Source organism: Macaca mulatta, chromosome 4 (genome assembly GCF_049350105.2).
Source record: "Macaca mulatta isolate MMU2019108-1 chromosome 4, T2T-MMU8v2.0, whole genome shotgun sequence".
Lineage (NCBI taxonomy): Eukaryota > Metazoa > Chordata > Mammalia > Primates > Cercopithecidae > Macaca > Macaca mulatta.
In genome coordinates, this window is record NC_133409.1 from 44,312,643 (window position 1) to 44,456,821 (window position 144,179).

At 40.3% G+C, this 144,179-nt stretch overlaps 1 protein-coding gene and 1 pseudogene across 1 annotated transcript; one reads left to right on the forward strand and one right to left on the reverse strand.

The window, feature by feature from the left end:
- Nucleotides 1-37,188: 37,188 nt before the first annotated feature.
- Nucleotides 37,189-89,177, reverse strand: TXLNB (taxilin beta). Its single transcript, XM_015137346.3, has 10 exons — nucleotides 88,980-89,177; nucleotides 86,001-86,444; nucleotides 74,675-74,766; nucleotides 67,321-67,491; nucleotides 59,466-59,660; nucleotides 57,231-57,350; nucleotides 52,485-52,559; nucleotides 44,890-44,982; nucleotides 41,731-41,826; nucleotides 37,189-40,446 (listed from the first exon to the last, which is right to left on the reverse strand). Exons 2-10 carry the CDS (start codon nucleotides 86,428-86,430, stop codon nucleotides 39,658-39,660), a joined length of 2,061 nt encoding a protein of 686 aa, XP_014992832.3. The 5' UTR covers nucleotides 86,431-86,444; nucleotides 88,980-89,177; the 3' UTR covers nucleotides 37,189-39,657.
- A 52,992-nt stretch (nucleotides 89,178-142,169) lies between these two features.
- LOC100429171 (dnaJ homolog subfamily C member 7-like) lies at nucleotides 142,170-143,826 on the forward strand (annotated as a pseudogene).
- The last annotated feature ends 353 nt before the right edge of the window (nucleotides 143,827-144,179 follow it).

The following is a 144,179-nucleotide window of genomic DNA, read 5'->3' on the forward strand; positions in this document are numbered from 1 at the left end:
CAATGGCGTGATCTTGGCTCACTGCAACCTCCGCCTCCCGGGTTCAAGCGATTCTCCTGCCTCAGCCTCCCTAGTAGCTGAGATTACAGGCACCCGCCACCACGCCCAGCTAATTTTTTGTATTTTTAGTAGAGACGAGATTTCACTATGTTGGCCAGGCTGGTCTCTAACTCCTGACCTCAGGCAATCCACCTGCCTTGGCCTCCCAAAGTGCTGGGATTACACGTATGAGCCACTGCACCTGGTCCAGACCTTTTTAAACCTTAATAAATATACAGAACTTATAGGAAACCTTATTGCAATGTCCCTTATTTTCAATTAAAAGGTAAATTAAAACTTCAGCCAAGATAGCAGTTTCTAAGACATCAAAAACACTGAGTTCTATACTATCTTTGGTTATTTTCTTAATTCCAATTCTGAAAACAAATAAACGAATTCAAGCCATGTTCACTTTTGAGGACCTTTCTGAGTATATTGGGCCCACCCAATAATCCAGAATAATTCCCTTATTTTAAGGTCAGTTGACTAGCAACCTTGATTCTGTCTGCAACTTTCATTAATCTTTGCCTATAACCTAACATATTCACAGGTTCTAGGGATTAGGGGATGGACATCTTTGGGGGTGGGGGTTATTATTCTGCCTATTGTATCCCTTTAGGAAACTACCCTTACTATTCTCTTTTCCTGTTCTACTCTCCCTTCAGTTATCTCTAGATCATGCACTCTTACAGAGTTTTACTGAGATGTGTTTTTCTCAATTAGGTCTTTTCTGACTGTTGAAAATTACAACTGCTGCCTAACCTCCTATTTCCCTTACTGGTTTTATTTTTGTCCAAGGCACTTATGACCAACTAATATCCTGTATATTGTATTTATGTATCATATTTGTTGTCTGTTTTCCTCAGTAGAATGCAAGCTCCATGTAGACAGAGATTTTTGTTTATTTGTTCACTGCTGTATTCCCAGCATCTAGAGCAGTACCTGGCACCTAGTAAGCACTCAATAAATATTTCTTGAGTAAGTGAATGAAGACTTTTCATCTTTCACTAGTTGGAGGTATGATACACTATAATCAGTTACAGAAATCAATCAATCATTGATTGACAAATACTCCTTGACAATTATGTGACTAAGAAGATGTAAAGAAAAAGGTCTCTGTAGGCTAGGAAAGTTATCAGAGGAATCAGGAATCTGAGGGATCCAAACACATGTTAGGTTATTAAGTCAGTGTCTTAGTCCATTTGTGCTGCTGTCACAGAATACCTGAGACTGGATAATTCACAATGAACAGAAATTTATTGACTCATATTTCTGGAGGCTGAGAAGTCTAAGGTCAAGGCTCCAGCAAGTTTGGTGTCTGGTGAAGCCATTCTCTTTTTCCAAGATGGTGCCCTGCATGCTGCATCCTCTGGAGGCGAGGAAGGCTGGATTCTCACGTGGCAGAAGGCAGAAGGACCAAGATGTAAAAGTGGGCTGAACTCTCCTTTTACATGGCATTAATCCCACCCATGAGGCCATAACTCTTATGGCCTAATGTCACCTGTGAATACTGTTACACTGGCCAAGTAAATTTCAACATGAGTTTTGGAGGGGACAAACATTTAAACCATATCAGTTGGTATAAGAGGCAGCATAAACAAACAAACAAACAAAATCCCTGAGAAAACTCCCACCATCTTTCCGTAAAACTATTTCTGGCAATGTTTCCTCAAGCATTGTTTTAGGAGGGCCTACTCAATATCCATTGTACTTTTTTTTTTTTTTAAGTAATAAACCCAGATTTTGTTCTGGGAAGCAACATGCCCAGACAAAATACTAAATTCATATGGAAGTCCTGGGTAGGGCTGCCAGGGAACTTTTTACAGAGGCCCTACTCAACTGGAAGGTATCCCTTCTCCCCTTTCTTCTTCTTGCTTCCTGGAAAAAGAGTGAGAGGTCAGGAGCTCCAGAAGTCATCTTGGAATGGGAGGTGACTATAAGGAAGGAAGTCTGGGCTCCTGAGGACCCTGGAGCCAGCATCTCAGGCCAGGAGTGCCTACCTCCAGATTGCTACGATATGAGACAGATAAGCTGTTGATTGTTTTCCTTTTGCAGCCCTCTCCCCAAGATCCCTCCTCCACTCTCTCTTCCATAATCTGTGCCCTAGGAGGCTCCATTGCTCTCTGGCTTCCAATTGGGTTTGGCCAATTGAGGCGCATGGCAGGAAATCAATGCAGGAGAAGGGAAGGATTATTTTCCCCACTCCCTGCTTGCATTGTCTTGGGTCTAGCAGAGGCTCTTTTCCTCTATGGCCATAGCACCTGCTCAGCAGCCACTCCTCCCAGGCTGCAGCTCTTGATGGGCACCATTCACACCATCCCCTCAGCCTAGGGGTGGTAATGGCCTCCCACTGCTGTTAACCCCAGGAAGTGTCATCATTTCTTTTTGTTTCCTTAACCCTGTCCACACCTCTATAAATACTGGCTCCTTTAAACTTTGTTTCAGCTAAACTCTTTCGAATATGCCATCTGTTTCTTTCTTCCTTTTTTTAAAAAAAAAAAAAAATCATCCAGCACAAAATGTCAATGTGCCATCTCTTTCATGCTGGGATCCCCAACCGATAAAGGTTCATATTTAGGTTTCCTGCTGTATGCAGCTAAATTTAATCCTGACTGCTATAGCCTACAGGGCCCATGTTGCTAGAAAAATATCTATATTTAGATCCTAGATTCACACTCAGTTCAGCAAAATGATCACATTGTTAGTAAGATCTTTGGCTTAATTTTTTTGCAAACTAAATTATTTTTTAAAATTTTCCTTTCTAATCTTCCTGTTGTAGGTTTTTCACTAAGTTCTTTCTCCTAAGCTTCAAGCTTATCTAGCATTCTAAACCTGCGACTCTACCAATTTCTTGCTAACAGCTGCCTTCTACCTGATGTCCGTTTACCAGTCAGTCAAATGTGTTATTGAACATTTCTTGAGCATCACCCTGGGTTTGGCCCTGGGGTCCAGTGGTGAATGAGCAGACAGGCTCGGCTGCTGTGGAGCCACCTCATCTGGTAGGAAAGTCAGATGCCAGACAGACCATTGCTCGAGTGACTCATCTAAAAAGGAGAAGAACTCACCGCTACACATAATAGTGCATTGAACCCAGGCTGGGGGAGATAGGCAGAGGAGTTGGGGAGATGGCATCTAAACAAAGATATGAGCAAAGGCTCAGTAAAAATATAGCCAGGCATAGGTGGAGATGGGATCAGAGTGAGTTTTGCTGGTAAGAGATGCTGAATAAATAAAGGCCTTGATTGGGGAGACTGAGCATGGTGCATTTCTAGAATTGAGAGAAGCCTGGTATGACCAGAGCAGTAAAAATGTGGGGTTGGGTAAGGCTGGAGTGGTGGGTAGAGACTAAAATTTATAGGGTTCATGATACTTTTTTAAGAATTTAAGACTCAATTTTAAGACTTTAATAGGAAGTGATTTCTTGTGACTCCAAGAATGGGCCTCACAGACCTCCAATGACAGGAAGCAAAATCATACCAGGGCCCAGCAACAGTGCTCTGAAATCTATCAGTGTGTTTGCTCTAGGCTTTCACAGGTAGCTCCAGCCAGTAGCTGAGCACAGCCAGGTGATCAAGGCAAGCCCATTCCTGAAAGACATGGGACTCCTTTGAAGGCCATCCTTAGCTGAGGACTCCCCTGCAGCCTCACCAGGTTTTCCTCAGGCTCCCTGGTAATCCAGGGCACTCCCACCTTCCTTCCCTCTCTTCTACACTTGGGGTCAGATCTGCATTGTGTACCGACAGCTCTTCCAGTGTCTTCTGTTTCTCTCTCTATTTTCTCTCACAGGCATCTCCCCTAATAACACCACTGCATGGCCGGGCGCGGTGGCTCAAGCCTGTAATCCCAGCACTTTGGGAGGCCGAGGCGGGCGGATCACGAGGTCAGGAGATCGAGACCATCCTGACTAACATGGTGAAACCCCGTCTCTACTAAAAAATACAAAAAAACTAGCCGGGCGAGGTGGCAGGCGCCTGTAGTCCCAGCTACTCGGGAGGCTGAGGCAGGAGAATGGCGTAAACCTGGGAGGCAGAGCTTGCAGTGAGCTGAGATCCGGCCACTGCACTCCAGCCTGGGCGACAGAGCGAGACTCCGTCTCAAAAACAAACAAAAAAACAAAACAAAACACCACTGCATGTTTAATCCTGTCTTGGTGTCTAGGATCTGGGCTATATATTTTAAGAGGGACATTTGCTACCTGGAGCATGGCAATAAGAGTGCCTGTAGCGTGAGAGAAATAAAAGACCATGCCATATGTAGTGTGGTCAAAGGACCTCCGTGTTTAGCAAGGACCCTGTCTTAGCACACCATGGAAGGATATTGAGCAGGGAAAAACAATGAAGATTTAGGTATTTAATAAGTAATTTGGGGATGCTGTGATCAATGGTGGATGTCGGGAGATGAGTCAGGAGGTAAGAGATGCTGGTGACCATGTAGTGAGGGTGGAAGTGGAGAGAGGTGGAGAGAATGGACAGAGATTTGGGGTGTAAAATCAGTAGGGCTCAGTGATTAGGTTGGTGGGATGTCTCCATTAGGTTTCCAGTTTCCAATTTTCTTTCATTTCCCTGTTAACAAAGATTTATTGAGGGACTGATACCCCAGTCCAGCCTAAATTTCATGACCTAGTGTTTCAATTCCCATCTTGTCAATATTTTTCTTGTTACCCCTTGTGACTGCAGTGACAAAACACCAACTTTGGGTTACCTTCTCTGAGCCTAGTCATGGCCTGGGCAGCTGCTGGAGGATACCCCACACCATGCATCTGGGTCATTTTACCTTCCTGGTCTCTATCTAGTCTCAATAGATCTACACTCTCATGCTCTTTTAATCATTTTTCCTCCCCTATTCTTCCTGGCAGCTTTTATATTTAAATCTCTTCTCTATTCTCTTTAAACCCAACCCACCAGCCCCTCCTCCTCATTCACAGGAGATAAGCTTGCCTTTTACTTTACATTGAAATAAATTTAAAAATCCTTCAACTTCTTGCTACCAAATTACCAAACTTCACAATATCTGGAACTTTATTCCATCTTTCTTATCTTTAAAGAGTTGTCCAATTTCCTGTGAAGTGAAATTGATGGAGGCCAGTGTTCTGGACTGAGCTCCTGCATTAGGCCCCAATAGAACACATGGAATCAAAATGGAGTCACTCATGCTGAAGCTCCACATCACCAAACTGAAACTAAATTGGTAATCTGACCTTCCAAAAAATCAGGAGAGATGATAGACAAATCCCGGAGTAGGCCAGTGTTAGCCAGCATGATAAGGAAATCCCCTCTGCTTTAACCCTTATAACCTGATGTTAACCAATCCACTCTTCGTACTACGTTGTTTTTTTGTTCCTGCTCAAGCTACCTTACAAAAACTGACTGCTCCAACATGCCCCCAGCATAGTGCCTATTTCTAGGTGAGATGCTGCCCAGTTCATGAATTGCAAGTAAATGCCAATTAAATCATTTAACTAAATTTATTGAGATTTCTGTCTTTTGACACTTCTCTAATGCTAGTATCTTTTACCTATTTCCTATTTCCGCTGCTGTATCAGATATTATCTCAGTCCTGATTCCTCCACAGTTCCCTCTTTACTGGCTCGGCAGTGCTTGGTTGGTTGGTTTGTCTGTGTTTTTATTTGGCTGCGTGAAAAAGGAAGTGGAAGACAGAAAACATTACCCTGCTCACAGTGGCTGACTCAAACACTTTGTGATAACCATGCTGGAGAAAGGCCTTAGACTGGCCTCAAAGCTGAAAGCACTGGGGAAAATCAACTGCTTCCTACTCGTTACAGCATTACCTTCCTAGCATGCTATGGTCAGTCACCTACTGCAGTCCCCACACACTGCTTTCTCCTCTAACAGTGATACATATTCTTAGTTTTATTATTTCTTTTGATTGAAATGATGCCATATGAAATTTCCATTTGAAAGTTTCTCAGTTGTATCTAGTTACATAGTACAGCTCAGAAACCTGTCCCAGACTGACTTTATCAGGAATCTAATTGGCATAGATCATATCCATGTATACGTGGTTATACATTCTTTTCTATTGGGCTACCCAGAACCATTTCAGTGATGCAAATCATGTGACCTCTGGTTTAGCTGAAAAAGTCCTGGACTTCTCAGAAACCTTGATCAAATTTTCCACTATTGTACAAATTGGCCATTTTAGGAATTTCAAACTTCACTCATTTGGTTTCTTTTACATTTTATTTTTATTTTGGTTGTGTAATGGGACCTAAACAAATAAACTTTGATCTTTGTTTTAAAAAGTATTAAAAGGTTCCATGTATGTACGTAGAGCTCTTCAAGACCCGCAGCTTTCACTACGCTATAGGATATTGTCTCTCTGTAGTACATACGACATTGCAGGTTAATTTTCCTTGAGTGCTTTATACTCTTTCTAGTAAATATTTTAAAATTGACATATAATTGTACATATTTATAAAGTACAGTGTGATATTTTGATACATGTATATAATGTATAATCATCAATTCAGGGTAATTAGCATATCCATCACCTCTGACATTTATCATTTCTTTGTGTTAAGAACATTCAAAACCTTCTCTTCTAGTTGTTTGAAAATATACAAGAAATTATTGTTAGCTAACCACCTTATAGTGGTATAGAACACTAGAACTTATTCCTTCTATCCAGCTATAATTTTGTATCTGTAAACCACCTCTCTCTATCCTCCCTTCCTGCTTTCCCACCTTCTAGTAACTATCATTCTATTCTCTACTTCTATGAGCAGAACTTTTTAAGCTCCCACATATGAGTGAGAACACACAGTATTTATCTTTCTGTGCCTGGCTCATTTCACTTAATATCTTCCAATCTCATTCATGTTGCTGTGAATGACTGGATTTCATTCTTTTTTATGACTGAATAGTATTCCATTATTTGTATATAAATACCACATTTTCTTTATCCAGTCATCTGTTAATGGACACTTAGGTTGATTCCATGTACTGTCTATTATGACAATATGTCTATTATGAATAATGATGCAATAAACATGGGGGTGCAGATATCTCTTCGCCACACGTATTTTCTTTCATTTGGATAAATATACTCTTAATTTTAAATCTTAAAAGTTATTCTCTGGAATTTACATGTACCTTCAGTTACTAGACTTTCTCTCTCCTTTCATAGCCTAATTCAAAGAATTGTCTGGATTTTCTCTCATTAGCGCTTCACCTACTGCAATCTCACTTCCACCCTTACCACGCTGGGGAAAATTGCTCTAATCAAGGAAGCCAGTGTTCCATAATTGCTAAATACAATAAATGCTTTTCATTTCTTAGCTTAACCTCTCAGCAGCACTTGATAAAGCTGCCTACTCCCTTTTTCTTGAAACACTTTCTTCCCTGGTTTCCATGACAATGTACTCTTCTGGCTTTTTTCCCCCCTACCTCTCTGGATGCTTTTTAGTTTTTCACTACCCATCTCTTAAGTCTTCTCATACTAAACACCCTGTCAAAGGAAGAGAGAAATTGCTCAGCAGTCTAACAATTTTCTTAAAAGTCATCCACACCCATCAATGTTTCCCCTCTTCATCATTCATGTTTTCTCAAATATAAGCTAAAGGTGGTTGACAGACCAGTGATGGTGATTTGAGGCCACTTCCTAAAATTTCTGCAAAGACAGTCCAGTTCCACTCTAGAATGTGAGGTACCTTAGCACTTATACTTAGTCTTGGGACTTGAGTTGAAATTGGGGCAAGAGGAAAAAAAAAAAAACCATTGGTGTTCTGGTATATGCATGAATTTTTTTAAAAAAATTCCTATTTAAAGCCTTGGTTTAGAGCAAACTGTGCTTCTCTAAACTTGAAGTGCATCTCCCTATTCTCTGACATGTTAGACAGCTTGCTGAAATGAAGTTTCCATTAATGTCCTATTTTTTTTTTTCTAGATGGAGTCTTGTTCTGTCGCCCAGGCTGAAGTGCAGTGGCATGATCTCAGCTCACTGCAACCTCCGCTTCCTGGGTTCAAGCAGTTTTCCTGCCTCATCTTCCCAAGTAGCTGGGATTACAGGTGCCCGCTAGGGCTACCGTGCCTGGCTAATTTTTGCATTTTTAGTAGAGATAGGGTGTCACCATGTTGGCCAGGCTGGTGTTGAACTCCTGACCTCGTGATCCACCTGCCTCGCCCTCCCAAAGTACTGGGACTACAGGCATGAGCCACTGCTCCCAGCCTAATGTCCTAATTGTTATATTCTTCTGGATGGAGGCACTCCCATTCTGCAACACTCCCATTCTCCAGCTCAAGCCCAGGGAAGCAATCCCTGAGTATATCTCATAGGGGCTTTTGGGGAAGGCAGCCAGTGAACCCAGGGAGGGGTCACAGGGTGAAAGAAGCTCCCAACTGAATTTTGTGATATGATTTTGAGTGGGCATGAACTCCTTTCATTAGAATCTGGGGGGCAGGTGGGAAGTGTGCTGCAGACACAAGCACAGGAGTTAGGCACCTGGCATTGTGGGTAGGTGGGAGGGGCGAAGCCTAAAAGCCTAAAAGCCCTGCTTGCTTTCTCAGTGCAGAAGCTTAGAGCCTGGGGCAGGTCTGAGTTCTGTGTGCAGGCTGCCTGGATCTAAACCCAGTGCTGTTAGCAGGGCACTGCAGGATTGAGACCAGCCTCACCAACTGCATGGGAGCTGGGTGAGGCCTATCATTCACCCAGCTATTCTCCACTCCCCTTGTAAACTCTACTGTACACCAGAGTCAGTTGTACTCCCCTATGGAACATTAACCCAGTGGCCTGAGAACCACCGCCCATCCCCACAGTGGCTGTGGCAAGCCCTGCCAAGGAGAGTCTGAGCTCAGACCTGCCTAACCCTGCCGTCACCTGATGGTATTTCTCTACCTGCCCTGATAGTTTAACAAAAAGGACATAAACTCTTGGGAACCCATTGCCTGAGAAACCAGAATACTTCCCTTGGCCAACTTAGGGCAAGTTCAAATCCCACTGTTACTGCCAGAGCTGGTGCTCTCTTGCAAGCACCACCTCCTGGCTAGAAGCTAACCAACTCAGGGCATTACAGCAGCTCTTGGCAGCCCTCTGGTTTCAAGTGATTCTCTTGCCTCAGACTCCCGAGTAACTGGGATTACAGGCATGCACCACCACACCTGGCTAATTTTGTATTTTTAGTAGAGACGGGGTTACACCATGTTGGCCAGGCTGGTCTCAAACTCCTGACCTCAAGTAATCCACCCACCTCAGCCTCCCAAAGTGCTGGGATTATAGACTACTTAAAGAAATTTAAAAACCAGTCCAGGATATGGATGAAAAATTTTCCAGATAAATAGATATCATAGAGAAAAAAACAATCAGAACTTCTGGGAATGAAAGACACACTTAGTGAAATACAAAATGCAGTGGAAAGTTTCTACAATAGACTAGAACAAGTAGAAGAAGGAATTTCAGAGCTTGAAGAAAAGGCTTTTGAATTAACCTGATCAGACAAAGACAAAGAAAAAAGAAAAGAAAAAAAAAGAACAAAGTCTCCAAGAAATATGGGATTATGTGAAATCTCCAAACCTAAGAATATTTGGTGTCCTGGAGGAAGAAATCTATAAGTTTGGAAAACCTATTTGAGGGAATAACTGAGAAAAACTTCCCTGGCCTTACTAGGAATCTAGACATCCAACTATAAGAAGCTCTCCTGGAAAAGTCATCGCCAGAAGATCATCACCAAGGAACCCAGTCATCAGGTTATCTAAAGTCAAGATGAAGGAAATAATCTAAAGAGCTATGAGACAAAAGCATCAGGTAACCTATAAAGGAAAACATATCAGACTAACAGCAGATTCCTCAGCAGAAACCTTACAAGTCAGAAGGGATTGGGATCCTATCTTTAACTTCCTGAAACAAAATAATTGTCAGCCAAGAATTTTGTATCCAGCAAAACTAAGCTTCATAAATGAAGGACAGATAAAGTATTTTTCAGACAAACAAATGCTTAGAGAATTTGCCACTACCAAACCAGGACAAAAAGAAATGCTAAAAGGAGTTCTAAGTCTTGAAACAAAACCTGAAAATATAGCAAAACAGAGCATTCTTAAAGCATAAATCTCATAGGGCCTATAAAATAATAACACAATGATAAAAAACAAGGTATTTAGGCAACAACTAACATGATGAATAGAACAGTACCTCACATCTCAATACCAACATTGAATGTAAATGGCCACTTAAAAGAATGTAAATACTCCACTTAAAAGACACAGAATGGGTCAGGCGCGGTGGCTCAAGCTTGTAATCCCAGCACTTTGGGAGGCCGAGGCGGGCAGATCATGAAGTCAGGAGATTGACACCATCCTGGCTAACATGGTGAAACCCCGTCTCTACTAAAAAATACAAAAAACTAGCCGGGCGAGGTGGCGGGCGCCTGTAGTCCCAGTTACTTGGGAGGCTGAGGCAGGAGAATGGCGTAAACCCGGGAGGCGGAGCTTGCAGTGAGCTGAGATCCGGCCACTGCACTCCAGCCTGGGCGACAGAGTGAGACTCCGTCTCAAAAAAAAAAAAAAAAACCAAAAAATTAGCCAGGCATGGTGGCACATGCCTGTAGTCCCAGCTACTTGGGAGGCTGAGGCAGGAGAACTGCTTGAACCCAGGAGGTGGAGGTGGAAGTTGTAGTGAGCCGAGATTGCACCACTGCACCCCAGCCTGGGCGACAGAGTGAGACTCTGTCTCAAAAAAAAAAAAAAAAAAAAAAGGATACAGAATGGCAGAATGGATTTTTTAAAAACCTACCAACCAAGTGTCTGCTGTCTTCAAGAGACTTACCTAACACATAAGACCTCACATAAACTTAAGGTAAAGGGGTGGAAAAAGATATTCCACACAAATGGAAACCAAAAGCAAGCAGGAGTAGCTATTCTTAGACAAAACGGACTTTAAACCAACAACAGTAAAAATAGACAAGGACATTATATAATGACAGAAGGATTAGTACAACAGGAAGATATTACATATGCACCTAAATATATATGCATCTAACACTGGAGCTCCCAAATTTATAAAATAATTACTACGAGACCTAAGAAATGAGATAGATAGCAACACAATAATAGTGCAGGACTTCACTCCACTGACAGCACTAGGCAGATCATGAAGACAGAAAGTCATCAGAGAAAAAATAGATTTAAACTATACCCTAGAATAAATGGACCTAACAGATATTTATAGAAAATTCTACCCAATAACTGCAGAATATGCATTATTCTCATCAATACATGGAATTTTCTCCAAGACAGACCATACGATAGGCCACAAAACAAGTCTTAATACATTTAAGAAAATCAAAATCATATCAAGGACCTTCTCAGACCACAATGGAATAAAACTGAAAGTTAACTCCAAAAGGAACCCTCAAAACTATACAAATACATGGAAATTAAATAATCTGCCCTTGAATGATCTTTGGGTTAATAATGAAATCAAGATGGAAATTAAACAATTCTTTGAAATGAATAATAGTTACACAACTTATCAAAACCTCTGGGATACAGCAAAAGCAGTGCTAGGAGGAAAGTTCATAGCATTAAACGTCTACATCAAAAAGTCTGAAAGAGCACAAATAGGCAACCCAATGTCACACCTCAAGGAACTACAGAAACAAGAACAAACTAAATACAAGCCCAGCAGAAGAAAATAAATAGCAAAGATCATAGCAGACTGAAATAAAATGGAAACAAAGAGAACTACAAATGACAAATGAAACAAAATTTGTTTCTTTGAAAAGATCAGCAAAATTGATAGCCCATTAGTGAGACTAACCAAGAAAAGAAGAGAGAAGATCCAAACCAGTTCAATTAGAAATGAAACAGGGCCAGGCGCAGTGGCTCACGCTTGTAATCCCAGCACTTTGGGAGGCCGAGGTGGGCAGATCGCTTGAGGCCAGCAATTCGAGACCAGCCTGGCCAACATGGCAAAACCCTGTTTCTACTAAAAGTAGAAAAATTAGCTGGGCATGGTGGTGCACACCTGTAATCCCAGCTAGTTGGGAGGCTGAGGTACAAGAATTGCTTGAGCCTGGGAGGTAGAGGTTGCAGTGAGCCGAGATTGCACCACTGCACTCCAGCCTGGGTGACAGAGTGAGACTCGCTCTCAAAAAAAAAAAAAAAAGAGAGAGAGAGAGAGAGAGAAATTGGAGATATTACAACGAATACCACAGAAATACAAAAGATCATTCAAGACTACTATGAACACTTTTATACACACAAACTAGGAAATCTAGAGATGGATAAATTCCTGAAAATATACAACCCTTCTAGAATAAATCAGAAAAGAAAATGGAAACTCTAAACAGACCAATAACAAGCAATGAGATTGAATCAGTAATTTAAAAAATTACCAACAAAAAAGTACAGTACCAGATGGATTCACTGCTGAATTCTACTAGACATCTAAAAAAGAATTAGTGTCAATTCTGAAACTATTCCAAAAGATAGAAAAAGAGGGAATCCTTCCTAAATCATTCTATAAAGCCAATATCACCCTAATACCAAAACCAGGAAAGGACATCACACAAAAAAAGAAAACTACAGACCAATATCTGTGATGAACATAGATGCAAAAATCTTCAACAAAATACTAGCTAACCAAATTCAACAGCCTTTCAAAAAGATAATCCACCATGATCAAGTGGGTTTCATACGGGTTTCATACCCAGGATACAGGGATGGTTTAACATACACAAGTCAGTAAATGTGATATATCACATAAACATAATTAAAAACAAAAATCATGTGATCATCTCAATAGACACGGAAAAAACATTTGACAAAATCCAGCATCGCTTTATTATAAAAACCTTCAGCAAAATTGCCATAGAAGGGACATAGCTGAAGGTAATAAAAGCCATATATGACAACCCACAGCCAACATTATACTGAATGGGGAAAAGTGTAAAGCATTCCCCTTGAGAACTGGAACAAGACAAGGATGCCACCTTTCACCACTTCTATTCAACATAGTACTGGAAGTCCTAGCCAGAGCAGTTAGACAAGAGAAAGAAATAAAGGACATCCAAATCGGTAAAGAGGAAGTCAAACTGTAGCTGTTTGCTGATGACATGATCATATATCTAGAAAACCCTAAAGACTCATTCAAAAAGCTCCTAGAACTGGTAAATGAATTCAGCAATATTTCAGGATACAAAATTAATGTACACAAATCAGTAACTCTGCTATACACCAACAATGACCAAGCTGAGAATCAAATCAAGAACTCAACCTCTTTTACAATAGCTGTAAAAACAAACAAATGAACAAAAACTTAAGAATATACCTTATCAAGGAGGTGAAAGATCTCTACAAGGAAAACTACAAAACACTGCTGAAAGAAATCATAGATGGCACAAACAAATGGAAACACATCCCATGTTCATGGATGGGTAGAATCAATATTGTGAAAATGACCATACTGCCAAAAGTAATCTACAGATTCAATGCAATTCCCATCAAAATACTATTATCCTACTTCACAGAACTAGAAGAAACACACCTAAAATTCATATGGAACCAAAAAAGAGCCCACCTAGCCAAAGCAAGGCTAAGCTAAAAGAACAAATCGTGTACGTAGACCAATGGAACAGAATAGAGAACCCAGAAATAAAGCCAAATACTAACAGCCAACTGATCTTTGACAAAGCTTACAAAAAGATAAACTGGGGAAAGGATACCCTATTCAATAAAAGGTGATGGGAAAACTGACAAGTCACATGTAGAAGAAAGAAACTGGATCCTCATCTCTCACCTTATACAAAAATCTACTCAGGATGGATCAAAGACTTAAATGTAAGACCTGAAACCATAAAAATTCTAGAAGATAACACTGGAAAAACTCTTTTAGACGTTGTCATGGACAAAGAATTCATGACTAAGAACTCAAAAGCAAATGCAAGAAAAACAAAAATAAATAAATGGGACCTAATTAAACAAAACAGATTCTGCACAGCAAAAGAAATATTCAGTATTGTAAACAGACAACCCACAGAATGGGAGAAAATATTTGTAAACTATGCATCTGACAAAGGATTAATATCCAGAATCTACAAGGAACTCAAACAAATCAACAAGAAAAAAATATTCCCATCAAAAAGTGGGCAAAGAACATAAATAGACAGTTGTCAAAAGAAGATATACAGTCAACAAACATATGAAAAAATGCTCAACATCACTAATTATGAGAAAAATGCAAATTAAAACCACAACAAGCTACCACCTTACTCCTGCAAGAATGGCCATAAATAAAAAATTAAAACAAAACAAAACAAAACAAAAAAACAGATGTTGGAGTGGGTGTGGTGAGAGGGAACACTTTTATGCTGCTGGTGGGAATGTAAACTAGTTCAACCACCATGAAAAACAGTACGGAGATTCCTTAAAGAACAAAAAGTAGAACTACCATCCAATCTAGCAATCCCACTACTGGGTATCCACCCAAAGGAAAATAAGTCATTATATTAAAAAGACACATGCACACATGTTTACAGTAGCACAATTCGCAATTGCAAAAATGTGGAACCAACCTAAATGCCCATCAACCAATGAGTAGATAAAGAAAATGTGGTATAGAGACAACATGGAATATTACTCAGCCATAAAATGGAATGAAATAATGGCCTTTGCAGCAACTTGGATGAAGCTGGAGGCCATTATTCTCAGTGAAGTAACCCAGGAATGAAAAACCAATTATCATATGTTCTAATTTATAAGTGGGAGCTAAGCTATGAGGATGCAAAGGCATAAGAATGATATAGTGGACTTTGGCGACTTACAGGGAAGAGTTGGAGGGGGTAAGGGATAAAAGACTACATATTGGGTACAGTGTACACTGCCCAGGTGTACCTGATGCACCAAAATCTCAGAAATCACCACTAAAGAACTTATCCATGTAACAAAAATCCACCTGTACCCCAAAACCTATTGAAATAAAATAAAAATTAAAACAAAGGGACCTAGACAAGCTACAATGCCTATCCTTAGAACAGTGCAGGTATTTTGGCGAGAATGAGGCCTGGAGTGGTCTCAGAATTTTGTGAAAGGTTCTGAGAGATGTCCAGGGTGGTATGTGCCTGTTCTCCTAGCAGCACACCTAATGGCTAAATATAGACTTGTAGCAGCTGACAGCAGCCTAGCACTTAATACATTTAGTACTTGAAAACCACCCTTTTGACTACATCATGGGAATTAAAGAATAAGTCATTAAGAAAAGTCTATGAAGTCAGCAGCTGAAAGATTGAGTGGAAACATGTTTTCAAAGCCACTTTGCACAGAAGCTTGATAAAAGAAGGGAGAGGGGATGGGGAGGAAACATAATAATGGAATATTTATGAGTGAAAATAAGAGGTAATGTAAATATTTATTGCATAATATTTAAATTATTGCCCACTTCAAAAGTAAAATCATAGTCAAATATCAGACACTTTAGCAGGATTAACGTCTGCTTCATCCTGCTTCACATATAATTTTCACAGTAGTTGCTTAAGAAATTTTAGCTTAGGCTGGGCATGGTGGCTCACGCCTGTAATCCCGGCACTTTGGGAGGCTGAGGCGGGCAGATCACGAGGTCAGGAGATCGAGACCATCCTGGCTAACACAGTGAAACCCAGTCTCTACTAAAAAATGCAAAAAATTAGTCTGGCATGGTGGCAGGTGCCTGTAATCCCTGAGGCTGAAGCAGGAGAATCACTTGAACCTGGGAGGCGGAGGTGGCAGTGAGCTGAGATTGTGCCACTGCACTCCAGCCTGGGTGACAGAGCAAGACTCTGTCTCACCAAAAAAAAAAAAAAAAAAAAAAGAAAAGAAAAAAATAAAGAGAGAAATTTTAGCTTAGTTTGTGAATATTGCAATCAGTCTTAAAGCTATGAACATTGTGTCCAACATGACACTGATTTGCCCATTTCCAATAATTTGTATTTACCTGGTCTCTCCTTTGAGAAGAGGAGTCACACCTATATAACTCATTAGAATATGCTTAGATGGCAGCCGTACACGGTGGCTGAAGCATTAGCACCTTTCAGTAGAGTAGGGTCTCCTTCAGGGTGTTCAGCTTCTACTGCTCAGCAGCAAATGTGTGACCAATTCACTATGTGTTGGGTTCTTGACTTAATAGGATGCTTAATTACTAACTTATATAAGCAAGTACGAGTACGTTTGTATGTACGCACATATTTAAATAAGGTTTTCTGATGTCATTAGACACTGAAAACATAAAATATATTTTATTAATAATTGCCAGAAATGTGCTATTAACACACATAGATGAATCTGTGAAAACCATGAAAAGATTTAGCACTTTGAGAGTTGTCCTGGCAAGATTTTCCAAGAGGCAGGCCCAGCAGATACTTAGGGCATCTGCAAAGCAGCAATTTTGTGAAGAAGATTCCTAATATAGGCCAGGCACGGTGGCTCATGCCTGTAATCCCAGCACTTTGGGAGGCCAAGGTGGGTGGATCATCTGAGGTCAGGAGTTCGAGACCAGCCTGACCAACATGGTGAAACTAAATGTCTCTACTAAATACAAAAAATTAGCCAGGCATGGTGTAGCATGCCTGTAATCCCAGCTACTTGGGAGGCCGAGGGAGGAGAGTCGCTTGAATCTGGGAGGTGGAGGTTGCAGTAAGCTGAGGTTGCACCACTGCCCTCTAACCTGGGTGGCAGAGCAAACTCCATCTTAAAAAAGAAAAAAAAGATTCCAAATATAATATTATTTGTTAATTGATGATTTATAAAAACCAAAAAAAGCATTGAAGAAGTCATCATGGCTTCTGGATCTCAGCTTGGCGACAGCAGCAATGGAACCCATGGGACAATAGAAAGCTGGTTCCCCCAAATTCCATCCTCGGAGATAGGCTCTCTGTGGAGTAAATCGTGGTTGAGTTCTTTGAGTGTATTTTGCCAATTGTGGAATACTGGTATAGGTTCGTTATCTTTCTATTGCTTGTCTAGTGTAGTTCATTCATACTTCTATCCCAGTGCCTCACCCAGTGTCTAGCACGGGTTAGTACTCATTATTTGGTGTTCAACTCCACAATTACTGACTCGCCCATTTCTCAGTGAAGTGGGATACAGCCTGGATCCCAACTGCAATTTGGTTTCATTTGTTCAGAGAAAAATAAACTTCCTTGAGACTTTTTCAGCCTAACAGTGGTAAACAGTCACTCAAGTTGGCAGAAGAGGAGGCCTACTTAGTCACTGTACAAAGGTGGTTTTCAGTCCGGTTGCTGAGTACACAGTCCTGCCAGATTTAGTGACAAGCAGGCCTGAGCTGACCGAGTTGCTGGCTACATCTCCAGCGGTTCAGTAGGTGGCACTGCTGTTCTCTCTGTGCAGAAGCTGGCGGCCGCACGGAGGCTGTATGTTTGGGCAAGCAGGAATGCAAATCATCAGCTCAAAGCAGCCTTTCTGGGCAAGCGGCAACACAAACCCATTATCAGTGCGGTGGCAGCTGCTGCTGTTTGTCCCTGCTTGCAGGCAGTTTCAGAGTGAGGGCCTTTGGAATGTGACCATGAGACTGGAGACGTCAAGAAGCAAAGCCACTGGGCTAAAATAAGCAGGTTAGGAGTCAGTTATCTGGTTCTCCACAGATGTGTCCAAGAGCAGCTGGGAGGCTGAGACGGCAGGCAGGCCTTTCCTTCTTATAAGTCTGGTCTGGAAAATCTCATCAACCTGGCCAACTCTCTAAAGCCCCATCTTGGAACCAAGTCAGCAAAAATCTAGAATATCTTGAACTGGTGGCAGAATTATATTTGTTATACCTATGAGCTGTCTTTTCCTGGTCAGTCTTGATTTCTAATGTTCTGTTTTCTGACTGATATAAGAGTATTAGGCTTTGTCCAACCAGATTTTCACTTGTGGTTTAGAAAATATGGTTACCATAATTACCCTTCATTTCCTGACAGCTGAATCTCAATTGATATTATGGACTGACTGTGTCCCCCTCAAATTCATATGTTGAAATCCTTACTCTGAAACTGATGGTATTAGGAAGTGGGGCCTTTGGGTAATAATAAGATCATGGGGGTGGAACCCTCATGAATGGGATTAGTGTCCTTATAGAAGAGACCTCAGAGAGATCTTTTGCCCCTTCTGCCATTTGAGGTCATCGTGAGAAGATGGCTGTCTATGAAGAAGCAGACCTCACACACACTGAAACTTCCGGTATCTTGATATTGGACTTCTCAGCCTCCAAAGGGAGGCAAGAGTGAGGTAGCCGTGAGTCTCTCAAATTTAAGTGGATACAAAGCAACTGCTCAGAGAGCTGGATCCACATGTGTGTCACCATATCTGTGTCTGACAAATATATGCTGCCCCTTCGCCTCCTTCTAGGGTTGGCGTTATTAACTTATTATGACACACTTTCCTCCCAGACCAGTTTTGGCCTCAGACAGATTCTTTGGCACATAGGATAAAACTTACTTGCACAGTTTCAACCATGGTTGACCTTTAATATTTCCATTATATCAGATAATGATAAAGGTCAAAATCTTAGCTAAGATAAAAAATCTGATCCTCCATAGCTGGCTCTTAAATAAAACAGAAACTCAGAGGAGCCCAAATCATAGAGCCCAAATATTAGAGCTCAAAGGAAATATGATGCATCTTCAGAATCTCAAGATAATGAAATTGATGCTCAAGAGACAAGCTGGATGGGAATTCTGCTTCTTGTAAGGGTAGAATCAGTTGTTGCAGGGTAACCCTGCATCCAAGAGTAACTAGGAGAACCTGACAAAACATGTAGAATGTCTGTTGGAAGGCACTGGAGAGCTACCTAGGCAACAAAAACTTGAAGGGTCAAGAAAAGCAAAAAGAGAAATGAAGTAACATTCAGACTGACTTTCCCCTTGAAGGTTCTTGCAAATATGCAACCTGTGACTGAGGATCAGATGCTAAGCAAAGCATCCTTCAGTTTCATGGGACACCAGAAACAAAAATTGGATTTTAGAGACAGTGAATGGTTTAGGGCCTTGGCAAACACTCCATGCTTTTAGTTGGGACCCTCAAAAGATTACACTACAGAAAATAAAGTTCCCCAAAAAGTATGAAGCCCAACTTCAAACACCTCAGTTTATGATTGGGTGGGATAATTGGTTCCATCTTAACTGCCTGCTGGGAGCAAAAATAAGTACTCTCTTCAGGAAGATAACACTATCCAGAGATTTAAATCATCTCAATTTTTCTTTCTTCCTTTTTTTTTCCCCCAGGAACTGCCTTGCATTCAAACAAAAAATATCTAGTATATCTCTAGGCAAAATTGCTGAAAACTAAGATAAAAAACACTTAAGATATCCAGATATTGCAATGATCGGATGTGGACCTGAAAATAATTGTGATTTGTACATTCAATAAATTAAACAATGAGATAGAGAATTGTACAAGAAAACTGGAAACTATAAAAAAATAAGATACAATGTCTAAAACTGGAAAATATGATAGCTGAAATTAAGAACTCAATGAATTGGTATAACAGTGGCTTAGATATAATTGAAGACAGAATGATCATAGGATGGATGATGAATCAGAAGATAGGAGTAAAGGATTAGATGGAGTTAAAATGTTCTAAGGCCTTGCTTTGGCCAGGAAGTGGCAAAATAATATTATTCTTTAGACTTTAGTAAGTCAAAGATGAATGTTGAAATGTCTGTGGTGTCCACTAAAAGCTTAAGGAAAAATTGAATAACTAAAAATAGCTAACAGAGAGGGGAATATGATAATAAAAATAATAAAAATAGATAATCCAAAGTCCAAAAGAATTTAAGAAGAAAGGAATAAAAATAAACATAAAACAGATGGCACAAGTATAAAATAAATAGCAAGGTGATGAGTTTAATTTTATACATATGAATCAAAATCTCTAATTAGAAGACAAAAATTGTCAGATGAGATAAAACAAACAACATAAAACAAGTCTCTATATTGTACAGAAGTACATATTGCAAGTTAAAAGAATTTGGGAAAATTGAAAATAAAAGCGTGGAGAAAGATACAGCATGAAAATATTAACCACAAGAAAGCTCATGTACCTATACTTCTAGCAAAGTGGACTTTAAGGCAATAAGCAATACTACAGATAAAAATAGATAATTCATAACAAAGTGGTCAATCCAACATAAAGATATACAAGTATAAATTTTTATACACCTAATAATAAGACAACACCTAATAGAACAAAATGGAGACATATGAAAATCTACAATGAGCTGGGCGCAGTGGCTCACGCCTGTAATCTCAGCACTTTGGGAGGCCGAGGCAGGCGGATCACAAGGTCAGGAGAATGAGACCATCCTGGCTAACATGGTGATACCCCGTCTCTACTAAAAATACAAAATTAGCCAGGCCTGGTGGCACACACCCGTAATCCCAGCTACTCTAGAGGCTGAGGCAGGAGAATTGCTTAGAACCCAGGAGGTGGAGATTGCAGTGAGCCGAGATTGCGCCACTGCACTCCAGCCTGGGTGACAAAGCAAGACTCCATCTCAAAACATAACAACAACAATAACAGAAAAACCAAAAACTACACTGATAGTAAGAGCTTTAACTGACAGGACTGAATATATTGGTCAATGGACCAAAAACTGGTCAATAGTTTGGTCAATGGACCAAAAATAAACAAATGAATAATCAACAAGGGTAAAGAAGATTTGAACAACAGGATTAATAAAATGACCTAACTGATACATATAGAACACTGCCCGCACTCAACAATTGCAGGTGGAACATTTACCAGAATTGACTATATGTGAAACTATATAGTTTCAACATGTTTCAAATGATTTAAATCATACAGTATAGTCCATGACTGTAACACAATTAAACTATTAATTAAAAGATAAAAGTTAAGTAGAAAATTTCTAATGTTTAGAAATGAATCAGTATACTTTTAAACATATGTGAAGGATGAAATCATAGAGAAAATTTAAAAATATTTTGAATGGAGTGATAAGAAACATAATAGATCAAAACTTGTGGGATGCAGTTAAGGCCATTCTTAGGTAGTCTTAAATGCATTTATTGGGATAGGGGAAGGAAGCAAATGAATGATCTAAGACTCTAGCTCAAGAAATGAGAAAAAGAACAACAAATTAAGTATTAAGAAATTAACACAATGAATTAAATAGAAAACAAATGTACAATAGAGAAAATAAAATAGAGAAAACCAAAGGCCAATATTTGGTCTGTAAACAATGTAATATAATTGATAGCTTTCTGATAAGACATAAGGAGAAGACATTATCACTATCAGGAGTGGAAAATACTGCAGATAATACAGGATTTCCAAAATTAACAGAATATAATAAACAATTTGTGCCAATAAATATGAAAATTAAGATGCAATAGATTAATACCTTGAAAAATATAGCATACCACAACTGACACAGAAAATTGAAAACATATTAAAGAAAATTAAATCCACAATTTAAATCCTTTCCACAAAAACTCCAGGTCTAGATAACTTAACCAAAGAATTCTTCTAAATATTTAAGAAAAAAAAAGAATGCTCAACATATACAAACTTTTCCCCAAAAATAGAAAAGTAAGGCATACTTCCCAACTTATAATGACAAGAACATTGTAAAAAAATGAAAATTACAAAGAATCTCTCTCATGAACATAGATGCAAGAATCCTAAACAAAATACTAGCAAACCAAATCCAGTAATGTACAAAAGAATATTACTTTTTTACTAACCTGATTGTTCTAAAAATGCAAAGTTAGCTTGACATTTGAAAATCAATCACTGTAACCCACCTCATTAACAGAAGAGAAAAATCATGGTTATCTAAACAGAAACAGAAAATGCATTTGACAAAATTCACACCTATTTATGACAAATACTCAAAGCAAATTAGAATGAAAGTGAATGTCCTTAATCTGATAGAAAATGTCTACAGATGCCATATAGTAAACATTCTATTTAATAGCAAAATATGTAAGCTTTCCCTTGAGATCAGGAATAAGCTAAGAAGTCCACTATCACCGTAAATATTCAAATTCTACAAGAGGTCCTTGTAAGTACAATAAGGCAAGAAAAATTAATAAAAGAGACAATGTGTGGAAAGGGAGAAAAAAATGCCATTATTTCTAGATGATATGATTGTGTGTTTAGAATATCCAAAAACATCTACAAATAGCCTATTGTAATTAACTAGTGGATCTGATGAGGTTGCTAGCTACAAGGCCAATAATAAAAAAATTATATTTCTGTATATCAGCAGCAAAGAATTAGGAAGTGAAATTTTAATAACTGTATCATTTTCAATTGTATCATAAAACATCAAACATCTAGAATTAAACCTAATGAAAAATAAACCAAGACACCAAGAAAATATAAAATGTTACTGAAAATAGTCAAAGAAGAACTAAATAAATTGAGATATTTACCACATTCCTGGATTGGAAAACTCAGTATTGTAAAAACCTCAATTCTCTTCAAATTGATTTATACATTAAATTCAATCCCCATAAAAACCCCAGTGTGGGTGTGTTTGTGTGTGTAGATTGATAAGCTGATTCTAAATTATATATGGAAGTAAAAGGGCTAAGAAGTTAAAAATACTTTGAAGAACAACAAAGCGGGAAGACTTACATTACCAGCTATAAAGATTTATTATGAAGCTACAGTAATTAAAATTATATGGTATTGGTACACGGATAAACAAATCAACTGAACAGAATAGAGTTTAGAAAAAAGACACACAGAGGTCAGGTGCAGTGACTCATACCTATAATCCCAGTACTTTGGGAGGCCAAGGCATGTGGATCGCTCTAGCACAACAGTTCCAAACCAACCTGGAGAACATGGAGAAACCCTGTCTCTACTAAAATTACCAAAATTAGCCAGGCTGGTGATGTGCTCCTGTCGTCACAGCTACTCAGGAGGCTGAGGTGGTAGGATCACTTGACCCAGGATGCAGAGGTTGCAATAAGCTGAGATTGCTCCACGCCACTGCACTCCAGCCTGGGCCACAGTGAGACCCTGTCTCAAAAAAAAAAAAAAAAAAAAAGAGAAAAAAACACATATACACATGAACATTCAGTTTATGACTAAAATAGCACAAAGATGACAAAAACAGAATACAAATGTATTTGTCAAAAAAGGTAAAAGATTGATAAATTGAGCACTATTAAAATTGATAAATTCCTTTTATCAAAGTATATCATTAAGAGAATAAAAAGGTAAACCACAGAATAAGAGAACTGATATGTAATTGTGTTAATAAAGTACTACTTTCCAGAAATATAAAGCATTACTACAAATGAACAAGAAAAAACAGATAAACCAATAGGAAATGAGGGAAAGATCATGAATATGCATGTCATGAAAGAGGCTATACACTTGACCAATAACTATACAAAAAGATGCTCAACCTCATTAGTCATCAGAGAAAGGTCAATTAAAACTACAATGAGGGTCAGGTGCGTGGCTCATGCCTGTAGTCCCAGCACTTTGGGAGGCTGTGACAGGTTGATCACTTGAGATCAGGAGTTCAAGACCAGCCTGAGCAACATGGCAAAACCCCATCTCTAAAAAAAATACAAAAATTAGCCAGGCGTGGTGGTGCACACCCATAGCCCAGCTACTCAGGAGGCTGAGGCACGAGCATTGCTGGAGCCCAGGAGGCGGAGGTTGCCGTGAGCCAAGATTGCACCACTGAACTCCAGCTGGGGAGACAGAGCAAGACTCTGTTTCAGAACAAAACAAAATGAAACAAAACAAAAAAAAACTACAGTGAGAGGCCAGGCGCGGTGGCTCACACCTGTAATCCCAGCACTTTGGGAGGCCGAGGTGAGCGGATCATGAGGTCAGGAGTTCGAGACCAGCCTGACCAACATGGCAAAACCCCGTCTCTACTAAAAATACAAAAATTAGCCAGGTGTGGTGGTGCGTGCCTGTAATCCCAGCTACTCAGGAGGTTGAGGCAGGAGAATTGCTTTGAACCTGGAAGGAGGAGGTTGAAGTGAGCCAAAATCGTGGCACTGCACTCCAGTCTAGGCGACAGTGAGACTCCGTCTCAAAAACGAAACGAAACAAAACAAAACAAAAAACTACAGTGAGATATTACTATACACCTCCAAATGGCTAAAATGAAAACAAGTGATACATGATGTGTGGAGAGGACATAGATCAATGGGAACACTCATACACTGGTAGTTGAAATAATTGTTACAATCTCTTTGGAAAACTGATTGGCAGTATCTCCCATACCTGAAATAGATACATGCCATATAACCCACCAATTTGTCTCCTACATATACACATAGGAAATGTCACAGCAACATTTTTTATAGTGGACACTAATTGGAAACAATTCCAATGTCAGTCAACGTTGGAATAGATAAGTTGTGGTATATTAATACTATAGATCACTATATGACAATGAAAATCAGTTAATTACTCCTGCAAGCCACAACATGGATGAATTGCACATATATAGTTTTGAGCAAAAGAAGCCAGACATAAAAGGATGCCTTCACAAAGTAAAAACAAAAACAAAAAACAGCCCCTTTACACACACAAATGCACACATGCACACACACCCACATACACACATAGGCAAAACAAATGTGCTTTTCTCTAAGGAGAAGGGAGGGGTAACTTGTAGGATGCTTGACTATGCTCTATTTCTTGACCCAGGTGATGGGTTACATGAGAGAATTCACTTTGTAATAAGTCATCATTTTTGCAATAAAGAGTTTTTAAAGATATGTTGAGAAATTAAAATGAGAAATGAGATTTTGGAATATTTCCATAGAAGTTAATTATTAGAATTTGGACCCCTTTTCTTTTGGTGTGCCACCATGGTGTAGCCATTCACACTTCTTCTCATCTCTCCTACTCATTGCTCTTTGGATGCAGATGACAGCAACCCGACCAGCAATGCAACAACATCCTCTTAAAAAGGGAAAGTAGGCTGGGTGCAGTGGCTCACACCTGTAATGTCAGCACTTTGGGAGGCCGAGGCAGGTAGATCACCTGAGGTCAGGAGTTTGAGACCAGCCTGGCCACCATGATGAAACCTCATCTCTACTAAAAATACAAAAAATTAGCTGGGCGTGGTGGCGGGCACATGTAATCCCAGCTACCTGGGAGGCTGAGGCAGGAGAATCACTTGAACCTGGGAGGCGGAGGTTGCAGTGAGCTGAGATCATGCCACTGCACTCCAGCCTGGGCAACAAAAATGAAACGCTGTCTGAAAAAAAAAAAAAAGGAAACTGATTGATCTAAAAAGACCAACATGTCCCAGGGGTTGAAATACGGTCACCAGGATTAAGTTTCTCTTTTTGCAACTCCACTTACCTCCTCTTGGCTTCATTCTATATGCAGGTGATTCCTCTTGGTAGGCAGAATTCCAGCAGAAAAACCCCAATAGCCAGGTTAGACTGGACCCCACTTGGTACACGTGGGCACACTGGATCGGAGTGGCTTCAGTTCACACAAACCCCCAGATAACATATGAATAAAATCAGTGTGAAAGTGCAACTTCATGACAAGCCAAATAGTCTCCTGCCTCACTTTCAACCCAACTGCAGTCCATAAGCCTTCTTCTATGGCAATTCTGGAGCTGCCACTGTCTTCGAACTAAATACTATATCAAGTGTTACACTGTTTTAGGCCTGTCCCCTCAGGCCAGGACTGGGTGAGTGGGTAGGGCTCTGTACTTGATGGTCCCATCTAGACTGCATGTATCCAGGACAAAGTATTTTTTCCAAGGAAGGGACGTGGGCAGGCAAAAGTGATATGTCTGCTCTTTGCTAAATAATTTTTATTTTTGCACATTAGGGAAAGATGATCAATACTTCCAAATTGCCCTTTGGAAGAACTCCTACAAATGTACAAGAAAAGGACAGATGATCCAATACCATACTGACCATTTCTGCCCTCATCCTTTCTAATACTGGGTATTACCAGTATTGAAGTTTTGTCAGGCTAATAATCAAAAGTGATTGCGTGTCATTTTTAAATTTTATTTATTTATTTATTTATTTTTGAGATGGAGTTTCTTTCTTGTTGCCCAGGTTGGAGAGCAATGGCGTGGTCTCGGCCTACTGCAACCTCCACCTCCTAGGTTCAAGTGATCCTCCTGCCTCAGCCTCCCAAGTAGCTGGAATTACACGTGCCTGCCACCACGTCTGGCTAATTTTTGTATTTTTAGTAGAGACGAGCCTTCACCATATTGGCCAGGTTGGCCAGGCTGGTCTCAAACTCCTGAATTCAGGTGATCCACTGCCTTGGCCTCCCAGAGTGCTGGGATTACATGTGTGAGTCACCATGCCTGGCCTTTTTTTTTTTTTTTACCTGATGTGTTTTAGTTATTTGCATTTCTTCTTCTACAAACTGCCCATTCATATCCCGTGCCAGGAGCTTACAAATGGGGATGGGACACACAGCGGGAGTGGCCCCTTCTGGCGGGGAGGAAAACTACCACTCACATTATTTGGGACTGCTGTGCATGATGACAATAAAAAGCAGACTGGCTTGTGGTTGGTCTTATTACTATTAAACATTCTCTGATAGACAATGCACCTCCCACCCCATCTTCGATTGCCCTTGCCCACTTTCTTCTGAGTTGTTTGTCTTTTCTTATTACTTCGTACTATTTCTTTTTTTTCCTGGACATTAATGCTTCGTTGTATTTACTGTGACTATATTCTCCCATTCTATCCTTGGCTTTTATTTGTTTACCTATTTTGCTCCCTTTACCTTTTGAAGATTATTAATTAACATGTGTGGCAGACAGTTAATTTGTTATAAAAAGCTCTTCTTCTCCTTCCTCTGGGTATTGCTTTAAATTACTCCCAGACTGAATTGAAGGACTTCAATATCGATTTTCTAATAATGGGCAAGGGAGAAGCCAGATGGTCCACCTACAACTATATAGCTAGTCAGTGCTAAATATTTTAGGGAGATGAATTGTATCACAGCAAAAAAATCTTTTGGCACAAAGAATGAGTTATGGGCATGGCTGATGGGCCAGTAGGATCTGCAATCAGCCCTGGTTTGCTACCTTCTGACTCACTGATTAAAACATAAATGTATTGGACACTATTTCTCTTTGGCTTTTGGTTCAGGGAAACTCTTCAGGGGCTTGATTTCAGCTGGATAATAGCAGAGAAAAAGGAGAATGGGACTCTGCCTCTAAGGACGTCACCCTAGTTAAAGATAGTTACCATCTGAAGAGCTCCGCTCCCACTTAGGCAGGCCAGAATCGATTTAGCCTGTTTGCTAACACTTCTTGTGCTCCATGCTCTGCAGCTGGTCTCTGTGAGGAATGGCATGGAGAATTTCTCAAGACATACTCCTTGCCTTGCCTGGGGATGGAATTGTGAGTCCATGTTGACTGTCACATTGGGCTGGTAGTGCATGCAATTATTTCATGAATAGTTGACACTATACTTGCAGCCTCACACACCTGCCTGTTTGTTCGGAAGCCAAAAAAAGTGAGCCTTGTGACATTGTAAGCAAAAGAGGATTAGTTGAGCAAACAAAAGTCTGCAGCAAGATGTGATCCTATGAAAAAGTAGTTAGCCACACGACTCAAATTACATCTGCAGTGTTTCAGCTTTTCAGTTCCCAGCCCCAACACATAAACATTGTAAACTTGTGTATAACCGTCACCCTTAGATAGGCTCCATTACTTTTATTATGCATAAATACAGTCACATGCAACTACAAGCATTCATACAGAACTACATACATACAATGCACTCCCAGAAAACTACACATGCTGGCACGTTTTACACACAAATACTCATATATACCCTCACACACAAGTACACACTGACACATAACTACATGAACACACAAATAACCACACACACATTTCATAAAACCCCCATTCTCTATCAAGAATCTACAGTCTCTACTTGGAGATCTAGGTATCGTTTGTAATAAACATGCTTTCAGAGGTTTCCTTCTTGTTTTTCAGTTGCTGAACATTTGGGGGTGAATGAGACAGCCCAGAGTCTCTTCCAGGCCCTTCCCATGGTGCTGAGTTCCTAGCACTGGAAGTGGAGGGAGACCTCAGGCCTGAGTCACGCAACAAGATGCTCTGATCCGGAGCAGACAGGGTCAAGGTTTGGGTGGTCCCGAAACCCTTTGCTTAGCCTTGTAACCACTGTCATTGCAGGGGCTAGCACAGAACCTCATGCAGAGAAGGCCCTCAGTATACGTTGAATAAATCCTTCATCCTTCCCTATTTAATTGTTAAACTTAAAAGAAATTATATGAGTAATTTCTTGGCTCCTTTTTCTTTCCTGACTTAACAGAAGTAACCCAAATTATGTGCAGGTCTCATAGAATAAAACCCTCCCTGGAGGTGGGGAAACTTCATAGTCTCTTGAGATTTTAACTGGAGACACCAAAATCCTTATGTATTTAGTAAGGAATCTCTAGTCTGAGGTTCTCATTTTATAGGTGAGTGAACTGAGGCCCAGAGATTTTTATTATTATTATTATACTTTGAGTTCTAGGGTACATGTGCATAACGTGCAGGTTTGTTACATATGTATACTTGTGCCATGTTGGTGTGCTGCACCCATCAACTCGTCAGCACCCATCAACTTGTCATTTACATCAGGTATAACTCCCAATGCAATCCCTCCCCTCTCCCCCCTCCCCACGATAGGCCCCGGTGTGTGATGTTCCCCTTCCCGAGTCCAAGTGATCTCATTGTTCAGTTCCCACCTATGAGTGAGAACATGCGGTGTTTGGTTTTGTGTTCTTGTGATAGTTTGCTAAGAATGATGGTTTCCAGCTGCATCCATGTCCCTACAAAGGACACAAACTCATCCTTTTTTATGGCTGCATAGTATTCCATGGTGTATATGTGCCACATTTTCTTAATCCAGTCTGTCACTGATGGACATTTGGGTTGATTCCAAGTCTTTGCTATTGTGAATAGTGCCGCAATAAACATATGTGTGCATGTGTCTTTATAGCAGCATGATTTATAATCCTTTGGGTATATACCCAGTAATGGGATGGCTGGGTCATATGGTACCTCTAGTTCTAGATCCTTGAGGAATCACCATACTGTTTTCCATAATGGTTGAACTAATTTACAATCCCACCAACAGTGTAAAAGTGTTCCTATTTCTCCACATCCTCTCCAGCACCTGTTGTTTCCTGACTTTTTAATGATCGCCATTCTAACTGGTGTGAGATGGTATCTCATTGTGGTTTTGATTTGCATTTCTCTGATGGAGGCCCAGAGATGTTAAGTAATTTCTCCAAAGTCACCCAGCTAGTTGGCAGCAGAGCAGGGACTAAACATTCAATAGGCTGGTTCCTGGATGAGTACTATCCTTGATTAAACTTGGATAATTTTATTCCAGGAATAACTTGTTGATAAGAATGTTAAGAAGACAAATGAATTGAACATGAATTTCTTTACTCAGAGCATTACAATAGTCTGACTGTGAGGAATTATACTGGTTTGCATAGAGCATTTACTACATTCTAATAAATCTGGCCTATGGTATCACACTGTGTATTCATCCATTCTCACACTGCTATAAAGAACTGCCCAAGACTAGGTAATTTATAAAGGAAAGAGGTTTAATGGATTCACAGTTCCACATGGCTAGGATTGGACATGGGGTGGCCTCAGGAAACTTACAATCATGGCAGAAGGGGAAGCAGACACATCTTACATGGCGGCAGGCCAGAGACAGCATGTATGAAGGAGGAGCTGTCAAACACTTATAAAACCATCAGATCTCATAAGAACTCACTCACTATCATGAGAACAGCATGGGAGAAACTGCCCCCATGATTTAATCACATTCAACTGGGTCCCTCCCTCAACACTGGGGGTTATGGGGATTACAATTCAAGATGAGATTTGGGTGGGGACACAGAGCCAAACCATATTATACTTGTAGTACTCTCATCTAATATATATTTAATCTCATGACTTTAGATATGATTAAAGTAGTCCTGTTGTACTAGTTCTATAAATTTGAACTCTGACTTTGACATTTTCTTAGTATATGGGATTTCTGAATACTCCATGGCTTGTTACATCTCCCTGGTAGCTATATTAGAGCACTCTCAGGTTCATGACAGTTTTTATCCTTGCTCTTCTTAACAGGTATGAAACAGCTAATGCTGGTGACCATCATTTCCCTAGAGCAACAAAACCACTAACTGTCTCACCAATTTTGAAATGTTTGAATTTGTTTTAGAACCCTTGACCTTTAGCCAATGCTATGATTTATGGTATTATCATGTCTTTCCTGTCACTTCATAAACAGTTTGACTTTTTCTCTTGTTTTGTTATTTGCCACATTTATATTTTTCCTGAGTTGGTCTCTTATGTATTTTTTGAGCTGTGTTGAGTTTAAACATCTTGCTCTACCCCATGCCCAGGAGGTTTATGTGGAAACCTGTATATGTGTGTTGAAATGTTTAAGTACAATGTGTGGCAAAGCTTTGTAACAACATGTATGAATGCTAGGTATTTGTATTTACATAGTCATGTTTATTCTATAAATAATGTAATACGCCTCTATGTTTTCATGATAAAGTGAAATATATAAAATTTTACTACACAGTGTAAACACTCAAATCTGATACCTACTAGTAGCTATAATTCTCACCTGTACTACTGTGCCCTCCCTAAAAGCCAAACTAATATAATGTTAAACTTAAAAGCACATTCAAATAATGTAACATATACTATTTTATATACTGGATGCTGACAGTGGTTACATTAGAGTGATATAATTATGAGTAAGTTTTCTCTATTTCCTGAATGTTTATTATGTAATTTTATTATTTTTATAAGAGAAGAGAATGCCTTTACTATATACATACACACACACACACACACATATATATATATATATATATATATATATATTTTTTTTTTTTTGAGACAGTATCTCACTGTCACCCAGGCTAGAGTACAGTGGCAGGAACATGGCTTATTGCAGCCTCGACCTCCTGGACTTAGTGAGTCTCACGAGATCTGATGGTTTTATAAGTGTCTGGTGTTTTCTTTGGTTGCACTCACTCACTCTGTCCTGCCACCCTGTGAAGAAGGTACCTGCTTCTTCTTCACCTTCTGCCATGATTGTAAGTTTCCTGAGGCCTCCCCAGCCATGCAGAACTATGAGTCAATTAAGCCTCTTTCCTTTATAAATTACCCAGTCTCAGGTATTTCTTTATAGCAGTGTGAGAATGAACTAATATAGTAAATTGGTACCAAGATAGTGGGGTGCTGCTATAAGGATACACAAAAATGTGGAAGTGACTTTGGAACTGGGTAACAGGAAGAGGTTGGAACAGTTTGGAGGCTTGGAAGATGTGGGAAAGTTTGGAGCTTCCTAGAGACTTGTTGAATGGCTTTGACCAAAATTCTGATAGTGATATGGACAATGAAGTCCAGGCTGAGGTGACCCCAGATGGTCATGAGGAACTTTTTGGGAAACAGAGTAAATGTCACTCTTGCTATGCTTTAGCAAAGAGACTGGCAGCATTCTGCCCCTGCCCTAGAGACCTGTGGAACTTTGAACTTGAGAGAGAGGATTTAGGGTATCTAGTGGAAGAAATTTCTAAGGGGTAAAGCATTCAAGAGGAAGCAGAGCATAAAAGTTTAGAAAATTTGCAGCCAGACGATGTGAAAGAAAATAAAAATCCATTTTCTGGGGAGAAAGTCAAGCCTGCTCTGCAGAAATTTGCGTAAGTAACGAGGAGCTGAATGTTAATCACCAAGACAATAGGGAAAATGTCTCCAGGGCATGTCTGAGACCTTCACAGCAGCACCTCTTATAACAGGCCTGGATGCCTAGGAGAAAAAAATCATTTTGTGGGCCAGGCCCAGGGTCCCACTGCTCTGTGCAACCTCAGGACCTGGTGCCCTGCATCCCAGCTGCTCCAGCTCCAGCAGTGGCTAAAAGTGGTCAAGGTACAGCTCAGGCCATTGCTTCAGAGGGTGCAAGCCCCAAGTCTTGGTGGCTTCCACATGGTATTGGGTCTGTGGGTGCACAGAAGTCAAGAATTGAGGTCTGGGAACCTCTGCCAAGATTTCAAAGGATATATGGAAATGCCTGGATTTCCAGGCAGAAATTTGCTGCAGGGGCAGAGCTGTCATGGAGAACTTCCACTAGGGCAGTACAGAAGAGAAATGTGGGGTCAGAGCCCCCACACAGAGTCCCCACTGAGACACTGCCTAGTGGAACTGTGAGAAGAGGGTCACTGTCCTCCAGACTCCAGAATGGTAGATCCACCAACAGCTTGGACCATGTGCCTGGAAACACCACAGGCACTCAGAGCTAGCCAGTGAAAGCAGCCAGGAAGGGCACTGCACCCTGCAAAGCCACGAGTGGAGCTGTCCAAGGCTATGGGAGCCCACCTGTAGCATCAGCATAACCTGGATGTGAGACAGGGAGTCAAAGGAGATCATTAGGGAACTTTAAGGTTTAATGACTACCTAGTTGGATTTCAGACTTGCGTGGGGCCTGTAGCCCCTTTGTTTTGGCCAATTTTTCCCATTTGGAATGGGTATATTCCCTTGGGCCTGTGCCCAGGGACCTAGGTAAGGACAGGCACTCCGGTTTTCACACCAAAACGTTGCATTTTCCAAGACCACCTGGGCCTGCCATGCCCCCCCATCCTGTGCCTATAAAAACTTTGACACCCTAGCAGGCACAGTGGCTGGATGTCAAGAGGGACACATCGGGTGGAAGAACACACAGGCAGCTGGATGTTGAGAAGAGCAGAAGAGCACACCAATAGGCACCAGCAAATGCTGGTAGGCCATCAACGGTGGAACAATGTGGAATTTGGCTGGGAATGGTCAGAGAAGAGTCTGGAAGCTGGGCAGCCTGACTCCAGGGGAAGACCACCTTCCCACTTCTTCCCCCTTCCCGCCTCTCCATTCACCTTACTGAGAGCTACCTTCACTCAGTAAAACTTTGCACTTATTCTCTAAGCCCTCATGTGATCCAATTTTTCTGGTATACTAAGGTAAGAACCCGAGAGACAGAAAGCCCACTGTCCTTGTGATAAGACAGAGTCTAATTGATCTGATTAATGCAAGCCACCTGCAGATGGCTAAACTGAAAGAGTGCACTGTAACACACGCCCACTGGGGCTTCCAGAACTGTAAACACTCAACCCTAGATGCTGCCGTGGGGTCAGCGCTCTCCACGACCTGCCCTTCTGCATGCTCCCCTAGGGGTATGAGCAGTAGGGCACCAAAGAAGCAAGCCACACCCCCATCACATGCCCTGCCATGGGGATAAGGGCACTTTTCCCATTTCAATAGTGAGTGAGTTCTCACAAGATCTGACGGTTTTATAAGCATCTGCATTTCCCCTGCTTGCACTCACTGCATCCTGCTGCCCTGTGAAGAAGGCACCTGCTTCTCCTTTGCCTTCTGCCATGATTGTAAGTTTCCTGAGGCCTCCCAAGCCATGCAGAATGGTGAGTCGAGCCTCTTTCCTTTATAAATTACTCAGTCTTGAGTACTTCTTCATAGCAGTGTGAAAATAGACCTAATACACAGGCTTAAGTGATCCTCCTGCCTCAGCCTCTCAAGTTGCTGGGATCACAGGTACCTGCCACCACACCTGGCTAATTTTGTAATTTTTGTAGAGGTGGGATTTTGCCTTGTTGCCCGGGTTAATCTACAACTGCTGAGCTCAAGTGATCCTCCTGATCCGCCCATCTTGGCCTCCCAAGGTCCTGGGATTACAGTCCTGAGCCACTGTGCCTGACCACCTTTATTATTCTAAAAGAAACACAAATAAGAAAACAAGGCAGTAACCCTACAAACCCCCCTGCTTGTAAAAATTCCCCAGGTTGGAGCTGTGGTGTTAAAGTGTATTAAGGTCATCATGAGTTGGACTTTATTGCTATTCTGCTTCCCCAAAAGGGCTCACTAGTTTATGTCCCTCTTCCTTTCATTGTTCTTAATAGTCTTACGGTTTTATCTTATATGTCATATCTTAAGGTCTTACACTGTACATAATAGCTTATAGATTTGAACTCTTTCACATATTTTTGAAAATATGTAATGTATTGGCCAGGTGCGGTGGCTCACACCTGTAATCCTAGGACTTTTGGAGGCTGAGGCAGCTGGATCAGGAGGTCAGGAGATCGAGACCACCCGGCTAACATGGTGAAACTCTGTCTCTACTAAAGATACAAAAAATTAGCTGGGTGTGGTGGCGCATGCCTGTAGTTCCAGCTGCTCGGGAGGCTGAGGCAGGAGAATTGCTTGAACCTGGGAGGCGGAGGTTGCAGTGAGTCAAGATCAAGCTACTGCACTCCAGCACCTTTAGACAGAGTGAGAGACTCCGTCTAAAAAAAAAATGATGTAATGATGTGTCTATTCTAGATATTTTACCTATAACACATATATACATATGTAATAGATACAATAGCTATCAGATTGAAAGTATTTCCTTTTTTCCCCCTTGTAACATAATGTCTTCTTGCTTGGCTTCTAGCAAGCAGTTTTTGTGTTATTTGACATAAAATGTCATCAACTGACTGTCAGTTCTGAAATAATGAGTTTTACACGTCGGTATGTTTTAGTTATGATATGAGGTAATTGAACATTATATCACTTAAAAAAAAAAGTCAAAGTGGAATAGATGTTGGCATGAATAGAAATCTCGGGCTCTGAAATCCAGCAGGAAGAAGGACTTGCATTTGGGTTTAGCCGAGCTTGATTGTGCTGTTGAAATAATTTATCCTTTTTGTTATCTCCTGGCAAGGTGAAGTAGCTTCTGTGAATAATCTTTGTTTCATAGATCAGTGAATTTCTAGGTTTATTTTGCTAGTTAAATGTTTCTACCAAATATCCTTATTCACACAGGAAACGATTCTTTTTTATAGTTTGTTCTTTCAGGAAAGATAATACTAAGTATCCTTTGAAAATACTGGTGAAAGCCCGGGCATGGTGGCTCACGCCTGCAATCCCAGCACTTTGGGAGGCCGAGGTGGACAGATCACTTGAGGTCAGGAGTTTGAGACCAGTCTGGCCAACATGGTGAAACCCCGTCTCTACTAAAAATACAAAAGTTAGCTGGGCATGGTGGCAGGTGCCTGTAATCCCAGCTACTCAGGAGGCTGAAGCATGAGAATTGCTTAAACCTGGGAGGTGGATGTTGCAGTGAGTCGAGATCGCACCACTGCACTCTAGCCTGGGCAATACAGTGAGACTCAGTCTCAAAAAAAAAAAAAAAAAAAAAAAAAAAAAAAAAAAAAGAAAGAAAAGAAAATATTGGTGTAAATACTCATCTATGGGACCAGAATTAAACTTAGGTCAAATTTTATACCTCTGTATTTACGTATATGTATGTGTGTTTGCATTCACATGCACATGTGACAGAAGCTAGCATTTGTAGAACTTTTATCAAGAGATACCACCAAAGAGGCTTAACTTCAGTATTGAGGATACAACTTAATAGGGCTGAGAAAAATCATTAGCATCACATGAAAGCTTCTGTTCCAACAGAGTGCTCTCATGGAGAACCTTAATTTTCAAGTTCTAAAATACAGAAATGGAAATTATTTAAACCTTGTGAAAATTGAACCCTTATGCCCCACTTGCCTGTGAAACCCTCCTCGCCAGTTTATGATGAGAATGAACTTCGGAGGCCAGAGTCCTTATTTTCATTTCACATCTTCCATTAGCAAATGCTTTACATTTTAAATTATTTTACTTGGTCGGGCGCGGTGACTCACGCCTGTAATCCCAGCACTTTAGGAGGCCGAGGCGGGCAGATCACAAGGTCAGGAGATAGAGACCATCCTGGCTAACACGGTGAAACCCTGTCTCTACTAAAAACCCAAAAAACTAGCCAGGCGTGGTGGCGGGCGCCTGTAGTCCCAGCTACTCGGGAGGCTGAGGCGGGAGAATGGCCTGAACCCGGGAGACGGAGCTTGCAGTGAGCCGAGATCGCGCCACTGCACTCCAGCCTGGGCTACAGAGCGAGACTCCGTCTCAAAAAAATAAATAAATAAATTATTTTACTTTCCCACATACTGGATTTAACTACTGGTTAGAGGAGAACGGGCTGGGAAAATTGTCCTGAAACCATCTCCCTCTCCTGTTTCTTGTTGGTCTTACTGAAAAGCAGCATCAGTTTTACAATGAACACATGTTACTTTTATAATCCCCAAAAAGAGGGTATTTAAAAAGTGTAAGTCAATATCAGGCCCAAAGGAGCAAAATCAGCCTTACGGGCAGGTCTTACCTTTTCTCCCTTTCTAGCTCACAATCCTCTTCTTCCACAATCCACCAGCATGCTAGGGAATGTGGTGTTTGAGAAGCCCCTCCCAGGTCAGTGAGAAGAATCAAAAGGCAGAGCAGCTGGGTCTCTGAGTCTTGTTCGATGAAATTCCTGGAGCAGTCAGGAGGGCTGGAGAGAGGAAAAGGGCACGGACACCGTCTATGCTTCCACCCTTCCTCCAGGAGGACACACTGCAGAAAAGCCTGTGGAAACGTGGTCTCATGGGAGGTTGGTACTGAGAAGCATATCAGCCGGTTGAGAACTGTCCACCAGCACTGCAGGGCCAGGCAGAGGAGTCTGGGTATTGTTTTCTTATTAGCCCCGGGCACTCCGTTTCCAGTGCTTCTCTCTTGCAGGCCTCAGTGACATTTTTTTCTTTTTCTGAGACAGGGTCTCACTCTTTCACCCAGGCTGGAGTACAGTGGCATGACCATGGCTCACTGCAGCCCCTACCTTCCAGGCTCGAGCTATCCTCCTGCCTCAGCTTCCCAAGTAGTGTGCCACTATGTCTGGCTAATTTTTAAAAAAAAATTTTTGTAGAGATGGGGGTTTTACTATGTTGCCCAGGCTGGTCTTGAACTCTTGGGCTCAAGTGATCCTCCCACCTTAGTTTCCAAAGTGCTGGGATTATAGGCGTGAGCCACCATGCCTGGCCTCCGTGATTTTTAACTGTAGACTCATTGTTATTTCTCCCTCCCTTTCTCTCTCTCTCTCTCTCTGTCACACACACACACCCCAATGTTTTCAAAGTGTTGGCTACACGTAATTCTATTTAGTGACCAAAAACTTAATTAACTACAGAATAAAACCATAATTTTCATTAGGTATTGTTGAAGCATAGAAGTAACAAAAATTAAAATAAAATAGGTGAAAGTTAAAAAATAAAATGACTACTAGAGAATTTGGGAAGAGAAGTACCTTTTTTAATAGATACATAAATTATAGTTATTTAATTTAGAAAACAATAACTTTAGTGTTTCTAGAAAGTAGATGGCATTACTAAAAAATAGTTACATACACTTGATAAAGAACAGATATTCCTTCTGCATTTAGAACTTTATGAGTTATTGTTACAATTAGTAAGGCTAAATTCTAACACAAAGGACTATAATAAAACATTCTTTTAATGTTAAAATAATTCCCCCAAAACCTATATTAAGCTTTACAAATTTCAGGGAAGTCATTCCATCTGAAACTCTGTCCAAGATACACATGGCTGTGAGTAATGTGTTTCTGTGAAAGTCTTTTGGATGAAAATAATGAACTTTGGGTTTTAGAATATGTGATTTACTGCCTTTGGGTTCCTCTCCTGCCTGTTTCTCTTGCTAAACATTCAGACTGAGACTTTACTGTGACTAATCTTACTCCATTCTTGGACGTTCTGCCTCTGTAGTGGGGAAGGAGACCCTCCTGGATTATGGTGAATATTTAGCTTTGAATCAAATGAATGTTTAAATCTCTAAGACTTGCAATAATGTTGAATTTGGCTGGATACCCTGTGGTTATAATATTTTAAGCCTTTAAAAATATACAGATTCTCAAATAGCGACAAGCTTTTTTCCTAATTTTTTTTTCCTGCCTAGCAACTTTGTTATTATCCTCACTGTCTACTTCAAACAAACTGTATGCAGTTTACAATTCTTGTAGCATATGGTTGCTGCCTACAAGCACTTTGTGTGCCTTGGCAAACAGCCACATGCAACATTGAAGAATGGTTTCCTGGATGAGTACTAGAGAATTTTGTTTCTATCCATTTTTCTACTTGAGTTCAACTTTTAAGATAGAGTTGGATTAGACATTGTTTCTTTCTTCCCTTCTCCCTCCTTCCTTTCTTCCTTCCCTTTCCTCTCTCTCTTTCTTCTTTCCTGTTTCATTGTTGCAGCTATCCTTTACCCTAGGTAATTTATGTTGTCAGTACCATTAGAGGTTCTTATAAGGCAATGTTAATATAATACTCATGTTGACAATCCCAAGTGTTTCTAGCTTTTGCCTTCTCCTGAATCCTCACCTATATTTCAAATCATTTTGATTAAAATCCATTGGTTTTTTGTTTTGTACCTCTGGTCTAAAGAGAAATCCTCATGGCAGAAAACGTGTTGGTTTGTAAGCCTCATCACTGATATTGAGACCCAGTGTAGATTTCTGTTTTGGAAAAACAATAGGTTTATTTAGCATTAATTGAGATGAGGGCTGGGTGTAATTTTCTACTGCAAAGGAGAAATTGGGAAGGAAGGATCAGAAGAAGCTTTTAGAATATAGGCTGGGTCTGACAGCAAGAGATGAATATTCTGTCTTGAGACATTGGTAGTGCAAGAGGCAGGGGATCAAAGCACAGCCCCTTCTTAGTGTGAGGTCCCTTCACCCCTCAATCCCTAGCTCCCTTTCCCACTTCCAACCCTTTCCTTACAGGAAGCCTGGATTGGGACGCCCTGGCACGTGAGGGGGCAGCAAAGCAATGGACTGAAAAGTATAGGAGAAGCAGCCGCCAAGAGGTGAGCTTGTGTTTCTCTTTTCTGTTTTGGGCCCCTAGTGGCCATCTTTGTGTCCATACTGTCTGCACAGATTGCAATCTAACTGCTTTTCTGTCATTTGATCAACTGGTTGAATTCATTTATCTACCATTGGGTTACTTATTTTTGCCCAACATAATGATAGCCTAAATACTTATGGTCCAAACTCACTTCAGATTTATAAAGCATTAGTCTACCATAGTCCCAAGTGCAAGTAAGAGATCATTTTTTGATTAGCATCTAAATATTCTGCACTGAGAAAAATGCTCTAAGGGGTGAGAGAAATGTATGTGTAATAATGCATTTATATATACATATATAAAATATATACCTGTATATATGTATATAAACACACATATTCACACATCTATATATATGTGTACATATACATGTACATACATATGTATATATTATGTATATGTATAGTTTAAATGTAACCTGGACATCCATAAATTACTATGGAACTTATTAAACTATATATCCAAATAAGCAGAACATCACATTTTCAATATTTATATATTGCAGTAGAAGTCTTTAAACATCAAATCTTACTGGTGATTAACAAATTTAATTAAGTATTATCTTAACAGAAAAGTAATATAAATTTGCTGTCTGATGTTTTGTTGCCCTTTGGGAAAATTATACTGTCAACCAGTGTTAAATAGAAAACCTTCAAATCAGTTACAAACTGGCAACAAATAGCAAAGCCTGAATGAATGTGTTCTGCATAACATTAAAAAATGACTTGATCCTACTTCTCTTTCATTTGACATCTCTAGCCCTTAATGCCTTTTTCGGAAGACAATCTGTTATGCTGAAGGTGCTGAGTCAGGACGAAGCCTCTGAAGGCATGGCGAGGCTTAGTCGACACCTTCCAGATTGGTGTCAGCCAGGTTGGGCGGCTGAGGCCCAGCTGAGGCCCCTACTGGCAGCTCCTCTGCTGCTGCTGGTGGGGGCTGCCTACTGGGCTCGCATGCAGGCACCATGGCTGCAACGTGCTCTTCAGCTGTGCATGCTGGAGTGGGCACATCTGCCTCCATCTCCTGTAGGGAGGCCTCGGTGGGAGCCTGTGGGGCCTGACTGGAAGCTTCCGCCTCTGGCTTCCAGGACTGCTGATCAGCCTGTGCTCCAACAGGGAGACCCTCGCATTGGGTTTGTGCTTCCAACCCGGCAGGCGAATTACTAGCCTTGGAAGGAGGTTCAGCCTCACTGCCTCCTTTGGCTTCAGCCTGAGGAGTTAGGGGAGGCAGGGGACTCTCTGAATCCCGTGAAGGGATCAGAGGGGGTTGCTCTGGCTCTTTGAGAGCGGCATCACTGCTCTCCTGAGAACTGCTGATTTTGGGTTGGGTTTCTTTGGACGGATGCGGGGTTGACTGTGAATGATGAATTATCATGAAGGCTGTGGCCAGATTTTTCACAGCGGTTTGGACACTATTAACCTCCTCTGCGTCAATCTCTTGATCCACAGAGACGTTTGACTCTGTCTCTTCATCAGAGGTATGCTGACTTTGGTCATCCTTTTCAGATACTTTTGTGTCTCTGATTTTTTTGTAGAGTTCGTTTCTCTCTTCTTGTAAAGCACGGCAGAGGTTCTCTAGCCTCCCAATTTTCATCACGAAGCACTCATATTCTTTAGCTCTCAGTGCTTTCTGTGATGTGAAAACACACGCACACACACGCACAGACGAAATGACATGATAAGCAAAATGTCCAGGATGCTCTCTGGAAACAAGCAAAACTATTTGTCTCAGAATTTGTCTACTAGGCTCTGGGACCTGGCCACAGAGTAGGGGCTGAACAGATGCTTGGTCATGGACGTCACTTCCTTTTTTTTTTTTGGCATTGTGTACTAGACTGGTAGATTTTTAATCACCATAGCCTGTTCACTGGGAAAGAAAGAGTCAGGCTTCCTTCTGCTTTGGTCCATAGCCTCTCAAATCTTAGAGTAGATGAATTTTCTGCTTCTGAGACTTAGAAGGTAGAAACAAGACTTGTGGCAAGATAAATGAGATGGATTGGGACTTGGGTCTCAGCAATGCCTTCCTTATCTATTCTATGAATAAACTGCTATGTGCTAACCCCAGCAGCCATTTGATTTATGTTGATGAGTAATAAGTATATCTCTTTGGAATTGGTTACAATTTGGGAAGAATTGTTAGAACAGTAATTATAACCATAAAAATTCACCACATACTAATTCATGATGCTGGCTGCTCAAATGGTTCAATTTTTTCTTTGAGAAATGTCTGTGTATTTGCGCATGAAAATGTTCCTAATTATCTCACTCCTTTACCCCACCTCTTAGCTTCTCTTTGCCTTTGAGACCCTTTTTTCCCACTTGTTATACATGGAGAGACCTTCACCTGTAAACCCTACTTCTCAGGTCAGGGGCCATGTATCTCTGCCTTTGGACTCTCAAAATCTACTTGGAGCCTGGCATGAGATCAGTACTTAAATTTCTATTGGAGGAATTAAAAAGAGATATCTCCATATCTGTTTATATTAGAAAATAGCACATGCACTGGACGCTTGGGCTGGTGTCTTCTTGCAGTATATTCAAATCAACTGATTAATTTATTCAGCACCTGTTATGTGTCAGACACTGGGAAAATTCAAAGTAAAGTGAGACACTCATCCTGCCTTTAAGGAATTCACAGCCCTCAAAGGGGACAGCTGCCCTGGGTACAGCTATTGAATCAACAGGTAAGGATGTGACTTAGGGTCACAAAGCTCTTTGTGAGTCTGGACCTGATTCTAAATGAACTTTGCTCTTTTTATATTTATTATAATTTAAAATGTCACATCCCTCCACCGAAAATTCAGCTCCTTTTCAAACATAACCATTTGTACTATTATCAGGTTATAATTGTATCATAAGTATGAATATATTGACTAGACAGATGGGATTAAAGCTAAGGGAGAAACTTCCTCACCTCTTCAATCATGTCCAACAGAGCTTTGTTACAGTTCTCAAATCGGGCTTTCCATGTGGCTGTGTCCTTTTCCAGCTTCTTCATTTTCTTAGTTGTCTACAGAAATTAGAGTGTGTGAGTGTTAATCTTGAAGAGTTAATATATCAAGGAAGCTATTAGCTCCATATGTGAGACCAGGAGAAGTCCTTTTGTTACCAGCTGCTGAAGCAAACAAATGTTCAATGTCAAGAATGAAGACTGCAGCAGAGCCATGATTTATTTCTGAGCCAGCTAGGGCAGTGGTGAGCAAACTTATTTGCACCTGAGCTAATTCAGGAAACGGGAAATGACTTAGGGGCACATGGTTTTGTCACTGCTTTTTCTTTCATTTAAAAGAAGAATATCTTTATGGAGTCCCATGAACAAGCCTGTAATTTAGGATGTTTACGGTATTGAACAGAAGACTATCACAGTGGGAAAGCTGGCATGGCCTTTTTAGCCATTAAAATGTTGATAATATCTGGGCACATCTGAGAAGTAGCTGCACAAAAGCAGCCTCTGTATTTTCTGGGTCTTTACATTTATAGAGTGAGGTAGAGTTCACAAAAATCCTTGAAACAGTCCCACAAGGAAGGTTCTATTTTCAGCCCCGATTTTATAACTGTGGAAACCAAAGTTCAGAGAGGTAGAGTCATATTTAGGTGAGTTAACAGAAGAGTGGGGCTGCCATTCTTTTATTTCATTTAATGAAGCATATGGAATGTCTGGTGGTCACCAGGCCCTGGGCTGGGTGCGAGGAAGTGAGAAGTGAATACAATGCAGCCCGTCTTTTTTGAACCTGAGGCTACTCACGTTCTTGTTTGTAGGATCTCTTCTTTGCTTGGATGAAGTGGAGAACAAGGCATGTATTCAGATGCAGCTTTCCTGGATGAAACATAGCTGGGCACTCGTGGCATGGTGCCAAGCTGCCTGAGACTGGGTACCCATGGAGGCCAGAGGCTGGGCCCAAGACTGTCAGCCCCTGGCTCTGTAGAGAAGCTAGGTTTTTAATTTTGATCATATTTTAATTTAGTAGTTTGTAAACTTCTTTTTTTGTTGTTTTCTTGTTTTTTTGTTTTGTTTTGTTGTTGTTTGTTTTTCACTCTGTCGCCAGGCTGGAGTGCAGTGGCGCGATCTCGGCTCACTGCAAACTCTGCCTCCCGAGTTCAAGCGATTCTCGCCTCCACCTCCTGAGTAGCTGGGATTACAGGTGCCTGCCACCACACCTGGCTAATTTTTTGTATTTTCAGTAGAAACAGGGTTTCACCATGTTGGCCAGGCGGTCTCGAACTCCTGACCTCAAGTGATCCACCAGCCTTGGCCTCCCAAAATGCCGGGATTGCAGGCGTGAGCCACTGCGCCCAGCCAGTTATTTGTAAACTTTAAGGTCATCGATCTTTTTAAGAATGTGGTGAAAGCTGTGGGACCACACTTCACAAAAATGTGCATATGTGCATCTTTCTTTGCTAATTTCTAGGGAGTTCTCAGGTCAACTACTAACCCCAGATTAAGAACTCCTGATTTAATATTTATTCCACTCTTAAAAGTACATAATTTTGAAGTAAAAACATCTTTTCCTGTTCTAATTTATACCAGTCTTAAAATGCTAGAATTAAAAAAAAAATTAAGAAAATAGATAGTTCTATTCTGCAATGGGAGAACTGTAACATTTAACAAGTGTCAATCTTCTTCAGGTTGCTCATTTAATTGTAAAATATATCATAGTATTTTAAAAATATATTTTAAGAGGATGTTTTCTACACTTCAAAACCATTAATGCCAATCCCTGTTCAGAAACACAGTTCTGATGCTGATTTTGTATTGGGAAGACACTGAACAAGCTTTAAACATTACATTAAATAATAATACTGGCACCTCATATTTGAAAAATAATTGTAAAAAGTTTAAATCCCTTCCAAAATACATTAATTTAAGTTCACAATCTTGTGAGTTAGGCAGGGGAAAGTGGTATCTGCATAGATTAAAAAAAAAAAAAAATTAGAGGCCAGGAGTGGTGGCTCATGCCTGTAATCCCAGCACTTTGAGAGGCCGCGGTGGGAGGATCACATGAGGTGAAGTGTTCGAGACCAGCCTGACCAACATGGTGAAACCCCGTCTTTACTAAAACTATAAAATTAACCAGACATGGTGGTGCATGCCTGTAATCCCAGCTACTTGGGAGGCTGAGGCAGGAGAATCGCTTGAACCCGGGAGGCAGAGGTTGCAGTGAGCCGAGATCGCGCCATTGCACTCTAGCCTGGGCAACAAAAGCAAAATTCCATCTCAAAAAAAAGTAAATTAGATTCAGGAAGTTAAGTGAATTGTCTAACACCACTGGAGAACTGAATTCAGGCTTTCATCTTCTCATTCAAGGCTCTGTCAGTTATATCATATTATATAAGTTACGTTTTCTTCTAAGAAGGTTCTTGTAAGATGGCATTTCCTATTCTAACATTCTTTTGTATATTTGTATAAAGGTTTTTTTGTTTTGTTTTGTTTCGAGACAGAGTCTTGCTCTGTTGCCTAGGCTGGAGTGCAGTGGTATGATCTTGCTCACTGCAACCTCCGCCTCTTGGGTTCAAGCGATTCTCCTGCCTCACCCTCCTGAGTAGCTGGGATTACAGGCACGTGCCCCCATGCCCGGCTAATTTTTGTGTTTTTAGTAGAGACGGGGTTCACCATCTTGGCCAGGCTGGTCTCAAACTCCTGACCTTGTGATCCGCCCGCCTTGGGCTCCCAAAGTGCTGGAATTATAGGCATGAGCCACTGCGCCAGGCCAAATTTTTTTTTTTTTTTTTTTTTTAATTCTTAGAAGGTTATATTTTGACTTTAGTATATACAACAAAATGTTAAATTGCTAGCTCTGTTTTTTTTTTTTTTTAAGTTATCCATGGGTTAGAAAAAGAACTATTCTTTCTCAGAGTGAAAATGTAACCTAGAATTTTTGTACTCCTGCTAAGATTAATACACTAGATACTTACCAATTAAAAAATACAACCCAAACCTCATTCCTACTTATAAACATTTCATTACTTTGTGAAATGCACCAAAATATCCTAGTGAGAGAAAAAGGAAACCAAAGGAAATTTGCCTGTCAAAATAGAAAATGTCAATATTTTGTTGGTGATAAGCAATACTCACTTTGTCCATTTCCTGTTTGAAAGTGGCAAACACCTCATTGCTTTTTGTTAGCGTGCTCTGGAATTCTTCAAACCTTCCTGAGTAGAGAGTGAGCTGTAAACAGAGGAAAGAGTGGATCTTTCAGAATACTTCCAGAAGAAAACAACAGGTCATTGTTCATTATTTAAAGGAATTCTCAATATAGGATTAGTAATACGTTTAGTTATTTTATTTACTACAAGATTAGCCTAGGTCAGTGAGCATGATTGAAATGCTTCTTTAAAATAAAAATGAAAACAGCCCAGGCGCAGTGGCTCACGCCTGTGATGCCAACACTTTGGGAGGCCAAGGCAGATGGATCACCTGAGGTCAAGGGTTTGAGACCAGTCTGGCCAACACGGTGAAACCCCATCTCTACTAAAAATACAAACATTAGCCGGGTATGGTGGTGGGCACCTGTAATCCCAGCTACTTGGGATGCTGAGGCAGGAGAAACGCTTGAACCTGGGAGGTGGAGGTTGCAGTGAGCTGAGATCGTGCCGTTGCACTCCAGCCTGGGCAACAAGAGCGAAACTCCATCTCAAAAAAAAAAAAAAAAAAAAAAAGAAAAACGAAAAAAGAAAATATGGTATCATTATATTAAAACTTTTATTAACATATGTTGAGTACTATGTGCATGGACTGTATGTACAAAAGTATTTAACACGTGCGTCTGCATGAGGGACCTGCACTTCTAATGGGAAGACCATCTCAAAGACAACTTGACTATGGGACAATGGCTGCAAAGTCAAGTCAGTTAAGGACAGTGCGTGATCGAAGAAGGTGAGTGTGGCAGGTGATCATGTGAGTCACATGTTTATGGAGAAGGTGAACCTGGAACTTGGTCCTGAAGGAAGGGAAAAATTAGACAAATGAAAAGATATGATAAAGGAAATGTGGGCTGGACACGGATAAGGGCCATTACCATGATGCAGGTTGTATACCACTCTAGGCAGGTGCCATTTCTGTTTCAGACATCAGAGTTTTGTATGTTTCTGAATATGGCATTCCAGCCAATAGCAGTTAAATGTCCCTTTTTATCAAAATCAGTTTATTGCATCAGTTTTCCACAGATAGAAGTGATGAGTCTTGAAAAATAGATGCCTTTTTCTAATTTGCAGAGAAGCATTGTATGGGTTAGCATTTGCCAAGTGTGTGGCTCACCATAGAGACATGGCGAGCAGCATTTGTATTGCCAAGTCCTTAATTCTAGCGCTTGCATTCAGGGTGGAGATGGGGCAACACAGGGAAGCAAAGTGTGTAAATACTTGATCGTTAATGACAGTGATAAAATAATAAAATCTTGTCTCTGAAAATAATATTAGGGTAGCATGTTTTGAATAAGAGAGGATTTAGTATGGATGATTCAGATTGGTCAAAACTCAATTTTCAAATGAATCTTTGGTACTCTTGAGTGTCCAGAATAGTCCCAAGTCCTCAAATGGGTATAACATTTTCATACAACACATTTTTTTGTATGAAGAAGCAGACTTGCAGCATCCATCAACAAACAAGGGCCCTGGCTGCACTGGACAGACCAGGAAGGCTGGGTTATCAGCTGGAAGGAAGGCATCGACCAGTGTTATCAGTGTGAGTGTCTTTTTTAAAGCACAGAAAGCAGCCTGAATGAAAGCTGGCAGATTGGAGAGTTTCCAGTCTTGGGGGGTGTGTGTGAGAGGGAGTATGTATGAGTCAAACAATCCCTAGAGCCCAGAAAATTGCTTATCTAGAATGAGTTTTCCCCAATAATTTGGAGTAGCAGAGATTTTACTGCAGTAGACAGCAATGATAACATAAATTATTTCTGTAGAATATAGATTATCCAAAGAAAAGCCAAATGACAGCTGATCATCATTTTGAAATCTCTCATTAGTACTGTGAGTATGTGACATAACCAAAATTTGTTTCTCATGATTCCTTGACACACAGATTAAAGAGACAGAGTAAAGGGGCATCAAGGAATCCATGGCCAAGAAGGGGCTCTAGGGTTTTACACACACAGACACAGACTCTCTCTCTCTCTCTCTCACACATGCATGGTGCATAAGACAATATTTACTGTGGTTTTTTTTTTCTTTCTTTCTTTTAAGAGACAGTCTGATTCTGTCACCCAGGCTGGAGTGCAATTGTGTGATCCTAGCTCACTGCAGCCTCAACCTCCTGGGCTTAAGGGACCCTCCTGCATCAGCCTCCAGAGTAGCTACAACTACAGGCATAAGCCACCATGCGTGGCTTTTTTTTTTTTTTTTTTTTAACCTAGGCTGGTCTCAAACTCCTGGCCTCAAGCAATCCTCCTGCCCCAACTTCCCAAAGTGTTTGGATTACAAGTATGAGCCACTGTACCCAGCCAATCATGTACAATGTACTATGACATATTCTGTTCAATTGTGTTTTCATTTTTTTTTTTTTTTTTCAAAATACTGGCTGGAATCCACTGTGGGCCAGAATTAATTTCGGGGACCACATATGGGTCAGACCTCTCAGTTGGAGACACTGTGCCCTAGGGTTAGCTCTTGGGGACTGGCTACCTACCCTGCACATCATCCATTGGCCTAAGGTGGGAACAAGTACCCCCAGCAGATCCTGGTCACCTTCTGTCACAACATCTTTCCATTTGTATTCTCAGTCCGGCCTCTTTTGTTAACTTTTTTCCTTAATTTCTCCCCATTCTTTTTCCAACTTATCAGTAACTCTAGCAGAATTACGTAGACGGCAGACACTGTGGTCTCCTGAGCTGGTCCTCCCCATCCCTCTTGCAGCCCTGTAGTTGGGGCAGGAGTGAGCACATGTCTGGTCCATCTCACAGAGGCAGCCTTGTTGGAATCAGCAAGAACAACCACTCCCAGGACTTCAGCCTCAACATGAGCTAACAGACATTAAAAACTCTCAGGTTCGATTGTCTTCACTTGCCTGGGTAAGGCTGTCTTCATGTCTTACTTTTCCATGTGTACCTGTTAAATTTTTCCATCGTGTCTCAAAGTGAAGGCTTTATAAAAGAAAAAGGCAGAATGTTCTTTGTGGTGTATTAATTGGGCAGATTTTGTTTCCGTTTCTTATGTTTTCTTGTTGCTGGCTCATTAGCATGGAGAAGACAGACACACCCAGAGTTCTGAGAAGTAGTGTCTTGATTCATCACCAGCTCTTCTGTGCTTTTTCTAGTTATGGTTTTAGTTTTTGTTTTCTTTCTATTAAATAAATTAATTGTAGTAAAATACACATAACACAAAAGTTACCATCCTAACCATTTTTAAGTGTATACTTCAGAATTGCTAAGTATGTTTCCAATATGGTGTAACCAATCTCCAGAACCTTTAACATCTTGCAAAATGGAAACTTTATACACATTAAACAACAATTCCCCATTTCTTCCTTCCAGTGACCAGTCTAATATTTTGCTTTTCTTCCTATTTGACCTCTCTGTCTGGTGGCAAAAACTATGGATTTCTCAGATAACTCTAACACTCTCCTACTTACTAAACATTTGTACTTCTTGTTTACTAAATGGATATTTGTTTGGGAGCGTCTTCCCTCTCACTATCGTGCTGACATGATGCATGTTTGGTTTCAGGTGTCATGTTCCCAGTATCACTTTGGTATTTCGGAGAGCCAGGGAAGGACATCCAGAGGTCATGCACAGATTTCCCCTGCCAGAGGCACAAATAGAAACAAACTCTTCTATGATTAGAACAACAACAAAAATTGCCTCAATATTTCACTTTTAAATGGGCCAACTGACACACACAGTCTTTTTACTGAGCACTAAATGTTAATTACAGACATTCATAGAGTATGGGAAACAGCTGTGTCCAGGGATCATCTTGGTGAACCTGTGAGATTTGGTTTGGGAGTAAGTCCCATGACAAGAACAGGTGCAGCAGTGCTCTCCTCTCACCCTGTAGAGGTTCAGACTTTAAAGACTCCGATTACATGCTTTTAACAGTTTACCCACTGATCTTTCCCCTCGGGTAGTATTTTGTGTCCACATCAGATATTGCTGACTTCCCACATCTGCTACTGTCTTCATCCTTATTGATCCAATGAACAGTCTATTTGTAGTGACAATTGTATCCCATTGATCGTCTCTGACATTTATTCTGTTGCCTTGGCTTGTATAATTGAAAGCCAGACATCGCTTCCCTAAGTGAGAAGCCTGCCCTCAGTTGGCCAGCAGAGGTCTTGTGACTGAAAAGTGACTTCTCTAGGAAAACAACACAATCTGTCCTTGATAATTCTCTTGCCCAGACCTTAGAAATGGGGCCTTCGCCTTGGCCTCCTGCTACTCCCACCCCTTTAAAGACAGCGTAAAACCAAAGGAAGTGTTGGAGTGTTACGCAGAAGAATCTGTGATAGAGTTTGTTTTCAAAGTTTAAAAGTTTTAAAAATATAATGTTGATACTTTTTAATGAGGAGTTTGTTTAAACATGATTACATGTAGGGATTCAGGACCTCTATTTTCTTCTTGAGGCTTAAGTAATTACTGGAATTTCAAAGGTAACTTGGAGACAAAAAAGAAAGACAAAGGAGGGTTCTTGCAATTAGTGAGGCTGCCTGCCTGCACTGTGGAACACTGCGGGCAATGGAGAAGAAGGCGGTGTCAACTTAGCTTAGGGCCACACTTCTTCAGCTCTGGAAGTTCTCTATGGTCATGAACTACAGCAGAATAGCATCTTGAGATCATCTTTTCCAGTGTTTCTTCAACTTTTTTGCAACTTAAGACTCCTGTTGGGCTGGGCGCGGTGGCTCACGCCTGTAATCCCAGCACTTTGGGAGGCCGAGGCGGGTGGATCACGAGGTCAGGAGATCAAGATCATCCTGGCTAACACGGTGAAACCCCATCTCTACTAAAAACACAAAAAATTAGCAGGACGTGGAGGCGGGCACCTGTAGTCCCAGCTACTCAGGAGGCTGCGGTAGGAGAATGGCGTGAACCCAGGAGGCGGAGCTTGCAGTGAGCTGACATCACACCACTGCACTCCAGCCTGGGCCACAGAGAGAGACTCCGTCTCAAAAAACAGTCTCCTGTTGTCTCATATTTCCTTATATGAATCCTTACCTATGAAATAATACTACTAGTTCATACACTAATTAATAGTCAAGCAGAGATTTTTCTCTCTCTTATTGATGATTATATCGCCAAACCTAGAACCATGCCTAGCACTTAGTAGAGGCTCAGTAAATATTGGTTGAATTAATTATGCTTATTTTGGGCCAGACACTGAGCAAAATGCTTTGCATGCATGACTTGAAAACCAACTACATATATTATATATGCACTAACTGATGTTCCTTTTAAAAAACTTAAACATAGGCATAATTTCCATCCACAGTTGCTGAGCAAGAGGTGAAGTAATATCGGAAACAACTACATTTTAGATAGGAGCTGCTACCTTATGTGCTGGCTGATGTTCGAGAAACGCTGAAAAGTCATAGGCCTCTCAGGGGTTGCAGGACTCCAGACTGGGGTCATTGATTCATTATAGCACTTTCATTTTGCAGACAAGGAAATTCAGTTCCTTAGAGGTTTAGGTGAGTTGCACAGGGTCACACAGCTTCTCAAAGAGCTAGCACTCGGACCTGGTGCCTGGACTCGGGGATGAACGAGGAACAACAGCAAATCTAGAACCCCTGGTTGATGGTTTTTTAAGTTTGAGGGGGTATAGGTGGGAAATTAGATCAAAACCTTTGTATTTGTATTGTACAGGTCATTAAAGGCCTTGATTCTGATGCCAGCTGAGTGAATCACTCTGTCGCCTGCAGTTTAACAATATAATCTACTCTGCTCAAGTTGATTGTCTTCATTTTGCATGGAGGAGTAGAGATTGCATGTAGCAGATGATGTAAACAGTGCACAGCTTCAAGTATTATTTATTGTTCCCCTCAAGGCTCTGTGTGGTGAATGAGGCACAGATAGAATTAGAGGCCTTGGCTTGATTCCTTGAGGTCACACCCCCTTTCCTTCTGCTAGACAGTCAGCAGTCAGCCACCCACCCTACACCATGATGCGATGAGTTCCGTGACTGCCTTAAGGATGATCTTGAGTTTGTAACTCCGGGCCCTTTGATTCAGACACATTATGGTTCTAACCTCTATGCACCTAGTGTATTAAAACAATTCTTCTTTATTATCAGAGAATAGTTCATACTGGAGAAAATAATTTATTATTGCTTTGCTATATACACATTGCAGATATATGCTTTAAGAAGGCCAGATATGAAAATGTTCCCTGTATTTTGTCTATGTAGTGGTATAATCTGTGATTTAAAATTTATTATTTGCTTTTTTCTACAATGAACACGATTTGTGTGTGTGTGTGTGTGTGTGTGTGTGTGTGTGTGTTTACAATGAACAAGTACTCAGCTGTCAGCACATAAACATTTACAAATCTTAAATTAGTGATGCCCAGCTTGGAAGGCTTCGGATTTCCTTGCCTTCAGTGAATTTCTCCCTGTGACCTCACAGTTCCTTTAGCACTTGGGTGTTTCCCGGGGCAGCGGAAGTCCTTCTGTGGCCCGTGGCAGGACGGTACTCCTGGAACCCACAGGGACCATTATTTAGGATGGGCAGAGCCCCAAGATAGGGGGAAGATGGGTAGCTGGCTTTCTTCCAGAGTCACCTGGGGCATAAATGTCCAGAATGGTCCCCCTTTCTTTTTAGAATCTGAAATAGGACCCCCCAGAGTCTAACAGAAGCACATAAAAGTTGCCACGCAGCCAAATCAAAATGGTTCCTGACTTGCCTGCCACTTCTATCCATTCACCACTGACAAGGCCAACCTGTGATGGCACAGAAACTTGAGTGGTGACTATTTTTCTCATTTCTTTTCTTTTTCTTTTTCTTTTTTTTTTTTTTTTTAATTGAGATGGAGTCTTGCTCTGTCACCCAGGCTGGAGTGCAGTGGCGTGATCTCGGCTCACTGCAGCCTCTGGCTCCTGAGTTCCAGTGATACTCCTGCCTCAGCCTACTGGGTAGCTGGGATTACAGGCACATGCTACCACACCCGACTAAGGTTTGTATCTTTTTAATAGAGACAGGGTTTCACCATGTTGGCCAGGCTGGTCTTGAACTCCTGACCTCAGGTGATCTGCCCACCTCGGCCTCCCAAAGTGCTGGGATTACATGCGAGCCACCGCGCCTGGGCCTAATTTTCTTTTTATGATAAATAATATCAAAACATGAGGACATTTTAAGAATCGCCAGTCATAGATGGTGCATCTAAGCAGTTTACATTTTCTTCTTACCTTAACAGGGCAATGAGAGGGAAAACACAGCAGAAATAAGAAGCGCTAGATGGGAACCTGGACACTGGCTGACACTGTTGACCATTGTACTGTCATCCATTGTCTGTCAACAAACCTTTGACTGGATGTTGCTGGTGCAGAACATTTCTTCTTCATAGATATAATATTGTGCTTTTATTTTTACTTAAAAATACGAATAAATGTGAAGTTGTTCTTCATTTCCAACTCCCCCCCATCCCCTGCCACATAGGAGGACCTCTGCTGCCCACCTTTGGCCCCAGCCTTTTTATCTGGGGACCGCGAGGACAGCACCCCCATGCCTCGTCCCCTTGGCCTCACCTGAGCCTGTAGGACTGTCTCCTGCTCCTTCAGCACTTTCGCCTGAAGCTTCCACTCTGCCGCCTGGTTCAGCAACTATGAGAAGAGAAAGTGTGTGGAAAGATGGTCAGATTGACCTTTTAGATTACTATTTGGCTGTAATTTGTCTATAAAACTTAATAACCTGCTCATTAACCTCCTTAAGTAATTTTTTGGGACTCTGAAAAGAATCTAAGAAAGCTAAAAAAAAACCAGGCCCAGCACGGTGGCTCATGCCTGTTATCCCAGCACTTTGGGAGGCTGAGCTGGGAGGATTGCTGGAGGCCAGGAGTTTGAGACCAGCCTGGGCTACATAGGGAGACCCTGTCACTAAAAAAAAAAAAAATTAGTCAGGGGTGATGATGCATGCCTGCAGTCCCAGCAACTCAAGAGGCTGAGGCAGGAGGATCACTTGAGCCCAGGAATCTCAGGTTGCAATGAGTTATGATGAGGCTGCTGCACTCTAGCCTGGGCAACAGAGTGAGACTCCACTTCTAAAAAAATAAAGGAAGAAAAAGAAAAAGAAAGCCAAGAAAATAATTGGCCTAAAAAAGTTGGATTCTCAACTATAAACTAGTGGTTTTAATGAAAAAAAAAAAGCCTCCAGCTTAAGTATGAATCACAAAAAATTCAACTTCCCACCACATTCTGGAACCCTCTCTAGCAATCCTGGCCAACAATCATTCAGCCTCTGCTTGAACCTCTCCAGAACTTCCTCACTTGGTGCACTTTTGTCAGCAACTGTTTCTTTTCTTTCTTTTTCTTTTTCTCTTTTTTTTGAGACCGAGTTTCTCTTTTGTCGCCCAGGCTGGAATGCAGTGGTGTGATCTCAGCTCCCTGCACCCTCCACCTCCTGGGTTCAAGTGATTCTCCCACCTCAGCCTTCTCAGTAGCTGGAATTACAGACACCTGCCACCACGCCCAGCTAATTTTTATAGTTTTAGTAGAGAAGGGGTTGTGCCATGTTGGCCAGGCTGGTCTCCAACTCCTGACCTCGTGATCTGCCTGCCTTGGCCTCCCAAAGTGCTGGGATCACAGGTATGAGCCACCGTGCCTGGCCAACAACTGTTTCTTGATAGTAAACCCGGAATCATTCTCCTAGACCACTGTTCTCCACCATAGCACATGTGATACAGTAAGAAATATGTATGTCCTTGGTCTTTGTCCCTGATTCCTGACACAGAGCTTCTAACATGCATCAGAATCTCCTATGGAACATATTAAAATGCAGATGCCTCTCAGATAATATGATTTAGGAAGTACAGGGTGTGACTGAAATCTGTGCTTAAAGAAAATACCCAAAATGGTCTGGATATCAGTGGTCTGTGGATTACATTTTGAGAAATACGGGTTAGAAGTTTGACTTACTGGTCTGAATCCTGGCCCCTGAGAGCTGATGGGTTAAACTGAAAAGGTGATTTGGGCATACAATGACACACTCATATATAAGCTTGTAATTTTTAACTTAAGATGAATGTCTATTTCTCAATTTTGAGGAGGGGCTGTGGTCTTTGTTTTGGGTATGGATCTTCTGATTAGAGTTCAGAGGGTTTTTTATTTTGTTTTTATTATTATTTAAAAAATCACATACATAGTGTGCCATATAAGATTTCTAGGTTGTTAGGCTTGTGTGTGTGTTTAGCAATAGTGCTACAACCTAAAAATACTTGTGAAGCAGCTTGACTGGATAATTCTCTAGAGTTTTCCACTTCCCCCCAGTCTTTTATAGCTACTCATATCTAGTTTGACAGTTTTTTGCCACTTGTTTGCATTTAGTCTTTCAAAGCACTAAGCATAATTTGCACAAACAGTTTTTTGTTTTCATACTTATATTTCATCAGTTTATGTAACATCCTGTTGATTTACACAAAAGCAAGTGCAATTGGAAAGAAAAGGTTTGTGCAAAGAGCTGATTCTTGGTAAGCTCCACTTTACTAAACTGGGGCAAATATTTGTAGCCCTTCCAGAGAGTGGCTTGGTAGACCTGCGAGTCAGCATGCTGTGGGCATCAGTTAGTGTGTTTCACAAAGACAATAGTGAACATCAGAGATCAATTTGGCTAGTCTGTCTGGAGGCCATCAATTAAGAAGTTTCTCTTATATTTGAAGATAGGCTGATTTAAATTTCCTACTTTTAGTTTATCCCTATTGTAAAAAAATGTCCACGAGGTCTATGCATTGCTTATGTAATCGGAACCAAAAAAACCAACAATACAATCATTATTTTTAAAAACTGGAAAGCATCTTTTTCCTCATCTAAGTTTGTCTTTTTCCTACGGCCCAACCTCTCCATTTGTAAAATGGGTTGTATTTGTTCCTCTATGCTTCCCAGTATGCAGTGAAGATTGATTCTTAATAGAAGTGCAACTGACTGGTCCTATGAGAGGACTAGGGCAGCTGTGGAATAGAAGCCCTACAGTGTCCCCTCTGGCCATCTAAGGGGAGTGTTGGCACTGTGCCTGCTTATTGTGAGCTGGCTATGCAGCCTTGTTGTGACTGGTGACCCCTGACCTCGAGGGAGGCTGGTGGCTGCCTATTCTGCCTGGATGACCTGATACCTCATCACTTCCAACCCAGGTAGGCGGCTAGCTTCGAAGAACTGAGGGGAGCTCCCTCTCTTTGACTCAAATCTGTTTTGCTGAACCAGGGCGGGGTGCTAGTTTCTTGCTAAGGCTGGATCGTCTCAAACCTGCTCTCCAATGTCTCTCATGAGCATCTTTGTCTAGTTCTTTCTCGGTCGTGTCTCATGTGTTATATAACAAAGTACTGATATCCTGTGGGAAGCATATTTTACCCAAGAGGGTAATTACACCAATGGTGGAATTTCTATTCTCTTGGATTGTGAATAATAATTGAATGTTTTATTTCTTGCTTTCAGAGCTAGGTTGTAGATGGATTTCATAAATTAATCTTTTTCTTAAGAGAACATGGACTTCTGATTTGAAATTATCCAATGTCCACCAGATTATATTGCCCAAAATTTGTCTTTTTGTTGCCATGTTTGAAAAGTTATTTTAAAATTACTATTCTAACCAATTGAATTGATTCTGGTCTGATTTTGGGTAAATGAAAAGCTCAAGATCAAAATGTGAAATGGCCAAATTTGAATAATTGGTCCATGGACTATGTTTTACCTCTCTCTCACCCCAGCAACAGATACATGCCTCAACTCATACCTCTGAAACACACATCTGAGTGTGATGCATCGTCACAGAGAGTGTGGGCTTTGGGAACAGACGCACAGAAGATCAAAACACATCTTGCTCAGTCAGCAGCGTGTGACCTTTACAAGTTGCGTATCTTCTTGGAGCCTCAATTCTCTCATCCGTAGAATGGCCTTACAGCTTTTTAGGGGGTGCTTGGAGTTAATGAGATATCAATAAACACTGCCACTCAGTTTCCTCAGGTCAAAACTTAGGAGTCATCCTTGACTCTCTCCTTTTCTCTTTGTCACCAGCTTCAGGTCTGCAGCACTGCCTGTTGATTTCACATTGAAAACAACTTTCATCCATCTCCAACCCTCTTCTCTGCTGCCATATCCCTAAACCAGGTCATTGTCACATTTCATCTGATTGCTATAGTAGTCCCCTAATTGTCTTCTTGCTCTTTTGTCCCTCTGCAGTCTATTTTCCATCCAGGAGCCAAATTAATCTTAGCAGATGCAGAGTAGATCATGCCATCACTTCCTTTGCAGAAGTACCCAGTACTTTCCCATTGTATTTAGAATGAAATCCAAATGACTTTTTACGCCCTACAAAGCTACCCAGTTTGGCCCCTGCTTACCTCTCCAGCTTCATTTTGAACTTTTCTCCCATGCTCTTGCTTCCCTGACCTTTTCCTGTTTCTGGAGCACACCAAACTGGCTCCAGCATTAGGGTGTTTGTTGTTGCTGCAGATGCTGGAGACGATGCTCCAAGTGGCAGCTCCTCATCGGGCAGGGCTTAGCTCAATCAAGCATTCTTCCCTCCAGGAGGCCTTCCTGGTCACTCAATCTAAAGTACGTCCCCTTCTTTGGCCCCTTCTCAGTTTCTCTTTATTTCCTTAGTAGCAGTGATTATTGTCTGTAATGACCCTTCCTTGTTTGCTCGTCTATTGCCTTTCTTTTTCCAGTTAGACTCTGATCTCCATAGTGGGAGATGGCCCTTCTCTGTCTTGTTCACGGCTATGTCCCAGCACCTAACACAGTCCTTAGCAGATAACAGGCACTTGAAAAATATGTGTGGAATGGATGCATGACGATTTTATGTAGAAAGTAGTGTAGATACAGTGCCTCAGACTGGGCTGGCTAATTTAGTGCTCCATAGAAGTTGGGGCTCCTTCTCCATCAGTCTAGTGCTCTTTGACCATTATAAAAACAACTTGCAGCCGGGCGCGGTGGCTCACGCCTGTAATCCCAGCACTTTGGGAAGCCGATGGGGGTGGATCACCTGAGGTCAGGAGTTCGAGACCAGCCTGGCCAACAGGGTGAAACCATGTCTCTACTAAAAATACAGAAAAAGTAGCCGGGCATGGTAGTGGGCGCCTGTAATCCCAGCTACTTGGGAGGCTAAGGCAGGAGAATTGCCGGAACCTGGGAGGCAGAGGTTGCAGTGGAGAGCGCACCACTGCATTCTAGCCTGAACGACAGAGACTCTGTCTCAAATAAATAAATAAATACAAAACAACTTGCTCAGAGTGTCTCTGACACTGAGTTGGAGCAGATATGCAGAATGACTAAAATGATAAGTACATATTCCTTTTCTCGTTTGTGTCGCTCCTCTGCTTCCTTCATCATTTCTTGGGCCTGCTCAAGCTTTGCATCCACCAGCTTCTGCTGCAGTTCTCTGTGTTTAAATATTTTGTCCAGATGCTAAGAAAAATAAAGTATACATAGAAAGTTTGGTTTATTATTGGTGCTTAAAAATGCAAAATAAAATAATTCACATTAATATACATTCTCCAGGTTTTAAGATGTAAAAGAAGAGAGGGATAAATGCATTGGCATCACTTACAGCTTTATACTAAAGCTGTAAATTGGTGAACCACGCCCACCCCCAACTTTGCACCACACACACAAAGGTAGCTACAAAAGGTAGAGGCACCAGAGTTCAGCAGTGTCAACACCAAAAGATCCATACAATATTTTTCTACATTTGGTAACTATTAGATATGATGCTATTTATTATGTTAGACAGCGCAGACAATCATCTATCAGTATACAATATACAGGGGCTGCAGTTGTATTATTTGGTATTTTGGCTCTTTCTGTGACTATAAAACCACTTTTAATCACAACATTAGTGCAATTTATCATGATGAATTCTCCGCATTCTTGCCTCTGGCGTTGTGAGAAAGTCTTGGGGTGCCAGCATGTGGTCTGAGATCTGGGAGTGAGGCCTGAGCCCCCCTGAATTCTACTCTGTTGCTCTGGTGGGGATGACAAGGACAAGGGTCATAGAGAAATTGATTTGCAAATATGCAGAGCTCGCCACACCTTTTGACCTCTGGACTAGTTTGGTGAAGAGAAACTTACAACTCTACCTCAGTATGGATAACTTCCTGGTCACTAGGAGGTCCCATCAGAAACAGGACATGGAATTCTACCCTTGGGCTTTACTTAGAACCAGTCCCAGGAATATACAACTAGTATAGCAGCCCATTCCCATCTGAGATCTCTCTGAAGAGTATGGATATTTTGCTTTCACTCCTTCCTTTCTTCTTTAGTCTGAACCTCCACTCTGGAGCAGGATTGATCCTCGTGACAAGATAAAATGGTAGCATGGCATTTTGGCTTACTGTGAGGAGTTTCTTGATTTACCTAACCACTGCGACCATATGCTGTTGGCTCAGTTTTGTGCTTGATAAAATCTTAGCATGTTGCCAACGGAGCCGCTTTGACTATGTTATGTTACATTTTAAAGCAGAGATTTAAAATTTGGGTGGGATAGGGAACAGAATATGATGTATCAAAATCCTGAGAGGGTATTTGGAATCTTAAAAACATATTAAATATTAAAATATAATTTGGTGATAACAAAAGACATTGATCATCCCCCTAATATAACCTATTCAAAGTAAAAGGCTTTTGGCTCTTGTGACTGTGGGTAAGTGGTTTAATCTCTTAGCTTCTGCTTCCCATCTATAATATATTATTAACTAGTGCATAAGATTGTTGAGACAATTAAATGCCATATTGTATGTAAAGTTCAGCACTTAGCACATTGCCTGATACAAACTAAGCACTGAATAAATGACATAATTATTATCACAATGATGACATTATTAATACTATTATTGGCCTAGTAGGGTACAGACTCTTTTTTTTTTTTTTTTTTGAGATGGAATCTCACACTGTCTCCTGGGCTGAAGTGCAGTGGCGTGATCTCAGCTCACTGCAACCTCCGCCTCCCAGGTTCAAGCGATTCTCCTGCCTCAGCCTCTTGAGTAGCTGGGATTACAGGCACCCACCACCATGCCCAGCTAATTTTTTTGTATTTTCAGTAGAGACAGGGTTTCACTATGTTGGCCAGGCTGGTCAACTCCTGACCTCTTGATCCGCCTGCCTCGGCCTCCCAAAGTGTTGGGATTACTAGGCATGAGCCACCACGCCCGGCCAGAATACAGACTCTTAATTTAGATGACATGGCAATTCTTAAGGAGTGCGTGAGTTATTTCTGGCTATACAGAGAAGATTTTTAAAAGGCTGAGAAATATTATTTTCAAGGAAAACTGTGCCCACAGCCTATCACTTTCTATTTATTGCCTTTACTTTGCAATGATGCCAGTTTTGAAGAAATCCCATATGACTTTCAGTCAGGTATTTTGTAAGACCATCTGTCTTCATTTTGGCTAGTCAAGGAAATCCAATCCTAAATATGAATCTGTTGAGAGGGCTGGCTGTAACTGTCTTATTAACCAAGTTCCCACCTTGACCACCCAGATCCGGATCTATGTCCTGTTCTAAGTTGTTTGATGTGGTTCTCACCTCCTCTCTGAGCTCATACTGATCAATGATGCTTTTCAGCTTTTCTGCAAGCTCTGTGTTCTCCTGACAGAGCTTCATATTTCGCTCACTCTGCTGCTCAATCTGGCCCTGGATGTCCGTGAGGGTACTCTGGAAATGGCTTGTGATTTCCTTCCTTTTCTCTTCTTCCTCACGTGCCCGCTGAAGCGCCTCTTCCTGCGAATAAAAAGCAAAACATTTTGTTTAAATGCAGCCCGGGTTTATAGAACTCAGGATTAGGTCACCCAGAGGAAATGAGTGTGCAGAGTAGGTGGGATGTTTTTTTTTCAGTTCTCTAGGGCTAAAGCTGCTCAGCCCCAAAATAAATGTATGAGTAAAGGTTTCAGCTGTGAGTACATAGTTACTCAGAACAGGTGCTGTGAAGGCCTTGAATTTGTAGTCAGTGATGAATAGACTTGTTTTAAAGATGACGGGTCTCTTGCTGAGTGAATGAACTGCAGCGATTTCTAACAAACACACAGTCACACAATTTTGATCTCTTGGCTGTGGCCTGAAAAAAAGGCCCCTTGAGTTTACTGATTGATGAGACAGATCATGTGTTTCTCTGGTTTGGTAAAGGGAGAACAATAGATCTTATATTTCCCTATAAAAACCATGGCATATTAACCACATAATTGTATTACCAAGTTTTGTAAATATAAGTGATCACAATAAAAATTTTCTCTTTGTGAGAAAAAACTTTCATCAAAGAGCTTTAAAAAAGGAAACTAAGATAGCATAGCTCAATTACAGCCATTCAAGAATATAAAAGGGAATCTTTCCAACTATGCTGGATATTATTTTGTTTTTGAAAGAACAATCATTAAATGTGTCACATAGGGTAATTAAAATGTTCAATGTAAATTTTGAATCTGAAAGCAATATTAAGTTTCAAATCTTCTTTAACTCTAAAGTGAAACATCTAATTTTCCTTCTTCCGCTTTGTTAACATTGAAGAATTGCAAATTAACTTTTATATCATTTCTGTTCTCTTTTCTCCTAAATCAAAACTCTCCATTCATTGCTAGCCACTGACAATGAGCTCCAATTTCCTCCATATCTATATTGAGAAGTGCTTTGTGATTGTTATTCTTTTCGAATAAAAGGGTTTAATCTTGCTACATCCTACCAAAGATAGAGACATTTACGTGGCTGACAAATGATACAGACATTTTAGGATTCTTTTCAGTTCTGATTGTTAATATGAAAGCTTGCTTCGTTGTTGGCAAGTAAAATTATACTGCATTTGATTGCCTACCAAGTTCAAATTATGTAACAGGATTTTTTTAAAGAAATAATAATAATTTTTAACAGAATTGTACAGATCTTTATCATAACAAAATAATGTGATCAAAATAAAAACTGATGCTGAAAATATATGCTCTGAAAATATTTTATCATTAGGTTTCTTCTTTCCTCTACAATAATAACACAATTCCTAACTCTAATGTGACTCCTGATATCAAAATCATAATTTATTCATGTTATAAACTTTTATTAAGCAACAACTTCTCAGGGGTATTGAAGATATCTGTACTTCCTAAACTGAAGAAATAAACTATCTGAGATATTATTTCCCTAAACTTTGTATACTAACACTTACTATATGTGTTTCGCTAAAAATAATTATGGCTACCAGTTAACAGCAATTAAATATATGTATGATTGTGATTGTTTCCACATTGGTCCTGATTAGCTTAAAAGTCAGCAAGTTTGGAATCAGAACTACACACCATGATTTGAATGCCATTTGTATTTATAAATATTCCATGAATGAATAAATGAACCACCCCATGCAAGTCTGAAGTTTTGTTTTGTTTTGTTTTGTTTTTTTATTGGGAACTGGTTATAGAAAGAAGGTACAGATGTTAGGATGGCACTAAATAAATGTCAAACAAAGAATCATAACCCCCAATCCTGGCCCAAAAGATGTCATATTCCATTTATATATATATATGTGTGTGTGTGTGTGTGTGTGTGTGTATTTTTCTTTCTTTTTTTTTTTTTTTTTTTGAGATGAAGTCTCACTCTGTCACCCAGGCTGGAGTACGGTGGCACGATCTTGGCTCACTGCAACCTCCACTACCTGAGTTCAAGTGATTCTCCTGCCTCAGTCTCCTGAGTAGCTGGGATTACAGGTATGCATCACCAAGCCCAGCTAATTTTTTTATTTTTAGTAGAGATGGGGTTTCACCATGTTGGTCAGGCTGGTCTCAAACTCCTGACCTCAGATGATCTGCCCACCTTGGCTTCCCGAAGTGCTGGGATTACGGGCGTTGAGCCACTGCACCCGACCTATGTTGTTTTTCAATGAGACAAAAAGAAATCTAGCAATATCTTAAAACATTTGAGTCCATTGTTAAAGGATTTTCAATCATTTGGACAGCATCTGAGATAAAATTATCTTTTCTTTATCAAATACATTATTCAAAGTCAAAATAATGTCAGTAAAATTGAGGGATGAAGTCTGAGATAACAAAGGAAAAAACCTCGCAAGCATCATTGTGCATTTTACAACTGGTGCTGTGCCTGGCACATAATCCATAGGTATTCAGTAAATGTTTATTTAATGAATCAATGAATTATTAATTTATGTACAGACATATGAGTAGCTTGGACTAGATCATTTCTACAGTCCTATCCACATTGAAATTCTGTGATATTCTGATAACAAATGCTTCTCATTTCTTTAGGAAAATTATGCTCCCTGAGACACTCACCCCTCTCTTACTAGGCAGTTCTTTTTCAGTATAGTTTGAGGCTCAGATTTATCACTTCAAATATATGTATCATTTTGTTGAAACAAACCCATGTCTCAGACTTTCATCAATCCTTTCTTAAGTTATCCTAAATTGTGAGGTTCTGTGTGTGTGTGTTTGACTCATTGAAGGAGTGGTTTTAATAATGAAAAGTAAAAGCTAAAATTTGTGATGGTAGAAATATCTAGTTATACATTGTCTTTCTATATCTTCCCAAGCTCCCAGCACATGGATTTTAGATTTAGGTATACTTAAGCTGTTTCACTAGTATGGCCAAGGAAGCTCATATCAAGTTGACCCTTCTGCAAATAACAACTATAAACTCTGGATGAAATGCAAGAAACAATGATGACACCAGAGAGTAAACAAAATCAGACAGACTCTGGAGGGAAGTTGGCACTTGTACATGAGTTTCCTATTTTTTTAGAGCTTTTAGCTTGAGAGAAATCTGCAGTTGGCAGGAGTATGAGGTGGGCAAAATTCTCATATAAAACATACCATCTTCCATATCGGAAGAATAAGAATACAGAGTTTTGGACAACTAGAGTCCCTCAACAGTGAGGGGGAGATCACCCCAAAAAAGAGACAGTCAGAGAAATAAAGCCCAGATCCTGTGAATAAACTTTACACAAATCTGATTGGCCTTGAGCCACATGTTTACAAAGCCATCTAGCTAAGTAAAAAAGAACTGAACTGAGATTTCAGCTGCTGCTCAAGAGACAAAGTTTATGGTTTGAATCTAACCAAATTAATTGTCTGCTTAAAAAAATAAAAAGTATTCAGCATATAGTAGAATCCAGATTCTCCACAACATAATAGTCACCACATCCAGGATCCAATAGACAATGGCTTGACATATGAAGAATCAAGAAAATGTGATCTATTCTCAAAAGAAAAGACAAGTAGAGGAGGCCTGTTCTACAATGCTGCAAATGTGGAATTAGCAGACAAGTATTTAAAAACAGGTATTATAACTATGGTCAGTGATGTAAAGGAAAATATTATCTCAATGAATGAAAAGGTAGAAAATCTCAGGTGAGAGATTATGTATAAAAAAAGAACCAAATGGAAATTCTGAAATTAAAAATTGCAAAATCTGAAATGTAAACATCACTGGATGGATTTAGAGCAGAACAAAAATAAGAAAAAAAAGAATCACTGAATGTGAAGATAGACCAATCAAAATAAGGTAATCTAAAAATAAAAGAGAAAAAGTATTGGTGAAGAAGGTGAAGATTGACTCGAAGGCCTGTAGGACAATATCAAAAGGTCTAATACACATAGAGTTAGAATCTTAGAAGGAAAGAAGATGGAGAGAAAATGGAGCAGAAAAACCATTCGAAGAAATAATGGCTGAAAAAAATTAAAATTTGGTAAAAGACATGTAATTACAGATACAAAAAAGCTTAGCAAATACCAAGTAGGGATACATAAGAAAAAAACCACTCCTGGCCATAAAGCAGTAAAAGTTCTGAAAGTGAAAGATCAATACAAAGGCCTTGAAAAGGGCAGAGAAAAAGGACATAACACATGTGGAGGAACAATAATTTAAATGATTGTTGATTTTCATGAAAAATTTCAAAAGCCAGTATAGTGGAACATTTATATAAGGCTAAAAGGAAAAAAAACCCACGAATAGGTTCTCTCAATGCAGAATTCTATATCCAATGAATTTAGCCTTCAATTAAAAAAAATAAAGATGTTTTAAAGATAAAAGACAACTAAGAGAATTGATTACCAGATTTGTACTGTAAGAAATACTAAAAGAAGTACTTCAGGCTGAGGGACATGACATCACACAGAAATGTGAAGCTACAGAATGAATAAAAAGTATCAGGAATGATAAACATCTGGGTAGATAAAAGGGATAGTTTTGTCTTTAAGAAAAAATACATATTATCATTTAAAGTAAAAATTATAACAATGTCTCATCGGCTTTACAAAAGTATGTAAATATAATACATATAATGATGATAGCTTAAAGGCTGAGGGAGTAAATTAATCTATTTAGTTGCAGTGTTTCTACATGTTATGTGAAGTAATACAACATTAACTCCAGGAAGACTATGAAAAATTAAGAATGTATATTATAATCACAGAGTAACTACTAAAGATAATGCATAGTGTTATAATTTTAAAATACAAGAGATAAATTAAAATGTAATTTTAAAATATTCAAATAATCCAAAGGCAGGCAGGAAAAGAACAAGAGAAACAAAGTAGAGGTGACAAATAATAAACAAATAATAAAATGGTAGACATATATCAAACCACATCAATACGTACATTATATGTTAATGGACTAGTGCTGCAATTAAAAGGCAGATACTGTAGGAATGAAAAGAAGTAAGATCCAGCTATATGCTATCTTGAAAGGATGCACTTTAAATATAAAGACCCAGGCTGAAAGTGAATGGATGAAAAGAGATACACCAGGCAAACAATAAGAGTAAGAAAACTAGAGTGGCTAAATTGATATCAGATAATGTAGACATCAAGACAAAGATTATTACTGGCCTGGCGTGGTGGCTCACACCTGTAATCCCAACACTTTGGGAGGCCGAGGTCAGCGGATCACGAGGTCAGGAGTTCAAGGCCAGCCTGGCCAAGATGGTGAAACCCCATCTCTACTAAAAATACAAAAATTAGCTGGGCATGGTGGCAGGTGCCTGTAATTCCAGCTACTTGAGAGGCTAATGCAGAGAATTGCTTGAACCAGGGAGTTGGAGCTTGCAGTGAGCCGAGATTGCGTCACTGTATTCCAGCCTGGGCGACAGAGCAAGACTCCATCTCACCAAAAAAAAAAAAAAAAAAAAGATTAGTAAGGGACATTTCATAACGGTAAAATCACCAATAGGACATAATAATCATAAATGTATATACACCTAATATTAATGCTTCAAAGTACATAAAGCAGAAATTGGCCTAATGGCCTAATTAAAATAAGCGGACAATTCCACAATTATATGAGATTTTTAACTCTCATTTCTTAGCAACCGTTAGATAAAAAAATTTAAAAAAAAAGATTTAAAGCTAATTGTTACTTATGGAACACTACACCCACCATCTGAAAAACATTCTTTCGAAGTACATATGCTATCAAGATAGAGCATGTATGATAGGCTATAAAAATTAAATAATACTTCTAAATAATCCCTGGGTCAAAGAAAAAATTAGAAAATTTGAAAATATTTTGAATTTGAATTCTGATTTTGACATTTAAAATATACTTAACCTTGGACAACTGATTGGGATTGCTGAGTGTCAGTTTCTTCTTCAATAAAGTGGAGATATTAACCTTCACTGGGTTATCGTGAAGATTAAATGAAATAATGTATGTAAAGCACTTAGCATAACTTCTGGCATAATAATGATACTTAATGTCGTTGTTCATAATGAGAAGCCATGACTGAGGGTATATGGGCACACTTACAGGGTCTCCTGCTACTTCCATCATTCTGTCTTTGTTTTTTTTTTGGTGGGGGAAGGTCTCTAACCAGTTGGATGGTATTAATAAGATCTCTCTCTCTCTTTTTTTTTTTTTTTCTGGGGCATCGCTCTGTCACGCAGGTTTTAGTGTAGTGGCACAATCATAGCATACTGCAGGCTCTAACTTCTGGGCTCAAATGATCCTTCTGCTTCAGCCTCCCAAGTAGCTGGCACTGCAGGAATGTGCCACATTCAGCTGATTTTCTTGATTTTTGGTAGAGACAATGTCTCACTATCATAAATGTTGCCCAGGCTGGTCTCAAATTCCTAAGCTCAAGTGATCCTCCCACCTTGGCCTTCCAAAATGCTAGGATTACGGATGTGACCCGCTGTGACCAGCTGATCATTCTGTCTTTCACTACTACCCAAGAAGACCATGCTGTATCATTCTACTCTTTATATTTCTTTGTTGATAAATGATCCCGCCCTATCTGATTTAATTTTTATCTCCTTACTGTGTAACATTACACAGTGGATTTACGTAGACACACAGGAGATTTATGCATCCTTTGAATCCAAATCTTGAGTTGAGGACAATGCTTCCATCCTCAGGCCCCCATTCAGCCTGGGTGTCTGTCTTCAGTACCATTGTTGACAAGACGCCAGTAGCCCATCTCCTAAAACTTGCAATTTGAGACTTCGACTTCATCACGCTGGTTCTCCATTTCCCAGATATCAAAAAGCAATTCGGAAAATGAGGAACCATGATTATCTTCTATTTTTTTTCCTAACTCAATTGTACAAATTCAGCAATGATTTTCATGTACTCTGTTTCTTGAAGTATCTCTTTTTAAATGCTTATAATAATAACTACCTCACAGGAACCTTGGTGTCTAATTAATTATTGTTTGTCAAAAGCTTTAGGATCTTCAGCTGGAAAGGGGATTGGGGAAGCACACAGTGTCATCTTGGAGAGCTCTGCATCTTGCTATATTGAATGGAGCTAGTGTCCCTGTGTAATCAAATTGACCACACTGCTAGGGCTAACGCTGTAATTAATGAAACCCGTGCAGACCCAATGAAGTGAACAGTCTATTATTTTTAGATTGAATAATTAAGCCTGAAGAGCTTCAGTGCTTTTTCCAATAGCTTCCTTTTTTTTCAGATGACTATTGACATTTTGGTTCTCAATCTCATTTCATTGTGTCAATTCGGTGTGTGTCCATTTATCTCATGTCATGCAGAATTCATTATAATACCAAAAATGCTGAATCTTTACAAATGTATTTTTTAAAAAGAACTAATGCCTACCTTAGAAACAAACTCAACATAATAAACAAGTAAGGGGAATGGTATGCATTTTATTAAGGGCCTGCACTGTGTCAGGTACTATGTGGGTACCTTACATATTCAACTTCATCTAATTTTTTCCGAGCCACACAGTGAAGCTGGTCTAATCTCCATTTTATGGATGAAGAAAGTAGCTCGAGGAGGTAAAATTATTGAAGGATACCAGCAAGCAAGGGGCAGAGGCAGTATTTGAACCCAAGCCTCTCTAATTCTAAAATTCACACTCTTTCCACGAGTAGCAGAGGCCTGTCTCTGTGCCCATTCAAGAAAGTATGTTATTCTGAGCCATTGGGACATACCTTGAGAGTCTTGTTGTGTCTCTGCAGCTCCCGGCACAGACTCTCCAATTTGCTTCGAGCGAGGATAGCTCTGCTGTGTTCACCTTGTAACTGGTCCTTTTCTTTTTGAATTTGTACCTGTTTCTTTTGGAGGAGCTTTAACTTCTTTTGCTCAGTACGATGTTCATCCAGCTGTACACATGGAGATACAAACATGAAAGAAAATGGCAGGGATCTCCTTGGAGTCGATAGAAAAAAAGCAACCTTAAAGATTACTCTATGGTTGTTTGGAAACATTCTTTGCTATTATCTCTTCCTCTGGAAGTAAATGAAATTCATAAGTGTCACCTTTGTAGTACTTGAAGGTATAGTTTACAGAGCACAGCATTGATAGGTTTTTCATTATTACTAGTCTCTTTTTACTTTGATCTATTTTTGGATGGTCTAGAAATATTTTTCCTGAGTCTATCTAACCAATATTGAATAGCCAGACAAAATCGAAAGGCATGCCTTGGAATCTGTAAACTGCCAGAGTTCCTGACGATGCCTTGCATTGAGGCAGTGATCAACAGTCTGTCTGCCTGGGTTGCATTTTGTTCGCGTAATTCTTCCTTGAAACAAGCTTCTAGCACTATTTTTAAAAATAGGAAAGAGAAATGCAGCCTTCTGGTAAACAGAAGATGAAGTCCTCTTCTTTATAATTTTGGGCTCTGAGTGTGGATTGTTTGTGTGTGGGAAAGGAGAAGAGAAAGTATCCTTCCACTACCTAAGTATTGACGGGTTTTCACCAAACCATCAGAAATAGCTACTGCATGATTCAACAGCATGAATAGCAAATATCTGTAACATGCCTTGCTGCTCCCCACCCACACCCGCCCTGTGCTTATAACAAATAGATCATTCTGCTGGTTTCTGCTGAGTCCAGGTGAACTCTTCTCGTGTTCCTCCAGCAGCCACAAATGCCCTGGAACATGAAATCAACTTACTACTGTACTTTCCATCTTGGATGCTGAAGTTCTAGGATAGGATTGTCAGTAAAATGCAGGACACCCCGTTAAATTTAAATTTCAAATAAACAAGAAATAATTTTTAGCATAGGTTTTAATATATTCCAAATATTGCATGAGACATATTTTTGCCAAAAAGTTATTTGTTGTTTATCTGAAATGTAAACTTAACTGAGTGTAATGTATGTTTATTTGTTACATCTGGCAACGTTATTATGGAGTTCTAGACCTGGTGTGGGGAGCATGGGGATAAACCTCAGAAGCCTCCAGAGAGAGATCAGTGGACTCTAGGAGTGTCGATCTCAGACTGACCATCACTGGGGCCACATTCAAGCAGCAGCCGTTTGTCCCGAGCCATTTCCTCCACTGGCCTTAGTTCCTGTAGTGCCCAGATGGTGATGAAGTCAGGTAAGTACTAGTCCTAATAACGACTTTGTTGATGAACAGAAAGGAAAAGCCCTGGTTCTTCTGGACCTCAGGTGTTCTGGTGCCTCACAGAGCCTAATGCAAATGGATACAGATGCCACATGAGCTCTGACACGTGCCTCAGTTTCCCCATTTTAAAAAAGCCATTGGGGCCAGGCGTGGTGGCTCATGCCTGTAATCCCAGCACTTTGGGATGCAAGGCAGGCAGATCATGAGGTCAGGAGATCAAGATCATCCTGGCCAACATGGTGAAACCCCATCTCTACTAAAAATACAAAAATTAGCCGGGCGTGGCGGCGCACACCTGTAATCCCAGCTACTTGGGAGGCTGAGGCAGGAGAATTGCTTGAACCAGGGAGATGGAGGTTGTAGTAAGTCGAGATTGTGCCACTGCACTCCAGCCTGGGTGACAGAGCAAGACTCCATCTCAAAAAATCATAATAATAAATAACAAATAAAAAGCAGTTATTCTTTCTGAGCGAGATGAACACCTGTCACACTTTCTTCAGTTCACATTTTATTTCTTTCCTCTCTCCCTCCTGCCACCCTAAAATAAGCATTTTAAACCCTTGCCAGATAAAACTAAGGCTATGTATATATGATATTCTATCTTCAAACTTACGTGCAATTTCTAGCTACTAGTGGAAATTAGCATTGTAAAAACAAGACCCATATTACTGAAAATATTGATTGAAATGGATATGCTCCTTGGAAAATAAATAATCTGTTATTTCTCATGCTAAGCTTGCTCATAGATGTGATCCTTTCATTTTGCACCATAGTTATAAGATAGGCATGAAATTTCTTTCACATATATTTTGATTTTAAATGACTATTGTCCTTTCTTGAAATTTATATATTGTAGATCGGGCATGGTGGCTCATGCCTGTAATCCCAGCACTTTGGGAGGCTGAGGTGGGCGGATCACCTGAAGTCAGGAGGTCGAAACCAGCCTGGCCAACACGGTTAAACCTCGTCTCTACTAAAAACACAAAGATTAGCTGGGCCTAGGGGCGGGCGCCTGTAATCCCAGCTACTCGGGAGGCTGAGGCAGGAGAATCGCTTGAGCCTGGGAGGCGGAGGTTGCAGTGAGTTGAGATCGTGCCACTGCACTCCAGCCTGGGTGACAAGAGCAATACTCCATCTCAAAAAAAAAAAAAAAAAAAAAAAAAAAGAAACGAAATTTATATATTGTTATTATTCTTGCCATTCTGGTTTAGACTTTACTTTCTGAAGATGAAACCTATATCAGGGTTTCTGAACCCCAACACAAGTAACATATTGGGCCAGATAATTTTTTGTTGTTGGGGCTATCCTATGCCTTGTAAGTTGTTCAACACCATCCCTGGCCCCTACCTGCTATATGCCAGTAGCACTGCCCAATTGCAACACCCCAAAATATCTCCCAACAGACATGCCTATTGTTGCCTGGTGGACAAAACTGTCCTTGTTTAGGGAACTCTGCACTGTGTGGCTTTATCTGAGTGTCAGGAGGAAGACGCCCTATAGGTGTTTCATAAGTTGAAAGAGAAATGATTTGTGCTTGCTCATTATCCATTTAATATTTTATTTTTATTTTTAATTTTAATTTTTTTAGAGACAGAGTCTTGCTCAGTCACCCAGGCTGGAGTGCAGTGGCACAATCACTGATAGTTCACTGAAGCCTCAAACACCTGGCTTCAGTCATCCTCCTGCCTCAGCCTCCTGAGTAGCTGGGACAACAGATGCGTGCCACCATGCCCAGCTAATTTTTTTTGTAGAGATGGGTTCTCGCCATATTGTCCAGGCTGGTTTTGAGCTCCCAAGTTCAAGCAATCCGCCTGCCTTGGCCTCCCAAAGTGCTGGGATTACAGGCACGGGCCACTGTGCTCAGTCTATTTTGTTTCTAATATTAATCAAGATAATACACCAGAACTTTCCTTTATATTTTAAAAAGTTTAAATTATTAACAAAGTAATTCAGCCAATATTCAAGTGATTCTTGGCATCGAAGACAATGAAAATACACATTCCCTGCCCTCTGGGTTCTTACTGCACAGCTTCAGTCAAATGCAGGCTTTGCGATTTTACTTAGGCATAGTCCTTCTGTACAATTGTAATAGGCATATAGAATGTCTGTCTGTAATTTCTCTTGTTTTCTTTCTCTTTTTTACTAAGTTAAAAAGTAAAATTATTGCTAAGTACTAAATTAAAATCCTATTACTGATGTTGTTTTAACTACATAAGAAATGAGGAAATTAAATGCAAAAAATATTTCTCCCAGGCCATTTCCTAATTTAGTCATGAAGTGTCCTTACTTATTAATGAGCTTATCTTTATTTATTAATGAATACAATGTCAGGTAATATTACAGGATTTAGACTCTGCAAGGATGAGTGAGCTAGAGTGGCAGTTTGATTCACAGCTTTGAATTTGATGATTTATTCCATGTGAACACTTATATTTCAGTCATTTTCTATATTAATATCCAAATCAGTGAGCAAGGAAATAGGCTTAGTCTCCACGTAAAAAATTGAAATTCCTCATAATTTTTCTTTTCTGAAAAGGAAATGTAATAGGTTTTTTGGGTCAATTTTCTCCTATTCATTTTTTCTAGGATGACCTCTCGGGTTTGAAAGTTTATTACAAGAGATGATACAAATGCCAAAGTATAGCAAGTAAGGCTTGAATTGAATATGGTATCTGGGAAAACAATCTCTTGTTTATTGGGGGTGACTGCTTTGGTAGGAGGATGAGTAGGTACAGGGAGTTCCCTGAGACCAGGATGAACAACACTGGCTCATGGAGAAAATATCGGTAAGTCTGGAAAAGTGATGCTTCCCCAATGTACTGCCGTGGGACTGCAGCACCATACATCACTTCCTGTATTAGTCTAGAATGCTGCCCAGTCCCTTCAAGTATAGAACATGGTGCTGGAAATGAAACATGAATGGCCTTGGTATGTGTTGGTAAATTGAAGGGGCAAAGGAAAAACGACTCAGAAAATACTAAAAAGAGCAAGGATGGATAGGTGAGAATCGCATGGAAATGTGAGAGTGGGGGCCAGATTTGGAGAGAAAATATTATTTTTGACACCTAACTTATGGTATTGAAATTCTTAATAGCCAGTGCAATACAAGTTGCAAGAAAATTGATACACTGATACTTGCTTTGTGAGTTTCTACTGCTCTTTTGGGAAGCAATATGGCCATAAAGTTTAAAAACCAGAAAGCACTCATCTTGTTTAATTTGGTAATCCTATTTCTGGAAATTTTTCTTAAAATCATAAAAAAGAAGGAGAAAAAACAAAGCTGATACGTGATGATGTTCATTGCAGAAATATTTGGTAAAGCAAAATAGTGAGAGGAATTTAAATATCTTCAAATTATTGAATCAGTAGATACAGCCACTTAACGGAATATGATACAACCTTTACAAAAAATATTTATGAAGACTATATATTATATGGAAAAATGCCTGTCATGTACAAAACCAGACATCAACTTATATGTACCTTATGACTGTAATTATAATTAAAAGCATCTCTGCATATACAGCAGAATAGGAAAAGAATACACATAAAACAAAGTTTGTATTTTACATGAGGGATTAGAGGTATTTTTATTTTGTGTATTCACCACTATATATATTCATAATGTAGTTTGTATGTCTAAAAAATAATCTAAAAATATTGTTGGCAGAGTTAAGTAATCAGCCAGTCACTTAGAGATTCAGAATTTTTCTGGATCTATTGCATAATAATTCAGCATAATAGGATGCATCAGGTAGAAGGACAGAAAGATTACAGGACTAGATTCAGAGTGAAAAACAAAGAAAACAAGTCACTCACTGAAGTGTACTCCATCTACAGGGATGAAGAGTCTGTGGGCCTGAAGCTTATTCAGTTTTGGAGGCCCTCTTAAAAAAAAAATTAAAGCGAATTAGGCCCCGGGCCTCAAAGGGGTCCATGTAAGTGAGATGTCCTGAGGTTTAAGCTTCCTTAGCTGCAATGGTAAATCTACTGTTGGGGGCAGTTCAACCTACTGTCTGGAGGAATTTTTTGCTATATGGAGTCTTAAGTTTCATTCTCCTGTCACTGTTTCTTCAAAAGAAATAACTGAAAGAACTCGTATTTTGCCCCAAACTACTTTTTATTTGCAACTACATGATTTCATGCAATTCTTCTAAACAACAAGGACACAAAATAGACTTCTTTGTGTATAAATAACTTACATATGCCCCATATAGTACATGTTGAAAGTTGCTAGAACAGCTCTTCCACTCCTATAATGTTCTGGTATCCAAGAGTGTTGATGCGCAATATATAAATGCCAAGTCCAAGATTAAAAACTCAGGCAACTGACTAACTTTTAAAAAGTTCCCCAAACTATGTCAATATATCTAAAATGTATATATATACATTTTAAGAAAGATTATTCTCAATAAGTTCTATTAAAAATAAGTTCAATTGTTTGGTCCATCTAACTTCACTACTATTAGTATGAGCTTTCAGTCTACAGTAAGATTTGTTTTACCTTTTTCTCAACGTGACACCAACACAATCAAAAGGAGCTAGTGAGGTGCTAACATGTGAGAATCAGCCCAGTGATTCTGGTCACAATACATTTCAGGGAGAGGATCCCATGTCGCTGGGATTGGGTGATATGGTTTATTTTCCTTCCCTGATTTGGATAACCAAATGGAACAGATAGAGATTCTGATGGGAATTCCTTCAAAAGAATTTTTGTAGAAGCAGAAATAAAGGAGAAGGTTACTGCCGAGCTTTATTAGAGAGGATGCCACATCTGAACTGTGGGTCTCATAGTCTGCAGGGTTAGCACACAGACCTCAGATGTTGGTCTTTACAATTCATTCTCAGATTGGCAGGTGTTTGTTTTTCCTTGAAACTAGAGGCACTGGGCTCACTAAGTCCTCCCCTTTTCTCCAACCAGCCAATTTTAGAGTTACTAGTGAGGAGACAGTCCACTTTGAGTATTCTCTGATGGTTGAGAGTAGCTTCCTTTGCTCCTAGGGGCCCCAATTTATTGAGAAGGCGGCTGCCTAGGAGCACTTAGAACAGGGTACAAAACAATTCACATGAAATGCTTTGCTATTGTAGGCAAGAGGGAGAAGAATGAGGATCAAAGATAATAAATACAGAAATGGACCAGACTAGAATGTGCCATGAACTGAAGGATGGCATGACTCAACCCCCTGCTGTCTTCCCTTTGTAGCTCTCAAAAATCCTAGGTAGGAGAACTGAGTGAAAGTTTGAAAATATGTTATCTATCTATCTGTCTATATTTATTTATGTATGTATTTATATTTAGAGACAGGGTCTTGCTGTCACCCAGGCTGGAGTGCAATGGCACAATCATAGCTCATTGCAACCTCAAACTCCTGAGTTCAAGCAATCTTCCTGCCACAGCCTCCTGAGAAGCTAGGACTACAGGTGCTCATCACCATGCCCAGCGAATTTAAAAACTGTAGAGATGGGGGCTCACTATGTTATCAAGGTTGGTCTTGAACTCCTGGCCTGGGGCAATCCTCCCACCTTGGCCTCCCAAAGTGTTGGATTACAGGTGTGAGCCACTGCACCTGGCCTGTTTATCTTTATATTGAGTATATTTCTATTTTATTACAAAACTAAAAAGAACTTTAAAATATCTACAATTTTCAATCACATATACTTCAGTCTCCTAGCCCCAAAATTACACACATATTGGAGGTGGTGGTGGACACTCCAATTCTAGCCTATTTCTTCCTCTTGCTGTTATTTCTCAACTTTTCTTTCCTTTTTTTTTCCTTAAGAAATTCTTCTTTTATGAATTCTAGCTCAGGCTTGTTCAAAGGTACCAGCCATGGTCTTTATTTAATGAGGTGCCTGAAAAACTAAGTCTCCTTTTCTCAGCTCTAACTGGAGCCTGAATCTTTCTGAGAAAAGAAGCTAATCAAAGATCTTACCAATTCAGCATACTTCTTGAATAAAAAATCGAACTTTTCTTCAGGTGTTGGCAACTTGTTCAGATTTTGCATTAGCAGGTTGGCTTCTTTGCCTTAAAAAAAAAAAAGACATGAAAAAAATAAGTGTTGAATTTACAGTCAGGTGATAAGGGCTGGAGTCTCAGATTGACCACTTGCTAATTATTCCCCACTTTGGCCAAGCCATTCATCTTATCAGATGTAATTTTCTTTCCTATAGAAAGGATGACACCTACTTACAGAGTGAATGTTAGTTGGGAAGTTTGTGAATGTGTGGCACAGTGTGAGGTTCATGGCAGACTCTCAATAAATGTTTGCTATAACAGAATCCCCCAGTTTTCATCACAAGAATCCATTCTTATTACTCCTCCCTGTATTCTTCAGAATCAAAAGATTTTATGCATCAAAAATACTGACTTTCTGAAAGACTACATCACCCATTTTCCATTTGAATTAACAAAAAGGAAGCAAAACAGCCAATCAAAATTTCTGACTAGTATGAAACAGCAACACGGAGTTGCTAGGATTCCAGCCAAAAGCAGAGAAGCTTGATGAAGTAGCCTGCCCATTTTTCCCCTGTGTTTTTCGTTCTTTTGGTAACTCTTTTCCCTCTTTTAGAGGGAACCAAGTTTCTCTTTTTTGTACATAAACCCATTCCTTGGGATTGGAGTGGGAATACCTCTGATCCTGTTTCCTACCAAACAGAATAAAATCATTATAGAAGGAAAACCAAGTGAAGACATGGAGGGCCTTTTCACAAGACTTTTTGTGTCTCTGTGATAATGGACGCAGCCTTCTCTGGCCTTCCTTTCCTTCACCTAGGCCTTAATATCCGTTGGCAGTTTCATTTTGTTTCCAGTTGGAGCTTATGCTATATTAAAAAAAATTAACCCTGTTCAATAACAATGAACAGGTGGGGCATTTTTCCCATCCCTACCTATCTATGAAAACCACTCTGTTTAATCAGAGTAGAGTGGTCAAGCCACACAACAAAGCCCACACTTCCTGATATAAATCTGCTTAAGAAAATTAACAACTTGGTTGGGCGAGGTGGCTAACACCTGTAATCCCAGCACTTTGGGAGGCCGAGGCAGGCGTATCACGAGGTCAGGAGTTCGAGATCAGACTGACCAACATGATGAAACTCCGTCTCTACTAAAAATACAAAACTTAGTCGGGCGTGGTGACGCGCACCTGTAATCCCAGCTACTCAGGAGGCTGAGGCAGGAGAATCATTTGAACCAGGGAGGCGGAAGTTGCAGTGAGCTGAGATCGTGCCACTGCACTCCAGCCTGGGTGACAGAGTGAGACTCCGTCTCAAAAAAAAAAAAAAAAAAAGAAACGAAAATTAACAACTTTGACCTTTCCCCCAAAAACAGACATTTCCCCTTGGCTAGAGTACTTGCTTTCATCTTGGAGAGACATATATGTCATGAAATTAGGGTTGCCAGATGAAATATAGGACATGGGGCACACTTGTACTAAAAAATGAGTGGTGTTTACCTGAAATTCTAATTTTTCTGGACATCCTGTATTTTCCTTTGCTAAATCTGGAATCAAGGAATTTGATGTCTAGAAGGAATTTCAAAGAGCATCCAGACTAATGGGTTAATTTCATGGATTTTAGTATTTAAGGCCCAGAAAAGTCCAAAGTTACATGATTAGTGCTGGCAGAGCAAAGGCTTGAATCCAAGGCTTGTCTCCTTGTTCTAAGTCACTCCACTCTCATGTGGAATTCTGATGCTAGAGAAACCTAGAGAAATAGGAAACTTTTTTTTTTTTTTTTGAAAAAATGACCTCATTTCCAACAGTTAGTTTGGTCTATCTTTGCCTAGTGAGTCAGTTCAGATTAGCCTAAGACAGGGGAAGGTGGGTGTGAGTAGGGTCCCTCCCAGCTCTCCAATTATGGCCTGTGGCATCTGCAGCTGATAATCACTGCTGCCTCGCCCCTGCCAGGCATGTGCTTTGGTTATCCCTCTACTGACAGGGATAGATTTGTATTGGTCAGGCCATTCCTTCACCCTTGTCTTCAGTCCAGGGAAGGTGCCCACATAAAGACTACAATCCCAAGTTAGAGTGTCATCTATTAAAGTCAAGAGACTGTACCCTTGATCATTCTTGGCCCAGGATGCAATGTAGCATTTGGCCCATGGCAAGTGCTCAGTAAATGATGATAATAATAGAATAAAACAAAGCTGTCCAGGCGCGGTGGCTCATGCCTGTAATCCCAGCACTTTGGGAGGCTGACGTGGGCAGATCATGAGGTCAGGAGATCGAGACCATCCTGGCCAACATGGTGAAACCCCATCTCTACTAAAATACAAAAAATTAGCTAGGCCCAGTGGTGGTGTGCGCCTGTAGTCCCAGCTACTAGGGAGGCTGAGGCAAGGGAATCACTTGAACCCAGGAAGCAGAAATTGCAGTGAGCCGAGATTGCACTGCACTCCATTGCAAACAGACAAATGAAACAAAACAAAAACAAAGCCAACTAGCTCAAACTCATATCATGGGAGTCAAATAAACAATGTCATGAAAACAACTTTTTGTGACCAACTAGAGGAAAAACAGGTCTTACTCTCACCTGTGATGTTTTACGTTTCCTGGGATACGGCTCAGTGTGTGTACTGAGATATAAAACCATTACATGTCTTGTTTGGGAGAGATAGAAATGAGTGAGTCCAAAGGTTCTCGCTTTCTTCCCACATTAAGTATCTTCTCCCCTTTAGTTTTATTTTCTGTAACTGTGAGAAGAGGTTTCTTTTGTTTGTTTTGTTTTTTAACCTTCACACACTCACTGAGGTCTCTTTTTGCTCTAGTCTTTTTGCTAGAAGGTTAACATCCAGGTACATCAATATGCCTTCAAAAATTATTCCTCCCGCCAACAAAAAATCCAGGAAACAGAATTTCTGTTTGTAAGTCTCACAGGAAAAGCACTAAAACTGGAAATTAAAAAAAAAAAAAAATCCGGCCGGGGGCGGTGGCTCAAGCCTGTAATCCCAGGACTTTGGGAGGCCAAGACGGGCGGATCGCGAGGTCAGGAGATCGAGACCATCCTGGCTAACACGGTGAAACCCCGTCTCTACTAAAAAATACAAAAAAAAAATACTAGCCGGGCGCGGTGGCGGGCGCCTGTAGTCCCAGCTACTCCGGAGGCTGAGGCAGGAGAATGGCGCGAACCCGGGAGGCGGAGCTTGTAGTGAACGGAGATCGCGTCACTGCGCTCCAGCCTGGGCGACAGAGCCAGACTCCGTCTCAAAAAAAAAAGATATATATATATATGGGCATGTGCAGAATTCATAAGTTTATGACATTACTGACCTCAGTTTTTAAACTTCCATTGGTGGTGTTGGACTAGGGTGCTATGTGGAGTAATCATGAAGGAGGGGAGTAGACAGAGACTTGCTCATCATCTACAAAAGGCTATCATTACATCTCCATGGAAATAGGGTCATTTGGTGACAGTGTCAAACACAAGAGGAAAAACTGACTTTATTCAGGGACGCTTTATCAGGAAGGAATCACCTGCCTTCTCCCTAATGTGTCCTTCCAAAGCAAGCTGCATTTCTTCCTCATGAAAGCTAGGAAGGCATGTGGGCATGTAGCCACCGCGCTGCGAAATTCTCAGCGTGGTAGGAAGTCTACATGAAAGTGGAACCACCTGTGCAGTAGACACAGCGCTGTCGCATATGGCTGTGGTCACTGGCACAATTTTATTGGAAGATGGAGAAATTATTTTTAATCAAAGAAACAAAAAACTGGCTGGGCGCGGTGGCTCATGCCTGTAATCCCAGCACTTTGGGAGGCTGAGGCGGGCAGATAACGAGTTAGGAGATCGAGACCATCCTCGCCAACATGGTGAAACCCCGTCTCTACTAAAAATACAAAAATTAGCTGGGTGTGGTGGCGCGTGCCTATAATACCAGCTACTCTGGAGGCTGAGCCAGGAAAATCGCTTGAATCAGGGAGGCAGAGGTTGCAGTGAGCCGAGATTGTGCCACAGCAGACCAGCCTGGCAACAGAGCGAGACTCTGTCTCAAAAAAAGAAAGAAAGAAAGAAAAGAAAGGAAGAAAGGAAGAAAAAGAAAGAAGGAAGGAAGGAAAGAAAGAAAGAGAGAGAAAGAGAGAGAGAGAGAGAGAAAGAAAGAAAGAAAGAAAGAAAGAAAGAAAGAAAGAAAGAAAGAAAGAAAAGAGAGAGAAAGACAGACAAACCTGAAATTAAAGGCAACTAAGCCAGCTGAAGAAATGTGGACCAGGATTTTTCTGAAACTTTTAGCATAGTAATGATTGTTTATACTAAGTTTGGTGACAACTTATGCAGATTTAATGTGTTCAAAACTATGCCTTTTCTGGCCGGGCACAGTGGCTCACACCTGTAATGCCAGCACTTTGGGAGGTCAAGGCAGGCAGATCACCAGAGATCAGGAGAACCAGCCTGGCCAATATATAGTGAAACCCCGTCTCTACTAAAAAATACAAAAATTAGCTGGACCTGGTGGTACACGCCTGTAGTCCCAGCTACTTGGGAAACTGAGGCAGGAGACTTGCTTGAACCCGAGAGGCAGAGGTTGCAGTGAGCTGAGATCGGCCACTCTACTTCAGGCTGGGGGACAGAGCGAGACTCTGTCTCTCAAAAACAAAAGTATGCCTTTTCTCTTCCAAAATTTTTTTTTAAGAACTTTGGGGTTAAATTTGATTATGAATAGGTACTTGTGTACCTCTCTAACCACCTTCCTGATTTCCATGTATTGTGGCAGAAACTTAAAGCCAAAAAAGACTGTGAATGTCCCTCTTTCAAATGTTAGACCTAGATTCATATTTCACTGTTACTTTTGTTATTCTTCTAATATGATATGATTTCTAAAAATAAGCATGAGATAAATAATTCCTGAGCATCTATAGATATCTTTTAAGGGAAGTAAAATTCATGTATGCAGAGGATAGGAAGGAAAGTATTATTAAATTCATACTGGACTAAGGATGGAAGATCTGGTTCCAGAACCAACTCTGCCATCAACTAGTTGAGTGATTTTTTTTTTTTTGTAGACTCTCAAACTCTCTGGCTTTAATTTCCCTGTCTATAAAATTAGTGGGTTGACTAAATGGATTCTGAGTTCAACCTTTAAGATTTGGTCATTTCACAACTAAAATAGCTTTCACCATTTTTAGCTTGATTTAGATAACAACAAAAGTAAAAGCAACATTGTTTGGATGGCATATTTGTTATCTTAGACTATTATGATCCACTTTTTAAATTTACAAAGGTTCTCTTACTCCTCACTGTCACCATTCATTGTCAGGGTTTTCGTTCGCTTGTTTCATTTGGTTTTAAGGCTTCTAGCAGTTTCGAAAATACCACCTAGCCTGTGTTTTCTTATCAGATTTTGTTCCATTTGGCTGACATTTTCTATCTCTTCTCTTTCAGTGGCCTTGTCAAATTTGTAGGGGAACTTTGGCCTCTCACTCAGTAGGAGAGTGGATCTGATCTGAAGTTCTTAATAGGTCAACTGATGATGTGCATACACTATTACCAATAACGAAAATAAAAATATTAGAAAAAAACAGTAAAATATTCATCCATCCAATACCTACCTTGATCAGAAGAGAATACTAATAATTTTTCTCAAGACTTTTCTCTCCCCTTCCATCTGCTTCTGTAAACTCTCCTCCCTGTCAAGGTCTGGTCTAGGTTCTAGCTTCTCTATGAATCTACTTGTCAAGTTTTGTCTCTGCTTATTCCTCTTTCCCTTGAATTTCTCTGGTCTTCTTACCATCTCCTTCAGAAAATTTAGTCTCCTTGAGAAAATACCATCTCCTTCAGAAAATATCAAAGCAGCAGGTTATTACTCTCTCAGAGAAACTAGAAATCAAGCTAAAACAGATGAAACAGACTGTCTGGGAGAGTGGCCAGATCGTTCAAAGGAAGACTAGGGGCCGGGCACAGTGGCTCACGTCTGTAATCCCAGCACTTTGGGAGGGTGAGGTGGGCAGACCACTTGAGGTCAGGAGTTTGAGACCAGTCTGGGTAACATAGTGAAACCCCGTCTCTACTAAAAATATAAAAATTAGCCATGCATGGTGGCACGTGGCTGTAATCCCAGCTACATGGGAGACTGAGGCAGGAGAATCGCTTGAACCTGGGAGGTGGAGGTTGCAGTGAGCTGAGATAGCACCACTGTACTCTAGCCTGGGCAACAGAGTGAGACTTTGTCTCAAAAAATAAAGGAAGACTATGTAAATGGATGTCTGAAGACATTTCAGAATACTGATGTCCTAGTCAGGAGCCTCTCAGAAGGTACCACTGAAGCTCACTTGTAACTAGAAAGACAAAATTCATTAACTGAGCTGTAATACATGCTCCTTAGCCAATATGATGCTTGCTTCTGTACCACTTTGGTCCTACGATGACACAAGGTCCATCCCTTGCTTTATGACTAATCTCGCAATCACATCAACTAGATAAGTAACATTTTTTGGCGGACTCTGAAACTCCCTAGGCTTCAATTTCCCTGTCTATAAAATTAGTAGGTTGACTAGATGGATTCTGAACTCAGAATAGCCCTATGAATGAACTTTGTTTTTCTCCTAGCCCACATAATGTTGTCAAAGAAGTGATAAATGAGAGATACCTCTGAGCCTGGAGGACACGAGTAGGAGAACGAAGCAGATACTTTAGATGTGAACACGGCATGGTGCTGCATAATGGGAAATCTGTTTTCATTTCTTTCATTTCACATGCCAAGGGGAAAGTGACTTTACCCCCAGAGAGATTTTTAAATATTCCCCAACTGCTCTGGTAAGTACTGCGTTTATTGTACAATATGCAGCCTGAAAAGGAAAAATAAGTCCTGGGTGCTTGGGTTGTAGAGACATTTCCCAAATATTCAAGGTGTTCTGGAAAAAAAAAAAAAAAAAGGTTCTTGGCCAAGCGCAGTGGTTCATGCCTGTAATCACAGCACTTTGGGAGGCTCAGGCAGGCGAATCACCTGAGGTCGGGAGTTTGAGACCAGCCTGACCAACATGGAGAAATCCCATCTCTACTAAAAATACAAAACTAGCTGGGCGTGGTGGCACATGCCTGTAATCCCAGCTACTTGGGAGGCTGAGGCAGGAGAATCGCTTGAACCCGGAGGGCAGAGGCTGCGGTGAGCCGAGATCACACCATTACACTCCAGCCTGGGCAACAAGAGTGAAACTCCATCTCAAAAAAAAAAAAAAAAAAAAAAAAAATGTCTCTCACTGATCCAATAAGTCAGTAAGTTTTGGAAATGATGGAAACTATACCCATCACTAGTTTAGATTTTCATTGTGTATACAGTAAAGGTCAGAGAATTCTGGCAGTAAAGAAACTGTTTAACTTTGTGAAATCTCAAGCATCTCAAAGTAGACACACTTTGGAAAATGTTATAGTAGAGAGTCAAAACATTTTAGCATCTCAAATGTGCCAATAAAGCAAATAGCATCTGATAAAGACGTCTTTGATCAAGTACATAAGCAAAAACTAAGAATATGTCTTCAGATATGGGTTGAATGACTTATTATCTAAGAGGTCCAAATAGGTTATAAAAGGAGACCGCAGCCAGACGTTTATATTTGCTCCAAAAGAGTGAAGAAAACACTTTCTGAAGAATCAGAACCATTGCTTCCACAATCTGTTTGTGTCAAAATTACCCAGGGTGAACATTTCCCATGCTCTCCTAAAAATTTTCCTGTTCCTGGTCTTGCATTTATACTATATGACAATTAGCTTATGTGTCTTCTTTTTCCTCTCTACCTAGTGATCCTTGACTAAAGGCCATGACTTATTTATTTTTGTGCACCTAGCACAGTGCCTCATAAACACTAGGCATTAATAAATACTCATTGTAGGCCGGGCACGGTGGCTCACGCCTGTGATCCCAGCACTTTGGGAGGTTGAGGTGGGCGAATCACGAGGTCAGGAGATCGAGACCATCCTGGCCAACATGGTGAAACCCTGTCTCTATTAAAAATACAAAAATTAGCTGGGCTTGGTGGCGCATGCCCGTAATCCCAGCTACTTGAGAGGCTGAGGCAGGAGAATCGCTTGAACTAGGGAGTCGGAGGTTGCAGTGAGCCGAAATCGCACCACTGCACTCCAGCCTGGCAACGGAGTCAGACTCTGCCTCAAAGAAAAATAAATAAATAAATAAAAATAAAGAAATAAGTACTCATTGGGGATTTGAGGATAGGTAGAAATTCCTAGGTAAAGAAACTAGAATGTGCACAGTCCTTGTGGGAGATGGAGTATAGCATGTTCAAAGAACTGAGAGACAAGATCAGGCTTCACTCCAGGCCTACAAACTCCAAATATCTGTGTGTGGGGGCTCAGGAGCAGCATTTTTCACAAATTTTGCAATTGATTCTAATAAAGTTGGAAAACCATTAGTCTAGACAATAGCACAGTACCATTTAGCTGGAAAGTAGCTAAGAAGGCTGCCAAAGCTACTTGCAAACAACTGAAAGTTTAAAATGGTGGTTGTTGAGGTTAGCCTAAAAATGTTGTTTTCATGCATAATGTAGCTGTTAAATAGTACAGTGTTTACAATAATATGCTAATGATGATGAGTGGGAAGGCACAAAAAGGTCATGAGCCCACACACACTCAATTAGAGTGGATACACCTAGATACTCTAATCCACAAGCATTGATTTTGGTCAAACACAGTCAGTTTGAATTTGGTAATTTGTAAATAGCGGCAGAATTAGAGAGTTAGAATTTTTAAAAACATCATCCTGATTATTTGGTAATTGTAAGATTAATGCAGATTATGAAATAACTCATGGAAGAGAGTAGAAATCCAAATTGGTTATTTTAACTTTATGCCTATTTTCTTCATATCTTTCCCCTCAACAACACACACGCACACACACACACACACACACACACCAATTCCTATGTAAAAGTTTTAGGGTGATTGAAAAATAACTTTTCTGGTTAGGATCACTTGAAGTTGCTTACCTCTGGGATAAGGTTTTGTATATTGTCTTATGGAAACTTGAATAATGACTAGCTTTGTAAAGGGACGCATTTGAGATGTTTGGTCAGAGAAGAAAAAATTGCTCTGTAACACAGAGCAATTTTATTATGTTTTTCCATGTTCCAAAACACTAGAGTGATTCCAAACCTGCACTTTGGAACTTGAAGATACTTTAAAGTTATTATCTGGGTTCTTTTAATTTTATACTAGTTGGGTCAAGTATGCTATCTCAATGTGTCATTCAGCCCTTCTTGAAAGCATTGTAGCAATGGGTTTTAGCATCATAGCGGTATCTGTAGGAAAACAGCCCATTGCATGGCAAGAGTGATGCCATCTTAAAGCAAACCTGCCACGATGACCAATGTTTGACTCCTCCATACCAAGGTGTTCTGCAGCAGGGATCTCCAACCCTGTCTACCAGTCCATGGCCTGTTAGGAACTGGACTGCACAGCAGGAGATGAGTGGCAGGCAACAGAGCAAAGCTTCATCTGTATTTACAGCTGCTCCCCCATCACTCACATTACTACCTGACCTCCACCTCCTGTCAGATCAGTGGTGGCATTAGATTCTCATAGGAGCATGAACCCTATTGTGAACTGCGCATGCGAGGGATGTAGGTTGCACACTCCCTGTGAGAATCTAATGCCTGATGATCTGTCACTGTCTCCCATCACCCCCAGATGGGACCGTCTAGTTGCAGGAAAACAAGCTCAGGGCTCCTACTGATTCTACATTATGGTGAGTTGTATAATGATTTCATTATATATTACAATGTAATAATAATAGAAATAAAGTGCACAATAAATGTAATGCGCTTGAATCATCCTGAAACTGTCCCTCCCCAGTCCATGGAAAAATTGTCTTCCCTGGTGCCATAAAGGTTGACCGCTGTTCTGCAGCAAGGTCTTTAAACAATGCCTGTAACATAGATAATCCCTCAGAAAGATGCTTATCTAATGTTCCCAGTGGTCATGACTTTTGGCAAGGAAGTCTGAGATGTGACCAGCTGCACATGACTTTACCTAAAAGCTTGCTATGTAAAGGACACTTTCTGGAGAGTGGGTGCAGGGATCCACTGTCTCACTGCTGCCCAAGACAGCACTACTGTTTGTAAGCCCCTATTAAATATTTCTTTCTGAGAAAGTGGATTTGTCAGCTTCTGCTTTTGGCCTTCAGCTCCCTTGGTCTTTGTGAGTAGGTTTGTATATACCTGCTCACTGCAGAAAAATATTCTACTCCAGTTTGGGATATTTTTGGGTTTACAGATAATCTGGTTACTGGAGGTTGAACCCAGTTCTGACACCAACGCTTATGATCTTTCACTCTACCACACAGTCTTCCGGAAACAAATAAGATGTGGTCTCTGCCCTTGATAGATTCTCCAACTAGCATGGGAGATGGGTTATAAACAAATGACTTGCTGCAGAAAATTTAATGGGAAACTAAGGAAGGTGATGCTGCCTCTACCTGGGCGTATCAGGGAAAGTATCACACAGGAGTGGGTATTTGTAGTGAGTGTTTCCACCAGGAAAGATAAGCAGAGGGACTTTCCTATGTACAGTAACATGCTTTCACTCATAGTTTAAAAAATTAACATTCTCACCCTTTTTTCACAGCCATCGTTGGTGTTACCAATCTCCCGTGCTCTCCTAAAAAAATTTCCTGTTCCTGTTTTTGCACTTCTCCTATAGAATTAATTTACGTGTCTTCTGTTTTCTCTATACTTAGAGCTCCTTGACCAAAGGGCCATGACTTATTTACCTTTGTGCACCTAGCACAGTGCCTTACAAAGACTAGGTGTTAATATACAGTCATTGGGCACTTGAGGATGGGTAAAGATTTCTAGGTAAAGAAACTAGGATGGGCACAGGCCTTGTGGGAGATGGAGCATAGCATGTTCAAAGGCCTGAAAGACAAGATCAGAATGACTAGCTATTAGGCAGTAGTGGTGGTGGTAGTAATAGAGGCAGAGTGTTCAGGAAGGTGATGTTGTAGGGTAGAGTAATCTGAGATAAAACTGGGACTGGTTGGAGTTAGATCATTAGGATCTTAGAGAACATGTTAAAGATTTTGGTCTTCATCCTAAGAGCAGTAGGAAGCCATGCAACAGAGGGTCAATGGGTAACAGACTGAAAAGTTCACCTGAGCTGTATTGAGGGGAAAGGGCTGGGGACAAATACAGCAAGGGAAAATGTAGAAGGCTATCACAGTAATTCAAATATTAGATGTGGCTTTTAGTGAAGGTTGGAGGAAGTGCCCCTTTTTCAGGAATACTGTACAGAAAAGTCATATATTTGAGCATAACTACTTGCCTAATCCTTTTAGGATTTTCTTTTCCAATTTTTGCTCTTTATTGCTGACAGGCTCTTTGACAGTGGGTGGCTCTCCAGAAGCAACAGGTTCTCTTCCAGCCTCTTCAGTTGTTTCCTCACAGTCCCCATCCTCGTTGTCAGGTGATTCCGCATTCTCAGGCTGCTCACTAGCCCTGGCAGTGAGACCCATAAGTTTCCCTGCTGTGCTGGCAGCAGACCCATAAGTGTTAATGATGTCTTCCAGCTGTCGATTCAGCTCTTCAGAGATATCGGGGTGCACATCTGCCTCTTTCTCCGGTGGCTGGACTGGGGTTGAAGAATCCTGACCATCTTCCTTCTCCAGGCCATTGTGACGGGGTAATGATGAACTGTCCCCTGGAGGTGTTGACTGTTGTTCCGCTGAGAGCTGTTCAGCGTGATTAGCCTCCATCTTGGGACTGGTATCTAGTGGTAAGCACATTAGGCTTTACATAGCTAACCTAGATGCTACATATCAATGCTTCATTTCAATGGTAAGGATATCCCCCAAGTGAATGCCAACTAATTATGGTCTCTCACATAGAGTGAATGTCCTTTCACAAACCATTGATGTTACAATTATTAAAGTAGGAACACTGAAAAGTTGTTTTTCCAAATCAAGTCACACTACTGGCATATTTTTGGTTTTGCTCTTCACTTTCAACAGTATTCCTTATTATTCACATTAAGAAAGTAATTCATGCTATTGTTTCTTTGTGGCCTTATTTGTCATTTTGCTTACACTAGTCAGTTTGTGTTGTCATTTTCCTGTATAGTTCTATATAGATTAACAATCACTGGAGGTACATGACTGTGTGTATTTAAAATGTTTAAATCTAAAATGGCATTAGTTTTCTTTCAAAGTTAAAATATTTAATAGAAGAGCCATCGAATTTATTTAAATGACTCATAACAATAACATCTCTAAGTTCTATTTGATCCATAAATCAGTATTTTGCTTAGTATGAATATTTTGATGTAAATGCATTATTACACTCGATACAGGAGACATTTCTCACTTTTCCGGCATTTTCTTTTTCAGATAAGCAACATGAATGCTTTTTCTGAGGCTCAAACTGGCATCATTTTTCAATTAAGACAGGGAATGAGGAAAGGTATAAATAAATAAACCAAGTAGTATAGAAACACAGGCCGGGTGCGGTGGCTCATATGTGTTATCCCAGCACTTTAGGAGGCCGAGGCGGGTGAATCACTTGAGGCCAAGAGACCAGCCTGGCCAACATGGTGAAACCCCGTCTCTACTAAAAATACAAAAATTAGCCGGATATGGTGGCCGGCACCCGTAGTCCCAGCTACTTGGGAGGCTGAGGTATCAGAATTGCTTGAACCGGGAGGCGGAGGTTGTAGTGAGCCAAGATTGCGCCACTAAACTCCAGCCTGAGCGACAGAGCAAGACTTTGTCTCAAAAACAAAACAAAAGCATGATGCTGCTTATAACAACAATTCCTTAAGTTTCTATAATACTCTTTTATTCCAATATATAAACCAACATTTTAAAAGAGAAAAACAGATTACAACTTTCTCTTCTAAGTCAGGAAGCTCTAGAAAAACAATAATTTTTAAGAAGTAGCAATGTTTCATAAACGAGGAGGAGACCAACTCGAGAAATAATTCAGCAATAATAAGGGCCCTTGGGAAAGGGTGAGAGATGGAACTGAGTCAGAGATTCCAGTGTTTCTGACTATTACCACTTCTAGGGTTGCAATAGATTTGGTTTAGGCCTTTAAGTTATGGTGCATTTTATTTTTAAATAATATTTAACAGTGATGCTGCTAAATAGCAGCATAAAAATAAGGCAAGATCCTCATAATTCGCAGGTTTTGCTGTTGTGGTAACGTGAAAGTGAAAACAAAAGCATACTGTTCTACAACTGCATAGCTTCCTTTTCCTGTTCTTAGGGCAGCAGGTGTCAATCAAATGCTCGGACACCAACAAGAACAGAAAATTCAACACAGACATTGCCACTGATGTGATGCTCACTAAACACTCATAACTTAGAGGAAGTACTTTTTTTCTTTCACTGTATTGAATTCACCAACTTAATTATCAAATAATGTAGCAAACAATTTCATTATCTTCATCACTGGGATTTCTTTATCCTGACCTCTACTTGTTGATTGCACTCATCTATATATAACTTAGGCCTCCCCTAAACACGGAGAAAGACACACGGCACCTGCTGTCCAGCCAAAAGTTATTTTAAGCTATTCTAAAATGAGTCATGCCATTTAGCACTTCATCCTTAAAAATCAAGAAAATCATTTTTCAATCAAATTGAAAACAGTAAACATTTGCTGGCTTAAATCCATACGTAGGTTTTAAAGTTGGGGAGACTATCTTAGGATGAAATAAAATCTCAAGTAAAATGAATTTCAAAATAATTAATTTAAAATAAGCTGTCCATAGGAGTTTTACTTTGGTTAGTCTAAATGCAAGTGGCTGTTTGTATTCAATTTGTTCTTTATCAGATGCCACAATCATTGATTTTTTTAAATTATTAATTCCATGGCTATTCTTTAAACTCCTGTTCCACATTTACTTTAAAACAGAACAGTCATTATAAAGCCTAGGACAACTCAATTCCTAAAAGTAGTCTCAAGACAAGTTAACAAGAGGGAAAAAAACAAAGTCAAAGAACTTCGTTACTTTTCAATCATCCATTGTATATTATGTGGCAAAGAAATTATTTCAAACTTTTATCTTATATAAACTTTATTGCCTTATTTTCCCCTCCCCAGGGAGAGAACTTTTCACTTGTGTTGGCTATTCCAGATGACTATCACAGACACATCCCTCCCTAAGCAACATATTTATTTATAAATACAACAATGAAAAGTTCTCCAACAGTTCACTGGCAATCTCAAAGTTGCAAGTTTCAAACACCACAAACCGCACCCTACATCTTCTCACGGGGCTTGGGGGAGGGTTTATCATACTTACCAGAAGGCAAGAAGCTAAGCAAGAAGAGAGAGGAGAGGAAAGAGGCAGGAAAAAGCAAGTCAGAGCTGCAGCAACAGCAGGGGAGGGCGGGCTGGCTGTGTTCTTACAAGGGAGAGAGAAACCCAATACACACACACACACACATATACACGCGCGCGCACACACACACACACACACGCCACAGGCACTGCTGGAGGCAGCAGTCTGGGGGAGGTGGGGGTAGGGAAAGGAACATCGTATGACACAGTGAGGGGAAAATACATCCAAGCTTCCCTAGCTGTTGCCACGGGAAATATCTTAGCAGAGAGAAGCAGCTGGAAGATCTCATCGGACTCTCCATGTTTTGTTTGTCCTTTCGGAAATTTAAACTCTGACTATATCATCCCCTTTGCAAATGCAGTCTTTCACCATTGTTACCCTTTTGGGTAGAGATCAGTTTTTCTTACTTCTTGGTTTATCTCCAGTGTGGTGGATGATTCATCTTCTTTTTCTTCTTCTACTTCTGCTAGCTTAATTGGTGTCAGGTTTGTTATAGGAATCACGGAAAAAGAAAAACAATGGCATAAGAACAGGGAGGTGGTGGAACTATTTTAATTCTGATGTCATTGGTTTGTTTGCAGAGTTTGAAATAAACATGTAGATGGTGATTTTGGAGCTGAACTGAGTATAATCTTCATGCACATGGTAATTGGTGTGACCTTGGAGCACAGTCTTTCCCAGGTAACTGTTCCCACCTCAGACAAACCCTCAGGGAAGCAGTCAGCTTTTTCTTCCTTAGTTGGTGGCTTTCCCACACTTTGTAAATCCTCAACATGCTCCTGGATCCTCCTCAGAAAAATAAACTCCTTCTGATTCACCATCAAATGCCTCTCTATTAATTTACGTCCATTCCCTTTTTATTTTTCTTTCTGGAGCTTGTGTTCCTATACTTTCAAAGCAGATTCCTCCATCAGTCTCTGCTCTGGGGACAGGCTGCGCATAGTGGCATCCCTTGTGGTAGGCAGAATGATGCCACCCAAAACATCTCCACGTCCTACTCCTTGGAACCTGTGAATATGTTACTTTACATGACAAGAGACTTTGCAGATGTGATTAAGAATCCTGAGGTAGGGAGATTATCTTGAACTATCTGGGTGGGCTAAACGTGATCATAAGGGTATTTATTTATTTATTTTTTGAGATGGAGTCTCGCTCTGCCACTCAGGCTGGAGTGCAGTGGTGCAATCTCAGCTCACTGCAACCTCCACCTCCTGGGTTCAAGTGATTCTCCTGCCTCAGCCTCCTGAGTAGCTGGGATTACAGGTGCCCGCCACCACACCCAGCTAATTTTTTGTATTTTTAGTAGAGATGGGGGTTTCGCTGTGTTTGGCTAGGCTGGTCTCAAACTCCTGACCTCATGATCCGCCCGCCTCGGCCTCCCAAAGTGCTGGGATTACGAGCGTGAGCCATTGCGCTCAGTCTCATAAGGGTCTTTATAAATGAGGGAGGAAGGCAGTAGGATTGGAGGCAGAAAAGGAGATTTGATGACCTCAGCATAGGTCAGGAAGCTTCTAGAAGCTGGGAAAGGCAAGGAAGCAGATTCTACTCTAGAGCCTCCAGAGGGATGCAATCCTGTGACATTGATTTTAGCCCAAAGAAATTCATTTTGGATTTCTGACCTCCAGAAATATAAAATAGCAAACTTATGTTGTTTTTAAGCTGCTAAATTTGTGATAAGATGTTATGGCAACAAAAGGAAATGAAAACATCCCAACCCCAATTTTGTCCTACTTATTCTCTGAGTTTAGGGGAGGCCTAAGTTATATATAGATGAGTGCACCCAACAAGTAGAAGTCAGGATAAAGAAATTCCAGTGTTGAAGACAATTAAGCTGTTCACTATATTATTTGATAATTAAGTTGGTGAATTAAAATTGATGAACGAGTAAAGTACTTTCTTCTAAATTAATGAATACTTGGTGAGTGTCACAAATTGGGTGGCACTCCATCCTGGATTGCAGCAAACTGACCTGATCAGATCTCTTAGTAAATATAAACAAGTCAGTGTTTTTCAAATTTAAATAATGTATAGATTCACTTAACAGAATAACTTAAATAATGTGGAAATTATTTGAAGGATTATATTATTTGAACCTACATGTACTAAAATGAAAATGGGATAAACTCCTTATGCTTACAGTAGTTACATGAATTTTAAAATGTATATCTTTTCAAGCCTACAAAATCAATAAATGTGACTCAAATTAATAACACTACTTTTATGTGACAGATATTGTTTTGCTGAACTTAAATTGCTACTTGCAACATGAGTATTATATTGACTGCTGGGTTTTTTGAGTTTCTGGTACTCTTCTACCATGTGGTTTGGGAATTTCCTCAACCCTTGATTCATTCAAATTATTACATAGTTTTTATTCATATGGCCTGCTATGATCTCATGGGGCTCATTTGATATGGCTGCATCATTTATTGCTTGCTATGGTCTGAATGTTTGTGTCCCTCCAAAAATTCACGTGTTGAAATCATAAACCCCAAGTGATGGTATGAGGAGGTAGGGCCTTTGGGAAGTGATTAGATTATGAGGGTAGAGCTTTTATGAATGTGATTAGTGTTCTTATAAAAGAGGTCTGAGAAACCCCTTACCCCTCTGCCATGTGAGGCTTCAGTGAGAAGATGGCCTTGTACGAGGAAGTCACCAGACACAGAATTCGCCTGCACCTTGATCTTAGACTTTCCAGCCTACAGAACTATGAGAAATAAATTTCCATTGTTGGCCTGGCAGGGTGGCTCACGGCTGTAATCCCAGCAGGTTGGGAGGCCAAGGCAGGTGGATCACTTGAGGTCAGGAGTTCAAGACCAGCCTGGCCATCATGGTGAAACCCCGTCTCTACTAAAAACACAAAAATTAGCTGGGTGTGGTGGCGCATGCTTGTAATCCCAGCTACTCAGGAGGCCGGGGCAGGAGAATCATTTGAACCCAGGAGACAGAGGTTGCAATGAGCCGAGATTGTGCCACTACACTCCAGCCTGGGCTTTTGAGACAAGTCAAGAGCAAGACTTGTCTCAAAAAACAAACAAACAAACAAAAAAATCCATTGTTTATTAGTCACTCAGTTTACGGTATTTTGTTTTAGCAGCCTGAATGGATGAAAGCCCTATTCTTTCTCATTCTCCTGCAATTATTAAAGTAGTGCTAATTGGCCTTAACTTGAATACACACACACATGATAGTGGAGGTATCAAAATGACACTTACACAGTAGTTACCCAGATCCAAAACAGGCATATGCATTTTCAATTATAATTGAAATGAATACAAGCACACAAAACTGTGACACCCAAGAATTTATCTGTGGCCTGATAGGGGCCCAAAAAACTGGGATAGGTTAATAAAGACAACAAATTAATAGAGCTCAATGTTTTATTGTAAAATCAACTTTAAGAGAACACAAAGTACACATCTAAGGCTTTGAATTTTTGTAAAGAATACATTTATTTTTTGAAAATGCATTTAAATGTTCATGCAAATATCACAGGAAAATAATTTGAAAATTCAAATGATGCTAAAAAGCTCATCCTAAGAAACAAAAACTCCTTGTTCCTCCACCTTCCTCCAACCTTGTGATGCTTTCTAGAGGTAATAACATAAAAATGTTGTAGATTTTTTTTTCAGGATTTACTTTATCATTTGTAAATAAAATGCCTTGATTGCTATCTGTCAGCTCACCAATTTTTGACATTATTTTTGTCTTCTCATAATGGTAGATGAAGATTTTCATTATTTACACTCCCTTTTTTCTCCTCTCTTCATTTTCCCCATAAAATTACATCTCAATGTTTAATTCATATCCTATATTGTCTTTATTGAAATAATGTTTACTGTTAAACCAGGTAAAGCATTGTGATTATAGTTCTATTCATATGCAACTTTCTGTTTTTCCTGGAGTTGATAATTTCCTTTTCTTTTCATTTGCCTAGAATTGAGAATACTCTGTCTTCCCAAACAACATAAGAGACCTATAAATCTCTCTATACAATATTCCCAAAGGTCAAATGTGTCAAATAATTTATGTATTCTAGTATTTTTTGGAGATATTATCCCCACATCCAAACACCCTTAGAACCTTGACCCCCCTCCTCCAGCCTGGGCTGGTAGTTTCTAGGCCTGCTACACAGCTGTGGTCCTGGCACTTCCCCTGCTGTCATTCTGGGAATTCCCTTTACCTCTCTCCTGTTTCCTGGCTCCCATTCTTCCTATTTCTTAGTTTAATTCCTCATTTAGGAAAACATATCCTCTAGTGGCTTCCTGAGAAAGCATTTATGGGAGACTGTGTGTGTGCCTGAAAAATATTTTTGATACCCTTATACTTACTTGATTGATAGTTTGGCTAGATGTAACCTTTTAGGTTGAAAATAATTTTTATTAAAAATTTTAAGACATGACTTGGGAGGGGCGGAACAAGATGGCCAAATAGGAACAGCTCCAGTCTCCAACTCCCAGCGCCAGTGACACAGAAGACCGGTGATTTCTGCATTTTCAACTGAGGTACTGGGTTCATCTCACTAGGGAGTGCTGGACAATCGGTGCTGGTCAGCTGCTGCAGCCTGACTAGCGAGAGCTGAAGCAGGGCGAGGCATCACCTCACCTGGGAAGCGTAAGGGGGAAGGGAATCCCTTTTCCTAGCCAGGGGAACTGAGACACACAACACCTGGAAAATTGGGTACCTCCCACCCCAATACTGCGCTTTAAGCAAACGGGCACAACAGGAGAGTATATCCCACACCTGGCCGGGAGGGTCCCACGCCCACCACGGAGCCTCCCTCATTGCTAGCACAGCAGTCTGCAATCTAACTGTAAGGCAGCAGCGAGGCTGGGGGAGGGGCGCCCGCCATTGCTGAGGCTTAAGTAGGTAAACAAAGCCGCTGGGAAGCTCGAACTGGGTGGAGCTCACAGCAGCTCAAGGAAACCTGCCTGTCTCTGTAGACTCCACCTCTGGGGACAGGGCACACCTAAACAACAACAAAAGCAGCAGAAACTTCTGCAGACGCAAACGACTCTGTCTCACAGCTTTGAAGAGAGCAGTGGATCTCCCAACACGGAAGTTGAGATCTGAGAAGGGACAGACTGCCTGCTCAAGTGGGTCCCTGACCCCTGAGTAGCCTAACTGGGAGACATCCCCCACTAGGGGCAGTCTGACACCCCACACCTCACAGGGTGGAGTACACCCTTGAGAGGAAGCTTCCAAAGCAAGAATCAGACAGGTACACTCGCTGTTCAGCAATATTCTATCTTCTGCAGCCTCTGCTGCTGATACCCAGGCAAACAGGGTCTGGAGTGGACCTCAAGCAATCTCCAACAGACCTACAGCTGAGGGTCCTGACTGTTAGAAGGAAAACTATCAAACAGGAAGGACACCTACACCAAAACCCCATCAGTACGTCACCATCATCAAAGACCAGAGGCAGATAAAACCACAAAGATGGGGAAAAAGCAGGGCAGAAAAGCTGGAAATTAAAAAAATAGAGCGCATCTCCCCCGGCAAAGGAGCACAGCTCATCGCCAGCAACGGATCAAAGCTGGACGGAGAATGACTTTGACGAGATGAGAGAAGAAGGCTTCAGTCCATCAAACTTCTCAGAGCTAAAGGAGGAATTACGTACCCAGCGCAAAGAAACTAAAAATCTTGAAAAAAAAGTGGAAGAATTGATAGCTAGAGTAATTAATGCAGAGAAGGTCATAAACGAAATGAAAGAGATGAAAACCATGACACAAGAAATACGTGTGACAAATGCACAAGCTTCAGTAACCAACTCGATCAACTGGAAGAAAGAGTATCAGCGATTGAGGATCAAATGAATGAAATGAAGCGAGAAGAGAAACCAAAAGAAAAAAGAAGAAAAAGAAATGAACAAAGCCTGCAAGAAGTATGGGATTATGTAAAAAGACCAAATCTACGCCTGATTGGGGTGCCTGAAAGTGAGGGGGAAAATGGAACCAAGTTGGAAAACACTCTTCAGGATATCATCCAGGAGAACTTCCCCAACCTAGTAGGGCAGGCCAACATTCAAATCCAGGAAATACAGAGAACGCCACAAAGATACTCCTCGAGAGGAGCAACTCCAAGACACATAATTGCCAGATTCACCAAAGTTGAAATGAAGGAAAAAATCTTAAGGGCATCCAGAGAGAAAGGTCGAGTTACCCACAAAGGGAAGCCCATCAGACTAACAGCAGATCTCTCGGCAGAAACTCTACAAGCCAGAAGAGAGTGGGGGCCAATATTCAACATTCTTAGAGAAAAGGATTTTAAACCCAGAATTTCATATCCAGCCAAACTAAGTTTCATAAGTGAAGGAGAAATAAAATCCTTTACAGATAAGCAAATGCTTAGAGATTTTGTCACCACTAGGCCTGCCTTACAAGAGACCCTGAAGGAAGCACTAAACATGGAAAGGAACAACCGGTACCAGCCATTGCAAAAACATGCCAAAATTTAAGACCATCGAGGCTAGGAAGAAACTGCATCAACTAACGAGCAAAATAACCAGTTAATATCCTAATGGCAGGATCAAGTTCACACATAACAATATTAACCTTAAATGTAAACGGACTAAATGCTCCAATTAAAAGACACAGACTGGCAAACTGGATAAAGAATCAAGACCCATCAGTTTGCTGTATTCAGGAGACCCATCTCACATGCAGAGACATACATAGGCTCAAAATAAAGGGATGGAGGAAGATTTACCAAGCAAATGGAGAACAAAAAAAAGCAGGGGTTACAATACTAGTCTCTGATAAAACAGACTTTAAACCATCAAAGATCAAAAGAGACAAAGAAGGCCATTACATAATGGTAAAGGGATCAATTCAACAGGAAGAGCTAACTATCCTAAATATATATGCACCCAATACAGGAGCACCAGATTCATAAAGCAAGTCCTTAGAGACTTACAAAGAGACTTAGACTCCCATACAATAATAATGGGAGATTTCAGCACTCCACTGTCAACATTAGACAGATCAACGAGACAGAAAGTTAACAAGGATATCCAGGAATTGAACTCATCTCTGCAGCAAGCAGACCTAATAGACATCTATAGAACTCTCCACCCCAAATCAACAGAACATACATTCTTCTCAGCACCACATCGCACTTATTCCAAAATTGACCACATAATTGGAAGTAAAGCACTCCTCAGCAAATGTACAAGAACAGAAATTATAACAAACTGTCTCTCAGACCACAGTGCAATCAAACTAGAACTCAGGACTAAGAAACTCAATCAAAACCGCTCAACTACATGGAAACTGAACAACCTGCTCCTGAATGACTACTGGGTACATAACAAAATGAAGGCAGAAATAAAGATGTTCTTTGAAACCAATGAGAACAAAAACACAACATACCAGAATCTCTGGGACACATTTAAAGCACTGTGTAGGGGGAAATTTATAGCACTAAATGCCCACAAGAGAAAGCAGGAAAGATCTAAAATGGACACTCTAACATCACAATTAAAAGAACTAGAGAAGCAAGAGCAAACACATTCGAAAGCTGGCAGAAGGCAAGAAATAACTAAGATCAAAGCAGAACTGAAGGAGATAGAGACACAAAAAACCCTCCAAAAAATCAATGAATCCAGGAGTTGGCTTTTTGAAAAGATCAACAAAATTGACAGACCGCTAGCAAGACTAATAAAGAAGAAAAGAGAGAAGAATCAAATAGATGCAATAAAAAATAATAAAGGGGATATCACCACCGACCCCACAGAAATACAAACTACCATCAGAGAATACTATAAACACCTCTACGCAAATAAACTAGAAAATCTGGAAGAAATGGATAATTTCCTGGACACTTACACTCTTCCAAGACTAAACCAGGAAGAAGTTGAATCCCTGAATAGACCAATAGCAGGCTCTGAAATTGAGGCAATAATTAATAGCCTACCAACCAAAAAAAGTACAGGACCAGATGGATTCACAGCTGAATTCTACCAGAGGTACAAGGAGGAGCTGGTACCATTCCTTCTGAAACTATTCCAATCAATAGAAAAAGAGGGAATCCTCCCTAACTCATTCTATGAGGCCAACATCATCCTGATACCAAAGCCTGGCAGAGACACAACAAAAAAAGAGAATTTTAGACCAATATCCCTGATGAACATCGATGCAAAAATCCTCTATAAAATACTGGCAAACCGGATTCAGCAGCACATCAAAAAGCTTATCCACCATGATCGAGTGGGCTTCATCCCTGGGATGCAAGGCTGGTTCAACATTCACAAATCAATAAACATAATCCAGCATATAAACAGAACCAAAGACAAGAACCACATGATTATCTCAATAGATGCAGAAAAGGCTTTTGACAAAATTCAACAGCCCTTCATGCTAAAAACGCTCAATGAATTCGGTATTGATGGAACATACCTCAAAATAATAAGAGCTATTAATGACAAACCCACAGCCAATATCATACTGAATGGGCAAAAACTGGAAAAATTCCCTTTGAAAACTGGCACAAGACAGGGATGCCCTCTCTCACCACTCCTATTCAACATAGTGTTGGAAGTTCTGGCTAGGGCAATCAGGCAAGAGCAAGAAATCAAGGGTATTCAGTTAGGAAAAGAAGAAGTCAAATTGTCCCTCTTTGCAGATGACATGATTGTATATTTAGAAAACCCCATTGTCTCAGCCCAAAATCTCCTTAAGCTGATAAGCAACTTCAGCAAAGTCTCAGGATACAAAATTAATGTGCAAAAATCACAAGCATTCTTATACACCAGTAACAGACAAACAGAGAGCCAAATCATGAATGAACTTCCATTCACAACTGCTTCAAAGAGAATCAAATACCTAGGAATCCAACTTACAAGGGATGTCAAGGACCTCTTCAAGGAGAACTACAAACCACTGCTCAGTGAAATCAAAGAGGACACAAACAAATGGAAGAACACACCATGCTCATGGATAGGAAGAATCAATATCGTGAAAATGGCCATACTGCCCAAGGTTATTTATAGATTCAATGCCATCCCCATCAAGCTACCAATGAGTTTCTTCACAGAATTGGAAGAAACTGCTTTAAAGTTCATATGGAACCAAAAAAGAGCCTGCATCTCCAAGACAATCGTAAGTCAAAAGAACAAAGCTGAAGGCATCACACTACCTGACTTCAAACTATGCTACAAGGCTACAGTAACCAAAACAGCATGGTACTGGTACCAAAACAGAGATATAGACCAATGGAACAGAACAGAGTCCTCAGAAATAATACCACACATCTACAGCCATCTGATCTTTGACAAACCTGAGAGAAACAAGAAATGGGGAAAGGATTCCTTATTTAATTAATGGTGCTGGGAAAATTGGCTAGCCATAAGTAGAAAGCTGAAACTGGATCCTTTCCTTACTCCTTATACGAAAATTAATTCAAGATGGATTAGAGACTTAAATGTTAGACCTAATACCATAAAAACCCTAGAGGAAAACCTAGGTAGTACCATTCAGGACATAGGCATGGGCAAAGACTTCATGTCTAAAACAGCAAAAGCAACGGCAGCAAAAGCCAAAATTGACAAATGGCATCTCATTAAACTAAAGAGCTTCTGCACAGCAAAAGAAACTACCATCAGAGTGAACAGGCAACCTACAGAATGGGAGAAAATTTTTGCAATCTACTCATCTGACAAAGGGCTAATATCCAGAACCTACAAAGAACTCAAACAAATTTACAAGAAAAAAACAAACAACCCCATCAAAAAGTGGGCAAAGGATATGAACAGACATTTCTCAAAAGAAGACATTCATACAGCCAACAGACACATGAAAAAATGCTCATCATCACTGGCCATCAGAGAAGTGCAAATCAAAACCACAATGAGATACCATCTCACACCAGTTAGAATGGCAATCATTAAAAAGTCAGGAAACAACAGGTGCTGGAGAGGATGTGGAGAAATAGGAACACTTTTACACTGTTGGTGGGATTGTAAACTAGTTCAACCATTATGGAAAACAGTATGGCGATTCCTCAAGGATCTAGAACTAGATGTACCATATGACCCAGCCATCCCATTACTGGGTATATACCCAAAGGATTATAAATCATGCTGCTATAAAGACACATGCACACGTATGTTTATTGCAGCACTATTCACAATAGCAAAGACTTGGAATCAACCCAAATGTCCATCAGTGACAGACTGGATTAAGAAAATGTGGCACATATACACCATGGAATACTATGCAGCCATAAAAAAGGATGAGTTTGTGTCCTTTGTAGGGACATGGATGCAGCTGGAAACCATCATTCTCAGCAAACTATCACAAGAACAGAAAACCAAACACCGCATGTTCTCACTCATAGGTGGGAACTGAACAATGAGATCACTTGGACTCGGGAAGGGGAGCATCACACACCGGGGCCTATCACGGGGAGCGGGGAGAGGGGAGGGATGGCATTGGGAGTTATACCTGATGTAAATGACGAGTTGATGGGTGCTGACGAGTTGATGGGTGCAGCACAGCAACATGGCACAAGTATACATATGTAACAAACCTGCACGTTATGCACATGTACCCTAGAACTTAAAGTATAATAATAATAATAATAATCTTAATACATATTATTTTCCCATCTTTTAGTTTTTAATATTTTTCTTAAAAATGCAAGGTCATTCTTATTCCTAATCCTTTTGGTATGATCCATTTTTTCCCTCTCTGGAACCCTTTGGCATCTTTATCACGATGTTCTGAAGTTTCACAATGATTAAATTTGATGTAGATCTTTTTTTCATTTATCATTTTGGATGCTCACTGGGTTTTAACGTCTGGAGACTCAAATGTTTAACCTCTTTTCTTTTTTGTCATTGTTGCTCACCCTTGTCCTCTGAGCCTCATATCTCTCCATTCAGAGTCTGGTTAAGCTTCTTCAGAGAACAATCCTCAGGTATCCTGAAAGGGGCTTGATTTTGAAGGGTGGCATTTAGGACCCTTTGTTCTAACTGTTCCTTCTCCAAACTGAAAACAAACAAGCCAGGTGTGATAGTGTACAGCTGGTAGTCCCAGCTACTCGGTCTTTGGAAGACCGGGGCGGGCGAGAGGATCATTTGAACGCAGGAATTCAAATCCAGCCTGAGCAACATAGTGAGACCCCATCTCTGAAAACAAACAAACCCAACAGCCATCCAGCCATCCTACTATTTACAGTCTCCTGCTTTACTGCCAATTTCAGTAGTATCTCCACTTGCAGAGTATTAACCTCAAATTCCTTAGTCTTTTCAGTCTACCAGGCAAATTAGCTTGCCTCTCACTGCTAGCCTGTCCCACTTACATCCAACCCCATCCCTGTGAAGCACATTCCCTGTTGAATCATTTATCACTATGTATTGTGTTCTAGTCCTCATCCGTTGCGGTTTGGGGCTTATGGATTCAATTCTTCTGGCTTCCCTAACATTAGAGCTTCCCTTTTTCTGCTTTTTGTTCCTCTTCTTCTTTACTGGTGAATTTTATGGAAGAAAGAAGTCAGAATTGTCTTCATTACCACAAAGATGTGTTTAAGCATTGTAGCAGTTCAGTAATGAAATGACCTATCCCTCAAAATAAAAAGCATCAGCATTGGAAATATCCAGTAGAGACTTGGTTGTTCTTTCTTTCAGGAATACTAAAGAAGAGATGTCTGGAAAGAGGGCAGGGGTAAACTAAATGACTCACTTAAGATCTTTTCCAAGTATACAAGTTTATAAAATCTGTAATATTCTACCATGGGCTGAAAGGAAGCAGAAATCATTAAATAATTAAGATTATGAGCCTTAAAATCAAGTAGCTTCCATGTGAATTCCAGCTGTATTTTAATTTCTTTAGTTTCAATTTCCTATTCCGTAGAATGGGGACTACCTATTGTATATGATTGTTATGAAATTAACACAGTAAATGTGGTTTAATATAAACACATAATCTTTGTTAATTAATTCCAATAATTATGTGTTTAAATAAAGCCTGTGAATGGGAATTAATATTTTCCACACTAATAACATTTTCGAATTGTTGCCGCCTAGGACCAAGTTGAAGGAATCTATTGTATCGTCTCTTGGTTGTGGTATTTATATTCTTGACCTATGCTAGATCTGGCTTGGGGTGGTGGGGGCACATCATTCTATACTGCTTCTACTCAGCAGACATCACCTTTGTCTTTCGAAAATGGAGGAAAATGTGGGCTTGTAATCAAACAGATTATTTTATATTAATCCAAACACAAAACCACACAAGAAGTTACAATATTCAATTCCCATGGTGACAACTCTTTAATTTGTACTAAAAGTGAAATATGATTCCCACCCTGTGAAAAGAATTTAGTTTTATCACTTTTCAGCCAAATTAGGCAAGCGAATATTATTTCTAGTAAAGAGTAGATGGACTTGCATAAATAAAATAGTGTGAAATTTGTATAAATATTGGGTGCTACACTTGTACTTGCAAAGAGCCCCACTTCTTAAGTAGCTTTATTACGCTTACATTTTTATATTAACAATTTCATCATGAAAGTCTTCTTATAAATAATGCAGACAGATTCTAGGATAGGCTCCTTTATACCAATTCTCTGTTGAATTCAAATTAATAAGACATTGCTGCATGCATTCCACAGGGGACGTTTGGCTCATCAGAATAAGATGTGTTATGCTGCAGGAATATTGGACCTCCCGATCTTTGAAGAGCTCCTCCTTATCCCATTGCTGGATGTAGTAGAGATTCAGAAGCATAGAACCACATGTTGACTTGTTCATCCAGAGTGTCCACTGAGGGTAGAGTTGGATTTTAGTGGCTACTATGGGCTGCAGCAATGACACTCCCCCAAAGCAGACTCCACTATTCCAACCCCTGCACGCCAGCAAAAGGACGTGAAGGTCAAGTGATTGGTCCTGATTAAAATACGTGACATAGTTTGGATATTTGTCCCCTCAAAGTCTCCTGTAGAAATTTGATCCCCAGTGTTGGAGGCGGGGCCTAGTTGGAGGCATTTGGGTCATGGAGGCGGATCTCTCATGAATGGCTGGGTGCCATTCTCTTGGAATCGAGCTCTTGTTCAATCAGTTTCCACAAGAACTGATTGCTAAAAAGCACCTGGTAGCTTCCTCCACTTTCTCTCCTTCTTCCTCCCTCTTGCCATGTGATGCCTGCTCCCCTTCACCTTCCATCATGAGTGGAAATGTCCTGAAACCCTCCCCAGAAGGAGATGCTGGCACCATGCTTCTTGTACAGCCTGTAATACTGTGAACCAAATAAATATCTTGTTTTTAAATAAATAACCCAGCCTCAGGTGTCCCTTTATTGCAACACAAACAGACTATCTGTGTTGCCATTGGCTAGTTCCCATTGGCTTGCCCCAGGCTGCTCCTGGGGAGGGGTCTCCTTGTTGCTGCACATGGGCAGGAAAGCCCAGCTGGCATGTGAACAGTCAACCACCCTGGGAGCAAAAGTTGCTGAACTCAGAGGGCTCATGTCACCTTTTTTGTGGCATCCTGCTTCCTTTGACACGTGTTCCCTATAAGAAACTTGGGAAACATATCCCACCTGAATGAACTCTGGCCACAAGATACCCAAATGTACCTCACTAATGACGAGAAGGCGGCAATGATGCAGATTAACTGAAATGTCAAATGGTGATAGTCTCAACTTTGAAGTCCTTAGGCCACCCATGGTTTTGAACTGGGACCCCCTAGATAGGGATGTTTCTTCCCTCCCTTCCTTCTTCTCATTCCTCCTTGTCCTGGGGTTTACCAGCTATCATGGGGTCTGCAGAATCTTGGTGACTGAAGGGACCTCACAGATCATTTCCCCACCTCCCTCAGACTTGGAGGTCCTGTCTAGAGCCACCCTGATCTGTCCTTAGGTAGATGACATTTGATGAAAAAAAAAAAATTGGCTCTTTTAAATAAGAGTACCACTTGCCAACAGTTAAGTCTCCAAAGATGATAGATCCATGATGTTTTACCATACAAGCACTGTGACTCCTTTCAGAGGTTTGATAAAAGCATCCCTTTCAAATAGCCTTTTTGAGGTTTTCTAACTAACTAACTATAAGGTCCATTTTTCTCTTCTCTGTCTAGTATGATAAGTTCTTTTGATTCCCCTCCCTAAGGGTCAGAAGTTCTTCTCTCCCTTATGTGAGTGTCACGAAGCCCCTCCTCCCCTGCTGATCACAAAGCAATTCTCAGGATGGGTCTAAGGTTGAACTTGTGTTGAAAGGAAAGCCTGTCATTTTGATGTGTTGGAAAACAGGTGTGTGGTGGTCACCTAATTCTGAGCTGGTGGACACTCCTTCCTTCTTGCAATGCGGTTCTTATCAAAGAGCATGGACTAATTTTTAAATTCTATGTGTGGTCTTTTTCTCTGTAATAATTTGGTGTGGCTTTGATAGGATCTAGAACAACACAAACCCTGGGAACGGCAGAGATGGTCAGCAGGATTGGGACTGAGTGAGCAAATGCTTAGACTCCTGCTACCTTGCCTCTTTATCTTCCCAATTATGTCTCTTTTTTACCTCCCTTTCATGGTGAGGGGATGCCTAGGCTAACTGTCCATTGACAGGCTTCATTGTCTTAGAGAGAGCCCATTACCTGAACCTAGCCTTTCTAAAGGCTTTCAGAGCCATTCTGCTCCTAATATATCTTATATGACTGGTTTGTCCTTAGAAGAGAATAACTTCAGCCGGGCATGGTGGCTCACGCCTGTAATCCCGGCACTTTGGGAGGCTGAGGAGGGTGGATCACAAGGCCAGGGGTTTGAGACCAGCCTGACCAACCGGGTGAAACCCCATCTCTACTAAAAATACAAAAATTAGCCGGTGTGGTGGCACACAGCTGTAATCCCAGCTACTCAGGAGGTTGAGGCAGAAGAATCACTTGAACCCAGGAGATGGAGGTTGCAGTGAGCCGAGATTGCACCACTGCACTCCAGCCTAGGTGACAGAGTGAGACTCCATCTCAAAAAAAAGGAGAATAACTTCCCTCATGTGTTGTTTAATTCAAGCTCAAGGACTACAAAGGAAGCACCACATCTCTTCTATTCTTTAAACTGTTTCAGGGCCCCCGTGCTGTATAAATTTGGAATTGTGCCAGTTAGGAGCCCAAATTCTAGTTGGATCCTGGCTGAGATGCCTTGTTGCCCAACTCCAAGGGTCACCGTTCAAACAAAATAGATGTGGGGACCCGCTGGGTTTGTGGAACATAGTGGTCCTAGACTCAACTTGGGACCCTGATGCCAGAAACTATGGCTAGGTGAAATCATTATCTCTGTGAGAAGGACAAACTCCTAGTTGTCTTTCTCATACATACCCAAGAGAGGTTGCAAAATCATTTAAAAATATGAAGGAAAAATTGCAGGGGAATTTTCTTGGGTATCTGTATAGTGCTACCAAATACAAAAGATGACATCTTAGATGACCTTATTGAGATGAAAATTTACTATTATTAAAAGTAATGATACCTGCTACTGGGGACATGAGTGTCTGAGTAAGCCTCTGCAACTTCCATTGTCCCCTGAGTTCCAAAGCTACCTTTCTATGAGGCCCCATAAACCTCCATCTATCTTTCCTCTAGGACTGCTGGGAAATCATCTATAGATGGTCTGGAAAAAAAGAGTAAACTCTTGAGACGTTATCATTAAGCCTTCCATGGGTTAGAAGAGCACACCTGAGATACAATGCGTTTGGAATCATCAGAGTCCTCACCGAAGAAAGTGCTGTACTCTAGTGGCCCACACTGAATGGGGCACTGAGTCCCCACAAAGTCCGTGCACAGAAATCAATGCTTCCACTCCCTGACCTTTACTTTCACAGTAAATTGATATAGATAATAATGAACTAATCCCCATCCCCCAGACCATGGTACATGTTTTGATATTTATTTGGTACTTAGTAAGCAACTCTGTGTGTATTAATAAAAAAAGACTTGTCCCTTCCCCTAAAACAAAACAAAAGAAAAAACAAACAAAGCAAAGCAAGGAACCCTTGACAGGCTGATAATATATTACAAGTTCTTAGAATTCAAAATTTTAAATTCAGAGATCTTAGGATCTAAAGAATGAATTTTTTTTAGGGGGGAAGCAAACAAACAAACAAACAAACAAACTACATATATATATATATGCTTAATTGAAACTATGATAGGGTAAAAGCATATGATAAAAAATGTATTTGAATATTTTGCTTAGATGCATTTTTGCATATTTAGCTAAAAAGATGACAGTATGCATGTAGGTATATAAAGTTGAATATCATATGAATTAATCTGTTTTAACAAATGCGTTTTAAGTCAGATTTTTAAGCATAAGAAGAGAAATGTAGTTTTGTGTTAGTATGAGGAAAATAAGGCCAACAAAGGGATTATAAACTGGGGTCAGGGTAAAGGTCTGAGAGAGAGGAGAAAAAAAGAAGCAGCTGTTTTAAATCAGTCCTAACAGCAAAAACCCCATCTAGAAAGACAGAGTTTGAAAAACAGCAACCACAAAAATGAATCTAGTGGGTTTTCTATAATATTTATTCCAAAATTGGGTGATTTTGTATTAAAAACCTGTTAAGCTAGCTGGGCATGGTGGCTCATGCCTGTAATCCCAGCACTTTGGGAGGCTGAGGCAGGTGGATTGCCTGAAGTCAGGAGTTTGAGATCAGCCTGGCCAACACAGTGAAACCCCACCTCTACTAAAAATACAAAGAAAAAAAAAATTAGCCGGACATGGTGGTGGGCACCTGAAATCCCAGCTACAAGGGAGGCTGAGGCAGGAGAATCACTTGAACCCAGGAGGAGGAGGTCGCAGTGAGCTGAGATCGCGCCATTGCACTCCAGCTGGGCAACAAGAGTGACACTACGTCTTGAAAAAAAAAAAAAGAAGAAGAAAAAAGAAAAAAATACCTGTTAAACTTTGAAAGGTAACTACATTTATGTTGTGTAATAAAACTGGAAACTTAATGCGATTTTTTGGTTTTTCTGTATAAGGATAAGTGATACAAATTCAGATTTCTGCATAAAAATTGACAGAGAAATATGCAATTACCTTATGTAAATGTACATAATATTTCTATTAAACTGTCTTATTTTGACACATTCTGCTTATTTTCTGATATTCTAAGGTGGTTTTTGAAAGTTTGAATTCATAAAATATTGAAGTAATGGATATTTTGATTTATCCAAAGACCTCTAAAAACTTAGAGTTCTATAGTAATGTCACTGGTAATTAACTAATGTGCTTTTGATAAGTGATAATTCATCAGATAACATATTTAAAATATATGAATTTTGGATTCTGGGTCAAAGAAGAGACTTTCAGTTTAAACCTCAAAAGCCTGAGTTTGCGTGTAATGTTATTTGCTTACAAAGTCTCTCCTTGATCTTCTTGCAAGAAAATGACACACTTTGAACTGGTCTGGCACTGGATGGAAGTACACATATATATAGTACTAACTGGGCAAATGACTTGGGTTCCTGAACTGCAAATAAAGCATTCCATGACATATTAGGTTCCTGAGGGAATAAGGAAATGTTGCATGCTATATACAAGGAAGTGTTTATGGCTCAGGAAAGGGTGGAACGCATTTTCTTTCTGGAGAACCTTCTAAAAACAAAAGTATGTAGAAAAGGTTAAGCTTAACTCAGTACTTTATCGTTCATACTGATGTTGGTGTTAGCATCTTGGCACTCTTAGGCAAATGAAGAATATAAGTAATTATAAATTACTTAACTTTATATAATGATTCTTATATAAGACAGAATGTGCTACAATTATAGAATTCCTCAAATTAATGAGGAATGTTGTACTTTTAGAACAGAATTAGAAATATTAACATAAACATAAAATTTAAAAGAAAACATTTGTAGTTTTGACACGGAAATAATCTAGGAACAATGTCAATCCATGTTGCACCCAATCACCCAGTTACTGGTCTTATTTTGTTTTGTTTTGTTTTTAACTAAAAGAAACTAAGGATTCTTAAGAGAAACATCTGTCTTTGTTTGGCCCAGAAATGCGCAAGATAGCTTGAATCACCTTGTGCTAGAAAACAAGAAAGCTTTCAAAACTTTCTAAAGTAATATCAAAAAGACCTAAGAACCTACCTAAAAGAAACTACCACTAGCCAAAGTTGTATCATTAAAAATTATAATAAATCTTCCAGTCAACCGAAATCTATTAAACAGCCATGATTCCATAGCAGTGAACAAAAAGAAAATAAATAACATGAAGTATTTGAAAAGAGGGTGAAGAAGTTATTACTGCTGAGCTTTGTTATTTATTCGGCATTATTGGCTCATCTATTGTATAATATATTATATAAACATATCAGTTAAAGGCATTTTCTGACTACAAGTCAGACAAAAGTTATGGAAAGTATTCAAAATTTGATTATATCAGTTTTTAAATGATGCAAAGAATAGGAAGAAATGTGTCCTGTACAGATGTTTTTAGAGATAAATGGAAAGGCAATCACCACCATGATGCACAAAAGGGGGTCACTTCCACTAAAAGAGCAGTAAAAGAAGAGCTCAAGAGGTGATGAGCAAGGTTATCACAAACCTGCTCATGTGAGCTGAAACAAGTGGCAACAGGATAGAACCAATCTTCAGGCAAAAAATGAATGTAAACAAAACAGAATAGGCAAACAAAAGTAAAACAGGTAGAGATGGTTACCCAAGAACCTAAGAAGACTCCTGCAGAAACCAGAGAAACTAACAATGAAGAGAGTCCAGCCTCCAATGAAGCCAAATGAAAAAGAAGTGAAGTTCAATGAGTGTCATAAACCAATTCTCACCGCTGGTCTCCGTATACCTCTTTGTATCAATCCAGAGGTATTTGTGTCCACTCTTCTCTAAATGCAAATTTTTGGTAGCTCTAGGAAAACAATTTAAAGGAGAAGATACCACCTCATTCCATTTTTTAATAAAACATATTTAGGTGGGTGCTTTCTTTGGGTATAAATCCTGTTTTTTAAAGAGGTAAATAACTGTCTTGTTTGTCAACTTAACTTTCCACAGGCTGCACAGGGGCAATTTTAATAGCCTGCAATATTAAATGTAACTAAATAGAAATTTGAAATCACAATCATGAATTCAGCATAACTTAAATATTTTAAATTACCTTTTCCACTCACTTTTAAGTAGAATTGTTCCCCCAAAAGCCTTCTCCTTATTCATAACTCTCCCATTGAAACTTTGACATCTTAGGTAGTGGTAGTCCAGTTTTTCTTACAACTTGATTGATGTGTTGTGAAAGACTGGAAATTTTTGAGCATGTGGTATGTATGTATTAAGACATAAATTGGAGGGAAATGAGATCTAACAACTTACCAGTATTTTAAAATACTGATATTTACAATCCTCTATTTAAGGACAATTTGCCTACAAGTTTTAAGATAGAAAGGCACCAGAAAAATTGCTATGGATTATAACCATATGCATTTAAATTTTTTTGGTATTTGTATTAAGAATTGCTTCCACATAGTTATATAACATCTGTGGATTGACCATGGAACAAAGTCTCATTTATAAAAAACAGTTCAATGAAAAGCCATCTAAATCTTTCACGGTGTTATCAGTTTGTAAATTGTTAGAATCAGAAAGATATTCACATATTTTAAAAATCCCAAACACATTGAATGGATCGTCCTGGACAGTAGCTGTAGATTTCTATGGGAAGACAGAAGAATTAGGCACTAGGTATAATGTAAGTCCAAGGAAGTGGACTGAGTGATAACTTCTATCACAGTTGTGGAATTATTAACATAATAACTATAAGTAGACTTTTGCATGTATCATTAGGTCTTGGGAAAGGATCCAGATCCTCCATCTGTCTCTGATAGTAAATAATCTCAATTAATTAGGAAGATATTCATCTTCCTTAATGAGTTTGCATTTTTTTAATCCACAGAAGATTTGGAATTAAGTATAGCACAATTTAAAGGAATCAAAATGATTTATTAATATTTGTGTCAAGTAGGGAACTAGAAGATCTTCTGAGGAAAACAGCCCTGATTGTAGCATTTCATCAATTTTCATTGCAATGATTTATTTGTCTACGTCCCCAGAAAACTGTGAGTTCCTTGGGAACAAGAATGGTGTATTTTATCTCAGTATACTCAATACAGTGCCTGGCCCAGAGTCAGTGCGCAGTAACTATGAATGAATAAATGAGGTCCTTAAGGTTGTAATGAGATTTGGTTTCCATCAGCGTCTCCTTCCACAAAGATCAGAGAAAAGTCTGTCCCCTTCCAGTCCTACTGAGCTGCTCCTATTTTTGAACACTCCCTCCTGCAGCCATCTCAGAATGTACTAGAGACAGAGGAAAAGTTTTCTCTGATGTTTTTGATGTTTATTCCAGGGCATGCTCACAGATGGAAAGGGTCAAACTTCTGGGACGCTCCAGAGACACAGCCCTTGACATTCTCTGTGAAAGGATGTGCTATACAAAATGTGCCTGCCAGCAACTGGGCTTGAATGGCACATGGTTGAGGCATGAAGACAGTTTTTCTTTCAGACCCTGCCTAAGCATTTGTTATCAGGAGTCACAGATAAGATATTTCAAATCACTTCCTCATGACTGCCCTTCGAATGTCTGAAAACCATATGGGCCTTTGATCTAAATATTCCCGCTTTCTTCAATTGTTCCTCATATGATATAGTCTCCAAGCCCTTCCTCAGCCTGATTTTCCTGCTCCAGTTCATCCCTGTATTGTTGCAAAAATGCAGAAGCTAGCACAGCATGTGGGATGTAGCCTGACCAAGGTAGGCAGCAGGGGACCCTACTCTGCTTCTGGGCACTGCATTTCCACGGCAGCCAAAAGCCATCATCTGCTTGGTGGTCTTATCATGTTCTTGACTCTCACCATACTTACAGCCAAGTCAATTCCCTGTGTTTTGCTTTATTTTGTTGTTTCTTTCTATGATGTTTTAAAACATGATTCTGTAATTCTGTGCTTACGTAGTTGCTATTTTGAACCTAAGGATTTAACTGGTCTATTTGGATCATTATTCCAGCTTAATGTGACATTTTGGAATCATGATTCTACTGTTAAATGTTTTAAATCTCACACTGTTGCCACCTATACTTTTGATAAGCCTATTGCTACATCTTCACTGATTAAAGTATTGACCAAGACAGGTTGAGCAGAGAGCCCAGAGAACACTACTCGCTTTCAGCAAATGATTGGGATTTTTTGTTTTAGCTTTGTTTTCTAGAGATAGAGTCTCACTTTGCTGCCCAGGCTGGCACAATCATAGTTCACTGCAGCTTTGAACCTGGGCTCAAGCAATCCTCCTGCCTCAGCCTCTTGAGTAGCTGGAACTACAGGTGTATGACACCACACCTGGCTAATTTTTTATTTTCTGTAGGAACAAGGTCTTGCTATGTTGCTCACTCTGGTCTCCAACTCCTGGCCTCAAGTGATCCTCCTTCCTCAGCTTCCCAAAGTGCTGGGATTATAGGCATGAGCCACTGTGCATGGCCTCAACAAATATTTATGAATCAAATCATAAATTTGGCTGAGGAAAAGTAGATCATAGGTTTTGCCTATAGTAGCATATTCAGGGGAGCTTGTGCCCTTTCAATTATTTTCATAAGAGAATGTAACATACTTTTCCAAATTACAGTTTTCTTGCCTATATAGAGATTTCCAGGACAACCTTATTATTCCCATTCATTTTTTTCCTCTTCTATTCATTCTTGTTCAACATAGCATTGGGTATTCTTTGGATATGTAAACAAATGGCTCTTTAAAGGCAATATTAAATTTATTGTTAAATGTTGGCTTCATTATGAAAGACTAAGAAATAATTATATCATTTTATCTGTATAAATATCTTAAAAACAATTTTGCTAAATTGATTTTTATCCAGACATGTTTTAACACAAATTTGCTCCTGATTAATTAAAACACATGGGCCTAGGGACCCAGAGTGGAAGTGGGGGGTAATATTGATACAGGGGTTCTTCTGCATTTGAGATTTCAGAACCCAATTGATCAATGCTTCCACATGACCACAATGGCTCTTTTAAAATGAAAGCTAAATGGACACCTACCTACTTAGAGCTCCGGATGCTATTAAACGTAGAGGCAGATAAGCAGAGAAGGAGGGCTAATGGTTGTTAAGAAACTGTTTGGAGTCACTGACTCTGGCTACCATGGTCATATATGGTTATTGCTATATAAGAAGGACAGAGAAAAGTATGGATGGATCCTAAGCGATACAACTATCTGCCTGACTGCAAAAATTAATGAAGACCACTGCACCACTATATCAGAAGGACCTCCAAAGACAAACTCTGACCAGCTCAGACGCTGTCTGAAAACAAAGGCAAGAAGTAGTAGGCAGTGGAAGAGGGAGGCTGTAAATAATGCACACATCATAAATATCTTGTGAAGAGTTACAGATATGACTACTGTAGCCTTTATTTGTGTTCACTTCCTTGTTTCACTATATATTCCAACTAATACTTCTTTTAAAAGTTTTTTGTTGTTTTCCAACCACACTATTGTGTATGGACTATGTTGTTAGTGGTTTACTTTCCAATTTTGTCCATACTTACATTACATGAAGCTAGATTTAAATGGTCACTGGAGGAAAAATGAATATCACCCAGAGATCTTAGGTTTGGAGCTGAATGTAGAAACTATTGAGATGTTGGGTCATTTCCCTTTGAGGGGGTGGGTAAATTTCCCACTAGATAATGAGTCATGTTAAACAGGAACATTTATTTTAACATGCAAATTTTTACCATAAAGGACAAATGACAAATATAGAAATCACGAAACCAAAGTAGTAAAACAACAACGAATGCTTGCCATTGTGTTGACTGCTCAGCATCCAAGTCTTCTTTCTATTTCAAACCTTGAATAAGGATAAGTCTTGGTGATGGGCAGGGTTCTGTCTACCCCTGTGAAAGGTAAAGAGGGGCATACATTCCATTCCCTATTAGACAGCTAGGAGTAGCACATGGCCTAGCCTTGTCCAATCACACTCTCAGCTGGTACTTTGAATCTGGGCAGGAGTAGCACATGGCCTAGCCTTGTCCAATCACACTCTCAGCTGGTACTTTGAATCTGGGCAGTTATGCAATGATGCAGGCAGCACAGGTCATTTCCTGGGGCAGTGGTGAGTGTCCAGCGGGGTGGAGAGTTTCCAGCAGCCCCAGTACTATGGGAAGAGGTTTCAGTAGCAAATGTTAATCAGAGTTATTTCTGGGTCAGGACTCTTCTGCTTAGATTTATATGATTCCTTACCATTTCCCAAACCTGATTTTCCATATTTTTTTTTTTTTGTATTTTTAGTAGAGACAGGGTTTCACCATATTAGCCAGGATGGGCTTGATCTCCTGACTTCATGATCCGCCCATCTTGGCCTCCCAAAGTGCTGGGATTACAGGTGTGAGCCACCGCGCCCAGCCTGATTTTCCATATTTCTTAGATTCAGTAGGCTAACTATGAATTCTCGTTCTGTTTAAATATGCCCAAATCAGTTTCTCTTCTTTGCAACAAGATTTCTAAACAGTAGATTTTGTGTACACACACCAAGTACACATGACAGGCCTTTGTAGATGCATATTAAATGTTAATTTCTTTTCTTTCTTCTTTCCTTTCCCAGTTGCATTATAGGCCCTTTAGGGGCCTATATGTTCTCACTAACATAAGCATAAAGGTGCTTGTACAAAGAGAGTAGTCAATATTGCCTCTTGTCCAAACTACACACTTAGTAAAGTAGAATTCATCATTAATTCCTCAAAGATTCTCGACAATAAAATACAAAAAGGGCCAGGCGCAGTGGCTCATACCTGTAATCCCAAAATTTTGGAGGACAAGGAGGGAGGATTGCTTGAGCCCAAGAGTTGGAAACCAGCTTGGGCAACATAATGAGACTCTGTCTCTATTTAGATAAATAAATAAATTAATTAAAGAAACATAAAAGGGCCCTGGCAACTCACAAATAAAATCAAACATACATGGACAACAAATTTTTGAAAAGGGCATCAAGAAGACACAATGGGGAAAGAATAGTCTCTTCAATAAATGGTGCTGGAAAAACTAGATTACCATATGCAAAAGAATGAAATTGAACTCTTGTCTTACACCACACACAACAATCAACTCAAAATAGATAAAGACCTAAATGTAAGACCTGAAACCATAAAGTTTCTAGATGAGAACATAGGGGAAAAGCTTCTTGACGTTGGCTTTGGCAGTGATGTTTTGGATATCACACTAAAAGTTCAGGTTACAAAAACAAAAATAAATAAATGGGGCTCCATCAAATGAAAACCTCTGTGCAGCAAAGGAAACAATCGACAGGATGAAAGAGCAACCTACAGACTGGGAAAAAAATAATTGCAAATCCCATATCTGATGAGGGGTGAATATCCAAAATTTATAAAGAATTCTTACAACTCAGTAGCAGAAAAACGAAGAATCTGATTTATGAAAAATAGGCAATGGACCTGAGCAGATATTTCTCCAAAGAAGAGATAAAATAGCCAACAGGTGTATGAAAAGGTGTGCAACATCACTAATCATAAGGAATGACTTTATACACTCACTAAAGTGATACCTTCCAAAACAGAAGCTATCTAGCCTACATACAAATGTCTTCTTCCACAATTCACACAATACAACCTATTAGAAGCAAATTTCTGGCAGTTTAAGGATAGCCACTCTATCTATCTAATTCTGAAGCCTTCAGATTAAGCTCAAAGCTCCCAGCTACCTAATGAAGAAGAGTTTTAATTATTAAAAAGGACAAGTATATGTCTTTTGATTAAATTTTAATATTGTTGCACTGTAGACTAACATGTCATTCTGTTTTGTTTTGGTTTTTTTGGAGACAGAGTCTCGTTCTGTTGCCCAGGCTGGAGTGCAGTGGCGCAATCCCAGCACACTGCAAACTCTGCCTCCCGGGTTCAAGTGATTCTCCTGCCTCAGCTTTCCGAGTAGCTGGGATTACAGGTGTCGGCCACCACGTCCAGCTAATTTTTGTATTTTTAGTAGAGACAGGGTTTCACCATGTTGGCCAGGCTGATCTCGAACTCCTGACCTCAGGTGATCCACCTGCCTCGGTCTCCCAAAGTGCTGGGATTACAGGCGTGAGCCACTGCGCCCGGTCTATTCTGTTTCAATACCACACAATTGTTAAATCTTATTGTGTTTAAGTACTAAGATATAAAAATTGATGAAATGATAACTTAAATGTCAGTCATTTCATCTGGAGCTGAGGCAAGCACACAAGCTTTCCAGCCTGCAGTTTGGAGCTGTTTGGCCAGCCTAGATAGACCCTCTCTGCCTATCCTGCACTTTGTGTCACTGCAAACGGTGGTTGAAAACGTGGCCCTAATGCTTTTTGACATCTTGATCAGTGGAAGCTGGAGAAACTTTTCAAAAAGTGGCAAGCAAGTCTGCTTGCTAAAAGAGAAATTTCAGCTTATCTCTGAGCCATGTCTTTCTTTTCTTTTGCATAAAACCTCTTGAATGGATAATTTAGTTACACAAATGTAAATCAAGAATCTGTGGGCATATCTGAACACAGGACATGAGCTGCAGATTGTTCTGTTTGGTGATGAAACTATAACTTGTCCATAAGCCTAAGCCATGATTCTGAGACTTTACTTTGTGATTTTTTTGGGGGGGTGTGTGTGTGTGATTATGAATTTAGAGTCTACTGTTGAAAAAGCCTCTAGCTGACCTTGTGATGCTGCATATGTTCTGCCTTAAGCAAGTTATTGTCGCTAGTTTCGTTTTTACATGAGATGCACTAAACTGGAGAAACTGGAAGGAAGGACATCCAGAAGGAATCTTTAACTCTTATAGAGGAAAAACTCAAGAGAACAGGACCATGTCAACTGCAGCTCCAACTGCTGGACTCTTTGTGGCCTGTCTTAGTTCTGGCAACAATAGCAAAGTACCGTAGGCTGGGTGGCTTAAACAACAAACATTTATTTCTCTCAGTTCTGGAAATCCGAGAGCAGGGGGATAGGATGGCCAGGTTCTTGTTGAAAGCCCTCTTCCTGGTTTGTAAACGGTGTATTACATGGTAGAGAGACTGAACTCTAGTCTCTCTTCTTCTTATAAAGGCACTAATCTCATACCCTCATGACTTAATCACCTCCCAAAGGTCCCACCTCCTAATACCATGTCACTGGGGCTTAGGATTTCAACATATGAATATTGGAGGTACACAAATGTGTAGTCCATAATATGTCCTATATCCTATATAAGAGTGAATAATCCAAGACGATTAACACTACACTATTATGTTTTGGTGTCATAGTTTTGATGCCGTCATGATGCAAGACGACACTCCATTGGGTAGGGGTAGGCTTTCCTGTGAAGGAGACATCTCTTCTCCTTGAATAAGAAGAGCCGATCTTAGGACATTAGACTTGAGGAAAGGTAAAAATCAAGCTATTATTTTTCTCTTAAGCTGTCTTAGGTGATCTGACCTGTTAGGCACCGTTGTAGTCAAAAAAATAATTCCTGTTAGTTGGAATAACGTGACCCTTACTCTGTTGAAGCTGGCTGGGCGCAACGCTATGAGGATTCTGAAGTTAAGTTGAGATTAAACTGTGAGGGTTGCCACCTCCCGTAGTTTTTGCAAGATACCTTTCCATTTGCGTACCTGGCCTCAAAAACCACAGTATTTTATTAAGTGCTACAGTTTGAACTTAGCTGCGTGATGTAGACTGAGGGGAGGAGGCTGACCCTTAGGCCCGAGTGGAGTTAGCAATGACCATCATCCTTGGAGTTATAGGAGACTTGAATATGAACCCCAAAACATCCCTCTGGATAAGGATTATTTTAAACTGATTATATAGCATACGCAGGAGAAGCTCTGAAAACAGTATGCTACCCTTTTGTAAGGATAATTTGTATTTTATAAAGGAAATATCCATGTGAGGGTTTCTCTCTCTGTACTGAGGAGAGGATGACTGTAAGTCCTGAGAGACTCATATCCGTGAAGAAGGCACTGACTGAAATCTGCATAACAAATCTTACCCTTGTTTACTATACTTTTCCTGGTCACCTTCCAATAACTTGCCTCTCACACATTATTTGTTTTAACTAAAGATAGTATTTAAGCCCAAATTATAGGCACCTCTTTGAGTTACTCATCCCTGAGTTTCTCTAATGTATATTTATGTGATGTACATGTTAATAAACTTCTATTTGTCTTTCTCTCTTTTTTTTTTTTTGTTTGAGATGGAGTTTCGCTCTGTCGCCCAGGATGGAGTGCAGTGGCACCATCTCAGCTCACTGCAAGCTCCGCCTCCCAGGTTCACACCATTCTCCTGCCTCAGCCTCCCGAGTAGCTGGGACTACAGGCGCCCGCCACCACGCCCAGCTAATTTTTTGTATTTTTAGTAGAGACGGGGTTTCACCGTGTTAGCCAGGATGGTCGCAATCTCCTGACCTCGTGATCCACCCACCTCGGCCTCCCAAAGTGCTGGGATTACAGGCGTGAGCCACCGCGCCCGGCCTGTCTTTCTCTTTTTAATCTGTCTTTTGTTACACGGACTTTAGCCAAGAACCTAGGAAGGCAGGAAGAAAAAAAAGTTTCCTCCCCTACAGAGTTTAGCTGCTCTTGCATCACAGCAATTTCAGAATGTGTATCAGGTGAGAAAACAAGAAAAGAGTACCTTGACCAGGAGTTTGGGGCAGAAGAACCAGGTACAGGAGGCATTGTTGAACATCTGTGAGAAAGAGCTCTGTGTGCGTTCAGAAACAACTGAGGGCAGTTTGTTATTGGAAAGTTTATGCTGGGAAGGTAAATTTTAATTATCAATTGAGCTGCTATATTATATTTTTTAAGTCACCTTGTGGCAGGCAGCCCCAGTATTCACTTATGAGATTTTATTTTTTTCACAAAATAGGATTTCAAACTTTGTGATGTAAACCAAAAACAAAATTCTAAGCCCCCGCAACCGACTGAATGAACCCTCCTCTCAGCCAAGGGCATTCCAAAGAAAATCCGAAAAACTAAAACTAGCTCAGGCCGTGATGGAAAGAGGGAGTCCAGGCATGCCTCTTTCTGCTCTCCTCCCTTTGGAATTCAGGCACAGTCCACCAGCATTAACATCAAAACAGAGATCTTAAGACTGACAAAGAAGACTCCTTGTAGCAATAAGATACTAAATTCCAACCTGACCCGAGTATAGCATCACATGACAGATAGCAGGCCCCGAAAGAAATCAAAGCATTTTACCCCAATACACATTGCTTAGACATGTTTTGAAATGGCCCTGCAAAGCTATCTCTTGCAGGGGAAATCTACATTCTGTAGAGAATCCTCTTGCTTTTCCAGGTCTTTTTCTGATACAGAAGAGATTTCAGTAAGAGTCTGGGACCTTTTAGGGTCTGATAAGAGACATTTACCATATATTCCTCTGAAGCCTATGACCTGGAAGTTTCATCTATGTAACAAGAATCTTGGCTTCCACAATGCCTCCTTGTCTTAACTACAGACATTTCTTTCTGCTGACTTACACTCTTCAGGCAAAGCTTAACCCTTTTAACCAACTGCCAATCAAGAAATCCTTGAATGTACCTATGACCTGTAAGCTCCTGCTTCGAGTTATCCTGCCTTTCCAGATGAAGCCAGTATCTACCTCACATGCACTGATGGCTATCTTATATCTCCCTAAGCTGTATGAAACCAAGCTGGAACCCAACCACCTTGGCCACATGTTCTCAGGATCTCTTGAGACTGTGCCTTGGGCCTTGGTCACTTATATTTGGCTTGGAATAAATCCCTTCAAATATTTCATGGAGTTGACTCTTTTCCCTTGACAGTGATTACTTGTATCTGGAACAATACTAAGTAGTTTTGAAACCGTCTTTGCAAAATTATAACTGAGAAAATTATGACAGTGAAAGAAATCAGACCTAACCAACTCCATCTTGCTTCTAACCCTCAAGTTGTCCTTGTTCATTCCTGGGCGTAGGGCGAAGTAACTTTGGGAAGGAATTCAGTTCATGGTTTGACTCTGAAACAAAATTGACAACAGCCCTTTTCGTTAAAGACCCCCTTCTTGCCTGGGGTCCAGTCCGCTTTTGCAGGACAAACAAATTCGCTACAAGATTAGAAATTACAACGGAGGGATCATGCAACCTTTGGTTCCAAAAGTCTGAACCTCCCGAAATTGTTCCTGGGGACCTAAGATCAGTGCTTGATATTTGGCAGACCCTGAACTCAATGGATCAGCTGGCACCACCTGGACCCGTAATCTGGCTCAACAGTTCTGCCATCCCCCCCAGGAACAGAAGACAGCAAGAAAACCACATTTTGACCCCCTATGATTCCATCTCCAACCTGACCAAGTCATACTCCCCACTTCCTAAGCCCCTACCCACGAAATTATCTTTAAAAACTCTGATTCCCAATTGCTCAGGGAGACTGATTTGAGTAATAAAAACTCCGGTCTCCCGCACAGCTGGCTCTGTGTAAATTACTCTTTGGCCTTTGCAATTGCCCTGTCTTGATAAATCAGCTGTCTAGGCAGCAGGCAAGGTGAACCCATTGGGTAGTTACATTTTTTTTTCCTCCACTTGTTACTGACATAAAAAAGAATAAGTTATGAGTAAAATTCACGGATCTCTGCATTCTTTGAATGAAATCTGCAAACATGTAATTATTTGTTAGACCTCTGGCTGAGAATAGTACTCACATGAATGTTGTAATGAAGAAACAACTGTATGAATACTAAGTTCATACAAATAGAATATTTATAATATCCCAGGCAAGTTTGAGTTTCAGATTCCCTTTAAGTAGAATATATTATAAAAATTGTGAGAGGCAAGGATGAATATTCAGACAAGGGAGTTTAAAATTCTTCATGAGAATAAAGCAAATGATAGAAGAAAAAGAATTTATACTGAGATGAATAAAATGTACGTGGGCCAGCTTTTTAAAAAATCGCAATTACTTTCTTGTAAGTTTAGAAATAAAGCCATTTAATCAAGAGACTTAAAATGGATGTTATTTTAGACACAGATAACTTATAAAGAGAATCTGGACTATGAAGTTATAAGCCAAAAAGATACAGAATTTAAAATGATACAGATTTCAATAAATAAGAAATGTGAAAACTAAATTATATAATATAGTAATATTAGTAAAACTTCATTAAGTTTAAATAATAAGTAAAAAATGACAGGGAGAAAAAATATTTGGTAAGAATATACAGAGAAGAACGCAAAAATCTTGTTAGAAAATTTCCACTTATATTTGTGACGCAGGAGGTTATATTGGACTAACCCCTCTCCTCTGACAAGGGTTAAAGATTCTTTGCTTGGCTAAGCTTTAGTCAGGGTCCTGAACCTTCTCTTAGGCCCACCTGTGCACTTCCTTATAAAATTCAGTTTTAGGAAAGAATGCTATTAAGTCATTTTACCAAGAACGTCCATCTTTAATATCTGATCACCCTTGATATATGATCAGGTTTCTTATCCCTCCCCTCATACCACAGATGATTTTTGATCACCCTGGCCTGTCTTCAGCAAGAATCCTGTTAGGTTGGTTTAGTCAGAATTCCCTTACCCCTGATGTTTCCTGCTAGTAATTTTTTTTCTTATCACAGACCCTCTACCCTGTTTCTTAGCTATAAATTCCCACTTGCCCAGGCTGTATTTGGAATTGAGCCCAATCTTTCATACCACAAGACCCTGTTGCGGTGGTCCCTAAACATATGCTGCTGATCTTAAATAAAGTTTTCCTTACTGTGCTTTAACAAATATCACTGAACAATCTTTTCTTTAACACAAGAATAACAAAAAAGCCTGTAAAAAGTATTTTTTAAAAAACAGCTTTTGGGGACATCTGAGAACAACTAAGACTGTTGCAATTAATGGTACAAATTCTGAAGTCAAGGGAAATGCATTGAGGTAAACCTCACATTCTTTGTGGGTTGTCCTTTCAAGCCATTTTTCAATATGTAAGTGGCCCAGGTGAGACGAAAAGCAGAAGTAAAGGCCTAGAACAGTTAAGGCTCACAAGGCTGGGGAGGCAAAGGTTGGAGTTCAATACTAGTTAGGTACTTGAGGAGCCAAGACTGGAGAAAAGGGAATTGCAGAAAAGTGCGTTTGATATTCTGCAACTTTTTTTCCTCGGGGAATTTAATTATTCCTGAACTTCCAGTGTGAGAATATAAACAATAAAGCAGAAAGTGGAAGCTAAGATGCTAAGAAAGCAAGTAGAACTTGAGATAGTTTCACAGTGTTTGAGAGAGACAAATACTGAGTTCAGACATTTCCAAAGACCTCTCATATTTTAGTTCAGTCATTGATTGGATCAAGATGATGTGTAGCTTCTCTGTCTTTCAGAAAAAAAAAAAAAATCTTCTCTAAAAGAAGATATTATCCAGTGATCTTGTAACTCATCATACACAATGATTGGCATAAAGTAAAAAATTACCAGACATCCCGAGAGACAGGAAAAAAAATGGGGAAATACTAAAGCAGAAACAATGTATGACCTATATATTAGAGTTATAAAGACAGAGGCTTTTAAATAGTAACAATAGATTTAAGAAAATAGATTTATAAATATAAAAGTTTGCCAGAGAACTGGAATCTATAAAAACGATCCAATGAAAGTTATAGTTGAGAAATACAAATAATCAAAATTAAGATCTCATCAGATGACTGAGGCAACAAGATCACTTGAAGCCAGGAGTTCGAGACCAGCCTGGGCAATATTGTGATAATTTTTTTTTTTAATTTAAAAAAAAGAAAAAAGATCTCATCAGATGATTTAAACAGCACATTAGACAGTAAAAGAAAGGATTATGGAACTGCTAAATAGGAAATATGAAATAAAAAATATGAAAAATAGAAGAAGAGATATATGAAAAATGGTAATAATTCTTACATATGTGTAATTAGATCCCCAAAAGGAAAAGAGAAAGAGAGATAAACAATAATTGAAGGGATACTGGCTGAGAAGCTTCCAAAACTGACATAAGATATCAAGTCAAACATTCAAGAATCTCTATAAAACCCAAGCACATCCAGACACACCTTGGTAAAACTGCTTAAAACCAAAGACAAAGAGAAAATGTTAAAAGCATCCAGAGGACAAAACACGTTATTTCCAAGCAGAAACACACTGATGAAAGCTAGATGGCAATGGACTGATATTTTTAGCATACCAATCAACTTAGAATTCTATAAGCAGTGCAAACATCTGAAGGTAAAGACATTTTTTTCCAGACAAACAAAATATGAGTGTTGCCAATATATCCACATTAAAATTGATGTAGCAATCCCTACAAATATTAGGTGATATAAATGAATAAACTAAAATTATGAATTCACAAATGGTAGTTAGCCTTTTTTCAAGTTTAAGAAAGTAAAGCTTTGTTAAGGATATTAGATCGTCTTCCTTCCTTTTATTTTTATGAGATGGAGTCTTGCTCTGTTGCCTAGGCTGGAGTGCAGTGGTGCGATCTCGGCTCACTGCAACCTCCGCCTCTCAGGTTCAAGCGATTATCCTGCCTCAGTCCCCCGAGTAGCTGAGACTACAAGCACGTGCCATTATGCCCAGCTAATTTTTTGTATTTTTAGTAGAGACGGGGCTTCACCGTGTTGACCAGGCTGGTCTTGAACTCCTGACCTCGTGATCCACCCGCCTCGGCCTTCCAACGTGCTGGGATTACAGGTGTGGGCCATCACATCTGGCCAATGTCTTCCTCCCTTTAAATTTTTTTTTTTTTTTTTTTTTTGCAGAGATGTGGTTTTGCCATGTTGCTCAGGCTGGTCTCAAACTCCTGAGCTCAAGCAGTCTGCCTGCTTTGGCCTCCTCAAGTTCTGGGATTATCGGTGTGAGCCCCTGCACCCATCCTTTCTTTCCTTTCTTTTTTTTTTTTTTTTTTTTTTTTTGAGACAGGGTCTTATTCTGTCACTCAGGTTGGAGTACAGTGGCATTACCACAGCTCCTTTGTTAAAGGAGCAACATGAAGCTAAGTGTGGTGGTTTACACCACACTCCAGCACTTTGGGAAGCTGAGCTGGGAGGATCACTGGAGCTCAGGAGTCTGAGACCAGCCGGGGCAACACAGGGAGACCCCATCTCTACAAAAAAAATTAAAAATTAGCTGGACCTGGTGGCATGTACCTGTGTGCCAGCTATTTGGGAGGCTGAGGCAGGAGGATCACTTGAGCCTGGGAGGTCAAAGCTACAGTGAGCCATGATTGTGCCATTGCACTCCAGCCTGGGTGACAGAGTGAGATCCTGTCTCCAAAAAAATAAATAAGTAAAAGGCGCAACATGAAAACAAATCCTTTTAAATGAGTATTTCACATAAATTAAATGACTATTTATAGTATTTAACAATTACAACAGGAAATGAGACATTTAGAAAAGCTTAACAATACACAGTATAGTGAAGTGCGAAAAAACTTTAAAAAGTTATTAAAAAATACATTTCTACTACTTTAAAAGATTTAAATTATGGCCATATATATATAAATAACTGAAATATCTCAATTTGTAGTGGTTATTGAATATGTATCTTTTTTTACATTATAATTTGTTAAAATTATTAAAATCTAATGTGGTATTAAATTATTAACTCTTTAAAATAAACATTAGTTCCTGGTTTCTAACTTCTCTTTCCCTTAAATAAAAGTTACTTAACTTTTTTTTTTAATTTATTTTTTATTATAATTATACTTTAAGTTCTAGGGTACATGTGCATAACGTGCAGGTTTGTTACATATGTATACTTGTGCCATGTTGGTGTGCTGCACCCATCAACTCGTCAGCACCCATCAACTCGTCATTTACATGTGACTAAGCCTATATGTTTTCTAAAATTTTGTATAACACGTAAGTTCTATTTCATCAATTTGGGAGTAAACAATTACATCATATTCTTATTCATATTATCAATTTTGAGCACTAATCTATTCTTCCTTTAGGCTTCTGTTTCCAAATAATTTCTGGAAACCAAAAAGAATATTTACACAATTAGTGAGACAATTGCCTTCCTCGCTAGCTGGTTATGAGTTGACAGTTTCAGTCCTAGAGGAACACAACTGTTGCCAGTAAACTCAAGTTTCCTTCGCTAAACTACTACCGTCACCAAAAATCCAAATTCACGGGACTGGGTAGGAGATGAGACACTGGAAATCAAATAGGTTCCTTTTTATTTCGATTATCGTTTGCTTAACTCTTAAAACTCCACTTTTGGGGCATTTTCCGTGGGCAGAAAATTTTCTAAGCATATAATCATATTATTATTTTTTTACCAACCTAGAGGTAAGCATCCAAATTCATGGGACTGAATAGGAGATGAGACACTGGAAATCAAATGGGTTTCTTTTTATTTTGATTATCGTTTGCTTAACTCTGTAAAACTCCACTTTTCGGGCATTTTCTGTGGGCAGAAAATTTTCTAAGCATATAATCTTATTTATTTATTTTTTTAACCAATCTAGAGGTGAGCAGTGTGATTTGTCTTTTGAAAATGGGAACGATCTGTGGCGGAGACAAGTTATCAACTTGCTCAAGACTTTCTAGCTCTGCACTGGTACAGACATGATTCTCACTCGACAAGGTGACTTCAGAGTCTGTATCTCTCCCATGCTACGTAGGCACAAGTCATTGGGTTACACTTCAAAGAAAGCTCTTCTGCCGTTTCCCACTTTATCTTTCTTCCTACCTGAAGCAGATGTATTTGTTAGAGCTACAGTGGCCACATATCACCTCTAAGGCAACTGTGAAGATGAAAGCCATGGTCTTGGGACAACAGAGCCGAGAGGCAAAAGGAACTGAGATACCTGTTAATGTCATGTACCTGATTGTTAGGTCTGAAATACCTCCAGACGTTCCTGTTCTTTCAGACACTATTATTTGGGTTTTCTACCTTATCCAATGGATTGAATCCTAACTGATACCAGTGCAGGAGTGTCCCAAGGTTCCGTCACTGGACCTTGCTATTGTCTGAATGTTGGTGTCCCCACAAGATTCAGGTGTTGTAGTTCTAACCCCCAACATGATGGCATTAGGAAATGGGGCTTTTTGGAGGTGAACGGGTCATGAGAGTGGAGCCTTCATGAATGGCATTTGTGCCCTTACAAAAGAGGCCCCAGAGAGTTACCTTGTGCCTTCTACCATATGAAGATAAAGTGAGAAGTCACCGTCTGTGAATCAGAAAATGGGCTGTCACCAGATACCAAATCTGCTGATGTCTTGCTCTTGGGTCTCCTAACCTCCAGAACTATTGTGTCCAGAACTGGTGGGTTCTTGGTCTCACTGACTTCAAGAATGAAGCTGCAGACCCCCGCAGTGAGTGTTACAGTCCTTAAAGATGGTGTGTCTGGAGTTTGTTCCTTCAGACGTTCAGATGTGTCTGGAGCTTCTTCCTTCTGGTGAGTTAGTGATCTCCCTGTCAGGAGTGAAGCTGCAGGCCTTCTCCGTGACTGTTACAGCTCATAGAATCAGCATGGACCCAAAAAGTAAGCAACAACAAAATTTATTGCAAAGAGCAAAACACCATCTCTTCCACAGTCTGTAAGGGGACCCCAGGGAGCAGCCACTGCTGGTATCCGCAGCCTGCTTTTATTCCCTTATCTGGCCCCACCCACACCCAACTGATTGGTCCATTTTACAGAGAGCTGATTGGTCCGTTTTGACAGAGTGCTGATTGGTGTATTTACAAACCCTGAACTAGACACAGACTCACAGAGTGCTAGTTAGCTAGATACAGAGTTAGCTAGATACAGAGTACCAATTGGTGTATTTACAAACCTTGAGCTAGACACAGAGTACTGATTGGTGTATTTACAAACCTTGAGCTAGACACAGAGTGCTGATTGGTGTATTTACAAACCCTGAGTTAGACACAGAGTGCTGATTGGTGATTTTGCAATCCTTGAGCTAGACACAGGGTCACAGAGTGCTAGTCCTCCAAGTCTCCACTAGGTTAGCTAGATACAGAGTACCAATTGGTGTATTCACAAACCCTGAGCTAGACACAGAGTGCTGATTGGTGTATTTACAAACCCTGAGCTACACACAGAGTGCTGATTGGTGAACATAGGATCCTCAGGCTAGCTATAAAAGTTCTCCAAGTCCCCATCCAGTTCAGGAACCCCGCTGGCTTCGCCCAGTGGATCCTACAGTAGGGCTGCAGGCGGAGCTGCCTGCCAGTCCCCAGCCGGGCCTGCACTCCTCAGCCTTTCGGCTGTCCACGGGACCCGGCGCCACGGAGCAGGGGGCGGCGCCCCTGGGGGAGGCTCAGGGTGCGGGAGCCCACCGCAGGGGAAGGAGCTCAGACATGCCAGGCTGCAGGTCCTGAGCCCTGCCCCACGGGAAGGCAGCTAAGGCCTGGCGAGAAGTTGAGTGCGGCGCTGGCGAGCCAGCACTGCTGGGGGACCCGGCGCAACCTCCGTAGCTGCTGACCCGGGTTCTAAATCCCTCACTGCCCTGGGCCTGTGGCGCCAGCCCGCTGCTCCGTGTGCCGGGCCCGCCCAGGCGGCGCCCGCACCTGCGCCCGCGCCCGCAGGAACTCGCACTGGCCCCCGAGCGCCGCGCGCAGCACTGGTTCCCGCCCGCGCCTCTCCCGCCACACCTCCCCACAAGCAGAAGGAGGCAGCTTCGGCCTCAGCCAGGCCAGAGAGGGGCTCCCACGGTGCGGTGGCAGGCTGAAGGGCTCCTCAAGTGCCGCCAGAGTGGACGCGGAGGCCTAGGAGGCGCCCAGAGTGAGGGCTGCTGGTACGTTGTCACCTCTCACTATGAGAAGTACGTTTCTGTTGTTTATAAAATACCCAGTCTATGGTACTTTGTTATAGCAGCCCAAATGGGCTATGACAGATATCTGCTTTTTTTTTTTTTTTTTTTTTTAAATTATGGAGAAGTTATATACAGAGACTTCTGAAAACTTTTACATTTATGTCTTTAGCCCAGTCTACTCTCTTTTTTTCTTTTTTCTTTTTCTTTCTTTTTTGAGATGGAGCCTGTCACCCAGGCTGGAGTGCAGTGGCGCAATCTCGGCCCACTGCAAGCTCCACCTCCAGGGTTCACGCCATTCTCCTGCCTCAGCCTCCCAAATGTCTGGGACTACAGGCGCCCGCCACCATGCCCGGCTAATTTTTTTTGTATTTTTAGTAGAGATGGGGGTCTCACCGTGTTAGCCAGGATGGTCTCGATCTCCTGACCTCGTGATCTGCCCGCCTCGGTCTCCCAAAGTGTGGGGATTACAGGCGTGAGCCACTGCGCCCCGCCTCTCAGACTACTCTCTTGAACTACAGATTCTTTCTTTCTTTCTTTCTTTCTTTTTTTTTTTTTTTTTAAGAGAAGCAGAGTTTTACTATGTTGCCCAGGCTGGAGTGCAGTAGCTATTCACAGGCACCATCATAGCACATCAAAGCCTTGCACTGCTGGCCTCCAGCAATCCTCCCACTTCAGCCTTCTGAGTTGCGACTGCAGGTGCTCCACCACGCCTGATTTCACAGCCTATTGACATCTCTGCATAGGCATTATCACTGCTGTGTTGCACTGCTGTAACAGAATACCACAGACTGGGTAATTTATGAAGAATAGAAATTTATTTCACACCATCCTCGAGGCTGAGACGATGAAGATCAATGCCCTGGCATCTGACGAGGGATTTTTTTGTTGGGGGGACAAGTGCTATGTCCTCACATTGGCAGAAGAGCATAAGAGAGTGAATCCACTCCTGTCAGCCCTTTTCATGGTGACATTAATCCATTATTAATCCATTCATAAAAGGAGAGCCTTCATGAACTAAACACCTCCCATTAGGCACACCTCCCTTCCAAAGAAATTCCTCCTCCAGTCTTCCCCATTATAGAAAATGACAACTCCATCTTTTAGTTACTCCGATAAAAAATTTGGACTCATGCCCGACTCCTCTCTTCTTTTTCCATCCCACATCTGATCCAACACAAAAATCCCCTTAGTTCTATCCTCAATACAGTGCAGAGTTCAATCACCTCTCATCCAAGTTATCTTAGTAACAATTGCTTTCCTGGCCACTCCCCTAAAATATCAACACCTCCCTAGCCCAGCTTTATATCCCTATTGTTCGTTCTTTCTCTTTAGAAAAAACACAGTGCACATTTTCTGTACACTTTACTTATTTGCTTTGTTTATTCTATGTCTGCTCCTCTCGCTGTATGCTGCATGGGGGCAGGCATTTTTGCTGGGTTTTCCCTGCTGCTGAATCCCCCATGAACAGTTGCTAATTGAATAGTGGCTTCTCCAGGACGGAGGCCCATGGGGCTATCACTTTTTTAAATGTCCATTTCCCTAAATCCCTTTATCTCTTCTGGATCTGTCCTCATGTTAAAATGAGAAACTAGCATTTCTGTGAACGACTGGAAATAATTTCAATTGTCATTTCAGTAAGAAGCTTCATTTTGGACCAGTGACTATGATTATCCTTCCTTAAAGACATAGGAAATCATTTTCTTGGTGTTGACATTTCTGTTCAGCACAAGATGAAGAAGGGATGGGGGTCAGCGTGTGGTTTGGGCTCTTTTGTTTGCAAGAAACCTCTAGAGATGTATTATAGTGACCCCAAGAAAAATAATTCTTTTAGGTTTTTTGGTTGTTGTTGAAACGGAGTCTCGCTCTGTCGCCTAGGCTGGAGTGCAATGGCACGATCAAGGCTCACTGCAACCTCTGCCTCCCAGGTTCAAACAATTCTCCTGCCTCAGCCTCCCAAATAGCTAGGACTACAGGCGCGTGCTACCACGCCCGGCTAATTGTATTTTTAGTAGAGACGGGGTTTCACCGCATTAGCCAGGATGGTCTCCATCTCCTGACCTCGTGATTCGCCCGCCTCGGCCTGCCAAAGTGCTGGGATTACAGGCGTGAACCACCGCGCCCGGGCTCGTTTAGTTCTTTAATTTACTTGTATAATAATAAAGAAACATGTAGACCTGGGCTGGGGACAAGCAGGAAAGTCACCAAGAATCACGAGGCACGTGGTTTGTCTCTGCACATCTGCTGCATTGTCTTCTCTAGGCTTACTTACCAACTTCCGCTGCTTACTCATAATTTCTGTTTCCTCTTCGTTTTTCCTGGGCCCTAGTCTACCTTCAGGCTTCCGTTGGCATCAGCTTCCATTCCCCTACGTCTGATGGCTCAGTCTCTGTTTCTCAAAATTAGGCAGCTCTGGTTTCCAACACGGGACAGTCCACAGAATGCTCCAGTCAGTGCTCACCCCTGTCCTGTCTGCTGTGGTCGGGATTTGGAAAGCGTCCCGTAAAGCAAAACACGCCCCCCAGAAGCTTTGTGTAGGGAAGGTAGATGGGAATCACGCCCCTCCCCCATTGTCACCGCCATAGAAACGGGTTCCTGTTTATTCAGATGACTGCCTGTTTAACCTGTTTCAACTCCACTTTGACTTGGAAAAGTATTCTGGGATACTGACATTGTTTTACGATTCCCATCGTTGACCACCTTATCCTAGCCCCATGTATTAAACATGCAGCCCATTAATGCTTGAGCTTAGCTTTGTTTTCAGAATCCTCTGCCCGAAACTTCTAGCTTCCTTCCAAGCTCTGGGGACAAAGAGGAGCCTCCTCTTTTGTGAAGTGTATTCAATGTGTATGTATATTTTTTTAATTTAATTTTTTGTTGTTGTTCTGTGACTAGTTCAGGATGACATTTTACAAAATCCCTTTTTTTGGTCTGTTATTGTTTCTGGAAAGGAAAGTTTTATTTCTTTGTTTATTCTGTGTCTTTTCCTCTCTCCTGTATGGTGCATGGGGGCAGGAATTTTTGTTAGTTTTTTTCTCCCTGTTGAATCTCCCATAAACAGTTGCTGATTGAATAGTGGCTTTTCCAGGACAAGGGCCTATGGAACTACATTCAATGGTTTTAACTTGAATGCAGAATAATTTTCTAAAGAAAATTAAATCTACAATTTTTTAAATCTCTTAAAAGAGATTAGATTTTATTTCCTTTTATTTTTATTTTTATTTATTTATTTATTTATTTATTTTTGAGACAGAGTCTCGCTCTGTCGCACAGGCTGGAGTGCAGTGGCCGGATCTCAGCTCACTGCAAGCTCCGCCTCCTGGATTGACGCCATTCTCCTGCTTCAGCCTCCCAAATAGCTGGGACTACAGGCGCCCGCCACCGCGCCCGGCTAATTTTTTGTATTTTTAGTAGAGACGGGGTTTCACCGTGTTAGCTAGGATGGTCTCCATCTCCTGACCTCATGATCCGCTGTTCTCGGCCTCCCAAAGTGCTGGGATTACAGGCGTGAGCCACCGTGCCCAGACAGGTTTTATTTTTTTTAAAAAAATCTTAAGTTTAGTTCAAATGTATGCCAATACTTTTCAAGGCGAGGTGTAATATTAAGAGACTGTTGTTCTCAATCACCTGGTATAGAGAAAGTTCTGGAATATTCCTATTCCCCTTACACAGCTGAAGCACTGCTGGAGTCTTGTCTTCTGCTGCCATAAAGAAACAGATACGGAGTCATATGTGGTTAAGAGCAGAGCCCCACTAATTTGATATCTGAATATTAGTCACATGTCATTTTGATTCTGAACATCCTCTGTGACTGGAAGATAAAATTAGTTCATTTTTTTCCTATGCTTTTATGATACTGTGTTTGGTTCCTAATGTTCTGAAAAATGCTAATGTGTGTTTTTCATAGAGCAAACTAAAATATATTTCCTTTAAGAAAACAACAGGCTCAGCCCAACTGTAGAAATTATATTTACTCTGTAAATCGAATTTGTTGCCAGCCTCTGCTTTTGTGGTCAGAGAGGGAAACAATTTACTAACTGCAATCGTTACTTCCTCATTTTTCAAGGGGTGTTAATTTTATGCATGCTGATGGCTACAATTTTTCTCAAATGCAAACACACAGAGTCAAATAATTTGACATTTGTCAAATATTTTACGTTGTAGTTAGAAAACATAAATCGTTTGTTTTCTTTTAAAAACCCAACCTCTAAAGCTGCATGTTTCTCCAAGTCAGTAGTGCCTTCATTTTATGAGGGAAATAAAATCAATCATCCCTGGATAATCAAGAATTAGGATAGAATTGCTCCTGACAACCCTGACAGGGTGACACCAAAACAGCTCCTCCCTGACACCTGGCTAAATAAAGTGACGGGGATCAGCCTGGGTCCGTGTCTCTTGGCTGGGGACTATTTCCTGTGCTACCGGGCCTTGGGTTCCTGCCCATTCTTCACAACTGCATTACCCACACTGCTGTGGCCACTGTCTGCCGTTGGTTACTCCGCTCCTTCTGTGGAATGGCTGCCTCCCTTACTGCTGATCTGTGAATAAGTCCCAGGTGTTTGCCTGCTTGTTTGTCTTTATCTACCCTGGACTCCAGGTTACATGAAGGCAAAAGAGCTGTCTCTCCTATTCATCTTTGTATACCCGGTGCCAGTACCAAGCAGGTGCTTAATAAATGATTGTTGACTAATGAGGGAATGCTCACCATAAGTTAGCAGCAAGCACTCATGTATTTTTTCTCATATTAAAATGCAGTTTTTAGAAAATCAGCACCATATGCACATATATTAATTTCTCATGCAATGGTCTAACAGTGAGAGTCTAAGGGTAGTTGCCTCACCATATCTGTTGCTCTTGTTGGGACTCAGAAAATGATACCCCAGAATGAAGGCCTCAGAAGCAAAGTTTCTCTCTGACCTTCTCCTGCCCTCCTGTCTCTCATCCTTCATAGTCCCCTGAGGCAAGTCATAGCAACTGGAAGAAACCAGAATTTTTCTCCCCCATGGTGGGTCACAGAAACCAGAACTCCCTTTCCCCAAAGCAAGTATAAAGACTAAAAATGTTACTCTAACCTTCTCTCCCCTTTCTGTGTAACAGCTGGTCATAAAGAAATTAAGACCCTCATTCCAGAGGGGTCCTGCCCCCATAGCTGGAGGAAGGAATTGCCACACAGAGAAGGCAAGAATCCGAGCCCACACTTCCAGGATTTCCTCCTCAGTTTATCACGTTAGTCTCTGGGGGAAAACCTTTGGCTCAATCACGTTTCTACATAGCCGTCCATTCTTTGTCAAACCTAAGCATAAAAATTGATAATTTCCCCTGTATTTTTGGGTCTTCATTCCAAAGGCTCTCATGTTACCTAAAACTATGATCAAACACATTTGTTGGCCGGGCATGGTGGCTCATGCCTGTAATCCCAGCACTTTGGGAGGCTGAGGTGGGTGGATCACAAAGTCAAGAGATCGAGACCATCCTGGCCAACATGGTGTCTCTACTAAAATACAAAAATTAGCTGGGCATGGTGGCGTGTGCCTGTAGTCCCAGCTACTTCGGAGGCTGAGACAGGAGAATTGCTTGAACCCCGGAGGTGGAGATTGTAGTGAGCCAAGACCGCGCCACTGCACTCTGGCCAAGGCGACAGAGCAAGACTCTGTCTCAAAAAACAAAAAAACACATTTGTTATGCTTTTCTCTTATTAATCCTTTCAGCCCTTATACTGTCTGCCCCGCTGTTAGCTTTATTTGACTGATCTGGCGGTTAAAACAGGTGTTCATTTCTGGACCATGTTTCTGCCACCTCCCCCTCACTCCTCAAGCTGCAGCCATACTGGCCTTTCAGTTCCTCAAATGTGCCAGCCTCTTTCTTGCCTCTGGCTCTTCCGGCTTTTTCCTCAGCTTGGAATTTTCTCTCTCTTGACCTCCTTGTCTTGGCTAACTCTCGCCATTCTTTCAGAATTCAGCCTAAATGTCAAATTCCTGAGTTGCGTTCTCTGATGCTCTAATATCAATGATCTCCCATGTTTCCCTCCTAACACTCTGTTTTTGAATTCTGCATAGCACTTATTATTTTATCACTATATAGTTAGCTGACCTTTTCATTTGTTTATTTGATGCCTGTCTCCTTCATTTGGCTGTTAGTTTCATAAGAATGGGGTTGAAAATTCAGTGCCTAACACCTAGTGGGTGCTCAATAAATATCTGTTGAAAGAATGAATTAGTGACTGAAGAAATAGAATGCATAAATGACCTAACAGCTCCATGTATGTTAAAAGTGTTTTTTTTTCTTTTTTTTTTGTTTTGGTTTGGATGGCAGTGTAGACACAATATAAATTAAGCAATGAATACATTGGAGCAAAATTTAGAGTACCAACATCAAGAGACAGTGTGGTATTTCATTTCAGGTTATATCGCTTATTATTAATCATTACTTAATTGGGAGTCTTGTTTCCTCATCAGTTTTTAGAAAAAAGTTTAAACCTACACTTTATGATTTGTGAACCTTCACAGTACTCTCCATTTCCACAACACTTTTTGCTTTAGCATCAAAAAATTTGTGTACATAACTTTTCTTCAACTTTATATGTAAATTCAGAAGTTAATGTATATTTAAAATTTATTATTAAAGCTTTACTTCCAAGCAAAATTTGAGGCCACTATCATACTACTAAGACATTTTTCAAACATCAGACAAATAAGTTCATATAAAGATTAAAGCAATAGTTAGACTTTTAAGAGAAGAAAACTGCTTACTACAAAAATCTAATGTTGAGGCCAGGCATGGTGGCTCATGCCTGTAATCTCAGCACTTTGGCAGGCCGAGGGGGGTGGATCACCTGAGGTCTGGAGTTCAAGAACAGTCTGGTCAACATGGTGAAACCCCGTATACTAAACATACAAAAATGGGCTGGGTGCGGTGGCTCACGCCTGTAATCCCAGCACTTTGGGAGGCCAAGGCAGGCAGATCATGAGGTCATGAGATGGAGACCATCCTGGCCAACATGGTGAAATACAAAAATACGAAAATTTTTGTCTCTCCTAAAAATACAAAAATTAGCTCGGCATGGTGGTGCATGCCTGTAATCCCAGCTACTCAGGAGGCTGAGGCAGGAGAATCGCTTGAACCAGGGAGTCAGAGGTTGTGGTGAGCCGAGATCACACTACTGCACTCCAGTCTGGTGACAGAGCAAGACTATCTCAAAAAAAAAAAAAAGAAAAGAAAAGAAAAGAAAAATACAAAACATTAGCCAGGCATGGTGGTGAGCGCCTGTCTTCCTAGCTGCTTGGGAGGCTGAGGCAGAATTGCTTGAACTGGGGAAGCAGAGGTTGCAGTGAGCCGAGATCTTGCGCTGCACTCTAGTCTGGGCAACAGAGTGAGACTCTGTCTCAAGAAAAAAAAAAAAAATCTGATGTGGAATCATTAATGTAATATTAATGTAATTTTATATGTAAATATTATTTAGATTTAACATAAATTTAGCAATATAGATATATATTTTAGTTTCCTTGTAGACAAGAACAAAAAGGAAACAAAATGGGTTCTAGAGGTCCCTTTAAATATTATAAAAGAAACATACAAACAGCAAACAAAACCCCTCAGTATTCCCAACATTATATGCCAGGCAGGAATTCTGTTCCAGGAGGAATTCCTTGTAAGGATTCATACAAAGCAGAGAAGCAATTGATAACGCAGTAAGCAGTACCTTTAAATTTTGTTTTATGGAAGATATTAGGTTGGTGCAAAAAGGTCTATGAGGATAAGGAAAATGTGGCACATATACACCATGGAATACTATGCCGCCATAAAAAAGAATGAGATCATGTCCTTTGCATGGATGAAGGACAGGGATGAAGCTGGGAGCCATCATTCTCAGCAAACTAACACAGGAACAGAAAACCAAACACCGCATGTTCTCACTTATAAATGGGAGTTGAAAAATGAGAGCACATGGACACAGGAAGGGGAAAAACACACACCAGGGCCTGTTGTGGGGTTGGGGGTGAGGGGAGGGAGAGCATTAGGACAAATTCCTAATGCATGCAGGACTTAAAACCTAGATGACAAGTTGATGGGTGCAGCAAATCACCATGGCACGTGTATACCCATGTAACAAACCTGCGCATTTTGCATGTGCTTAAAGTAAGGTAAAATTTTTAAAAAGGTCTATGAATGGCCATTTCCTGCATTAACCTTTGATGGGTTCTGAGAGGATAATATTAAACTTTCGCGAAGGCATTTCAGGGAAGAGTTAAGATAATATATGCATGTTGCTTTCTGGTGAACTAAGCTAAAAGAAAGGCAAAGTTTATTAAGAAAAGAAACAAGTGGCGGTAATGTCCTTATCAAATATCATGTATAGTAATAGAACTAAAGTAAAGCAGAAAAAGATATTTCCCCTTTGCCTCCTACTCAAGTTTCCAAACTGAGTTTCTGGGTTAAGTAGGGCATTACTGAAATCTAATTTTGGTTATAATTACATTCTGAGAATTATTTGCAAAATATACCAATACTACACCATAAACTGCCCTGTTAAGTGGAGTTTTTAATTTATTGTCTCTGTAGATTTGAAATATGTCTCAAAGTATTTTAGTATAGCTTATCCTAAGCTGAATCTTCAGACCAGAAGTAGATAGTGAGTGCAGCTGCTTTCCTACTGCCCTCATAGATTTTAATACAAGTATTTCAAAAAATGAAAGATAACTCTTATATCCTGTAATGGACTTTTCATAGAAGAAGGTAGTTTTTCTGGCTTCCTATCATCCATGCATCATTATGGTAACAGGAATTTGTGGAACCAGTCTCTACATTGCATTCTCTGATTGGTTCAGACATTGTCCAGCCACCCAATCTGAGTCAAGCAGGTATGTGACATTTGCTGATCTCTGGGAAAAGGTCTGCTTCCCAGCTGAACAAGAAGCCTCATGGAATGGAAAGCCTAGTGCTGCTACCCTGTTTTGCTTGCATGAAGAGCCAAAGACAGACAGCGGCACAGGGGATGTCTGAGTAAAAAGACAGCTTGATGACAGCTTTTGAGCCCTGGATCCAGCCATGTTTGGAGAAATATCATTTTTGTTTAGGCCAATTTAGGTTCATTTTTCTATTACATGCAACCAATATATATCTAACTAAACATCTAAGTAAAACATCTTCCTACTCAGAAGGTAGGAATTATGCTTAACTAAGATCTGAATATCTTTTACACATGCACATATACACACGTAAGTTGAAAAGACTAAAATACACTCAAGTTCTAAAACATTTAAAATTAAAACTCTGTCTGTCACAATGTCACTCTTATGCATTCTCATCCTGCCAGAATGTTAGATACTGGCTGGAAAAAAAAAAAAAAATTCAAAAGCTGGTTCCTATACCGAGATCCCACACATGGGAAAAAACACAGTAAAAATGTGTGAATACCAACATGGTTATGACATTAATGTGACTACTTCGTGAAACTGAAAGGAAAAATAAAACAGTGTCCGGTGGTCAGATGGTTGTGTTTTGCATGTTTTCCCCCCCTGTAAAGGATTGAGGAATCCAGACCTGAAGTCTGAAATCTGACATACACTTTCAAAGGAGGAGAGAGCAGATGTATGCATTTGTAACTTAGAGGAACAACAGAGTTCTTTTTCATGGAGAAGATTGATTCTACACAGAGTTGAATTTGAAGAAACTATGCCTAAGACATTATAGAGAGTAAACAATTGATCGGGAATGAGATTTGCCGCTCAGGATAGTTTCTAAAGAATGGCAGGCAGAAGATTGTCTCTTGAGTCTCCTTTTCTTTTCAGGTGACTGAGTAGATACCATCAACCAGCTATAAATGTTTGTCCCAATAAATTATTGCGTGGGAAGCGTCCTTGGAGCTACACAAAGAGGAGACATTGTCGTAAGCCTGCAAAGTTGAGTAAAATAGCTCAGCGGGTCAGAATTGGAATTTGTACTTTCATGGTGCTCTTGTAAAAGCCATAGCATAGGCAACCATGTCCCCAAATCTATATTCATTATTGATCCTATTCTCTATACCCAAGACCTTTCATTCTAGCTCTTCTTAAGGAAAATGTAGATTGAATATTTGAATTTAATACATTTCAATTTAACTATAAAATTGATAGTTATGTATATAACTTATAAATTGCACATGTAGGTACCTATCTATAACTTTAAGGTGTTTTGTTTTCTCTCAGATTAATGAAAGTTCCTTTTGAAAACTTGTCTTTAGGCCGGGCTGGGTGGCTCATGCCTGTAATGAGCACTTTGGAAGGCCGAGGAGGGTGGATCACCTGAGGTCAGGAGTTCGAGACCAGCCTAACCAAAATGATGAAACCCCGTCTCTATTAAAAATACAAAATTAGGTGGACCTGGTGGGGCATGCCTGTAATGTCAGCTACTTGGGAGGCTGAGACAGGAGAATCACTTGAACCCTGGAGGCAGAGGTTGCAGTGTGCGGAGATCGTGCCACTGCACTCCAGCCTGGGTGAGAGAGCAAAACTCTGTCTCAAAAAAAAAAAAAAAAAAAAAAAAGTGGAAAATAGGATTTTTTTTTTTTTTTTTTTTTTTGAGACAGAGTCTCACTCTCTCACCCAGACTGGAGTGCAGTGGCACGATCTTGGCTCACTGCAACCTCCGCCTCCTAGGTTCAAGCAATTCCCCAGCCTCAGCCTCCTGAGTAGCTGGGACCACAGGTGTGCGCCACCACTCCTGGCTAATTTTTTGTATTTTTAGTAGAGACGAGATTTCGCCGTGTTAGCCAGGGTGGTCTCCATCTCCTGACATCGTGACCCGCCCGCCTCGGCCTCCCAAAGTGCTGGGATTACAGGCGTGAGCCACTGCACCCAGCCAAAAACTTGTCTTTAATAACAATTTAATTAAGATATTAAATGTTACTTCTCAAGTAGTGGAGAAGCTTAAATGCCAATTAGGATTTTTTAAATATTGCAGCCATTTAAAAATTGAACTCCGACTTAATACTTGATGGTCTTTTGGAATAAATGAAATCATCCAGGAAGAGAGCTAGTTTTAGCTACTGCTTGATTCTGGGCTTAGAGAATACCATCAGGGTCTGTTTCTAGGTGCTGCACTGTGGTCCATAGCATATTCAACTTTGCGTAGTTATTCTACTTTCAAGTTCTGCAGCAGAAGAATTGCCTCCTGCAGCTTCTTTATAATTCTAGGGATTCCCACACTCTCTCTCTTTGACTCAGATTGGGTCAATGTGCTCATCCCATCCTTTAAACACTCATAGTGACTGGGGTCTAGGTGGGTGGACGATGGTGGTGAGGTGAGCTCTTTCGCTTAGGCTCCACCTCACAGTAAAGAGGAGTCACCTTTTCCTAAGCACATGAATTGGGGATGCGGTTGTTCATCCAAAGCAAAATTGGGGTATTGTTACCATCATGAGGAAGAGTGGATACCTTGGGGAAAAAGAACATATATCCACCCTAAGGTAGAACTCAGATGTTTCGGCAGCAGAGCTGGTCAGAATTTGAGGTCAACGATCTCTAGACTGCTTCATGAAATTCTTTTTTCTGATATAGAACTTTAGAAAAGAAGGGTATAAATATCAGTTGAGATATTAAATACTGTCATATCATTGCTACGGACTAAATTGCATTATCTCTCCTGTCACTCCCAATTCATACGTTGAAGCTCTAACTCCCAATATGATGGAATGTATTGTTGAGGATTTGGAGGTGATTAGGATTAGGTGAGGTCATGAGAGTGGGATTAGTGGCTTTTTTTTTTTTTTGAGATGGAGTCTCGTTCTGTCACCCAGACTGGAGTGCACTGGTGCAATCTTGGCTCACTGCAACCTCCACCTCCCGGGTTCAAGGGATTCTCCTGCCTCAGCCTCCTGAGTAACTGGGACTACAGGTGTGTGCACCATGCCCTGCTAATTTTTTGTGTTTTTAGTAGAGATGGGGTTTCACCATGTTAGCCAGGATGGTCTCAATCTCCTGACCTCATGATCCACCAGCCTTGGCCTCACGAAGTGCTGGGATTACAGGCGTGAGCCACCGCACCTCACCCTAGTGGCTTTTTAAGAAGTGGAAGAGTAAGAACTTTGACTCTCTGTCATGTGAGGACCCAGGGAGAAGGCAGTTGACTACAAGCCAGGCAGTAGATCCTCACCAGACACTGAATCTGTTGGCACCTTGATCTTGAACTTCCCAACCTCCAAAACTGTGAAAAGTAATGTCTCTGATTTAAGTCACCCAATCTCTAGTTTATTATAGTACCCCAAGCAGACTAATACAATTGTGTTCAGGAAATGAATAGTTCAAAGAACTTGTCTTCATAGCCCAGACATGCTTTTGGTATATAAAGAGTTATTCTAGTAAAGGTCATCAAGTGTTTCTATTGGAAGAACATTCAAATGTAAAATGTTTGGCCAGGTGTGGTGGTGCACACCTCTAATCCCAGCACTTTGGGAGGCCGAGGCTGATGGATCACCTGAGTTCAGGAGTTTAAGACCAGCCTGGCCAACATGGTGAAACCCCGTCTCTACTAAAAGTAAAAAATTAGCCAGGTGTGGTGGCACACCCCTATAGTTCCAGCTACTCGGGAGGCTGAGGCAGGAGAATCGCTTGAACCCAGGGGGCTGAGGTTGCAGTGAGCCAAGATGGCGCCACTATACTCCAGCCTGGGCGACAGAAACTTCGTCTCAAAAAAAAAAAAGATTGTTTTTCAGTGTTCAGTATGTTTTCTCACATGCCTATCTAGCAGTGATATCATACAACTCAATCTGTATCTTATGGACAACCACAAAGCATCTTGATTTGGAAATATATACACCTCATATTCGTATTGACAACATTATCCAATCATTTGGAAACATAATTTATGAGGAAGCTAAAGGTACTGCATTTCAGCCATTTTGTCAACGAAGTCTCTACCTCAAGTAGTTCACTAATGAGGAGAGAGATTTATTTCTCAGTATCAAGTTTATGACATGAACATCTGTTTTACAGCCAATATTTACCTGGTTTTTTTTTTCATCTTTAATTCTTGGACTTTAGATAAAAAGGACAAAGTAAATCACATAGTCAAATTGGCTGATTCCACATAAGCTCAGAGAGAAGAGTTCTCTTTCAGAAAAATGATTTAATCTTAAATCTGTGTCTGAAAAAATATCATCTGTAAACTTTAGCTGGAAAGTGTTCTAAGAATGTAGAGGTATTCCCCATGGTTTTGATTGTGTTCATCCTGAAAGATTCAATTTAATAAGAGAAAGGGTTGGGTCTTTTGAAAACAGTAAGAAAATCAATTATCAGAGTTTCCATTTTCTCTGGGCAATTTTCACCATTTCAGCATGCCCAAGAGAGAAATGACGTGTGATTTTGTTATGCTGAAGAATTTGGCAAGCCGGCTAATGGTCTTACTAAAAGTGAAGAAATCCCTTTGGTGGCAGATGCAGGAAGTTATGTCTGAATCATTTGGAACCATTGTAGAGAAGCCTTTGTTCCAAAAGAGATGTGTGGGGATTTTCTTGGGAAGAAAAGGTGTCTGAATATTCTTAAACCTCAAACAGATTTATCAAACTTGCTGCTTCATTTAATCCTTTGCCAAATGGGCTCATTTTTCATCCAACAGACTTCTCCCTAGCCATCTTCATCTTAAAAAAAGTCACCCTCAAAACTCATCTTGTGTTTCTTTCACTGCTGTGATGATGAAATCTGTCTCAAAAGAAGCACGTCGGTGTTGACTTCATCATCTTAGAGGCTGTAACATACAGGTAAGGCTATTACTTAGAAACATACTCTCAGAAAGGTTTTTTGGAAGTTTTTAGGGAGGGGGTGAAGAAGAACTAGGGAAAGGTAGATGGTGAATAGAATAACCTGAAGTCATGAGTCAAGTTCAACAGCAACAGTAAGTCAAAGCAATATCACTGAACATTGGTGAGAATAAATAGAAATGGAATGAGACTACAGAGGAAAATGAGTAAATTTAGTATCCAGAAATACTCTTAATGGGAAATTCTATTAGCTTGTCTCTCATCAGAGTTAGGTGAAGTAATAATCTCCAAAAGGCGGGGCTGTTACCTCTGCAGGCATTTAGAACTGGTCTGAACAAATCTGCTGCAAGCTTTTTGTGGTGGAAGAATGCTGTAGAACGGAGCTGCGAAAGCAAGTATAATTTCTCTGACTCCCTCTGACTTTCACTTAATTATGTACAGGAAGTTCAAAAATCCTGCTGCGTCTTTCTTGCCAATTTCAATACAAATTCTCCCTGGCCAGAAAACTGATCATTTGGTATATAACCTTTTTTTTTTGGTTGATTCCTTAGGTTCTCCACAACATCATCTGACATTCTGCTACATAAATAGCTATAATTTTAAATAAAATGAGTCAAACACTAGTGTCAGGCTCTCTCACCCTTTAAGATCACTATAATCCCTCTTTTACATAAGAGGCAATAATGCTCAGACTCTAAGCTAGTGAGTTGAAATGCAAACTCTGAACCATCTCATCAGACTAAAAAAGAGCATAGGTTTAGATTTAAATGAACTCCTGTGTGAATTCTGGCTTAGCATGCCTATTTCTGTCCCAATCTATTCTATAATCTCCTTTATCCTTGTAGTGGAATTATTTTAAATTCTATCTTGAGACCCTTGTCTGGGAGCTTATATGATTCACTCCATCACTGCCCAAACGAGATAGACCAGGCGGCTGGATCCTCCTCTTAGTAGAGGTGGATGCTTTTTTAGTGGATGTAAATGGATCAATCCATGACTTAATTGTGCATGAAATAGAGATTTTTAAAATTTTTCTATAACCAAATTCAATTTCTGTCATAAATGCTAAATTTCTACCTGGTAATGACAAATTTAATTCTTCTAATTCAGGATAAACCTAGCCAAATTAGGATTTTTAAGACATTATTTCATGGTAAAATCATTCAATTTAGGCTTCTTCCCCCAAATTTCAATTAGCCCAAGTGGCATCTAACTTTAAGGAGGTGTTATATGAATTAGGTAACCCCAAGTTTGCATTTCTTCTTTTCCTAAGAATGGAAGTAGCAAGGTATAAAGTGTTATAATAATAGTAATTTGTGAAGAGGTAAGACGATCTTACAGGAGTAAACCAGTTTGCTGGAAATCGGTATTTTCAGTTAAGGGCCAAAATTGTGTAGCATTAGCTCCCAGAAAGCCCCTGGAATTGTGCCAGCAGACGCAGCCATGAGTTTGGCAGTGGCTGCTGTAGCCTTAAGGCAAGGTAGGTCTTTGCTATAGGATCAAAGGACAGACTGTAATAAGCTATGGATTTTTGGTGCTTTCCTTGTAATTAAAGCTATTATGGAATCGGAATTTTATTTAGAAGCTTCTTTACTCCAATCAAAAAAGACAGTACATTCAATATTAGGACTTTACTGTCCTAATGAAGAGCAACTTCATTTGCTTTAAGAACACTGCAAGATGGACAATTTTGGAAACATATGGAATTCTCCCAAAGTGGCCACTATAATTCCAAATCATCATTGGTGAAATAGTGCCAGTTTGTGAGATGTGTGCAAGCATTTGGGTAATAAAGAAGCAAGTGTCTGTACTGGCAGAAGTGCACACTTGAACTGAGATTACCCTTGGGCAAATGATCATGGTCAGTTGAATGTGTTGGTTCTGCGTTTTTTGTCTTGAGCCCCTAACCAGTGGTTGGCCACCCTTGACCAGAGACTTGATAATTTGTGGCCCTCAGCAGATAGAATTTTTGAATATTCTGTCTCTCATATTAAGTGTCAGTTGTAAACACAGAACAGAGGAAAAATGGACCTTGTACAGTTTTTGGTTGGTGACGTGAAGTAAATTTCATTTACTGGGGAACATCAGTTTGACAAACTTTTTATTAACAGCTTTGTTGAGGCCAAATTGACATACAATAAAATGCACATAATTAAACAATAAACGTTGAAAAGCTTTGACATTTGTTTGCACCCAGCATGACAATCAAGATAATGAAAATATGCATCATAAGCTTCCTCATGCCCCTTGGTAATACCGCCTTCTTCTCCCTGCTCCCCATACCTCTGAGTCCTCAAGCAACCACTGATCTGCTTTCTAACATGGTAGATTAGTTGGTGTTCTAGAATTTTACATACATGGAATATAGTATGCATTTTGAGAAAAAAATACATGTTTTTTCACCCAGCATAATCATTTTGAGATTCTTCCATGTTTTGTGTGAGTCAATAGTTCACTTTTTGCATTGATTTGTATTCTGTTATATGGGCATACCAAAAATTGTTTATCCACTCACCTGAACATAAACATTGAAGCCTTTTTCCCCCCGGATTTCTGCTGCTATAAATAAAGCTGCTATAAATGTTCATCTACAAGTTTTGTGTATAGATATATGCTTTGTTTTCCTTTAAGTAAATATCTAGGAGTGGAATTGCTGCATCATATGGCAGGGATATAATTAGCTTTTTAAGAAACTGTCAGTTGCTCCATTGTGCAACGTAGTAATGGCGGCAACAAAGCCAGGGCTGCTCCATGAAGAGGAAGCAAAGAGGGCTTGCCAGGACAGTGATGGAGAAGAACAAAAAGGGAGGATTGCCTCAATAAAAGGAGGGCAGCTTTGCCAGTTTGTAATTTAAAATACTGAAGCAGAGTCTTTGAAGCAACAAGGAAATGCACACTATGCCAAGAAAGATTACAACGAAGCTTATAACTATTAGACAAAAGCCACAGATATGTGCCCTAAAAATGCTAGCTATTATAGTAATAGAGCAGCCATATTGATGATGCTTGGAAGGTTTTGGGAAATGCTTGGAGATGCTTTCACAGTCAGTGAAATTGGCTGATGGTTTCTTCCGGGGACATCTACGAGAGGGCAAGTGCCACCTCTCTCCAGGGAATGCCATGGCAGCACATTGCAGTTTTCAGAAAGCCCTAGAACTGGATCATAACAATGCTCACTCGCAACAGGAGTTCACAAATGCTAATGCAGTTGTGGAATAGGAGAAAGTCACAGAAACAGGTTTTGAGAAGTGGGCTTTTCAGAAGGTTGTTTTCTGCATGGACTATGCCCTAGAATTTGCTCCTGTCTGCCATCACTTCCATATCCCTCAAAGCAGAATGTTTAGCAATGCCGGGTCATTATCCAGAAACACAGTCTGCGGCCAGTGACATTTTATGAATGGATTCCACCAATGTGGATGCTCTGTATGTACACGGTCTTTGCCTTTATTATGAAGACTGTATTGAGCAGGCAGTTGTTCAGTTTTTTGTACAGGCTCTCAGAATGGCTCCTGACCATGAGAAGGCCTGTGTTGGGTGCAGAAATGCCAGAGCATTTAACACAAAGAAAGAAGACTGGAATAAAGCATTTAGGGAAGGAAATTACAAACTAGCTGGTGAACTGGACACGGAAGCCCTGGGATAGACCTCAACAATATAAAAGCAATTGCTAAACTCTACTGAAACCGGGATACAGTTAATTCTGAGCTTGGGAAACTAGATGATGCAATAGACAGCTGCACAAATGCAGTGAAGCTCCTGGCGCTTACATAAAAGCCTGCTTGAGAAGAGCTCAGTGTTTGATGGACACAGAACAGTATGAGGAAACAGTGTGAGGCTATGAAAAAAGTATATCAGATGGAGAAAACAAAAGAATACAAACAGCTCCTAAAAAATGCACAGCTGGAACTGAAGAAGAGTAAGAGGGATAATTACTACAAAGTTCTGGGAGTGGACAAGAATGCCTCTGAGGACAAGATCAAGAAAGCTTATTGGAAACAGACCTTTATGTACCATCCACATCGGCATGATGGAGCCAGTGCTGGGGTTCAAAAGGAGGAGGAGAAGATCAAGGAAGTGGCAAGGTCTTTACCATCCTCTTTGATTCCAAGAAAACGATTCATTATCACAGTGGACAGGACCTGGATAAGGAGGACATGAATTTGGGTGATTTTGATGCAAACAATATCTTCAAGGTATTCTTCTATGGTCCTGCGGGCTTCAGCTTTGAAGCGTCTGGTCCAAGAAGTTTCTTTCTTCAATTTGGCTAATGAAGGGCAACCATCCAGAATCCAGAAAATGCAGTCACTCAGTTTAAATATAATTAGTAGATCATTTTTATTGAGAGGAATATTTAAATCTCCAACCATAATTTGTCTGCCTCTCCTGTAGTTCTATCAGTTTTTGCTTGATGTATTTTATTATTAGGTGCATAAATGTTTAGATTTGTTTATGACCTCCCTTTGTCATTATGAAATAAACTTGAGAAATTCCATGTAATATTGTTTGCTGTGAAATCTATCGTGTCTGATAGTAATATAGTCACTACAACTTTCTTTTAGTTAAGGTTAGCAAGATTATCTTTTTCTGTCTTTTAACATCTAATGTGTGTGTTTGTGTGTGTGTGTGTGTGTGTGTGTGAAAATGAATAACACCAAAAGCACTTTCTTTGAGAAAATCAATAAAATTGGTCAATCTCTAGCTAGACTGAT

Coding starts and splice junctions, on each gene's coding strand:
- TXLNB (XM_015137346.3), bottom strand. CDS start 86,430: ATGGAGGCTAATCACGCTGAACAGCTCTCAGCGGAACAACAGTCAACA. Junction 67,492..74,674: donor TCAAGAAGTATGCTGAATTG/GTAAGATCTTTG, acceptor CCATGTGTACAG/CTGGATGAACATCGTACTGA. Junction 52,560..57,230: donor ACAAACGAGAAAAGGAATAT/GTACTTATCATT, acceptor CTCTTCTCATAG/TTGCTGAACCAGGCGGCAGA.